The following is a 106393-nucleotide window of genomic DNA, read 5'->3' as shown; positions in this document are numbered from 1 at the left end:
GAGCCTTCTGAGCACCTTCAGCTGAACATGCTTAGAAATCCCCTTCACGTAGTGGAGCAGGCACAGAAAAGGACACCAGCGGTGCAGGGGTGATGTATGTGCCCTACATATGTTGAATGCCCATTTTGTCCATTGCAAAAGACTTCCAAGACCATAACACTCCACAAAATGGGCATCCTGCATTCCAAAGTTAGTTTTGAAATTGTGATACATCAGTCCAGGATCACATCTAAGAATGTGATGTACGGTACTTATGTTAGCCTGTTAGATTAATTTCTCCTTCCTCTTTTTCTAACAAAAATTAGGACAATCCAGAGCTTTGTGTCCCAGGATATGGATTCAGATCTTACTACATAGAACATAGATTGGCAAACACACAAACTGATAGCTTAGCAAATATTTCTTCCCCTTGATTAACCAGAAATATTAATAATATCCAGGTCCTAAAATATAGATCCTGGTGGTGCATGACTCAATTGAAGTTAAATACTTTGGGGTTCCATTGATTTCAGTAGGAAAGCACCCATGGTTTTATCAAGTTGGGAAAACTGAGCAGTAATTGCAGTTGTTTATTTACAAGGATGACTTGCTCTTAAGGCATCCATTTTGTACACACGGAGAACTTCGCTGCCAAAAGTGAATCATTCTCTGGACTCAAAAACATAGAAGGAACAGTTTTTGGGACACCCTGAACTCAGATGGAATAACGTACTAGCCCCTTTTGCCATTTTCGCACAATTCAGCATTTCTCTGGGGATTTCAATGGGTCTCATAAATATGAAGGGAAGAAGACATGACTGAGAACAGGGGAGGCTAGCTGGAGAGCCGGTATCAATATTTCTCCTCTTCTCACACACTCTGATTTTTCTCTTTAGCAATCCCATAGCAAATATTCCTTTGTAGTGCAAATAGCCTTAAATAATTGGAATGGGAGAACATGGACTGGCTGGTAGTGAAAAGCAGCTGGCTTTCTAAGAAAAGTGATTGCTTTGTCAATGAGCTTTTTCTCCCTTTCTTTTACGCATTATGTTGAAATCTAGTTGCCTGCCCCTAATGAGTTCTTTGGCACCTTGTCCTCCAGGAAACTGAAATACATTCCTGTGGGATTGTCCTTGCAGCTTTATATAACTTGCATCCCATTGGCTTTGATCATTTCCCCAAAGAACTGGCAAGATCTCCTTCTGTCGGCAACTTTCCCTTCCTCTCCTTTGGAACTAAGGCTGTCATCTAAGTCCCACATACGTGGGAGTAAGCCCCATTGAATTCAACAGGACTTACTTCTGAGTAGACATGCTTAGGATTGTGCTGTAAGCATGTTGCTGTAGGAGACAGTTCATACCAACCATTGGATCAAATTCTCCCTCTGAGCTTCTTCTAGCTAATGAAGTCTTTAGTCCAGAGTTGGGCAGACTGCAGACTTGTTGGTTCTACTACTTTGTTTTATTTTTGAACCCTAATATCTCCCAACCAACCTGGGGCAAAATAATTTCATTTGTATGCCACCTTTCCACAGTTCAAACCATGTTCAAGGAAGCTTACAAAATGAAAAAATACAAAACTGCAACATAACAAAAGCAGTCATAAACAACAAATAAAACATTTAAAGAATACACAACCAAATTGAACCATTTCCATACAAGTCACAACAAGATCTAAAACCAAAATATAAGATACTAACAGCAGCAACAACACCAATCTCCTCAACCAAACAAAGAAACACCAGCCCATCCAGCAGCCTTAGCTTTTGTAGCTGGAGTCAGTCAGGGCTTTGCGCTCCCAGGCCAGGGGGAGAAAGGCCTGCAAGGCAGGGAGCAGGTCTTCCAGGACTCACAGTCAAAATGGAATTAAAGAACAGCGTGCCTATAAGAACCTTCTGACTGACTGAGCTAAGGAATTTGTTATTAGTACCAGAACTGAAGTGAACTCGCAGAAAAAATTCCTCTCCTGGTTAGCATTCTTCAGTTCAGCAGCCAAGCTGAGGTGGGAAAAGTCATTTTTGTTGGGAGCCAGAAACCCTGCAAATTATCAAGAGATCTACTAGTAGATCCTATTCCACCTTCTGCCTACCAGTGATCTAGCCCAACTCATATAAACCCTTCTGATTACTGTAATTAGTGCACGTGCCTTGTTTGGTACATCTATTTCAAGTGTCCACTTTTCATACACTGAGTGTCAGTAAACTGAAAATGCCTTACACACAATAGAGAAATGGAGCTGTACAGCTATAATGTGTATGATGTAATATATGAAAAGGGGGCTTGTACATTGATCTGATCTGAAGTGGAAGGTCTTCTGGCATCCCCATCATGTACATGACATTTCCATTTCTTGACTCTGTGATCTGTGAACATTGAGCTAGAATGGACATTTTGTTCACCCTCAGAATATTGGCTGAATATCTGGCCCATGCCTAGATCTCATTTCTCTCCCAATAAGCTGCTGAAGGAAACATGAAGTGCAAAAGGCCACAAAGAAAACTCTGAAGTTTTTTGTGTTTGTATAAATGACTTTCTGATTGCTTAGTCTACTGATAAATGTTAGGTGGTGATGCTCCAAAATCTGGGTCACATACAAGTTCCTCCATTAGCTACACCTACAAACTTCTCAGGAAATAACATTTTGTTTGCAAAATGTCTTCGCCTTTTCAAAAAGCAATGCTTTCTCCAAAAGCTTTGGGACTGTAGTGAACAACTGCTATTCAGAAGAAATTAATTCCAAGTGAAAAGATCAAATGTATAACTACCAAATTATTTATTTATAGTCTGTAACTGCTACTGCTACAACTTCTACAGCTACTACTACTACTACTGTCAACTAAGATCCTAAATAACACCAATCACTGTATATATAACAGGTTAAAACCTCGCTGTTGCTTGCCTGTTAACTATGTCTTTGAACTTCCAGCTTCTTTCACCCAAAGAATCACTTAAATGGCTATTTGTATTTAGAAAATGAACAATTTGAAAGCAGAATAATGCAACACAGAGTTTAAAATAAATTTGTTATGTGCGGACAGGATTGGTTGAGCTGCTAAGTGGGAAAACAATAAACCTCCTACTGTTTGTATTATTCTTTTTTGGAGAGGGAAATATGGAGAGTAGCTGAGAGAATGAAGTGACCTAATTATATCAGAATTAGAGAAGGTTAACAACAAACAGATTTGTAGGGAAATGAGTGTTAGTTAGTTATTCAATATTGGAGTGAGAAGCATAATGATAATATCCTTTCCCTATGTGATTCTGGCTTGTATCTAAATAATAGTCACAGATATGCATCGCTACATAAATTATATTCCGCCAGCAGTTCCTGATGAATAAAGCAAATCACCTACCTTCCCTTGAGACTTCTAAAAATAAAGCATTGCATCTCAAGGCTCCACTAACTTACCATGGATTTCAAAGAGAGTTCGGGTGTCACATACTGTAGGGGCCAATCTCTCACCTGGGCCAAGCCTTCTTAGGGAGAGAATGATAGACCTAGAGCAGCCTTTGCCAACCTGGTGCCTTGCAGATGTTTCAAACCACAAGTCCCACCTGGTGAACTGAACTGGGACTGATGGGAGTTGTAGTCCTGAACATCTGGAGGGCAAGGCTGACCGGGACCTTTCCAGGGACGGGCCTTCCCCAAGAAAATCATGTGTTCAAATTTTCTGATGGAAAAGATGAAAATATAGGTTGGAGGGGTATGCTGAGGTCACTTCCTGAAAGGCAGTTCAGGCCAAGCAATTGGGTGCAGGAAGAGGAGCTGATATTCAGCCTGACTGCTGGGAACAAAAAATCAGGGCAAGGCTTGTAGGGCCAGAGAGCAAGGAAGGAATATGCAAGGGCAAAACAAGGAGTGGAGCCTGTGATCAAGAGCTTTGCCATAAAGAATAAGGTCTGCTAAAAATGAAGGGGAAGTAAGTTTATACAGTGACAGGGAAGGGCTGTGATCAGTTATAGTGGGGAGTAGTGGAGAAAAGCAGAGGCTAGCAAAGTTACTTGGACCCCAGGTGATCTATGGTTTTCTGCAGCAGCTCAGGGAGTAGATCTTCAGCTTAGCTCAAAAAAAGAACTTTGGGACTACAAGGAGTTGGTGACCCTGCTAGAGGATCCCCATCTTAGTACACAACGCAGTGACCTTAGACTGATGCTCTTCCTAGAAGGACAGCCATCTGACTTGGTTGAAACACTTATAACTATAGAGCATGTGCAGTGCAGGAGTACCATCATCCACTATCAGATGGATCACTGTGAAGCAGGAAAGAGCTTATGAGTTGCTCAGAGGGGATATTAAATAGCTTGTGGAAACACACATTCACTGTTCTGTACAACCACCACTGCTGGAATATAGAACAGGCACAGGCAGCTGAAATAAACATGCCAGAGTCATGCGGCAAGGTATGCCTTCCAGTGCGAACTACCCACTTCCCATATGTTCATACCTCCCCTTCTCATTCTTTCTCATCACAACCACAGTTGTGACATGTGAATTATGTAGCAATTCAGAAAGAACCCAAAAGCATTATCAGTTTTTCCACTGGGCTCCCTAGAAGCTGCCCCATGGAGGCAGGCATCAAATTAATGCTCAATCTAGGCAAGGAAGCTGGTCCAGAATGACACCCACTGTGCCCACTCATGGCAACTGTGAATGCATCACATGCAAAGCATCATGTCCCTTCAGATTTTAAACTGATTTATCTGAAATTTGGGCACCCTGTATGCCTTACCCAAAAGGTCTTCCCTGCCCATGTCATATCATTAAGACAAAGCACCTTGATTTACATAAGAACTGCCATGGTTTCAGCAGAGACTGTGGCATGCATAACTGCCAAGCGACTTCCACACACACACATGTTCATGCACTCGCATTGATCCAGTTGGGAGTATATCTGTTTCATAAAGTAGGAACACATCTTGTAAGCAGAGCCATCACAGATAGTTTAATGAAGTGAAGGCGATAAAATCCATTCATTTGGTGACAGTGAGTCCCCAGATGAAAATATGCTCATACACACCCAACCTTTGTAGACTATTGCTCACTCTGTGTGACACCACATGTGATATAATTATTACCACACATACACAATATTTGTTCAATCCAGGGATGCAGAGTCAAATCTGTCAATGAATTTCTCGTGTTCTACCCACCCATAAAACATCTGTTGCTAAGATATAAAGATTTGCAGGCTGGAAACAGACTGTCCCTAAAGGATGACTGTTCACCTACTGGCTTCTCTGTATTGCTATAACCAATTTATGTTGAGTAGGCCTGTTTGTCCTATGAAAACCACGACAGAAGAAGATTGTTGGTGAGTGAGGGGATCAATCAGTTTCTCTGGGCCCTGAGATCTTCAAATTAGCCCTTTATTGTTGCTCTACCAATGCACCTAGTCCTTTTGTGATGACACAAGAAAGGGCCTTTTCTGTGGTGGCACACCATTAATGGAACTCCCTCCCCTTAGAAATGCAGACAATGCCCTCATGATTTGAAGAGCCACATTTTCATCCAGGCCCTTGGGAAAAACTGGACATGTTTAGGCAACCCAAGAAGAAAGTAAAGCTATCAATCAGATGCAGTATTATGATTTGTTTTAATTGCATAGTTGTATTAATTGTTTGAAGCATTGTTTAATTACTGGTTTTACTGTTGTTTAAATTTAACAAAAAATCCTGGAAACTTTAGTTCATTAAAGATGCTGGAAACTGTAGGTATGTGAGGTCTAAACTATACTTCCCATGATTTTTTGAGGTAAGATATGTGCTTTAAATGTATAGTCCAGATGTGACCTGGGCTATTTGAGAAAGAGGAGCACCTGGAAGAGCTGGCAGGACAGTTCCTTCAGGTGTATGGATCTTCCAAGCTTTCTTTGAGGGCTCAGTAAAAATAAAAACCAGCTCTTTCCCAATAATTCTCTCAGAAAGCTTGTAAGGCTAATTACAACATTCACCAGTGAAACCTCGGCCATCCCTAAGTGCCTCATAGCCATAGAAACATGATTTCTCTTGCCTACCTGCCTGCTTGCCTTAAGTGATGTCCCATAGAAACAGCTTTTGGTGGCTTCCACACATAGACTTCCATGTAAGAAAATATTATTATGGGACCCTCCTGCTATTGGGAGCCTTCAACAGAACATTCCATCAGCACAGAAGTTTGAATCACAAAATTAAGTGGCTGTGACCAAGGGATGCTTCTGTGTTGCTTTTAATTTATTTCCATTGGCAACAGATTCCGTCATCTGAAAAATCAGAGCCAAGGCAAGGGAATGGCAGAGCAGAGGGGATGGGCCAATGCAGGAACTTGCCTTAAGTCTTCCTGCCCACTACAGAAGTCAGGCTCCTCTTGTTCCCCCATAATTGGCCCTGGATAACCTGCTCATCACAAAGCACCTTGGTCAGGGTTATAAAAGTCCTTATTTCCCCTCCCCACCTCATCATGTGGCCTGGGATGTTCTGTTTTCCCTGTTCTTTACAGGACGGGGTGGGGAGTGGTGCTGCTTGAGGAGCTGGAAAGAGTGAGGTCACACTGAGAGAATGCGACTTCTGCTTCTTGCTGGATCCAGCCAGGTGCTGAAAGCAACAAAGGGGAACACATGTTTTGAACGTTCCTTGGATACTTTGGTCATTAAATCCGCGGACAAACTTCCCCCAGGAGAAATCAGAAAAATAGATGAGCCCTGTCCAGCGCTGGGGCAAATGAAGCAATGGAAAGAACTGGGCAAGCCCATCAAGGCTTATAAAGCTTGCACTCAATATACAGCTCATTCTCCTCTGCTTGGGTTATTACCTCCTTCTGGCACCTGCTGAAAGCCTTTTGGATCTGGCAACCCTAAAATAGAAGAGGAAAAACAAGGCAGGGCAAAGTAATTTCATACCAAAGTGGTGCTGCTCCCTTTCTTATAGTATTATTTTTGTTGTTGTTGTTTTTATTTGGGTAAAAAAAAACCCATAGTTAACCATCTGCTCAGATCCCAGCAAAGATGGAAAGCAAATCCATCTGTCTCAGATCCTTGAACTTGTGTTGGTGAGAACTAGATTAACTCTATGTGCTGCTTTTCCTATGTTCACATCCGCACCACACATTTAAAGCACATAGTTTCCTCAAAAGAATCCTGGAAAGTGTAGTTTGTTAAGAGCGTTGGGAACTGTAGCTCTGTGAGGGGTAAACTAAAGTTCCCAGGATTCTCTGGGAGAAGGTGTGCACTTTAAATGTGCTTTATATTATTAGCAGAGCCCATGCACCTTGGGTTCTGTCACTTCATTGCATCCGTGTCCAAGGTTTTTCAGAGTATGGCCCCAAGGAAATCTACTTAGAAAAACTGCTACTGACTGGACTGAATTGTATTGGCAAGTCACCATTAAGGAAAACACACAGTAAAATTCCTTTGATGGGGATTTTAATGGGCTTTCTCTCCATTGCTGATACTCCACCCTGCTCCCCCAATTCCTCTCACACACTGATCGACTCTGCACTGGCATGGGAGTCAGAGTCTTTGTTAGACTCTCTCTCTGTGTGTGCCTTTGTGGTGTTGCAGAGACTGCTTGGGAGGTCTGGACTACAAGCGGATAATCTCATTTGCTATGGAGGCTGGAACACTCTGCTCCACCCACACATCCACGGCTGCTTTTGTGGCGCTTTTAAGTACAGAGAGAAAAGAAGTATTTTGCTAGGTTTCACATTTCTCCAGTATGAAATCATCCAAATAATTATCTGAAGTTAAAACCTTTATAAAACCGAATTTCACCATCAGTTGTTGTAGTAGGATTGGTGTTCCACACCCACATATTAGCTCTCGGCCTGCCATACTAAGCCCCTTTCAGACCTTCCAGCTTTGGTGAATGAATGCACATGCAGGGGGAACAGGATTTTTTCACCCCTCTGCACATCCATATGCAGGTCGGGACAAAGCCCTATGCACACATCTGTGTAAGTTCTGTTTCAGGGGTAGCCAACATGGTGCCATCCAGATGATGTAGGAAGCCAACTCCCATCATCTCTGACCATTGGCCATGCTGGCTGCGTCTGATGAGAGTTGGAGTCCAGCAACATCTGGAGAGCATCCTGTGGGCAAACCCTGCTCTGTTCTGACCTTTAAATGCATTCACATGGTTCAGTAGTGAGGTCTCCCATTGAGATCCTGCTTCCCCATCACCATATGTGTCTATTTGCCATACATTGTAAGTCTGAAAAATGTGCTTTCCACTCAAAACCAAGGTCTCTGCTTGATACACCTCTTCTGGGTTATGATCAAATCCAGTGAGCTATACCACAAAGCCCACTCAAAACAAGGGCTAATAAGGCCATTTAAGGAAGCATGTATAAGTGATTGTATGTGCTCTAATACCAGAAGCAGAGACATCACCTTGCCAACAAAGGCCCATATAGTTAAAGCTATGGTTTTCCCAGTAGTGATGTATGGAAGTGAGAGCTCGACCATAAAGAAGGCTGATTGCCGAAGAATTGATGCTTTTGAATTATGGTGCTGGAGGAGACTCTTGAGAGTCCCATGGACTGCAAGAAGATCAAACCTATCCATTCTTAAGGAAATCAGCCCTGAGTGCTCACTGGAAGGACAGATCCTGAAGCTGAGGCTCCAATACTTTGGCTACCTCATGAGAAGAGAAGACTCCCTGGAAAAGACCCTGATGTTGGGAAAAATTGAGGGCACAAGGAGAAGGGGAAGACAGAGGATGAGATGGTTGGACAGTGTTCTTGAAGCTACCAGCATGAGTTTGACCAAGCTGCGGGAGGCAGTGGAAGACAGGAGTGCCTGGCGTGCTCTGGTCCTTGGGGTCACGAAGAGTCGGACACGACTAAATGACTAAACAAACAAACATGTGCTCTAATACCACCCTCTTGAATGCCCATCACTCATGCTCCAGTGAGATCGAAGTTTCAAAATAGATCTTGAGGTTGAAAAAACAGTAGCTCCAATATTTCGTACTGAGAATGCCCTGGAAGTGGTAGTTTATGGCGCAAGGATAGTTGTGTGCAATATGTACCATTGAAAAAGAGAGTGTGACCCTTTAGAAGAGAATAGGGAGAAAGACATTCATGTAACAAACGTTTTTCGTAATTTTTTTCATAATTGCCTGGTGCCTGGTTGTAGGCACCTATGGTGGTCTGGATGAATGAGTTCAAAAGATGCTAGGCTTTTTATTCACCATCCCTTTAGTTTGTTAAAATGTTCTCCTGTTTCCCAAGCTGCGATGCTGACTACTCATCGTGCTGGGGGTTGTCTTCTCAATTCCTTCTGCAAAACCACCCCCTTTTGCAATCCTTCCAAATGTGCCATCTCCAAGGATGTCTTGTCACTGCCGCACTGTGAGAAATAAAATGTTTACATTAATTAATAACAATTCGGATGACATGTTAAATGTAGCAACACAACAAAGCAATGCCAAATTATTGCCCCCCAATGGCGTGGTGGGAAAGCAAGTGAGGGTTTGTGCTTATTTACATAAAAAGGGATCTTTCTGCAGACTGACAGCTAGTCCTCAATTCTCCAAGCACATAGGGTACTTCATGAGAATACTAGGGTAAATAAAGAAGATCAGCCCATTCACAGGATTAGAAATCGGGTCCTCTGCCTCTTGAAAAGAAAGCCTTCAAAATTCAAGTGTAGCAAACACCAGAGCCTGAATTATGAGGGATACTTCATAGCCTGCTGAGTGTTTTGACATGTGAGTGGTACTTATTGCAGCATTCTTCATTGCTAGTGGATATGTTTTTCATATTCTTAACATCTACTGTGATTTAATGGGTTGTCTAATCCACTGGTATACTCTGTCAGTCAAGTGTTTAAAGCTTTTGGGATGGTCTTAAGGGAGGGATTTCCGTATCTTGTTCTGATAGCCTCAGTTGTTGTGAGTGCTCTCTGTCTCTCATGTGGGAATAATGATGTTGCTGGATAGATGCAGGGAATAGCTCACGGAATGAATGGAAAGCAGAGACCTAAATATTATCTGCTGATGTGTACAATGATACTTGCTCAGTGACATAACTCTGGTCTTTCAACTGCTGCTGGTGGGAAAATGCCTGGGATGATAACTGAGGCTGTGACTTCAGCTTCCTGCAGCCACTTATCATGTAGTGAGATGAGTCTAGCCATGAGTGTTTGGCTGCAGACTCTTTATGGTCCAGAGATAACTTCTGAATGAACTATTAGCAGGATCTGATTCTCATTACAGACCTCTGCTTCTGATTTTGATTATCTGGAAAGTATCTTATCAATGCAAGGAGCTTACATAATACCCTTTTCTTATGTACTGAATATCCCATTTCAATTCCAAATTTGAAAACAGCAATGCTGAAGCCCTTTTTCACTGCCACTGTTTCTCCTGCATTCTGCTCTTCTCTGGATTAGTCATGGCGATGTTGTGCAGAGCTCAAAAAGAGAGGTGTTTTCTGACAGAGCTGAAAAAGTCCCTGAGAAATGGTAAGTAGATTTGGCTCAGCCACTATATACATTCCAATATTTCTTGGGGCCTTTCTGTATGTAAAAAGAATGCTAAGGAAAAACCAGAAATATGGGGGCATTTAAGTACAACCAGCATGTCCAAGGATCTCATGAGCTCCTGTCCTGCTCACAGATGCAGAAATCAAATGATCTCCAGTCCCATGCGGTATAACTCCTGTAGGTGGGGGCAAATAAAACAGGTTTATTAAGGTGTGAGCCTGCTTCTGTTTCCTTGCCAGATTGATAGAACCCTCTACTGCAAGATACTGTTTGGGGGGTGTCAAACTGGAGTAGTGAATGCAGGGAGAACTAATCCATTACATCACTCCCACTGTAACTGCACAGATTGTGAAGGGAAAAGGCATTGCAACCTATATATTGGGTGTCATATAGCAAGGTAGCTTTAACACATGTTTGACAGAGTGCCATCCCTTATTCCTGCTCACACCTTACTTTGTGGCAGGAGGAGGTCTGCCATAGAATCCCATGCTTGGATGAAGGACACAGAACACATTTGTAGAACAGAAGCTTTTTCACACTGAATATTTTTTTCAAGGTGATGATTATATTGGTTGGCTTGCCAGCAACTTCATGCAACCACACAGAGCCTTTGATGAGAGCTATTACTGTGAGCATTCACTAGAGTTATGGAAGTCATAGCTCAAACATGATGCATCTGGTATTCATAGGGCTGAAGGAGTTCCAGAAGTCTCTGGAAAAATCAGTACCCAAAACCGTTTCCCAGGGTTTTTAAAGCTTTCCAAAGCCAGTAAGTCTGAAAAAGGATACATGTGACTATACACACCTCTCCATCCTCCATCAGTCAAGTGAAAGTGATTATCACAATTCAGGAGGGTGTGGAGCAGTGCTGGTGAGGTGTGTGGCCTGGGGTGAGTCCTGAAGGCCATACAGAGTGTTCCAGTCCTCAGTCTAGGGACTCAGCTACACAGCTGCAAATAAAACGTTTTAAATGTGTTGTAAAGTGCAATATACAAATGTGACACTAGATGGCAACAGTGAGCTATGTAAAATTCAATGTATTTTTCAAAGTGTTAAAAAAACCATTTTCACAGCGTTTTTTTATATGTGTGTAGATTCCACCCAGGAGCCAAATTAGTCAGCCTCTGAGAAAGGCTGCTTTCCAAAGCACTCTGTTTGGTACACACTCCTAGGTAAGCACCCTCTTAATGCTAAGTAGAAATGATGGAGAGATCCTCAACCCAAAGAGACTGAGCTGATGTATTTCTCTGTTGGACTTCTCTCTGACATCTTCTGATGTAGTTCAATAGCTTCTTGGGGACGATACATAGGATTCTTTCAGACAGTGCTATTTTCCATTCCCCACAGTTAGCTTTCCACCATTCCAAGAGCTGGAGCTTTTCTGCTAGTGTGGAGGAAAGAGAGCCCCCATCTGCTTAAAACATGAGAGCTCACTTTATCCTCTGTAAAGTTATCTATGGTGGGAAAGGGGGCAGAGCATGATATTAATTAGCTGTGTGTTTCACAGAACCAGAGTCAATGCTGGAAAGAATCCAACTTCTGTGATCCTACTGTGGAAATATGAGATAGTTCTTTACTCAAAGGCCTTGTGTTTCTTTCCTCCCCATGTGTTCCTTCAGCTGCCTCCAAAACTGTGCCCTGGTGTAGTCAATTTCACGTCTCCTTGGAATTTTGTGGTACTAAGGGTAGAGGCTGCAGTGAGGTAAACACAGCAAACTGGATCCCCACATTCAGTGAAGCTCCACAGTTATCAGTGCTGGGTCATGACTGAAGAGGGAATTGTCCTTATTGCTCAAGAAGAAAAACAACCCATCTGTACACCACCCAACCCACAGCTGTTCTTATCTCCCACACATTCTTCAGATACTGTTTATTCACCACTGACATTAAGGCAGACTGGAAAAGGAAAGTAATCCTCTTCTTCTAGATTCATTCATATACAGTTAGTCCACAACCCCTGGCACTAATCCTAATGACCACCATCTTCCATTAAAGAATGAAGGCTGTGCCAGAAATGACAGCTGGTGCCACTTGTTGGAAATCTGTCTTTTGGCCAGATTAGCAGTTTCTGCAGTGGATGAAACAGGGGCTGTGAGGTCCTTGCAATGTGATGGGCAGCCAGCACTAGCTCACACACAAACAACATGGATATTTTTCAATGGAAATTCAAAGGTCACACACATCCCTAAAAGGAAAAGGTTGCTGACTCAATACCCTGGTGGTTCATCGGACTCATTGACACATGACATTGCCAAGTCCAGGAGCTAAGGAGGGCTCTTTTTCAACTAAATTGTTATCAGAGCAGAAGCCAGTGCAAAGATGCCTGTTAGGGCAACAGGACTTTCCATGTTGCCCTCCCCCTTGTGCCCCTGCCCCTCTAGGGTTGGGAGAACCCCCTGCATAGTGGAGGAGGGATGGAGATAATTCCACCAGGCAAGCAGAAATCTCCTTGGTGCTATGCTGAATACAACTCAAAGACTGAACAATAGCAGTGAGTAGGTGTGCAAAATGAATGCCAAGCACATTGACAACTACAGTAATCATGACAATAAATGTAGATTTCTTCCCTCCTTCTCTTTCCCTCCTTTATTTAATATGATATAAAGAAATATAAAGAATATCACAAGCACCATACAAATCTCATCCATTCTTACTGCAACACAGATGACGTAATTACTTGTATTTCTGCTTTTTTATATACTTTATTTAAATTATTAATCTTAATTGTTGGAAAGCCCATTGCATTTTTGGATATATTGAACTACTTTTATAATAACAAAACGTAACAAAATTTCCTCCGGTTCATCTCATCTTTGATTTCCTTCTTCATTCTGTTATGATTGATAGGAGCTTGAGATAGTGAGTTCATTTGATCCAAGTACGTTGCAAAGGTTTAGATTATCTCCTCTAGATCATCTCCTCTGCAATTGCTTTATAGGTCGTTAAAGAATCAAGTCCTTCCCACTTTCTGACAGTGCTTTCATATGAAGTAATATGAACAGGCCATGTAGCGTCTCCTTTGCTGTATTCATAGATACAACACTCATTTGAGCACATGCAATGAATGGATGGTGCAATGACTTAATGTTTTGATTACTGTCCAATAACTACATACCCTGAAGTAATGCACTGAGTGATCTCTGTTCCTTTATTGTGGGGAAATGGTAATACTAAAGTGTCCTGTGTCTAGTTTGCTTCTTGCTGACCTTGACCAGCAACTTGACTACATGTTGTGGGCTACGGTTTCCATGATGACTAACCTGCATTACTATCCATGCTACCTAATAATATGTCCTAGTGAATGAAATGGGGACTACGCCTGTAGACATACATAGGATTGCATTGCTAGGCTGCAATCACTTGAGAGTAAATCATTTCTAATTCTAATTAGACATGTATTGTGCTGTTAACCTTTCAAGAGGAAGGTTCCAAACAAAAACAACCTTGGCAAGTTATTTCTGTATTGATTGTGCTAGTTATTAGTATAACCATATTTATTAAAATTTCACGTGCTGAGTAAATGCTTGCTGGCTGATTGTCTCCAAAATAAATGTTTTGTAATAATCTTCTCCGACTAAAGCAATATACCACTGCTGAGGCAGCCAAAAATAGTCCCTTGCCACCAATTAAAAAGCATTTCATTAGGTAATTTAATGAAACACTAATTATTAAACCCACATGGGTCTTTATGATCCTCTCCGAGAAACTTGTTTACAAAGAAAACTATAACCAGCCCAGTGATCTTTAATCTTTCAGCCACTGGACTGAACTTCAGACTTAAGTGACCCAGATCAAGAGTAATCACGTTCTTCCAGCTGAGATTATTTTACCATTATTTATTTTGGGTGTTTATAATATTTCTTTTGAGTCATTAAAAGAAAAGTGCAACTGGCATTTCATCTTGTGCTGCTGTTGCTTTCTACATAGCTTTCTACGTAATATCTGTTGAGGCGGGCAGATATTATCAGCTACAATCACAGCTAAAGCATCCATGACTGATGGCTATTCAACCTCTGCTTAAAAACCTCCAAGGAAGGAGAGCCCACATGTGCATAAAACAAAAATTACCAAAAAAAAGTGCACTCTTATTTCAAGGAAAGCATGCCCAAGTAGCACTGCCCCCCAAAACCCCACAGCTCAGGGAAGTATCGGACATGCAACTGTATGAGTTCAGTGGTGGCCAGGCGAGATCTGGATGAAAGTGTGCAAGACACTGTTCCCCAGCCCCTCATCCCAAATACGAACCATAACAAAGCTATCCACAGTTTCAGTGTTCTTATTCTGGCTCTAATTTGTTATTTGTCGGTCTTTTCCAACCCCAACCTCAATTCATCTGTGAAAAGAAAGAATGTCAAGCTCCAGAGCCATTCATAAAAAATGTTAATTGAGACCATACCTAAATATCCACCCATCCCAGCCCGCTAAACTTGGCTCGCATAAGTTTCATCTACTGCTGCATCCTGTGCCTCTCAGCTTGTGTTTCCAATCCGCAGGATAACATCAATTTCCACACCAGCAGGAATTCATCTCAAAGGCAGAGCTTTTGCATGGCTTCCCAGTCTTAAAGCCCAATCAAATCAAAAATTTATAAGGGTATTTTAAATAACAGAAAACACCTCTTTGACAAAACACAAGGCATCTGTTTAAAGGGACGCTTTATCCTCTTCCAGCTTCCAGCAAGAGGCACTATAAACTCAGCCAGGACATGTTGTGTTCAGGTGATGGGGTGGAGGATGGAATAGTATGAATCAGCCACACCTCCAGTTCAGCCATTTTAATAGCTTTTTCAGTACAGTATTCCCACTCAGGGTTGGAGGGGGTCATTCTCTCTGTTTGAATTAACATGTCAGTAGTGATTTAGCAGGAGCATTTCTAAGGAGATCCTGTCTCAGCCACAGAGCAAATGGAGCACACGGGGCACCTTTGTAGCACAGCTCCAGAGGCCCTCTTTGCTGTTATTGACATTTCTTTGAATTTAACAAAGCAGAGGTTAATAATGACTAAAGAGAATAGTTCAGACACAGGTTTGCATTTCGCTCTTTGCTTTTCTCTGTGTTTCCTTAGAGACGGGTAGGAAAGATCAAGAGATCCCTCTTGCTTGAATTGTCTTCCTTGTGCTTGCTGTTGCCTTAAATAATGACACACACACACACACCATTTCGTTAAGGTCCTGCTGTTGGAATTCACAGAAACAGCAGCTTTGGGGGTATATTCTGCTTGGAACTGCTGCATTTTACAGCATGTAAGTAACTACTGCCTTAGCAAGGGAGACTGTTTAAGCGCTGACATGCCTTCTCCTCAATATGGTCCTGAAAGTCTTTACTGGCCCCAAACTGTGCTTAGTGCTCTAGAAATAAACTCTCTATAATCCTTTCCCCCAAAAGGTAGGAGACTGCCTCCATCTAAAAGACTGCAAATGAAGAAATAAATGGTTACCAGGGGTGTCTGTGCCAAAAAAGATGTCTAAATGGGATAGTATGTGTAAACATAATGGGCTGAATTCAACTAAAGAGCTGTGCTAACAGGAGCCAGCATGAGGCTTGCTAGTGCTGTGGGGTTTCCCTCTTTCTCCCTTCACAACTCCATGCCTCCTAAAATTGGCTTGTGGGGAAGGGGTCAGGAGAACCCCCGGAACATAGAATGATAGAATTGTAGAGTTGGAAGGGACCACAAGGTTCATCTAGTGTAACTTCTTTCAGTGCAGGAATCTTTTGCCCAATGTGGGGCTTAACCCACAACTGTGACATTAAGAGTCTCATGTTCTACTTGAAAATGATTTACAGATGGTATTTAACTCCAAGTAGGCTTGCTGAGATGTATAAGACTGAATCAGATAAGTACTGGAGATGCAAAGAGGTAGAGGGAACGTTCTATCATATGTGGTGGACTTGTAAAAGGGTAAAAGAATATTGGGAAATGATCCATAATGAATGGGAGGGAAATGTTTAAAAGTACTTTCCCCACAAAAACAGAGTCCTTTCTGTTGGGGATGATTCAGACTGAAATTCCCAGGTATCAAAAAAGGTTATTTATGTATGCTACTGCTGCGGCCCGTGTTTTGTTAGCCCAAAAATGGAAAACGAGTGAGGTCCCAACCAAAGAAAAATGGCAACTTAAGTTGACTGAATATATACAGCTTGCAGACTTAACATATAGAATACGAGAACAAGAAGAACATGCGTTTAGAGAAGATTGGAAAATGTTTATTGAATATATGGGAATTTATTGTGTACAGCTGAAAATGCTGGCAGCATTAAGATAAATTCAACAGTGTAAATAAGATTTGATGGATGTAATAATGGAATACTGATTGGTATAGTTTTTGTAAAATATGCAGGGATTTATGATACGTAAAATGAACCATGGAAAGAGAAGAAGGGAAGTCATTGACATCTTAAGGATGTATAAATGAGTACTATAAATTGTAAAATAGAATATATATATATATATATATATATATATATATATATATATATGAATGAGTCTCATGTTCTACTAACTGAGCTTGGGGAGAGGAGAGGCAAGATCATTCCCTCATGCAAGCAGAAGTGATTGAGCTGATAGAGTCATTCATTTAGCACTCCTTTGCATTCCACCTTGGGTATTTTTCAGGGGGTTGAATGTGCTCTCTCTACACATCTAGCCCTGGTAATCCACAGACTCCAGCACTTGCCCCATGACCACCTGAACTGCAGACACTGGCACTCGTGGACCCAGCATGCATCATCCAAAATGTCATGCTATCATAGTCATCTCCCATGCACCATTATTTAGTTTTTTTTAAATTAAATGTACGTATATCCCATCCTTCCTTCAAAAGGGGCCCCAGAATGGCAGACAACAAGTAATAAAACAATAAACAGAAAACATCTCAAAAACAATTCCAGTACAGATGCAGGCTGGGAAAGAGCTCTGCTTAAAAGGCTTGGTGGAAGAGGAACGTCTTCAGTAGGCACTAGAGATAACAGTCTAATGCTTAAGAGGAGGGTATTCCAAAGGGCAGATGCCACCACACTGAAGACCCAATTCCTACATTGTGTGGAACAGGCCTTCTGGTAAGATGGTGTCTGCAGGAGATTCTTCTCTGTAGAGCACAATGATTGATTGGGTATAAAAGAGATGAGATCTTTCAGGTATTCTGATCGAAAGTCGTATATACCAAAACTTAAGTAGAAACTTAAGTCCAGTGGCTAAATGACAGGCAGTGAAATTCTTTCAGCAGCCAGTGCAATACTTTCTTATCTAGAAGCAACGACTAATGGAGGGAAATGGCTTTGAAATGGAGGGTCTGGAAATCTTTGGGGTTAATGCTATAAACCTGCAAAAAAAACAACCCAAAAATCATACAAATGTCCCATGAGTCATGCCACCGTCACATCTAGTCATAACCTGAATTGTGTCCATAAAGTGATAATAGAGCACAGATGGACATCTGTGGCCCTCCAGATGTTAATGGACTCCAGCTCCCACCAGTGTTGTTTGACATGGCCAATGCTCAGAGATGAGGAGAGGTGAAGTCCAACAACAACTGGAGGTTCACAGGTTTCCCAGCCCTGTAACAGAGCATTTATAGTACAATACTCTTGGTGACTCATCAATTTCAGGAGGAAGGCACCTGTGTTTTATCCAGCCTGAATTTTCTGGACACTCCTGATCAGATATAGGAAACACAAGCTTTCAAATAATTTAAAGGCTATCTGGAGCTTCCCATCATGCAGAGAAGGTGGAGCATGAGAAAAGCACTACTGGCTGACTCTGCACTGTGTGACCATAGGGAGACCTGCATCATGCTTGGGGAATGAACTAGGCTGCAGTTTATAATTCTGCCAAGCCTTTCACCTTCTCAAGCTCCAACATTCAATAACAAATCTTTTCTGAATTACACAGATGGAAAATAAATGCCTCTCCAAGTCTGAGGACTCCAGATATTTTAATTTTGAGAATTTATTTATTTTTTGCTTTCAAAAGAAATGCACTGGAAGGAAAGAAGGAGGCAAACGAGAATTGTTGCCAAGGTAGTAAAACCAGCTGTCAAAAGTATTCCCAGAACATACTCCAGGAGCACCAATCACGGCTGCCTGAGGCCACTGCTGTATTTGTTGTGGAGAGTTTTACTGCGGGATTGGAGGCTGGCCAGTTCAGGCAACTCTGTGGGACAGGAGGCCCAGCATTTAGGGAACCTAAGACCAACCCTCCTCCAAAAAAACCCTCATATTAAACTTTCACCCCAGTCCTAGCCAGTATAGCAACTGTTAGCTCATATATCACTCTCCGTATTAAGAAGGGCATCCTATAAACTTTTCAGTAAAACTGAACAGCTGTTGCCATGGAAAGGGCTTGCCTTTTTTGTTGGAAAGAAGCAGCTTCCATCTCTGGGTTTACAAGCAGGAAAGAAATCTGTTAGAGCAGAGATGGTGAAGAGGCATCCTTCTAGATGTTGTTGGGCTTGCCTTCCAACAAGTCTACAGTCTTTGTCATGCTGGCTCATGCTGATGGAACCCATCAACAACTTATGATCATCCAGATGTTGCTAGACCGCAACCTAGACCACCACTCACATCTCACAAAAGCCAATCTAGACAGCACTGGAAGGAGAGCCTATCCTCTCCTCTTGCTTTTTCTTCTTGCTTTTCTACTGCAGTTCCTATTTTCTATATGTTTTAAATATATGGAGCCAAGTGTGCCTATTCAAGCCCTCTGACCTATTCTGTAATAAACAATCTGTGTGATGAACCTGAGTTTCCACTTTTGCTTAGCAACAGAAGGGAAAACCATGTGGGATCAGAGTGAGGCCCACCTAATGTGGTATAGTGGTTAGTGTCAGACTAGGACCTGAGAGACCAAGGTTCAAATCCCCATGAAGCTCACTGTACAGTGGTACCTTGGGTTAAGTACTTAATTCGTTCCGGAGGTCCATTCTTAACCTGAAACTTTTCTTAACCTGAAGCACCACTTTAGCTAATGGGGTCTCCTGCTGCTGCCGCTGCGCCACTGGAGCACAATTTCTATTCTCATCCTGAAGCAAAGTTCTTAACCTGAAGCACTATTTCTGGGTTAGTGGAGTCTGTAACCTGAAGTGTATGTAACCTGAAATGTATGTAACCTGAGGTACCACTGTACAGCTTTAGGTCGGTCTCTCTCTCTTAGTCTCACTACCTCACAGGACTGTAGTAAGGAAAAATGAGGGGAGAATCGTATATGCTACCTTGAACATTCTAGAATATAAGGTGGGATATAAATATGATAAAAAATAATAGTACAATAATTAAAAATAGCTTATTACCAGCTCCTTATCTCCAAGGTCCATGCGCCAGCTACAGCAATGAAAACACAACATTAAAAAGAGTTTAAAACAATTCGCACTATAAAAGGTAAAGGTACCCCTGCCCGTACGGGCCAGTCTTGACAGACTCTAGGGTTGTGCGCTCATCTCACTCTATAGGCCGGGAGCCAGCGCTGTCCGCAGACACTTCCGGGTCACGTGGCCAGCGTGACAAGCTGCATCTGGCGAGCCAGCACAGCACACGGAACGCCGTTTACCTTCCCGCTGGTAAGCGGTCCCTATTTATCTACTTGCACCCGGGGGTGCTTTCGAACTGCTAGGTTGGCAGGCGCTGGGACCGAACAACAGGAGCGCACCCCGCCGCGGGGATTCGAACCACCGACCATGCGATGGGCAAGTCCTAGGCGCTGAGGTTTTACCCCATTCCCCGTCCCCCATTCGCACTATAGTCTAGCATTATTTATGAGAATCTTAGCTAATCAGCAAGGGCTAAATAATCCACTAGACACTGACCTGCAGTCCACCAGTGGAATATGGACTACATTTTGTCCAGCCTGGCTGTACATGATTCATAAGTGGTATATGATATACACAAAGGAAAATCATCAGAGAATATGCTATATTCATTGCTGGGACTTCCAAACAAGTTAGAAGTTACTGTTTCGCAGCCTTTCCTCAGTTAGCAATCAGAGGTCTGCCCTCTGACCAAACTCTAAACACTGTGCCCTAAAATGGAAACTTGTCTGGGCTTGATAAAGCAGACAGAAACCATTTTGGGAGCCAAAAAAGACTTTGCCTTTAATCACAATTGTATGATTCAGCATCCCTGGTGCCCATAATTCATTGTAATATCTGGATAAGCACACACTATGAGAGAGGATTGTGGGGGTAAAGCAAAGGATTGAGAAGGAGGCTGTTTATGGGTATCCACGCACAAAAGCTGAATAAATGGTTTATCTGTTGATGCAGACTGGGCCTGGAAAGTTTATCTTTGTGAAAGAGTTCTGTTTTTCATAGAGGAAATGAGACAGCGAGAGTTTAATAGGAAATAAAAACACATAAAGAGAGACTAAGGAGGCTGGCCTGGAAAAATCCTATCCATCCAGCTGTCTGGCCAGCTGTCCCAGACATAAGGAACAATTCCTGCAGCTGCTTTGCCATCACTGGTATCTCAAGTCTCCCTCCCCTCAACACGGAAAGGTGAAAATAAGGAGGTTTTGTATCACCATCTGCAACTGCATGCCTGTCTTGACAATCTCTCCTTTCTTGACAATCTGGTGTAGACAGAAAACAGCTGCTCTGATTCACACCAGAACTGGTTGTGGAATAGACAAGAACCATGACAAGAGCTCATCAGAGTTATATGGTTTCCAAATAGCGAAGCGAGACACAAAAGGCTCCTAAACCTTTAAGAGCACTATAAAATAGGGGTGGGCAACCACTCTGTGCTGGGATCAAATAGTGAGGCATGGCAGGGTGATTTTATCCCTCCCTTTGGCTGTACTACAATATCAGCAAAGTGTCCTGAGTTAAGTCAGGGCCCCCACAAAGCCTGCTCTGCTACCCTACAAAATCTATCAGCTTTGCAAAATGAGACTGTCTAAATGCTAGCTATCGAGGTCTGGATGAGAAAAGGGAAAGCTTTGTTTAACATTTTAAAAAATGTACACTGCTCTTATGTTACACACATAAGTAAGCATCATTCTGGTGAGAATTATCAAAGCCCTCCGCTGGTAACACAGGCCACCTACTAATGTGCAATAAAGTATTATCCTTTTAGCTGCATGAGTCTGTCTAAGGCTGGGCTGGGGAATCTGTGGCTCTTCAGATGTTGTTGGATCTATATCTATCATCTATCTATCTATCTATCTATCTATCTATCTATCTATCTATCATCTATCTATCATCATCTATCATCATCTATCTATCATCTATATTTATACACCCCCTTTCCTTCCATGAAGTTTAAGGTGATGCGCATTGTTATGTACTGAAGTTCTCACCCTGGGCCAGCAGGGGGATACTGTAGATAGTTTTCACTCAGGTCCACATATGCAAATAAGGAATTGAAAGTGACATTCAGTGATTGGATAGTTACAGAAAGTGGTTACTGTTGCTTTGGAGTTGAGTTCTATATAAGCAGGTTGGCTGAACCCTTCAGCCCAGTTCTGTTCTGGCCTGTGAATAAACAAGAGCTGTTTGAAGAATCGCTGTGTCATCTGATATGTTCACCCACAACCTAACATGCATGGTTCTCCTCCTCCCCATTTTATCCCCACAGCAACCCTGTGAGTTAAGTTAGGCTGAGAGATGTTGACTGCCCCAAGGCCACCCATGGCTGAGTTGGGATTTGAACACTGGTCTCCACTCCCAAGTCCTAGTAAAACACGCTAACCATTACACCACACTGGCTTGTGTGCATGCTTGGCTGGGGCAGATGGGAGCAGGAGACCAACAACATCTAGAAGGTCACAAGTTCCTAATCTGTACCAAAAAGATACATACTCTGGTGCTTTTTATGGACATGGCCACCATGCCGCTTTTTTTGGTAATGAACGTGGATTAAAGTAGGTTGGGGATATAGTACAAAAACCCGGACTTCAGAAGTAAAAATATAAACCTGGTTTAAGACACAGACTTTTGAGTGTACTCTTGCTTAAGAACTCTATTATTAAACTTATTGTGCATTTAAACACATAAACACACCAAACACCCTGTTTTTAAATACCAGCCATCTCTGAATATTTAGTTTACAATGATGAAGCAATTCCTTTAAAATGATGCAACACTAGAGAATAGACTTGTGCTAAGGAAAAACTTCCCGTGACTAAAATTGACTCAGAATTTCTGGCTTCTAAACACATACTTGGCACATATCAGCAAATCATCTATAGCAATTTTCCATTTGTATCTGTGAGAAAAATGTTGTGCTCTTTATTATGCTCCACATTTCAAATTGTCACTTTCCCTGGTGGGTGGGAGAAGGGTCACTGTTCCTCATTTCAACAGACAAGCTGTGCATATATATCTATGCAAAGCAGAGGTGGGAGAAGACAGCCTCTGAGAAATTTCATCAGCTCAAAAGTCAGAGAGCATCACTGGGCTGAAATCTGATAAGCTAATGAGTCTGAACACAAAGTGCGGTATTTTGTTTATATTTTCCACTACGCTCTTGCTTTTTCTTTCTGAGGGGGTAAACCAAGGCAGCTAACACAACAACTATCAACAACAATTTGTAAGATGACAATTCAGACTCACAGAAACAGGATCAGGATGCCATATGATTCCAATCTGGCAATTAGGCGCAAAATCTTTAATAGCTGGAAACACAGCTGAAAGCTAGCAGTACACTGGCCCAATTCACACTCATTGTAACCCATAGTTAGTTGTTTACTGCTCTAGCTCTCAGAAGAAACAAGCATTTATCCCTATGTTCTAATTGGGCCATGGTTTGTTTTGCTCAAACCATTTTCAGTAAGCCAAGAACAAACTCTGGAAACCATCTAGAAGTTGTGGTTTGTTTGGAGTGTGACAAACCACAGTCCCCACTATGGTTAACCATGATGTGTGAATGAGGCCACTGTCTAATAGTACAGATGCCTTTTACTGAGCAAGACTATTGATCCAACCAACGGGATGTGTATAGATGCCAGAAGAGGATATATTTGTTAGATATTATCCTTCCTTCCCCACGTTTGTGTGTTCAGCAGAGTGTCATCCTTTTGCAGCTTAAAGGGAAACTTAGATAGGTTAGTTTTAGCCTTTTTAGTTTAAGTAATCTAGAATGATATAAGGCAGACTGTATTTTCCTGTTATTTCCCCTCTTGTAAAAGGCAAAATAATATTTCCTCACTCTGAGTACTTGCTGAAGAGCAACAGATACAGCAGCTTTGTTTAGGAAGGCTTGAAGTGGTAATTCAGTTACAAAGACATACTTAAGTCTAGCTTAAAATGGTGTGGCAGATATTCTCACATTGCTGGCAGAGGTGAAAGAGGTGGGAAAAGGGTGTGCCTAGACAGGTAGAAGATTATAGGGTTGCCATATTTTGAAGACCGAAAAAAAGGACAGATTTGCCAGTGGGAGAGGGGCATGTCCAGGAAAACCAAGACATTTGGCAAGACATTTGGCACAGTGGGAGTGTCTTTCACAGAGTCCTCTCTAGCAATCTCACATGAAAACACTGTGAGCTTCACCTCCTATCATGTGCCTATCTAGCAAAACATAAATTTTTGGGTTGACTGCATTTAAATATCCCACACTAAGCCAGATCTATCTTTGTCTATTCTGGTAGCTGTCAGACCAGTCTTTCCAGCCCTTCCACTTGGGACTCTTAGCTGACCATACCAGGATCTGAACCTAGGACCTTCTGCATACACAGTTTGCACTTTACCCATGACCCATGTATTTGCAGGTGTCCCACAGGCATCTGGTTGGCCACTGTGAGTCCAGAATGCTGGTTTGATGGCCTGATCCAGCAGATTCTTCTGATGTCCCTATGATCTTTCACCCAGATTTACAAAACAAACCTTTACACCCTGAGCACACTGTCCAAGCATCCCTATTTTCTGGTAGCTGTCCCTGGTAAATTGCTGCCTCTCTTTCATCCTTATTTTTGCCTGTTGGAGATAACATCTTGGAATTTTGTTAGTATGAGTTGCTATAGTTGCCATTCTGCAGTGTTTGGCTCCCTCCCCAGGATCTCTGGAAATTAAATTTCTGAGTGGGTATTGATAATAGAAGGCTCTTATCTCTATTTATATGCAGAAGCATATAAATGTGCATACACAAACACTTAATCACCATTCAGTGCACAACCTGCTATTGCTAAAAGAAAAAGAAAAAAGAGGTATATCGTAGATTACTCTAGGTAGTACAAACTGCATGACAAGTAAGTCTGTAGATTACATATGGCATGGCAATTTATCAAGGGGTCAGGAGGAAGGTGGAGGATCTTACCAGCATTTCCTTGTCATGGTCAAAGCGTCTCCCATTAAGATTTAGGTTGACAGTGACTTCCACCCTCTGCAGAGACTGAATCCACCAACCTTCAGAGCCTGATGGATCCAGTTGCTTTCCAGACAGCACTGGGGACTTTTCCTGCTGACAGGTCTGGTAATTCTATTGAAGGCCCTGTTTGCTCTGTAGAACATGGAAGTGTTCCATGGTAAAATTCAGTGACTGAATGTTCCACATGATAATAGGAGTTCTGCTTGCCAGATGGAACAATCTCCTCCCACCTGTGCACACTGCGCTGTGGGTTCTCCTGACCCCCCAGAATCACCCACAGTAGCACCACCTTGAGCACTTCTGCTGCCTTAGGAAGCTGCTTCTCCACACAAGTGGAGGAAGACTCTACTGACTCCTTGGTGTCTTGTTCAGAAGAGCCTCACAGGGGGGTATCAGACTGTTTACATTCTGGTCCAAAGGAAGTGATGGAACTTTTAGTAGCTCACCATGATTTATTACATAGCATTTTGAGGATAAAATTGCCTGTTGAAGCAGGTCAATTTCCATCAGTGGTCAGAGTGCTGTGCTGTCTGGTCAGATTACATGGTGCTTTAATATGATTAATATATTGTCACAGTTACAGGTATTCATGGGCTGTACATGTTGCAAAGTTATTTTACAGCAGGGAAGTGGCTCCTTAACAAAATGCAAAATTAGTGTATGTGGCAGCAAAACTGCTTACCGCAAATAGTTCCATCACTGCAGTGAAGGAATTTACTGCATTCCTTAAAAAAAAAAACCCACAAGAAAACAAAGAGGAATAAAAGGGGGTGAGAGAGCTATAGAGCTTAATTTCTAACCACATGACTTATTGGGATCTGAACGGTTTGTGCGATTAGACTGCAATTAAGGCTTCAAACCCGTTCGTTTGCAGCATTTCTTCACTGAAAGCAAATTCCCCAGAATGTTACTTCTTGCAGAAGAGTGTGACAGGACAGTGTCTTGTCAAACTGTGTTTCAAGACATTGATTATGTTCATCTCCACAGCTGGGCTCCCAAAAAATTTTTTGGGTGTGCCAAAATTGTCTTCTCCACTGTTTCGGAAAGAGCGCTCCTCAACCATGTCCCGAAATCTTTTTTTGGAAGTCCCCACCATATGGCAGTGAGGACTGCTGTTCGAGGAGCCCAACCCCCAACCCCCCCATGGTCAGATCCAAATCTAGATCAGATCTAGAGCTGCATGGATCTGTATTGCCCTACCAACGTATATAACTAACGCTGCAATCCCATCAGAGGCATACTTAGGGGAGCACAACCAGTTCACTCACACTAGGCGCCTAGCCAAGAGGATGCTGCAGCAATGATGTAGAATGGAAGACGAGAGGTGGGAGGCACTGAATTTTAGAGTCACACAGGTTGCTGCTGAGATTTGAAAGCCCAAGGTCCACCACTGATCCTATACCCATTTACCTGGGAGTAAGCGCCACTCAACTAAGCAGAGCTTACTTTCAAGTAGACATGTATAAGCTTTTACTGACATACAAAGAGAAAAGCTGGCCTTTTCAGAAGTCCATTCATCTATCAAGCCTACCTCCCACTTTGGAGCTACGCTACTGTTGATCCCAACACTGCCTCATGCCCAATTCATGCCTGCTGTTTGTTTTCCCCCTCTGTTATATTAGGGATCTTTTTTCAGTGGGTCATTTGATCTCCTTTACAAGTTTCTTTCTTCATCAGCGCTTAGTCCCATGGTGTCACACCCAGCTATGCTATGAGAGTGAAGGGAGAAGTATGGCCAAGACCAGTGAACAGAGCAGGAAATGGCTTTGAGCCAGATGAAAATAAGAGCGGAAAAGGAAACTGGGAATGACTGAGAGATGATCATGCATCTGGCATAAAATCAAAGGCAGTGTTGCTGAAATCTAGACTCTGATCAAATCCCAGCATAATCCTTTTGATCAATGTGTAAGCTGTGACCCAGTCCTGTTCCTGGATTTATTGCCTCAGTTCCTCTGCGAAAGATTTTCAACTGCTCCGTATCCAAAATCAGAGTCAGATGTTGCTGAAGGATTTGGATTTTATTTAGGCACCAAACTATAGCATTTTCCACTGTTTCCATGGCTTGGGAAATTTGAGATCCATCCTGTTCCCTCTAGTCTATGCTGGATATGGCACCTTAGCAGGATCTCTGGGATTCCCTCCACCCATCAGTGGCATGAAATGAAGAGGAGACACAATGCCACTTGGCTTATCTAGTCACCACAAAGCAACCCAGTGGGTCCAGATTAAAGTGTTTCATTTGGGGTTACAGATAGGTTAAGATGAAGCAGATATAAAGCATGAAAATTGAAAAGTTGTAAGTTCTAAATACAGTGGTGCCTCGCAAGACGAAATTAATTCGTTCCGCGAGTCTTTTCGTCTTGCGATGTTTTTCGTCTTGCGAAGCACGGTCCGTTGCAACTGTGCCTCTTCAAGCGGCTTTAAGAAAAAAGTGAACCAACTCGCAAGGCATTTTCATCTTGCGAAGCAAGCCCATAGGGAAAATCGTCTTGCGAAGCAACGCAAAAACCGAAAAACCCTTTCGTCTTGCGCGTTTTTCGTCTTGTGAGGCATTCGTCTTGCGGGGCACCACTGTAGTCGATGCAGAGTATTCTTAGCAACATGTTAATCTCAACTTTTAATTAAAACAAAACAAAATTAATTTTAACTGTTTGTTTTTAAATCAATGGGTGTACATCTTTTTAAAAAAGGAAGAAAAGAAAAACAGAAAAACAACAAAATACACATCATGGTCATTGTAGGTATACAAAAGAAAAACAGCAGCATAGAGATTTTACAATTGTGTGTGTGTGTAAATCAGTGAAAGAGCATTAACATCAAATTGTTAGGAAGAGTTAGAGGGGAAATAGACAAATGAGGTAAGTCCTGGGTGAGGAAAACAAATGGGAAAAATACTAGTCAAAACGACTGCCATATGAATTCATAATTTGTGAGGACTATATTAACATAGGACTGATTCTTAAGGTCCATCATAAAGATCTATCAAATACCAACATAATCTTCCGGGGGCGGCGCGAACGGTAATGGCGGTCTCCTTCCACTCGTGAAGGGGAAGCTCCGCAGAAACGGGTCGTCCGCTACGGCAAAGCGGAGACCCCTGCTAGAAACCCACAGGTGGGGATAGCCTGTGGTCGTGGGACTCGGCGGGCGCCTGTAGCGCTCCTCCGCTACGTGAAGGGACCCCGTAAGGAGCTCCGGATCGTGTCGGGGGTGGCGCGGCGTTGTGAGTCGATCGCTCTTTTTGCGGAGTGATGCCGCTAAGCTGCTGCCGGTGAGCGCTGACCCTTTTCCTGGGACTATTCGGCTATAAACTTCAACCCGTAAGTGGGGGACTTTATTTGATTTATGAAGACAAATTTAAGAATTTGGCACACAAGCGGGAGACGCAACCAGGAAGTCCGTCTCCCGGGTTTTGTTTCAAGAACAAAGCAAAGACTCTTTAAAAACCCAAGCCCCAGACTTTGGGATAAATAAGTTGCAAACTCTCACATCAAGCTTTGAAGACCCCCTCTCAATTTTATTGAGGGGAGGAGGGTGAAAAAAATCAGCTTTTTCCAGCCGATTCCTTTGAACTTCGGGACCGTAGAACATTGAATCCCTGGCTACTGAGCTGCCAGGGTTTGGAATTTGAAGGCTACTTTGGAACTGTTACTTTATATCTCGCACTCTGCTGAGACAACTTATCTTTGCCAAAGAGTAACTCTGTGGAAATTTAAGGAATTTAAGAGGAGTCTGAAGGTCTTTTATAAATTGGATATTGTTTAACGTCTAGAGGGAACTTTTAACTTTTATGAACTGCGACATTTCTGAGTTTTCCTGACTACAGTATCCCTCTAGTGGAATAATTTGGTTTGGCAACCTACTGGGGGAATTTTCCATCTGTTGATTTGGGGATTTCCATGAGAAAGACAGACTGTGAGAACGACCTTGACGCATAGATAAGAAGGGTTATGAGCGGAAGGACAAGATCAGCCAAAGCCAAAACACTGCAAACTACTTTAACTTCTCAGCTGCGCAGATCCTCTGTCCCCACAATCCCTGTGGCACAAGTGGAAGATATAGAACAACCTAGGCCGGAAGGAATGGCCTCAGGTGGGGACTTTACTTCAGTGTTAAATAAAATATTTGAAAAGTTGGAAGGTTTAAGTAAACAAGTCTCTGACCAGTCAGACAAGATAGACCAAAACACCGCAAGCATTAATAATTTGACTCAACAAGTAAACTTAAATGCACAAACTATTGGAAAGTTGGTGGAAGACACTACCGCAAACCGTAAAATTGCTGAAGAGGCAAAGCAGAAAGTTGAAGAAGTTCAGGGAGAAATCAAACCTATGCGCAAACAGATAGGAGAACACCAGGCACTGCTGTCTATGATTGAACTGAAAAATAAGGAAATCAATTTAAGGATCAGATCTGTACCGGAAATTGACAACGAAAATCTAACTGAGTACCTCACGAAGGAATTTACACAATCTTGGCCCATGGAAGAAGAAAAGGACTTTAAAATTGTGAGCGCATTCAGACTGGGAAAGGGAGGGAGGAAGATTAAGTCGAGAGACTGTCTAATCTCCCTCAGAACGAGGGAGGAAAGAGACAAAATCCTGAGTGCGCACTTTAAGACGCCATTAGAGATCCAAGAATCAAGGTTGGAAATTTATAAGGATATTCCTAAGCATTTGTTGGAGCTCAGAGGGAATTACGGTGATCTGGTGCAACTTCTGAGAAGCAACAGGATTATCTTCAGATGGGAATTCCCCCAAGGGATTTCCTTTACCTTCAGAGGGAAAAAAGTTAAAATCAAATCGGTGGAAGATAAAGACAAATTTTTGCACGACTACGGAGAAGACCTTCAGAAAGGGATTGAAGAGCCAAGCAATCCAGGATCGGGATCATCAAGTCTAATACCTGCACCTGGGGAATTGAAAGATCCTAAAGACACGCCACTTCTGGGAGCAACAGGAGGAAAATAACACCATCTCAACATGTCTCTGCAACTACTAAGTTGGAATACCAACGGTCTAAACTCCCCGGAAAAAAGGAAGAAGGTTTTTCATTTATTAAAAAAGGAACAATTGGACATAATTTGCTTGCAGGAAACACATGTGATTAGGCTGCACAGAAAAGTGTTAATTAATAAAAAATTAGGCCAAGAATTTATCTCATCAGACAAGGTTAAAAAGAGAGGTGTGGCAATTTATGCAAAAGAAAGCCTATCACCAAAGCTTCTCTTTAAAGATGAACAAGGAAGAATTTTGGCAATAGAAATCCAAACACAAGGAGAGAAATTTCTGATCCTAGGAATTTATGCACCAAATGAGGGGAAATCAGAGTTTTACAAGAAATTGCATGAGACGTTGATGGACTTTATTGACTATAACAATATTATTATGATGGGAGACATGAATGGAGTGGTGTCCACGAACATGGATAAAGCACAAAGACAGACCATAACGAAAGAGGGCAGACTACCAAAAACCTTTTTTGAACTGACTGACAATATGGATTTGATTGATATTTGGAGGACCAAAAATCCCCTAGGTAGAGAGGGAACATTCTTTTCTGAAGCCAAAATGACATGGACAAGGATCGACCAAATTTGGACAACTAGAGGCCTGGCACCTAAAATAAAAAAGGTGGAAATCTGCCCAAAAACCTGCTCCGACCATAATGCGGTAAAGATGGAAATGAAACTAACACCTATCGGCTCCTTCAGATGGAGGATGAATGACACCTTACTAAGAAACCAAGATATCGTAAGGAAGGCCCAAAAGACTCTGAAAGACTATTTTAAAATTAATATGAGAACTACGGTTGAAAAAAGAACGGTTTGGGACGCAAGCAAAGCGGTCATGAGAGGGTTCTTGATTCAACAGAATGCAATAAAAAAGAGATCTCAAAATGAGAAGAAAATGAAAATTTTGGAAAAAATAAAACAAGGGGAGAAGAAGTTAAGAGTTAAACCAAACTCAAAAGAGATTCTAAGAGAGACTAAGTTATATCAGGTGCAATATATGAAATTGATTAATGAAGAAATAGAGTGGAAAATTAAACAAATGAGACAAAAGACTTTTGAGTCAGCTAATAAATGTGGGAAACTATTGGCGTGGCAACTGAAAAAAAGACAGAAGTTAAATACGATCACAAATCTTGAGATCAACGGAAAAAACATACAGAACCCCGAGGAGATTAGAAGGTGCTTTCAGAGATATTTTAAACAACTTTATACGCAAGGGCCGCAGAAAGAAACTGAGATAGACCAATTTTTAAGAACCAATGGATTACAAAAAATATCTTCAGAAAATAAATTAGTATTGAACCAGCAAATTACAGAACAAGAAATTGAAGGTGCCATTCAGAACATGCAACTGGGCAAATCTCCAGGACCGGACGGACTAACCTCCAAATACTACAGAACTTTGAAAGATCTCTTAATTCAACCATTAAAGGAGGTGTGTAATGAGATTTTGGAAGGGAAAAAGGCGCCTGAATCGTGGAAAGAAGCATACATCACATTGATACCCAAGACAGAAGCTGAAAAGACACAACTAAAGAACTACCGTCCCATCTCCCTTTTGAATGTGGATTACAAAATCTTTGCAGACATTTTAGCTAGCAGACTTAAAAAAGTATTAATGGAAGTAATACATAAGGACCAGGCAGGCTTTCTCCCAGGCAGACACCTGTCTGATAATACAAGGAATATAATTGACATTCTGGAGTTGTTGCAAAGGAATATCAACACGAAAGCTGTTTTAGTTTTTATCGATGCGGAGAAAGCCTTTGATAATATCTCTTGGAGTTTTATGAAGAAGAATTTGAAAGGGATGGGAGTGGGTCAAGGGTTCGAAAATGGTATAGGAGCAATATATTCAGAACAAAAAGCGAAATTGATTGTAAACAATGTGGTGACTGAAGATTTTAGGATAGAAAAAGGAACACGTCAGGGCTGCCCTATCTCTCCATTATTATTTATCTCGGTCCTGGAGGTGCTGCTAAACATGATAAGAGGGGACCGATTTGTAAAAGGCATTCAGGTCGGAGCCAAACAATATAAATTGAAAGCCTTTGCAGATGATTTGGTTCTAACTTTACAGGAGCCGGAATCCAGTATGAAAAGAGCTTTGGAATTGATTCAAGAATTTGGTCATGTGGCGGGATTTAGACTAAACAGGGTAAAAACTAAAGTATTAGAGAAGAATTTAACTCCAATGGAAAAGGATAGGTTTCAGAATGAAACAGGTTTAACGGTGGTTAAGAAAGTGAAATACCTAGGGATTAATATGACGGCGAAAAATTTGAACTTATTTAAAGAGAACTATGAGAAATGTTGGGCAGAAGTTAAAAAAGACTTAGAAATCTGGTCTAACTTGAAGCTTTCCTTGTTGGGTCGAATTGCAGCTATAAAAATGAATGTATTGCCTAAAATGCTATTTTTATTTCAATCCTTGCAAATTTTGGACAAGATGGATTGTTTCAAGAAGTGGCAGAGAGACATCTCTAGATTTGTCTGGCAGGGCAAGAAACCTAGAATTAAGTTTAAAATTTTAACTGATGCAAAAGAAAGAGGTGGATTTGCCCTGCCAGACCTTAAATTGTACTATGAATCAGCAGCATTCTGCTGGCTGAAAGACTGGCTGCTTCTTGAAAATACAGACATTTTGGATTTGGAAGGTTTTAATAATGTTTTTGGGTGGCATGCATATCTTTGGTACGACAAGGTTAAAGCTCATAAGGCATTCAAAAACCATATTGTCAGAAAATCTTTGTTTAATGTCTGGATAAGATATAAAGACCTGCTGGAAAGTAAAACCCCAAGGTGGTTGTCACCTATGGAAGCTAAGGCTCAGAAAAAGCTCAATATGGAGGCTAAATGGCCAAAATATTGGGAAATTTTGGAACAAGAAGGTGACAGATTGAAACTGCAGAGTTTTGAAAAATTAAAAGACAAAGTGCGAGATTGGCTTCATTACTATCAAATAAGAGAGGCCTATAATTTGGATAGAAAAATTGGCTTCCAGGTGGATAAATCGAAATTGGAAACAGAACTGTTAGAACCAAAAACTAAGATTTTGTCAAAGATGTATAACTTGCTGTTGAAATGGAACACGCAGGATGAAACGGTCAAATCAGCAATGATCAAATGGGCGCAGGATCTAGGTCATAATATTATGTTTGCTGATTGGGAGCAGTTGTGGACCACCGGTATGAAATTTACGGCATGTATTGCCTTAAAGGAGAACATTATGAAAATGATTTACAGGTGGTACATGACCCCAGTCAAGCTTGCTAAAATTTATCACCTGCCTGATAATAAATGTTGGAAATGTAAAGAAGCTGAGGGAACATTCTTTCACCTCTGGTGGACTTGCCCAAGAGTTAAGGCTTACTGGGAAATGATATATAATGAACTTAAGAAAGTACTTAAAAGTACCTTCCCCAAGAAACCAGAGGCCTTTCTCTTGGGCATAGTTGGCCAATGGGTGCCAAAGAAAGATAGAACATTCTTTATGTATGCAACAACAGCAGCAAGAATACTTTTAGCTAAATATTGGAAGATACAGGATCTACCCACCGTGGAGGAATGGCAGACGCAAGTGATAGACTACATGGAGATGGCTGAAATGACTGGCAGAATCCGTGACCAGGGAGAAGAATCGATGGAACAGGACTGGAAAAAGTTTAAGGACTATCTACAAAAATATTGTAAAATCTTTGAGTGTCAATAGGATGTGGGAAGTAAAAGTAACAGGGTTTGTGTGACCTTGGCCAAAGGTGTGTGAAAAGAAGAATCTAAGAAAAAAAAGGATAAGGGGTTATGAATAGAACAATATTATGTCATACTTTATAAGATGAGGTACGGATTAAAAAATGGAAAATGGGGACATAATAATTAGAATATAACATTAAGTATGGTTGAAACAAGGTTTTGAATTTGCTGAATCTGATTGGAGTAAAGAGGAACACAAAAAAGGGGGATGTGAGGAGGTCAAGACAGAGGGGCACGGAACTTTACAAATTTAAGAAAGAGTGTTTTTCTTTTTTCTGTTTTTTATTTTTCTTCTTTTATTTTTTTCCTTTTTCTGTTACATATTGTTGTTTTTCTTGAGCTTTATGTATGGAAATGATACATTTTGAAATGATGAATTCTTTGTTTTCTAAAACTTTAATAAATATGTATTTAAAAAAAAAAACAAATACCAACATAATCTTCAGGTTCTGCGGTTCCCTACAGCACACACAGATTATAAGTAATTTTTTCAGTTGCTGGAATATATACTACCTTTTTGAGCCAATAACCAATTGTAAAATTTGAACCATCTTTCCACTCCTGGCCTATTTATTGGAAGGCTACCTCTAGCAGTGGTGTCCAAACTTTTTTCAAAGAGGGCCAGATCTGATGAAGTGAAGGGCCGTAAGGGCCAACCAAAGTTGTTGACCTTTTTTTTAGAATTGAAGTTGTTGACGGTTTTTTTTAGGATTTTACCCCAGGAAATAAACTGCCACAGGAGCTGGATTAAACCGACCAGCAGACCGGATTAGGCCCCCGAAAGAGACTTTGGACATGTCTGCTACAGGATAAAGGACAAGTGGTTTTAATGTTACTGATGAGTTGATGTCTTGAAATACAGAGAGAAGCTAAAGAGCCAGATCTGGCTGGATTCATTTACCAAGACTGTTCCTAATTTCCCCCATAACTGCAGTCCAGAAAGTATGGGGCCAATAGGCAGGTCCACCATAGGTGCCAATAAGTCCCTATGGCTCCACAGTGCCACCATCAGGATTTATTCCACACAAGCAACAGGACTTTTCCCCTCTCCTCCTGCCAGTCTGCTCTAGGGGGTTGTGGGAAACCCCAGAACACATATGGGGACACCCAGGAGATGTCCCATTGTGTGAGTGGACACTCTTCCCTTCATACATATGCCAATCAGAATTATGTTGCATCTCAGCTTGAACAATTAGTATCCACTCTTATCACTAGTAAGTTGACAAGTTGCTGAAAAGCTCTGCCCAGAAACTCCGAAGGTTTATTTTGTGACTTTCACATTTTGACATTTTGTGTTCTGGTTGGATTTTCATTTGCATGTATTTATTATGTCTATGTTTGGGAAATGGCCTTGAAATAATTGCCGAAACTATTTCCTCGTCGTTGAACAGGCATGCTGTTATATCCACAAACTACTTGGATTCTTAGCAGATTTATTATCTAAGTGTTGCCAAACAGCTCTTTGATGATGAGGCCACAAGTGATCTTGGATGGATTTGAACTGGTAGCATAAAGCATTTCTGAGCATTGTTAGAGCCCTTTAGAGACTTTACTTTGATACACTGCAGGGTTTTAATGTGGCTTAGACGGTAAGCCTGCCACAAACCTGGCTCCATAAATCAGCCTCATTTTGTGCTTGCAGTGTGTTCCAGCTAGCTGATTCTATTCTACGGCTGCTCATCCATTTCTGTTCCTTGCCCTTGTCTTGAAGCCTTTGCCTTTTGCTCCATCAAGCTGAGACCTCGGGGAGAGGCAGCTTTCTGCTTTTCTATGCTGTTTTTTTGAGATCCGCTTATGCTCCCAGTTCTTTCTGCCCATCAAGCAAGTCTGGCATACTCCTTAAATTATGGATTCACTGGGATACAACTAGGACCGGAGTTTGATGTTCATTTGGGGGGGGGGGGGGTTTAAGCCAGTATGCTTTGACTGACCAGAATGCTTCCTGCCACACCCTAGCTCTGGCATGATTTAGGGTGTTCTAAGCAAACCACAAGAGTCTATATGTTAAAATGAGTAATATTACTATTTCATACATGGAAAAATATTCCATGGATATTGGCCTGAGCTTCAGACACTGTGAAGCTGCTACATACAAAACAAGTCTCTGGGAAATAAAAAAATGATATTTATAGGGGGAGCAGATAGAGAATACTGGTTGAGCCTTGAAAAAATTACAGCTGCAATGAATCTGCTCCCAAAAATTCTCCACAATATTCTCCTTTGTGCATTAGCTGTTCTCTGGGTGCTCCGTGTATGCTTGAATTTTGTCTAAATATTTGCTGTCTGTAACTTGACATATGTTATTTCAATATTTAATGTCTGGCCATTCATATTTTGCAATATTTGAAAGCTGCTGTGAATTGGTTTTAGCATTTGACAGGACACAGTATATCTATAGTTAGATAGATAGCTGATATGCAATCATATATCACGGTGGTTAGCAAACTTTCAGGGTACATATTCTACACTGGCATCTACCAAGAAACATCTGCATGGCTGCCATGGGGTAGTGGGGAGAAAGCAGTATAGAACCTCCTCTCCATGTCCACTGTGACCTGAAAGTGTTCCAAAAACACATCCAACTTACTTTTTTAATGTGTGGCCATTGGGGAAGAACAGTAGTGGTTGTCAAGCTGTCTTTCAGCTGTATTTCTCATAGTGGGACCCTTGATAAACTTCCGAAGAATCCAGGGTTCCCAAGAAGACAGCTTGCCAACTGCTGGCATGTCATGTTTGACAGCATTTGATGGCTGGCATGCAACAGAAGTTAATATTAGATGGCATTTGATAGTTAGCACATAGGAAAAATACAGCATTTGATGGATATACATGATCATTGACAGCTTATGATATTTCATATTTAAAGCCTCCATAAATCAAAGCAACAATGAAATGTCAAGTAGTCTAAAGTTCTTCTATCTTAAAATCAGAGATTCAAACTTTTAGGGAGGAATTCAATGTAGTGCTAAGCAGATTGTTCCATCAGTGCAAGCATTTCTGTGATCTGCCCTCTCCCCAGCACCCAGCAAACACACACCTGGTCAATTTTTGTGGTCTTCTGATAATGGGGCTCATTAGTTGACATCCAGTGCTCATCAGCCCCAGGTGGAATGCATGTGCAGGAGTGCAGGATTTGGCTCTGCCAATGCATTTGCGCTGCACCAACCTCCCCACCCAGTGAATTGTTTCTGTTTGGAGCACCCCAGATTTCCCATCTCTGCTTAAGACCATAGTGGGTATGTCAAAGAGATCTATTGCATGGGAGAATATTTCCTGGGTGATCAAAACATGCAGCCATACTCTGTGGAGTAAGCAGAGGGGTTGACAGGAGGGGAAGTAATCTTCCAAGGTTTGACAAGTAGGCACCTGGAGAGCAGCTACTGACACATTTCCAACTCAGGAGGCAATTAGAAATAAACAGGTGACACAACTAAGAGCATTTTCTCATTCCTTCTTGTTAGAATGTGTGGGTTTCGATGGATGCATAGCACCTGAGCAGTCTGCCAGCAGGATACGGAGTAGGTAGCCCACTGCAGATATAGTGGTACCTCAGGTTAAGTACTTAATTTGTTCCGGAGGTCCGTACTTAACCTGAAACTGTTCTTAACCTGAAGCACCACTTTAGCTAATGGGGCCTCCTGCTGCTGCCGCGCCGCCGGAGCATGATTTCTGTTCTCATCCTGAAGCAAAGTTCTTAACCTGAAGCAGTATTTCTGGGTTAGTGGAGTCTGTAACCTGAAGCGTATGTAACCTGAAGAGTATGTAACCCGAGGTACCACTGTATAGGGATTCAGCCCATTTCAACATAGAGGTACAGATGTGTTCTTAGAAAGAGAGTAGGGAAATAGTAAAATTTCAAACTTTGAGGCAAGAATCTCATCTATCCTGAAGATTATCTTACAAGCCATTGGCCTTCCCACCTCCACCGTTGTCTTGCACCTCAAAAAAAAAAAGTGCTGTCTGTATTTGATGCTCAATTATTATTCTGACTTGAGATTTTTTTTTTACTTAGGCAGATCAAACCCTTCTGTGGTTCCCTGCCCCATGCGAAGAAACCATCACATTTTTGCATGCAACTCAAACTCCACCTGCCTCTCTAGTTCTGGAGGATGACACAGCAGCTACAGAAGTAACATGGTGGGGAGGGTAAGACAGGTGCTTCTCATCTTTATGAGAAAAGGGGCCAGAGACCTGTCAAGGAAATAACCTGATAGTTCTGTGAAAGCCAGGCAGAAAGGGAAAGAACAGACCAAAGTAAAAAAACGATTCAGAAATGAACTTTGCAGCTGTCTTCCCCAACAAAAGCCCTTTAGTCCTTGGGCTCCAGGCTCTGCAAATGAAGCCAATGGCAACATTTGGGGATGTGAGCTAGAAGCGAGTTATGTTTATTTTTTAGCACAGCCTCTGAAACAGTACACACATGTGAGCATAGCTGGGAGACACCCGAGCCAGCAGTACAGCTGGCATGAAAAAATGCAGAAAACCAAAAGGGAAAACTGTGTTGGAAGGAGGGAGGGGGGTTGATTTGCATCAGACTGAGGATCTAACCCAAGGAAACCTATGCAAGCTAACTTTCTTTCCCAAACTCTGAAATAATTCTGCAGAACAGGGCAGGGCCATAGCTAGGGGGTGGTGAGGTGGGCTCCCACCAGGGGCGCAGATGGGGAGGCACAAAATTGGCTAAAAATATGTCTATAAATAAAAATAATGATTATCACCTCATAAGAAAAGGTTTTAAATAGAGGGTCTTTATATGATATGCAGGGGCCCTGTTTTCCCTTTTTTTTTCTGTACCACATCCCCTAGGGGGCGCAATCTGGACGGTTCTGCCAGGGGCGCAAGATCACTTAGCTACGACTCTGGAGCAGGGCCACATTTTGCAACACATTCAACATTTCTGGTGCCCGGTTCACCACCTCTCTTCTATCCTGGGGTGAATTATTTGAATAGTAAAGTCTGGTTTGGTCATCAGACTTTACTATTCTAGCTCAGAAATCCTGTTTCCAACAGTTGGTATATCCAGATACCTCTGAGAAGTCCACAAACAGGGCATGAAGGCTGTAAGCACAGTGGCGTAGCGTGGGGGGTGCAGGGGGGGCGGGCCGCACCGGGCGCAACATCTGGGGTTAGGGCAAATCCATGGGTTAGGGGGCGCAAATCCACGGGTTAGGGGGCGCAAATCCATGGGTTAGGGGGCTCAAATTACTTGCCTTGCCCCGGGTGCTGACAACCCACGCTACGCCACTGTGTAAGCAGCAGGGTTATGCTGCCCTCAATCCCACTCACAAGCATTTGAGCAGGGCTGCTCATTTTTGTTTGCACCTCTAGATCAGGGGCGGAGGAAGGGGATGCAGTGGGGGAGGTTTGCCCCAGGTGTCACCACTGAGGAAGGTGACAAAATGCAAGGCAGCACTCACGGCGGGGCCTGCAGCATGCTGGAGCCATGTGTCTCTTCTGGGAGAGACGCAGTAGCTTATGTGCGCAGGCTCTGCACTTCCCCCAAACAGTCCGCCTGCCGCCTCCCCCTCAGCTGTAGGGCGGCTGAGTTGGGGGAGGCAGGCAGACTCCTCGGAGGCCCCAGAGAGCATCCTGCCCCGGCTCACCCCACCCTGTGGGCAGCTGGCCCCACCCCTAGGCACAGGGCATGCGCGCCGCCCCAGGTGCCCTATCGGCTTTTTCCGCCGCTGCTCTAGATTGGCTCCAACAAGTCTCACAAGATGTGGACTTTTGTTATAGATGCACAGAGAATGGCACAGGGAAATAAGTTTGCATAAACATACTGACACATTGTATATCATAGATCCATGGACTCTAAAGGGTTAGAATCCGGGCCCCCGCCCCAGTAATCTACCTGTATTTCGCTCACCTACTATCACTACATCATGTTTATTTGGGCCACAGATCCCTCTACTCTGTAAATATTAGCTGAAAGTTTTATTTTACAATTAGAGTGTTTTAAATAGTAATAAATTCCCTAATAGATTCCCTTTAAATGAAGAGAATATTCAAAATTCATTTGTTAATATAAAATAATCAATTAAAATTATATATAGAACAACAAATGCAAGATGTCAGAGGTGTTGTCAAGCAGATGCTGGGTGGAATTGGAAGTATGTGGATGTTTTCTGGGAAAGTCTTGTAAACATTATGGAAGATATTAATGGGTACAAATGTAAATTAGATTCTATTATACTTCTGACATGCTGGAAGAATGCAGTTTTGGGGGGATTGACTGGAATCTACTAGCAAACTTATCAATTGCTGCCTATAACTTGCTAGCAAATTATTACAAATAAGTCCCATAAAAGAAGACTGGACAAGGAGAAGTTGGCATACAATGTTGATGAATAGCCTCATGCGTTATATAAGACTCTGGAAAGGCTCAAGAAATGTAGGCATGTTGCTTTTGGAACAGCGGTGCCCTTTTTTAGTTACTCTCTGTTCATGTAAGACAGGATGTTTGGCTTCTGCTTAAAGTTCTACAGCATTGTATGTTAAATGTAGTTTAACTGCAAGACAATATCTTTACAGAAGTATGATGACTATGATTCTTTAAAAAAAAGTTGTGATTATCACTGCCTTTAAAGGAGTATTAGATAAATTCATGGATGTCAGGTTTATTAATAGGTTTTAGCGATAATAACAAAATGGAGCCCCTCTGTCAGCCTTCCCCAACATGGTGTCCTCCAGATGTTTTGGGACTAGAATTCCCAGCAGCCTCAGACAGCACGATACTGTTGACCTGTTCTAGGAGGGCTATTCTTATGAGCGTTATCTGCATTTTGCCCTCAGATCACTGCACCCAGTCACAAATATGTTTCCTGGGACTTGGCTCAGGCTCTACGGCACATCTGCAGGTGTAGCAGTGGATGTGATAGAACCTTCGTTGTCTTGCCTCACTAATGGACTGGATGAGAGCCAACAAACTGAAGCTCAATCCAGATAAGACCGAGGCACTTTTAGTGGGCGGTTCCCTAGACCAGATGGATGGGAGGTTACCTGCTCTTGGTGGGGTTATACTCCCTCTGAAGGAGCAGGTATGCAGCTTGGGGTCCTTCTGGATCCTTGGCTGTCACTTGAGGCTCAAGCAGCCTCAGTGATGAGGAGTGCCTCCTTCCATCAGCTTTGGCTGTTGTCCCAGTTGCACCCCTATTTGAACAGTGATTGCCTAAATTCTGTTGTCTATGCTCTGGCAACCTCTAGGTTAGATTACTGCAACACATTATACATAGGGCTGCCTCTGAAGACAGTTTGGAAATTTCAGCTGGCACAGAATTCAGCAGCCAGATTGCTAACTGGGGCAAGGTGGTTTGAACATTTTACACCAATCCTGGCCCAATTGCACTGGCTGCTGATTCATTTCTGGGCCCAATTCAAAGTGCTGGTTTTGACCTATAAAGCTTTAAACAGCTCAGGACCTCAGGACCACAACACTTCAAAGTCTATCTCTCTCCATATGAACCTACCCAGACCCTGAGATCATTATCTGAGACCCTTCTTTGTGTGTCTCCTCCATGAGAGGTCCAGAGGGTGGCAACACAAGAACGGGCCTTTTCTGCAATGGCTCCCCATTTGTGAAATGCTTTCCCCAAGGAGGTTTGGCAGGCACCTTCATTATACACCTTCAGGCACCTGGCAAGAACAGGCCTGCACCCAATCTTGTTTCTGTACACTCTTGCTTGTTCTCAGTAACCAAAAACATATTATCAACATATACAAGGGGGAAATTTTCCTTCATTTGCAAGGAATCGTAAAGTTCCAGGGTGGCAACAGAAAGCAAACTAAAAATGCTTTTGCAGTTCATCAGAACTATCCAGCAATATCAAGTTATAGGAAAACTGATGCTATTAACAGTAACCCTAGTTGGTTAATTGATTCAGCAACTTCCATGCACATGACGTCTGATGCTAATCCCCCCCCCAAGTTAAATGAGATTCAGGTGAGGGTCATATGCCTTGTCAATCACAGCAGGTATATAACAGGAAGACCTGATGGCCTGCCCAGGCCAATAAGAAGGAGCTATTTTGGCAGCAGATTCTTGCTGCCAATTGGTCTGGAAAAAGTCAACAAGAGTGCCTGGCCTGTTCTGGACAACCTTTGAATCAGGATTATAGGCAGTATTTGGCAGAATAAGTTCATGAGCAGAGCAACTTCCACTTCTGCAATGGGACTTTCCTTCCTCTCTTTCAACCCTGCACTGTCCCCAAATCTGGGTTTGGGGGAACCCATACAAAGGATTTAGGGGGATCACAGGGGGAAGAAAAGGAGGAAAGTCCCATTGTGGTCCTTTAAAAGCACAGCTACAATGGCCGCTTGAAAAGCACAGCTACAATGCCTTGGGCAGAAGGTGGAATATTTTAAAATCATAGGCCATCCACAACCAGTAGCATTTGGTGGGGGGAGGTACTTAGCATATCTCCCAACCCTGACATCACTGTGGCTTACAAGAAGGTAGAGGAGGAAGGAGGTGAGGTTGATGTGGTGTGAACACACTGGCATGAGCACCAGTTTGGCTGCACCAGTGTGTTTGCACTGTGCCAACCTTACTCAACCCTGCCAGCACCAGTATTGTCAGTAGTGGGAGGTGATGTAAGTGCCAGTACCTTACCCTGCCGACAGTGCTAGCTGCAACCCAACTTGGAAGCCCTATGCATAATCCTACTAAATCTAGTTGGTTTAATAACAGTATTAAGCTAGCAAGATCTTGTGAGATCTTCCTGAAATCTCACAAGATCTCATGAGCTCTGTAAGATCTTGCAAGAGCTCAGTGAGATCTCACAAGATCTCACCAGAATCTGCCATTGTTGCTGCCAGGCACCGCTGCACAATCCAGGTAAGGGAGGCTTGGGCGGTGGTGAAATTCTCAGCATGTTGTACACTGAAATAAAATTATATGCAAATGATGTACCGGTGGTATTTGACTCCTACTAAGCTTGCATAAATGTACAAGACAAGTGCAAATATCTGCTGGAAATGTAAGCAAAAGGAAGGCACCTTCTATCATATGTGGTGGACCTGTAAGGTTTTAAAAGCATTCTGGGAAATGATATACCGGTATATGCCTTTGATTGAAGCAATGGAAACAGCAATGGCACCAAGCCCTTCTTACAAGTAGCCTAGTAACATCTGGTTGGTCACTGGTAGAGTGCTGTGCTAGACAGGTCTTTGATCGGATCTTACAAAACTATTCTTAAATACCCAAGCTGGTTTGTGGTTGCATAATCTGAGGATGGAATTCAAAACTCTGTAGCTTCATTATTCTACTTTCTTTGTTGCTTCATGTTTGTTTGTTTGTTTGGGTTTTTTTCTTGTTATTAAATTCCCCCTCTTCCTTCCTCACCCAGCTGGATCTTCACAGCTATTTGTTGTAGCCGCTAGGGGTCAAGCTTTCACATCTGTTCTTAATTGTCCACAGCTTGGATAGAACATGACTTGCTTCCTGTCTTTTCTCCTCCCCTAGCAAATAATTATTTTAACCCATAGTAGTCTGGCTAGTTGTGATCCATAAGCTCTGGGGCTGAGGCTTCCCCTACCCCACCATGTGTGTGTGTGTGTGTGTGTGTGTGTGTGTGTGTATGCATGCTGTTCTGATCAACATCAGGTAGCCAGATCAGGAAGTCCATTTTAAGTTTCCTCAACACCCATGACACAGCATCCTGGATGCAGCAGATCAGATCCTACTGTTGCTATGAGATCAGGTGAAAAAGCAGGTCTCTTGTACATTTGGGACATGGGTGGCGCTGTGGGTTAAACCACAGAGCCTAGGACTTGCTGATCAGAAGGTCGGCAGTTTGAATCCCTGCAACTGGGTGAGCTCCCATTGCTCGGTCCCTGCTCCTGCCAACCTAGCAGTTTGAAAGCACGTCAAAGTGCAAGTAGATAAATAGGTACCGCTTTGGCGGGAAGGTAAACGGCATTTCCGTGTGCTGCTCTGGTTCACCAGAAGCGGCTTAGTCATGCTGGCCACATGACCCGGAAGCTGTACGCCGGCTCCCTCGGCCAATAAAGCGAAATGAGCGCCACAACCCCAGAGTCGGCGACGACTGGACCTAATGGTCAGGGGGTCCCTTTACCTTTACTTGTACATTTATGATGGGAGGTGCAGATGAGAGAATTTCAGCTCGTGCCAAACACTGTGTATAGGGTGGTGGTTGTTTTTGTTTGTTACTATAGTGTGTGTTTTTGTGATTTTTTATATTGAAAACTGCCCTGTGATCCTTGGATGAAGGGCAATTCATAAATTTAATAAATAATAATAAATGAATAATGATACCTGCTGACATTCCCTTTTCCATACAACTATTACAGGTGCAGGAGGCAGTCTGGAGGCACCCATAGCTGTGCTTTAAAACAAATTAGGATGACACATCAGAGAAAGAAGTAAACAACACAGGATTGCAACTGTGTGAGAGAAACAGGGTGGGATCTTGGGAATAAATTGTCGAAAGGTGTCACTAGCTGAAGTAAAGGCAAGTGTGGAAGTATCCAAAACAACAGCAGACACAACAGACCTCTGGACCACTGAAGAGCATCCTTTCTGGTTGGCTCCTTTGACCACCTCTGCCTCCTTGCTGCAAACTGAGACTTCTGTGCATCTGGGTTTTAAGGCAGATATTCCCCAAAGAATAAAATGACCATTCTCTGTAGACTACTTAAATTTCAAAAGCTGTGATCTCCTCCTGCATAAAGCAACAAAGGAGTGAGCACATTTCGGGGATATTTTCAATATTTTAGGGGAGCTACCAAAGACTATTCCTTTTTGCTTGGGCCTTAAAACTTTGGGGCTTGTGTTTTACAGATATCGGGAGCCAATCAGGTCATTTATTCTTGTGACAGAATTTAGAGTCTTTAATATATTGTCCTTTCATTACCAGTACATACCGGTTTCTAATGCCACTGTCTGGTGACAATGGATTCCCAAAGGACCACCACCTTCCCACTTATATTTCCTCTCCATTCCTCACACTGTGAGATTAGTATTCTCTATCCCATGAATTTTGACATGCCTTTCTGTATCTGAAGAAAAATAAACCATTTCCATTCTTTTATAAGAGCCCATTTCAGTTTAACACACATAGGCTTGGCTCCTAAGATGAGTTTGTTTAAGGAACTTCAAGGCAGGGATTTTCCTAACTTCTCCTCCTCTGGCACCTCACATCATTCAGGAAGAACCCCAACTCTCTGGAGAAGCTTTTCAGGGGTTGTAGAGAGTGGACAAGATGAGAAACTTTCCTTCCTTAAGTTCATTTATTTTAGGATCAAAACCCAATTTGGGGTTGTTATTTCCTCTCTGTTGGGGCTGAGTGATGAGTAGCAGCCCAAGTTGAGAACCAGGAGCTACAAAGCAGGTCAGATGTAATGAGTGAGGCAGGACAAACCTGGAAGCAGAACCAAATAATAAGCCAACACAAAGGAACACCCAAGGCTCAGAAAGACTTTGTTGCTCAGCCAAGGCTTAACTAAAGAAAATAGGTTCTTATGCTACTTCTTGTTCAGAAAAATCCAGGGGTTAGCTTGGATGGGCAGAGCTGGCATGGAAGGTACTTCATCAAGAAGGCTGTTTTCTGCAGTTCAATGGTTCATCACTTAGGAGTGGCCACATACATGTTCTAGGAGCTCCTGACATCTCACCAGCAGACTCTCATTCCACATGACCCCTGAACCTCCATAAAGGAATCATACATAGCCCATACATAAAGTATATGCAGTGCAGAAGTTAAAACTTGATGCCTGTGGGCTGGCTTTGGTCCTGCAAATACAGCTTTAACTGCTCTTCATGTTAAAGATTTCCATCCACTTCGGGCTGTTGTTTTTAATCAGGCCTACATTCATTGCAGCATCTGTTTGCAGCATGGGATGAACAGAGGGAGGATGAAGGCAAAGGAGATGTGCTTTTTGACCTGAATAATAAGCCAGGGTTGTGTGAAGCACACTGGAAAGAGGACAAATCAACAGGAAATACTGATTGCTTTAAACACAACCCAAACAACCAAGAGGATTCAGAATGTAGAATTAGGTCGCTATTGAAAGTATGTGAGCAAGAAAAGGAAAACAGTGTTTCTGAGATGGAGGACTTGGAATGCTCCTGGAAGGCCATCATCTTCTAAAAATAGAAGGAATGGAACATTGTAAACACCCAGCCTCCCTTCTCTCTGACGCCGACTGTGTCTCCGCCATGCTGTATTTAGTTACGGGGCCATGGCAGCAGACTGGACGGCAAGTGTGTAAGTAGAGAAGCTGAAGAGTAATGCAACTACTACTCTTCTCAAAGGGCTACAAGCATATAGCCAGCCTAGAGCAGTAGGCTGTATAAGGCTTCAAGGGGAACAGAGTTTGCACAGTTCAACTCTTATTATAGAGTGGTATGCTCACAGTTTGGGGGCATCCATTTCACCTGTAACCTGCTCTCATGAAATATTTGGGGATCATGCAACCTCTTCTGCACTCTCCTCATTGATTTATGACCTCTCTTTAAGAACACAAGAAGACCCCTGACGGATCAACCCAGCGGTCCATGTAGTCCAGTGTTTCCCAAACTTGAATTTCCAGCTGTTTTTGGACTAAAATTCCCATCATCCTTAGCCACTGGTCTTGCTAGCTAGGGATGATCGGAGTTGCAGACCCAAGTCTGGGAAACACTGATCTAGTCCAACATCCTGTTCAACCAGGTGTCCGTGGAAAGCCCACAAGCAAGACCTGAGTTCAGGAGCAATTTCTCCACTTGTGATTCACAGAAACTGACATTCAGAGGCATGCTTCCTCTGATAGGGAAGCCAGATGACACACAACCATCATGGCTAGTACCCACTGATAGTCTTATCTTATATGAATTTGTCTAATTTTCTTTTAAAGTCATTCACATTCATAGCTATCTTTGCATCTTGCACATTACATAGCTTAAGTATATACTGTGTGAAGAAATAGTTACTTTAATCTGTTCTAGATCTTCTATCATTGTACAGTGGTACCTCAGCTTAAGTACTTAATTCGTTCCGGAGATCCGTTCTTAAACTGAAACTGTTCTTAACCTGAAGCACCACTTTAGCTAATGGGGCCTCCTGCTGCCGCTGTGCTGCCGGAGCACGATTTCTGTTCTCATCCTGAAGCAAAGTTCTTAACCCAATGTACTATTTCTGGGTTAGCGGAGTCTGTAACCTGAAGCGTATGTAACCTGAAGCGTATGTAACCTGAGGTACCACTGTATATTTACAACAAAGACAGGAAAGGTGTGGCACTCCAAATGTCGCCAGTCTCCAATACACATCAACCTGACAATATTTGGAGGGCCATGGGCTCACTATCCCTTATATACTAAATAAACAAGTTAACCAAGTAGGCAGTCTCAAAGCAGCTTCAGTCAATCACCCTAAGATCCTATTTTTAAAAAACTTGTCAGAAATATCTCTTGGTATTTATTCTCAAAATGAAAGGCAGTATATAAAGCAGCAGCAGCATATATTAGAAAACATTCTCAAAACTCAAAACAATTTTTGCTTTCTATAGCCAAATGCACATTGTACAAAACTATTCCTTTTAGCCTGACCTAACATGGCTCCAGGTACAATAGGCTTTTAGAGAAAGATTAGCCAGATGAGTCATTTGTGGCTCAAAAGGAAACTTCCTAGAAGGAAGAAAACCAAGTGAGGCTTGGTCAAAAGGGTCAGCCTCTTTTCTTTGGCCTTAGCCCCACCCCCGGCCGGCCATCCATTGTCCTCCCTGGTCGAGGGCGGGTCAAAGGCTAACCCAAGCAGGTGGGAGGCACCCGTCCAGGTGAGCCCCTGCTCAGTGCCGCAAACCCCGCCCACCTGTAGGGAAGGGAGGGCGGAAATTGTTCACCACAAAAAAGAACAACCTCCAGACTGGTGCCCTCCATTGTTTTCAGCAGGAATGGTCAAGGATGATGGGAGATGGAGCCCATTAACACCTTGAGGATCTGTGGAATAGGATTAATGAACAGTTGACCTTTTTTTTTTTTTTTTTTTTTGCAAGTGGTGCTGAAAAGCCTTTGGGAACAGGAGGTGTTTTTGACGCTGCTGAAAATGTTCCCAGGAAATGGTGAGTCGCTTTGGCTCTGTCTAAAAAAAACAAAAGGAATAAAACTGTTCTGGAGAGGACATACCATTGAAGGAAGTCTCCCCCTTTCACCCTAGAATGAAAGCAGCCTAGCTATTGCCCACAAATCAGCAAAGGGATGTGGAGACTTGAGCACTGGCTACAGCACACACTTTCCCTCCTTGTTTTAAACTGGTTTCAGTTGTTTCAATTGCTGTTTAATTTGCTTGTTTTGTTGTGTATTTTAATTGATGATGTTTTAATTGCCCGACGGAATTCTTATTATGAATTTTAATTATGTATGTATTTTTTATAATTGATGTTCTTATTATTTTAAGAGGATTGGAGAAATTCATGAAGGATAAAGCCATTGATGGTTGTGCCCTGCCTTCGTGGTTGGAGGCAGTCATGCTTCTGAATACCCAGTTGCTGCAAACCACAAGGGGAGGGAGTGCCCTTGTCCTGCTTGTGAATTTCCCACAGGCATCTGGTTGGCCACTAGGAAAAGAGGATGCCAGACCAGATGGGCCATTGGCCTGATCCAGCAAGTTCTGCTTATGTTTCGTCCTAAACTACTTAGAAGTCATTTTAGCATATAAGCAGTTTGTTGTTGTTGTTTTCCGAACTGAATCTCCCATGAGCGAATCATCAGCAGAACCAAGATTTCTAGGACCCAGATAATGCTGATGAATGTTTCTTCTCACTTTGGATCTTGAGAATCAGACTGTGATGAGTGCGAGATGAATGGACGCAGGTGAGCTTAGCACACTGTGAAGAGTTCCCTTCCCAGGCATTCCCTTAAGCAATTCTACTTCCGTGCTTGTGTAGCTGAACAGGGCTTTAAAAAGAAAGATCTCATACATCAGCCTTCAGGAATCATGCCAAGGACAGATGCAGTCACTAAGGAGCTCCATTTACCTTTGTATCCGTTTTCTCCCACCTCATCCCATAGATTCTCCCTGGACCGATAATTAGCTCCGTTTCCTTGAATCGAGGAAGCATTTCAACTGTGAAAGTGCTCAAAGGAAGCCCCTCCCCCGCAAGCTAACTCCCCTCTGACTGTGCTGAATCTATTATTATTTTATTTTAGACCATTGATTCCAATAAAGCCCAGCAGTGCTTCTTCTTCTCTCTTTCTCCCTCCCTCCACCTCTCTCACATAAGCCAACAATGAGCATAGCAGAAATGTAAGTGCTGGATTCTATAGGAAAGGCTGACATTCTTTTGCTGGCTGCTTGGGGTTTTTATTTCCAGCCATAGAGAACCTGGGGAGCCAAAGAGACCCAGAGTTTACACATCAGCACAGCACGGTCCTAATCCTTTTCATTCTTTCTGGTGCTCGGGAGGGGAGGGGGAAATCCAACCACATGCTTCCTCTTCCAAATTCGGTCCCACCCTTGTTCCCAAAAAAAACAGGGGTGGATGCTGTTGATAGGAGCTGGGTTTCATTAGCAGAGAAAGGGTGAGGGCCAATATGCATGCAGTAATAAATAGCACTTCCATCAGCACTCTTCCCTGATTTCTCAGAGGCAGAGGGAGGGTGATGGGTGGGAAGCACGAAGGAAGAAAAGCTGCGGACCTGCTCCTGCACTGGTCTACTGGCATGCTTATGCTGTCACACAGATTAGCCTCGCAAAACTTCAGTGTATAGGCAAGGCAAAACTCCACGCTGCTTTGATTCAGTTAAAGTAAAGGGTCTGATGGTCAGAAGGAGGATAATCTCCTCTCTCCTTTTCCAGATTCCCCAGACAATAAACCAGGAAGCTCTAGGCATCATCTCCAGCACAGAAGCTACTGCATCACTTGTCTCTGTGTTATTATGCTGGCTAGTCAGCCATAGCAGGCACATATTTCCCTGTGCAGGCCCACTTGCCATCTGTGCATCAACAGAAGCTCTAATTATCAGCGCCTGAGGACAAACAGGTTGAGCAAGTGGGCAGCAATCTTCGTATCACTGAGGAGCTGCCTGTGAGCCAACTGCCCACATGTCCTCCCCACTAACCCAGTGCAAGGACTGGCAGAGTGGAAGCCAGGAGGGGAGGGGGCTTCTCCACACTTTTTTTTGTTTTGTTTTTAATATTGCTTCTCTATATTGATAGAGCTTCATCAGTTAAATTTCTACCAGTTCTGTGGGTGTTAAAGGCAATAGGAGCCCCGCACAATAGTTTGCTTATTTCTGTGTGCACACCTGTATATTTTGTATGTGTGTGTTTTCCCTGGAAGTGGGGTGCTCCTCTGTGGTATGCACCCATGCTGACATCGCCCTTGTACAATAGTCTCCTGCAGGAAAGGTACTTTTCAGAGCTGTACACACCAGGACTGGCATGCAAATTGAACTTGGTTTAAGTTCTCATGTCAAATTGAAGCTGGATCAAAATGCAGTATTGCATAAGGACAGGATAGAAATGGGTTGTAGTTAATTTCATGTGTACCCTGCCTCTCAAACCAGTGGTGGAAGCACACTGGAAGCACAGTAAAAAGGAGTGCATTTACAAGTAGGGTTTGCATGCATTGAAGGTACATGAAATTAAGGCTTAGGTGCTCTTTTGTAGTGACTGAATGCAATGAGCTCTGTCAATTTAGTTCAGCAATTGCAGTTCTAACCTCTGATATCTTCCAGGCAGAAAACCTCCGCAGCAGCAGCAGCTGACAGAGTGCTTTCACTTGTACTTGGCTGTGCTAGGGTTTCTGTTGGGGGTTTTTAAGGCAAAGAGACAAATTACCCTGACAGCTTGTACAGAGCTCTGAGGAGTGTAAAAAACACTTTAGTACAAGAAGGAAAAGAAGAAAAATAATAATAATAGAAGGCTACATTTTCCAGTTGTCCTCCATACAGGTGGATTAAAAATGGGCCTGGTTTTGAGCGAATGAAAGACGTGATATTTGCAATGACGTGTGCTACATTTTGAGAGGAAGTGATAATTCTTTCCCAGATCAGGCAAGCTGCTGCCAATCTGAAGCAAATGTGATGAATCTGGGTGTGAATGCATTCAAGACAGTTGATAATGATAGTCCTGATTAGAGTTGCCACCTTATTGGAGAGGGAAGACCCATGCCCATAGAGCTGCCAAATAGGCTGAAACCAGTTGGTGAAGGTTTCTGAGCACAGAAATTTCAGGATGGGGAATGCTAGACTCGGAGAAGTTTTGCACAACATGCAGTTATGAAAGGTACAGAATCTGCGGTAGGAAAAATAAGGGCTGGAACAAGATCTGCCTTCCAGTATTTATCAGGAAAAGAATCAAGAATATATTTTGCTTACGTTGAGGAAGAGAGTAGCTGTTTGCAGTGCAAGGAAGACCAAGCCGTGTGAGCAAGCCAAAGGAGGCCCACCACCATGAGGCAAGATAAGAATAATTTGGGGCATCATTAAGGGCAGCAGATCCCCATTGGAAAGGCAGAGCACATTATTTTCATTTGACTGGTCTCAAAGATCCCGCACTTCGTCTGAATCTGATACCAAATGGTAAGACCCACTATCCCATTTCCAAAAATGTTTGATCAGGTGTGGAGGTATGGCAATGTTCTTCTCACCACCTGACAGCATAGTATAGACAACTGGCTTACCAAGTGGCTATGTGTCCACTATGGCAAATAAATATTTTGTCAAAACTAGTCATCTTATTCACCTGAATCAGAGAGATTGCAATGCACTTTGCCTGAGGTGCATTCCTCTGAAAAGAACTATTCTTGGCCCCTTATAGCAGATGTGAAACATCTGCTAAGAAGAAGAACAAAACATCAACAAAGTAGAAGCACTTTAGAAGATTGTCAATGTTGTGTACAAAGGTTTTTTTATGGGGGATTGTTAGACAGGCTTCCTAAGTTCCACTGGCATCCATTATTTAGAAATAGTTCCTAAAACTCCTATTTACTCTCCTGGTACAGTGGTACCTCGGGTTAAGAACTTAATTCTTTCTGGAGGTCCATTCTTAACCTGAAACTGTTCTTAACCTGAGGTACCACTTTAGCTAATGGGGCCTCCCGCTGCCGCCGTGCCGCTACTGTTCTCCTCCTGAAGCAAAGTTATTAACCCAAGGTACTATTTCTGGGTTAGCGGAGTCTGTAACCTGAAGCATCTGTAACCTGAAGCATCTGTAACCCGAGGTACCACTGTATTATACTGCTGGAGAAAGGGTGGACAGCCTTATGCCTAGAGGCCAAATTCAGCCCTCCAGACTTTTCTCTCTGGCCTTCAGATTCTCCCCAGGCCATCTCCTTCACTGGCCCTGCTTTGCATCTTGGGTAGTGGTGGTTGTTTGCCTGGCCAGCTGGCATACCCCTCTGATAATGCCTCTTGCTTGTGTAGCTAGAGGATAGAGGAGGGCGTACATAGAAACTACCATATAAACCGTATAAAGATAGAAATGTACATTCACTGCATTTTTGCATCTTGCCCCAATCACCGTGGGCATGTAAACATTTCCCCACCACTATGCGCAAGAGCACAGTCTGGTATAAATCTCTGCTTTCTTTCCCAGAACTGGATTCTGTTTAGTCTGTAACACCGTTCTGCTGTTACAAATTTTGTGGTTTTATCAGATGGGCATTTGCAGTCCCAGGTCTCACAGCTGAGCACTGCTGTATTTGGCCAGTGTACTGCCCTTGACACAAGAAGGCCCCCAGATTTATGTGTTTTCAAATTAAGTATCAAATTATCAGAGAGGAAATCTTCGTTAGAATAATAGGTAGTGGCTTAATTCTTAGGGCTAGCAGTGCCTGCAAATAATGAATAGGTATGGACAGCACCCCAGGATCTATGCCTTGGTACATAATTAATGGGAATATAGGCACTTGCTAGCCAATGTGTCTGTGAAGTATTGCCCTCTGTTGAGTAGAACCTCTCTTGGATCAAGCCATACCAGTCTTGTTGCTTCCAATCAAGACTCAATACAGTGCTGACATTTAAAGGGGAAATGTTTTATGGAACAAGGCAAGATTTGGAGATGTTTCATCAGAAATGGCTGCTACACTACATGGTAGTTTTGATACACCTTGCTTATCCCAGAGGTTGTGCAAATGTTTGCATGCTCCTGTTGCTTGAGAGCCAGACAAACTATGGCATACAGTCACGTGTGACTTTCCCCAGATTCTTGCTTGTGAGTTTTAATGGTGGGGTAAGGGGAGTTGTTTAAGGCTTTGGCTATTTTCCTGCTTTAAATCACCCCCACAAGATGATTTCCCACGTAAGGGAGAATGGGATCTTTTACCTTATAGGTAGAAAAACAGATAGGAAGGAGACAATTCTGAGCAGAAAATTCTTGTGTGAAGACTGACCTTACCATTTTGGGGTAGGTAAAGAACAAATCATGTAACCCCCTTGTCTTGTGAGTTGTCCGAAAACTGGTGACATGAGGGGATGTCCCTGGGCAGTAAGCCCACAACTTACACACATTTAACTTGTGCACATTCAGCTTTCTCTACTTGGCAAAAATAAATAAATAAAATAAAAAGGGAGCAGGTGTCTGGGGGGAAAGACTTTGACAACCCCCCTCGCCATTGAATCCAATGTGTTTTGACTATGCACCTTTTTTTCCCAAGGTGCAATCTCCGGAACGTAACCCTCACATAAGTTTGGAGCTTACTGTAATAGGCTGGCAATGAGCAATGTGACTGGAAGCTGCCTTAAGGGACAATCAGGCTTAGTTAAAGGTAGAGGAAAGTACCAGACCTAAAAGGGGAAAGGGATAAAACTTCAATAAAAATATAAATAATACTTGGCAGCAAGAATTCCGCTTAATGAATCACAGGTACCCTGAAACTGAAAAGAGGCAAATGGGACTCTGAACAAGCAAACCAAAGCTGGGAGAAAAACAATTGGAAATGAAGAAAAAGCAGCGCGTGCACACACTGCAAGTTTTCACATAGCTCGAAAAAAGTAAGAGAAAACAAATAGAAGGAAAAACAAATAAATTAGGTGTTCTTCATTGGAAAACAGATAGGAATTAAAATGAAAGTAGCAAATAAATCGCACGAAAAGCCTTAACTGAAGGAGGGGGACAGTGGAGTAGCCCTTTCCTGAGCTCTCCTGAAAGTTTGAAGACTCAAAAGAAAACTAACACAAAGCAAAAGGAAATGAAAAACAAAAATCCCAGCAGAATGAAAACAAATTGACTGAAGTATTGATTTTGAGTGGTTTGTTAGGAAACAGAAAACAACTGGGAAAGATGCCAAGAGTCCACCTCTCTACTTTCCCAGGCAGAACTCACAAGAGAACAACCACGTGAAAAGTAAAAGCTTTCTATTCACTTCAACATCCCTCCCCCAAATTACTGAGACTGGAGTTCCCTGGGAAAATAATTCACTGTGATTAAAACCTAGACCTGCTCATCAGAACAAAAATCGCCCCCCATCTCTTGCCCACTCCCTTCCCCCCACTTGAGCGCAGGCTGTTTCACCAGCCAGTTTGGTTTTTGCTTTAAAAAAAATAATGCAGAGGCCCCTTTATTTTAAATGGCAAAAGAATGCAGCATTTTTGTGCACCCAGCACACAGAGTGACTCGGGACTTTAGGCAGCCCCTGACTGAGATGCCCTGTGAATGGTGCAATCTGACCCCTGGCACATGAAAACTTCATCAAAATCATCCTTATCCACCTTGTAGTTTTGGCTGCATGCACAGCTGATGCACAGCCCTTTTATATATCATGGAGCTCATGACTTTTTCTATTTTAATGCCATTAACTGCCCTGAGATCTTTGGACATCTTTGGTGGTATACATATTAAATGAATGAATGAATGAATGAATGAATGACTCAGTTAAAATCATGTAAGAATTCCAAGCTTTGTGAGTAATGTGCATTAAACATTTGCTTGAGCTCTGCAACATTTTGCCACCATTCCATACTATGCAGACTATTTGGTGGATGTCAAAACAGCCAGAAGTGTTGGTGTCTCTAATCACAGAAGTAATGATCCACCCATTGAAAACCTTGTAATTCTGTGACTATGTTGGGGACATAAACTCTTCAGTCTTCTGTAGCCCTATGATTATATGTGCTTGGATTTTGAATGCTCTCAACCTGAAACGTCTTTGTACACCACCACAAGGGCGCATTTAGGTGGCTTTGATGAAGGGCAGAAATAGTCAGTGCCAGCTGCTTCATCCTACTGGTCTGTTGAAAACAATGAGTTTCCATGTACTCAAGTTGAAAGTACCTACACTGTGACGAAGAATCAGGTAAATCGGTCCCCAAACAGTAAAGATTCTTTGTGACAAAGTGTTCAATTCATTTAGGGCAGGACAGGTGTTTACTCCTGTGGTCTTCCAGATCTTGTTGTTGTTGTTGTTGTTTAGTCGTTTAGTCGTGTCCGACTCTTCGTGACCCCATGGACCAGAGCACGCCAGGCACTCCTGTCTTCCACTGCCTCCTGCAGTTTGGTCAAACTCATGTTTGTAGCTTCGAAGACACTATCCAACCATCTCGACCTCTGTCGTCCCCTTCTCCTTGTGCCCTCCATCTTTCCCAACATCAGGGTCTTTTCCAGGGAGTCTTCTCTTCTAATGAGGTGCCCAAAGTATTGGAGCCTCAGCTTCAGGATCTGTCCTTCCAGTGAGCACTCAGGGCTGATTTCCTTAAGAATGGATAGGTTTGATCTTCTTGCAGTCCATGGGACTCTCAAGAGTCTCCTCCAGCACCATAATTCAAAAGCATCAATTCCAGAAATCCCCCTTTTCAGGTCCCAAGAATCCTCAGAGCCCCAGAGACAGACTGGTAGAACCCTTACCACTAGGGCTTGGAATCCCTTTTCATTATAGGGCTTTCACACCTACACTGGTATCTATTTCTGTGCAGTGTATTGCTTTCCTTCACCCACCCACACTATGGTAGGATAAGGAGTGGTAAATAGTGACCTGGGAGTGGGCCTCAGTTATCCTGTGTGCTGAGGAATAAAGTTCTGAGCCAGGGAAGAAACATTTTCCATCAGGATGCTTTTCAGGACACCAGAACCCTGTCTGGGGGAAAATCTGTTAAGTCTAATATGGCTGGAACCTAAATTTACTTAAGTATTTTGCAGTGAATTAGTGGAATCTTTGAGGCATAACCAGCTTTGAGGCTGAAAGCTTTACAGGAGAAACTTACTCTGTCAGCTGTCAACAAATCATATGTTGCATAAATTGTAGAGGATTCATGTACTGCACACATGCAAATACACACACACTTTGCAAGGGAAAAGTTTAATAAATATTTTACAAATAGGAACATAGGAAGCTGCCTTATACAGAGTCAGACCATTGGCTCATCTAGCCCAGTGTTGTCTAAGTTGGCTGGCAGTAGTTCTCCAGGGTTTGAGGCAAGGTTCAATCCCTGGAGAAACGGATATGTTGGGGATTAAACCTGTGACCTTCTGCATGCAAAGCAGATGCTCTACCACTCAGCGACTGCCTTGCACCACTAGATTTGGTTTCCTTCGGATAACAGAGGAGTGGAGTCTTGCATATCAGAAGAAAGCAAACTCCTAAAACGGGTAGCACATCTGCTAACTCTGCATCTGATTCCCTCAGACAGCCCCTGAGCCCCAAGGGTGCTCCACCTTCAGCCAATCCACAAGTCTCTCTTGCCTGCTTCCTTATTCTGTCTGTAAAAACTAGGGCTAGGACAAAAATATTCTAACATTTTCCTTCTATTAAAGGGGAAATCCATTACATGCAAACATTATCAAAATGGAGAGAAAATTTTGGTGAAATTCTCATGGGCAGGGTGCAGGGTTGTTTGTTTGTTTGTTTGTTTGTTTGTTTTTGGTCTCACTGGCTTTATTTTTGAGGTGGCTGAGAGGTGTTTGTGAAAGTCCTTTCTTTCATTCTAAGGTGAAAAGGTAGGTAAAGGACCCCTGGACGGTTAAGTCCAGTCAAAGGTGACTATGGGGTTGCGGTGCTCAGCTCACTTTCAGGTCAAGGGAGCAGGCGTTTGTCCGCAGACAGCTTTCCAGGTCATGTGGCCAGCATGACTAAACCACTTCTGGCACAATGGAACACCATGACAGAAACCAGAGTGCACAGAAACGCTGTTTACCTTCCCGCCGCAGCGGTACCTATTTATCTACTTGCACTACCGTGCTTTTGAACTGCTAGGTTGGCAGGAACTGGGACAGAGCAACAGGAGCTCACCCCATCACGGGGATTTGAACCGCCGACCTTCTGATCAGCAAGCCCAAGAGGCTCAGTGGTTTAGACCATAGCTCCACCCATGTCCCCCTCTTTCATTCTACAGATCATCTCACCAGTGGTGTGCAGTCTGCAGCCTTCCCAGCTCCATGTGCTTAGATGTAACCCATGAGGTAACTCTTTCCTATGGAGCGTTTTGAGATCAGGAAGTACAGTTAGGCAGAAAGACTACAGAATGCTGAAAGAAAGAAAGAAAGAAAGAAAGAAAGAAAGAAAGAAAGAAAGAAAGAAAGACAATTATTGGCCATCTTGCAGCAATAAGAACATTAGAAGAGCCTGCTGGAGCAAGCCAATGGCCCACGTAGTCCAGCATCATAGGGACCAACTAGACACCTGACCTGTGGTAAACCAGCAAGCAGGACCCAAATCCAAACACAAGTGAAATTTCTCCTCTTCCACCCTGTTTATCCCTACAGCTCTTTAGGAGCTAAACATTTTCTTCCTTAAAGTGGTGTGGTGCCCCTCTGTGTGTGAAGTGCGTCTATGAGCAGTTGAGCTGCGATCTGAACAAGGAGGAGAAACTGGCATTATTGGTAGGTTCATGGTGCACTCTGGCTGTTTACTGAACTCAAGAGAAGCAATATGAGAAATTAGGTGACTGACGCCAGGACAGGAAGACACTTCAAAGACGTTTTATTTGGCTATTTTGTTTGTTTTAACTATTAAACAGGTGATCGTCAGGCACTGTGGAATTCTAATAGCTTTCCCAGATACCTGGTGTTTTTCTTCATGTCATATCTCAGACACGTTTAAGAGGAGGAGACGTCTACCCTCCCTCCACCCCATTTGGGAGCCAAGTTCCGTCCAGTTGATGTTCTGTGCTGTGTGTTTTTCCCCAAAGCTGCCAAGTAGATTCATTCCAAAGTAGTGGAAACTGGAAAAGCTATTTGGCTTTCAGGGACAGCAAGACATTCCACAAGTTTCATGGCCTGAAGTGCCCATCAACCTGAGCTGTGGATTGCAGGCTGCCTGTGCAGTTGACAGATTAATCCTAAGGACTAGGAGGCCTAGATCCCAAAAGGACAGTCAGATATTATTGTAATTTTAGGGGGTTGGACAGGAGATAGTTAATAGAACTGGAAGGTCTGCTTAAAGGAGTTCAAGCTTGCTGGACAGGTTTGTTTATGCCTACCTGTCGTTAGAGAGATTGCCGGCTAAAAGGGCAGCAGATATTTTCTGAACGGCTGGGAAAAGCCTGGAAGGCCCTCAGAGGGGGCATACTTTTCTCTCCTCCTCCACTTGCTTCTGGCCACAGGTTATGTAATAATTCTCTGTGTGAAAAGAAGCGGTAGATATTTCAGCTTGACTTGGGAAGTAAGGCAGATTGAGTGAGAGATGCAAAGACAAGGCTGGGCTGAGTTTGGGGTTTTACAAGCTTTGGAAAGTGTCTTTTTTGTGAGCGTTTGTTTCCTTCTGGAGATCTGATGTGCAATGGAATCATCAGCTGTTCCTCTGCCTATGCTTAACCTGTATATTTAAAATACCAATAAGCCTCCAATATCCCCTTTCCAAGAGAAACCAAACCTGGGCAAGCAAACCTGTGCCTCTCGAATATCCATACTGATCAGAGCAGTAGGGCAAATGCAACCATATTTAAGAGCCACAGCACTAGAGGGCAGTTCAATCAGAAGGACACCTGGTCCAATGGAAAGAACACAGGCAACCAGAAGAGCTTTACTACATAGTTTTGATAGGCCTTTTATAAAGTCCCTTCTATTTTCTAAAAGCACATTTTTGTTCCCAAACCCCTTATGATGAGTTACAGGATTTCAGAATACCAACGCATGAGCCATTCTTATAGTATACTTCCTTCCTTCTCCTGATCAAAAAGGCATTTTAATAAAGATGAATAGTCCTCATCTACTGAGGCATAGCAGCTGCTCTGGAAAATCTACTCATGTGCTTCAAGAAACTGCTATGGACCTTTATAGTATCACTGTCAGGTAGTGGCGAGATGCTGGTGAGTGTGACTGAGGGAGCGGGACTGGAGTCTGACTTGGGAGAGGGGGTTAGTGATTTGTGGGGAACTGTGCAAGCAAGGAGGCAAGTGTGGGAGAAAGTGGAAGCTTCAGAGCTGGAGGGTGGAGCAAAGGATGCATCAGAAGAAGAGGAGGAAGAGGCAGGTCAGGCAAGTGAAGGGCCAGGTGCTTCCCCACCCCCTCTCCTCCCAGAACCAGGAGGGGATTGCAAAGGGAGGAGCAGAGGAAGTTGCCATGCAGGCGCAGTCTCTGGCTGCGTGAGTGGAGGCCATTGGGGGAAGGTACATAAACTGGTGGAGGAGGAGTGGTCCCCAGCTGTTGCAACTGCTCAATAGATTGCAGACTTCGGGATAGCCGCTTAGATGCTAGATTGGTGTACGTAGGTACAGAGGCGTAGCTAGGGGGGCTGGGGTACACTGGGCACCACACCACAGGGGCAGCACTTACCGCAGGGCCTGCAGCACACCTATCAGTGAAGGAACATCTCTCCTGGGCGTGACGCAGTGGCTTGAGCGCCTGCAGGCTCTGCACTGCCCCAAACAGCAGTGTGGGGCTACAGCTGAGGGGGAGACAGTGGGTGGATTCCCTGCAAGCTCCGCGCTGCTTGAAAAAGCAACACGGACCTGCATGGCACCAGAGCAGAACACAGCTTAGGCACTGGGATTCCGGTGCCCCCCGCCCCATGGCACCTCGCCCCACCCTCCATGCGCGGTGCCCATGCAGCTAGCTACGTCACTGCATAGGTATCCAGAGCTGTAGAAGCGCCAGTGTTATCTTTGACAATAAAGTGTTAACTGTCTGGAACGTACATATGGAATTCCCCCAACACACATTATTTAAGAGGCAAGGATCACAGAGGGGGAGTGTATTGCCTCCATAATGCACTGCATGATCACAATATGTAGCCAGCAGCAGTAAATGAATGTTCAGCCTCGTCGTGTACTTGTTTTATTTAAGATGTAAGTATTCTCAGAGGCAAGGAATCCTGTTGTTCCTTGTAAATGCTCGGAATACTTGAAAGGGTTCTGCTGAAGTGAAAACCAGCAGGATATGAATGGGTGCTCTGCACGTCACAGAAGAGACCTCCAAAGCTCACAGAACTTTCTGTTGGTTTTGCCTTCCAGTGTCTTCTCAGATGGCTGCCAATAGGATGGAAATTAGTTTCCTTCCCTCATCTGTTGTTTAGGATTATAAGCAGGATTCTGAGGAGTGTGAGATATTCAAAGGCTCCTTGAAAACATGGAGGGAAAAATGGTGACTAGGGAAATACAACATTTCCCCTCCTTTCTTCTCTTCTTGGACAGCTGTTGGCACTTCCGACCAAGCTTGGTGCCACAAAGAGAGAGCAAGAGACATCCATGGCTGCAGCAAAAAAGAGAGAGGAAGACTCCCAAGGCACTGGGTGAAAGCTGCCCAATAAAGGCTGGACTGTGCAGGTGGCAGGATTTGAAAATCTTGTCACCTGGCACTTTTTCATGTCCTCTTTCAGCAGAGATAATGCGTGCCAAGCTTGCAAAACCCAAAGAGGAATTAGGAATCAGAGGAGAAATACATCTGGTTGACATTTTAATGCAAACATTTCCAATTTACACTTCCTGAGCCAAGATGCAAATTGAAATGCTACAGTCATTCAAAATTCACACTTTATTGAATCTTGTGGCGAAGTTCTTCAGACAAAACAGTATAGGAAATGCCTATATTAGGGCACAGAGTAAACAAGAAATGCCTATATTTTAGGGCAATATGCTCTCAGATGTACATTTCTCCTAATATATGTGTTATGATATGCTCTTTTCAATTATATATGTATTTTAGGAAGCCATTTCCCCTGATTTAATACGTTTTCATACATTATTTCTCAGCAGATGTAAAAAAGGTAAACCACTCGATAGATGATAGATAGATAGATAGATAGATAGATAGATTTGTAGACATCCGAAGGTAGCCCTGTTTCGGGAAGCTTTTAATGTGGTAGTTTTGTGCTTTTTTCTTTTTCTTTATTTATATTTTTGTTGGAAGCTGCCCAGAATGACTGCTGCAACCCAATTAGATAGCATATAAGAAATAAATTATCATTATTATCATTATTACTATTACTATTACTATTTATTATACCATAAAATATGTTAGTGTTTAAGAGACCATGAGACTCTGTTTGCTTTTCCAGGCATCGTTGTAAATATCACTAGTTCCCCTTCATTTGTATTTGCTAGTTTCTATGTGGGTGGAAGAGCAAATTGATTTTATCCCACACACCACAGTGAGAAAACACCTGCCTATAAATCAAGATCATAGGTTTTTAGTGTAGTAAAACCATATATTGGACACTTAAGGGCTGAAGTTATTAGATGTGGACTGCTGTGTTGTGCTATTGCAGACTTGCCACTGATGTCCTCATAAGTCAAATAAAAAGAGCCATGGAAACCATCTAGCCTTATTTTTAAAAAGTGCAATCATAAGACACCTACTTAATGTATAGTACTTCAACCTAACTACCCCATGAACCTATTTTACAGTGTAATACTGTACACATCTGCTCAGAAGTAAGACCTTTTCAATGGAATTTATTCCCAGATCAGTGTGAATACGAGATCAGGTTACTGAATCTGATTGATTAATCCGAATTAGTTGTGTATATATGAAAACTTCATTCCTTGTTGTCCAAAATGTACAATTTGCTGCTGAAATGGAATACACAAGATGAAACGGTTAAATCGGTTATGATTAAATGGGCTCAGGACATTGGTCATAATATTTTGTTTGCTGATTGGGAAAAGTTGTGGACCACCGGGATGAAATTTACGGCATGTAATGCCTTAAGAGAAAACATTATGAAAATGATATATAGGTGGTACATTACCCCAGTCAAGCTTGCAAAGATTTACCATTTGCCTGACAATAAATGTTGGAAATGTAAAGAAACTGAAGGTACATTTTTTCATCTTTGGTGGACTTGCCCGAAGATTAAGGCATTCTGGGAAATGATCTATAATGAACTTAAAAAGGTATTTAAATATACTTTCCCCAAGAAACCAGAGGCCTTTCTCTTGGGTATTGTCGGCCAAGGGGTGTTAAAGACGGATATAACTTTCTTTATGTATGCTACAACAGCAGCTAGAATACTCATTGCGAAGTACTGGAAGACGCAAGAACTACCCACACTGGAAGAATGGCAGATGAAGGTGATAGACTATATGGGCTTGGCAGAAATGACGAGCAGAATCCGAAACCAGGGAAGAGAAGCAGCGCAAGAAGAATGGAAAAAATTCAAGGACTATTTAAAGAAATATTACAAAGTTAATGAAAGTTAGAATGATGTTGGACTGGAAAGTAAATGGTTACTATTAGTAATGGTTAAGACAAGGAGAATAAGGAAGAATAGTCTAAATTTAAATTAAAATAAGGGAAGATTTGCTGAACAATCGATAAGAATTTGGAATACAGAAAGGGGAGGCATGAGGAAGTCGGGGAAGATAGGATATGAAATTAGGATATGAAATGATACATGTTTTTTGTTTTGTTTTTGTTTTTGTATGTTTATGTTTGTTGCATTGTGTTTATATGGAAAAATAAAAATATTATATAAAAAAAAAGAAAACTTCATTCCTTGCATGTTCCCTCTGCCTTGACTTCTGCACATACAACACTGAAGTTCAAGGCTAAACCTCCTTGCATGGCGCTATCAATATTGCTTTGATTCCTGTTTTGTGGTATACACACAATTATACCATACATATGTGGCTAATAATAATAATAATATAATTTTATTATTTATACTCTACCCATCTGACTGGGTTTCCCCAACCACTCTGGGTGGCTTACAACACATAAAAAAATGTAAAACATCAGACATTAAATTTTTCCTGATACAGGACTGCCTTCAGCTTATATTCCATTTCATGGATTCTGCAATATCCTGGTGAATACAGCAAGATCTGAAACACTGAACTCTACTATCATGCAGACCATCATGCTTCTTGTATTGCTGTAGCTTTAGAAGCTGTATTTTACCTTTCATCTCAGCTGGAAGTCTTCAGACCAAATTATTCACTGCTCACTCTTTATGCAGGCACAGAACTGGGTGATAAATTCTGAATGAAGAACTGGCAGTAATTATGGAATACCCTACTAAAGAGGGGCCACACTGCCGCTTTCCCCTCCCTTGTGAATGGATCAATGGCAGCCACAGAGGTTCTTCAAAGATTGTAGAGATGTTGCTTTTATGAAAAGGGCTTTGAGTGACAGATTTAAAAAAAACTAAAGTCTCTATGGAAAGAACTTTTTTTTTTCTTATTCAGCCTCATGTTCCATTAGATCACCTGTATCTTCCTCTGATACTTCTCTAGCCTACCATGAGGCCCTTTCACTGGACTCTCTGTAGCAGGATATTCCAGAATACAGTGGTACCTCGGGTTACATACACTTCAGGTTACATACGCTTCAGGTTACAGACTCTGCTAACCCAGAAATAGTACCTCAGGTTAAGAACTTTGCTTCAGGATGAGAACAGAAATCGTGCTCTGGTGGCGCAGCGGCAGGAGGAGGCCCCATTAGCTAAAGTGGTGCTTCAGGTTAAGAACAGTTTCAGGTTAAGAACGGACCTCCAGAATGAATTAAGTACTTAACCCGAGGTACCACTGTACCACAGTCTTGTAGAAAATGATGCCTCTGATCCCATTACAGTTCCATAGAATATGGTCATTGGTTGCCAGACACCACCACATCAAGAAGCCCTGGAGTAGATGAAAGCCGTGCTCCATGCCACTTCTCTTCTTGGAACAAGCACCACACTGCAATGCAGTTGAGTCTGAAAATGAAGTCTATTTTCTTTCTGGATCCAATGTATTTTAAGGATTGGGAAGCCAATTGTAATTTGGATGCCCATACATTCTGTGCAAAACAACAAACCTACAGCTAGGAGCATACAATGAGGAAAGCTGTTCTTAAAAGCAACAGCATGTTTACATCAAAAGAAGTGAGGGGAAGTGAAGAGGAAGGGGGGAACTGAGATTGTACAATTCTAGGAATCATACTTCCTCTTTCATAACCTTTGTTATGCTAAGATACAGTGTGAATGATTGAAGCCTTTGTACTGGGCATGCCTACACACAATCATCCATCACATGCAATCTAAAAGCTGTAATGGGTCAAGAAGGGCATAGAAGAAGCATTGAAGCAGAACCTTTTGTTACCCATTTTTAAAGTCTCTGGAGAATACACATTCTCAATGGCTCATGTCAACCTTACCCCTTGATGAGATCCTAGACCTGTCATTAGTGAACTGTGATCCTGGTTTCCCCAGCATCTAATCAATCTGAAAGTAGACAGTGTCAATTACTGTTGGCTCCATAGTCCATGAATTGACCTATAATTAAGATGGGACAGCTCAGAGCATCCATGAGCAAACTAGTTTCTCACCACTTGGAGAATGGTGGCTGGTTGTCATTTCCTTCCCCAAATAAACTTTTCAGCTCATTGAGAAACACTTTGTGGTGCCTGCAGGTTCCCAGCTACCAGCTTTATAACTTGCTCAGCTTTGGCTTAGGTTTCCCTTCCTGCTCTGATAGTTTGCCACATCACAAGTGCTTGGAGCAGGGGTGGGAAATCTGTGGACCTCCAGATCTTGGTGGACTCCAACTCCCACCCATCGCTTACCATTGGCTGTGCCAGCTGGAGCTGATGTGAGTTAGAGCTCAGCAATATATGAAGGGCCACAGTTTAGCCACCTCTGGCTTAGAGGTTTCCATGGTTTTTTCCCTCAATGATACCAGAACCCAGAGGGGAGGGACTTCTGCAGGACTACTTAGAGTGTAACCACTCCATGCTAACATGACTATTATTATTATTATTATTATTATTATTATTATTATTATTATTATTCCACCCTTCACCCCAAGGTCCCAGGGCAGGCTACAACAATTAAAGTTCAATACATAACTTAAAATACAAATAATTTTGCATACAAACCCAGGGGTATTGCATGGGGGAGGGCAGAGGGGTGGTGGCCCTGGATGCAAAATTCTGAGAGGTGCCCACATGACAGGCTCCCTCATCGAGGCCATGTGACTGAGTTCCTGCCAGATTCCAGAGCCACGGAGAGACACTTGCTTTGCCCCGGGTACCAGCAACTACACTATGCCACTGGACAAGCAGAAAACCTTTCCAGACGCATACTTTCTAGTCAAGGGAGAAGCAGAAGTGTGGACAAACCCATTAGCATCAGTGCAAGCATCCCTAAAGCATCTGGAGCCATTGCATCCCACAGTATCTCTCTGAGGCCCTTCCTCAGACTGAGGCATTGTGGGTGAGGTAGCCCCAAGGGTAGCAAATACTGTTTAAAGTTTTCTTCTAGGAAGCCTAAAACAATATTTGCCGCAACAGCAGATAATCCTGTTTAAGGCTCCACAGTAGTAAACCTTGCCCACGATGACTCACTCTGAAGAAGGACCTTTCTTCAGAGCCTAGGCACCAACAAAGACCCATTGAACACTTTAGGAGTATTGCCACTATTTTGGAACAGTGGCAAAGTGGTGGTGATGCTCACAGAGGCCCACTGAGCAACAGGCAAGTGGCAGCTGGCAGGCTGGTAGGCAGGCAGACGGAGGCATTGCTGGATGGGCTAGGGGGCACCTCTCCCAGTCCTCTACCTGAGATCATGGGCTTGCCTTGCCTACTGAGTAGACCATCCCTTACCAACCCCTTACCTGTGCTATGGCTTCCTATTAATACACAGGAGGCATTTATTGAACGGGGGACGGATACCCTGTTTGAATCCAGAATTTCCAGTGTTATGATGGAAATGACGTCTGAACTGTAGACACGTTGTCTTGGGGAATTTGTTGAATTGGTTTTTAAAAAACTGAAATCTTGTCTCAAGAATGTGGCTTGAATTGGTTAAAAAAAAAAAACAAGTTAGTGGGGAAATTGGGGTCATGAATGAAAAGAATCCAAAAGGAAACTGTCCAACTACAGTCCTGACCTTTGAATTTCCCAGTAAATTGGTCAATTAGCCACTGTGTGCAGACAGTTTACCTAAACCAGGACAGTGTCTCCTTTGCAGAATGTCTAAAAAGGTTTTACATATTTCATCTCTGTTAACTTTACAGCAACTCCATGAGGTTGGGGTTGCTGTAAAATATTACTTGTGGAGTTTCTGTAAAGTTCCCATGTTACATATTGGGCAGTGCGGAGCTGGGGCTAGTGGCTGGATTGAGGCTCTGTATGGTTGAGCTGGAAGGGATGCGGGTGGCGCCGTGGGTTAAACCACAGAGCCTAGGACTTGCCGATCAAAAGGTCAGCGGTTTGAATCCCCATGACGGGGTGAGCTCCCGTTGCTCGGTCCCTGTTCCTGCCAACCTAGCAGTTCGAAAGCACGTCAAAGTGCAAGTAGATAAATAGGTACCGCTCCGGCGGGAAGGTAAATGGTGTTTCGTGCGCTGCTCTGGTTTTGCCAGAAGCGGCTTAGTCATGCTGACCACATGACTGTATATTTTATTTATTAAGTTTTATTTTGAATGTATTGTTTTTGGTACTTTGTTGTCTGCTTTGGGAGAAGGGATGATGATGATGATGATGATATCTACAGTTTCAATTAAGCAGCCTCATGATGGTCTGCAGAGTAGACCTCTGCAGAAACTGACTTTCACCATTTATTCAGTGAGCTCGAGTGATTCAAATGTATTTGGAAAAGGACACTTTCTGCCAGTGTCAATATGAGGAGTGTTTCTGTATTTCAAAGACGACGGAGAGAAGCAGAACTGGCAGGAAGGAGTCTGCACGGATGAAAACATTTAGACAAGCCAGCCAGGAAACATGAGGCCTGTTATCCACAGTCCTGCATGGAACTGTCTGCAGAGTCTGAAGCTAATTAGTCTTGCTTTTCTTCTTCCTCCTGAAATCCTCCAGATCTGATGCTGTTTATTCTGGTCACTTCTTGGTTGCATCCAGTACGGTATGTCTGTCTAGGCATGTTCATAGTTTGTTGTTTATATATCGTACACAGATAAACAGGAATCTTGTTGCAGAAATGATGAGACGTTCCTCATTTCCCAACGGAAATAGGTCCATCTGAGCATCCGCAAAAATTAACTTACATAATTGTATGCAAAGATATACATGTATGTATGCACATAGCCTGACATTCATTTCCTAGCATAGTTTCAAGAAATGTTTGGCTATTTGGTATCTCTATGCAAAAAATTTCATTGTGGCACTTAGATGCTTGCATTTTCCCCTTTCCCTGAAAGGAGGTACCCAGTCTTTGCCACAGCTAGAACCTATAACTCGGAAGCACACTTCTAGAAACAGAAAGAGTGGTGTTAATGTGTCTTTGGCATAATACCAGGTTTTGGATTTGAACTTGCACTTCCTCTAGCATTGGGATGGGGAAATCTTTGGCCTTCTAGATGTTGTTAGGCTGTAGTTCTCATCACCCCCAACCATTGGCCATCCTGGCTGGGACTGATGGAATTTGGCGTCCAACAACATACAGAGGGCCACAGGTTTCCCATCTCGGCTCTAGCAAGTTTATGTGTCCTCTGAGAACCAGTGCAACTTTTTGTGCTGCCTGTAAGAACAAAGGCTTGCCAACCCTGGGCCTGCAAAGTTCTCATTGAAATGTATTTATAGGCTCAAGCTCTAAAGTTTCCAAGCAATAGGTGCGGTAGGTTTAGCCAGCAGGGCTAAGGGACATTTATCTTTTCAAGGTTGCTGGTTTCTAACTCAGAAATACATTCTGTAAATCCTCCTTTGAAGTAAAAGACAGAGAAGCCCTATCTTCTCCCATCTTTCTTTCTTTCTTTCTTTCTTTCTTTCTTTCTTTCTTTCCCCTGATCCTTTTGTCCACCTCCCTCCTTTTCCTGCACTAAGATGGACTTCAGGCATGCCACTCGGTTGGGAGAGTGGTGGATGAGTAGGGAATGAGAGAGAAACATACAAGAAAAATCATAGCAAAAAAAGTTTTTTCCTTCCAGTAGCACCTTAAAGACCAACTAAGTTAGTTCTTGGTATGAGCTTTCATGTGCATGCACACTTCTTCAGATACACTGAAACAGAAGTTGCCAGATCCTTCTATATAGTGAGAAGGTGGGGAGGGGTATTACTCAGAAGGGTGGTGGGAATGGGTGATTGGCAGATAGCTGTGATGAGCCTGTTGACGACTCTTAACGACTGCAATAGGTCTTACAGGAAAAAGCAAGGGGTGAAAAGGTGAAAAATGGCTTTGTCATGTATAATGAGATAAGAATCCAATGTCTTTGTTCAGACCAGGTCTCTCCATGGTTTTATGAAAATGGAAGTCCATCAACCTCACCAAGAAACTTGCACAGGTACAGACTGATATCTTCTTTCTTACTAAATGCAAGAACCTGGACATCCAATCACCCATTCCCACCACCCTTCTGAGTAATACCCCTCCCCACCTTCTCACTATATAGAAGGATCTGGCAACTTCTGTTTCAGTGTATCTGAAGAAGTGTGCATGCACACGAAAGCTCATACCAAGAACTAACTTAGTTGGTCTTTAAGGTGCTACTGGAAGGAAAAAACTTTTTTTGTTTTGACTATGGCAGACCAACACGGCTACCTATCTGTAACAAGAAAAATCATGGCTGCTTCATCCGTCCCTTTGTTGGAGGATGTGAAGGTAAAAAAACAAGTGTCCAGGTTGCAACTTGGCATCTGTATATCTTTCCTATTTGAAACATCTCTCCAAAAATGCTGAAATGGGATAGTAGCAGTGTTGATCATGAGTAAACCTTTGATCAAGGCTTGGCTGAATGTCTTCCCATTGGGTTAGGTAAAAAGCCCAGTGTGTCTTCATTTCTCAAAGCTGACATTTACGTGCTTCAGACTCAATTTCCTGTAACTTAGTTGGCTACGATGCCAGTAAATAAGAAAACTAAGGCAGGGACTTAGTGGCTGAGCTTGCAAGTCAGAAACCAGGAGATCAAGAGGCAGGCTAGACTGGCACAGAAGTCAAAGAGGAAGATTCAGCTAGAGGATGGTTATTGTTAAGCTTTCCTACTTTTGTATAGGAATAATCTGTCTGTTCACATCTAAAAGTGGAGCTGGTACACTTGGAAATAGTTGCCACATTTGGGGGTGATTTAAAATGTCCCTGTGACAGATTCCTTAAATGTTGAAGAATAAAAGGTTCTGAATTGAAGGTTCCAAAACGCTATACATGGCGACAAACTAAGCAGCCACCATGGGAGCAATTCAAAGCAACTGTTTAATGCATACAGAGCTAAAACTGTCCATTTTCTAGCACTGAAGGCAAGCTTCAAACAAACTAAATTAACCAGGATGCAATGTAAAAGATTCAGATTGGGTTGAAATTGCTGGACAGCACCTTTGAGTAATACAGGTTTCTGGAGGAAGCTTTATTTGGTTTCTGCCTGATGGACTCTTCAGCAGCCCAGTTCTATATGGATTTTACCGCTAAGGTGACTGAATAAAATATCTCATTATGATTGCCCCCATTGATCTAATTTATTTTCCTTGCTTTGAACATAATTGTCTGGGGTCCAAATTGTATATGATGGCAGCAGGTTTGCCCCAACCATGTCTACCATTACTTATTGTTGAACGAAAAGCTTAATGGGGGGGGGGGCTCCTGTAAGATGTGGTTCATCCAGTTTCATCTATTTCTGATAACTTCTACTAATTAGGTACAAAGTTTCAGCACTTCCTAAGCCCCTCAGTTCAGAAATATGTCCATCTCTGATGGCCTGCAGAGTTGACAGGTCAGATACAGCACAACTGGCTACTTTCACTAACCACAGTAATGTTACAGGGGAATAGTGATGCACATTCATTCCAGCTCATTTCCTGCACGGCAGTGCCCAACTCGGCTCATGCTCCAAGAAGGTTAAGCAAATAACTTCTTGCTATTTATTTGCAGCTTATTTAGAAATCTCTTGACTTGTTTTGGCTAGTTACTCTCCAACACCAATGGGTTATAATATTATAATAACCCGAACGCAACTCCATCTCTTTCAATGAACGCCCACGTCATACATCCCATACATTTATATCAAATGTGGTGGACATTGTAGAGCAGCCTTTCTCAACCTGTGGGTCCCCAGGCCAGAGCTCAGGGATGATGGGAGTCCAACAACATCTGGGGACCCACCGGTTGAGAACCGCTGTATGTAGAGCAATGGCTTAAACAAAAATAAATATAATCTAACCCACCCAGAGCACATTCTGCATTGACACATCTGCCAAGACGCTTCTGTAGCTCCCGAAGGCCCTGCAAGCCTGATATACTGCAGAACACGTGAGCAGTCATTCTAGGGTGCACGATCAATTTATACACAACATTATGTCTTGCACCCGGTGCCCTGCATGAGCTGAGAGTATGACCCAAAACACACCCAGAGGAGGCTGGTGTCCATTGGAACTGGTAGGGCACAATAAGTGGAGGCAGAGGCAATGATGGGCAAAATCAACTCATTCTGGTTTTGTCCATATCATCCCCCCTGCTGAATTTAACAGGGGAAACTCTGACACTAAAGTGGAAGAGGGTGAGAGGAAGTGCCACCCACTGGACTTCAGGCAGGCAGGTAGGGTCTGGCTGAGGGTAGACTGAGGTTGGTGGAGCAGTGCTCCATTAGCCTCCACTGCACCCAAACTCTCCTGCAGTTGCAAATTGCAGAGGAAGAGTGGTAGTGTCTGACAAGCTGCCTTTAGTAGGAGCTTAAATTGCCATTATTGAAATTCTCTTTGGGGAACCCCTAGTATGCTTCCAAAGAACCCCCAAAACAGCCTGGAAGCCACTAAGTGAAGTGATAGGAGGAAGCCACCAACATGCCTGTTCTAAAGTTTCATGGATTTTGAAGGCTCTGGGAAAACAGTATTAGAGCTGTGTGGATCAAGACTCCTTAATTCTCAGAGCATTTCAAAGGGATTTGGGTGGTCAGACTCTTTGAAGAAAGCCTTAGAGCAAAGAGCACAGATATGACTGGGATTCATTGGTATTTAGACCTTTCTATTTTCGGGATCAAAGATTTTGTTTTTTAGAGTGCCAACAGTTTTGTCTTGGAGCTTTAAAAATATTGCATATATTACTATGCGTGCGGAAGGCAATAGCCTTGGACTGTGAACTCCACTGCTTATCCTGGGCAAGCTGGAGGGAAATGGAACGGAATTTGGGAGAGGCCTGGACAGATGGAGCCTGCGGTGCAGATAAACAATAACACCAGATTTCTCTCAAGCAGAAGTTCTCAAACCTTGACATTCCAAGGCTCCCAAAATAATACCAATAACAACAATAAAGGCAAAAACAATGAAGAAGCATCTAAGGGTTGTGAGCTCAAGACAATGACCTTCTTCTTCAGCCGTTGTCCGATTCCTGCTCACGGCAAAAGGCTCATTTCATTGGATTCACCATGGATACAAGTAGTCAGTTGTGGAAGCCATCCCAAGTTGGTTTGGGTAACACATGAGGTGGGTTGAAGCAGGTGCCTCAGGTGGTGGAACTGCAAGAAGTGCTGCCCCCACAAGTGTCCTAACCACCTCAGGGAGAGGGAGGCATTCCAGATATCCTTGCAGAGTTTGCCTCCCCCCTGTTGGTGAGGCTTTGCAAAGGCCTTTCCTTGAGGGGAAGCCCTTGCAGAGCCTCATGTGCCCCTCCATATCACAGGGGCTGCAGTGGGACGTTTTGCCTTAGGCGCCAAAGCGTCTTGGGCCACCCCTGGGTGAGTATTTAATCTATCAGTCAGTCAGTTAGTATTAAGAAGGTATACATATCTGCAACATGATTAGCTTTGTCACCTAGTGACTGGCAAAGAGAAGCAACCGGTCTTTTTCCTGTCTTCTTCCAGCTGCTTCATCATTGCCTCATCTGCATTGTCCCATCTTTTTATCTATCCAGTTATTTTTGGAGTTTATTTGGGAATGGCCCCCTGCTGTTTTGGGATCCTCAAAGCAGGACCAGCAACCATAGAGCAAGAATGGAAGGTGAAGGGCATCAAAATGACCTGAATATTTGGAGCACCCAGGTCTGCGTTAGGAAGTGTTAGGGGGAAAGAATGGTCATTAGGTGGATTGGGCAGTTGGCTGAACTGATTGCTGCACACCCCTCCCCGATACAACTGGTGGAATAAAAGAGCTAAAACTTCACTAAACTGAGACTTCCATCTACAGGAGGAGCTGAATATTAGCATGTTGCTAATATCACTTATGGGAAGGAGCGAAGAATTTTGCAGAATTCTTTGCTGGTTTATCTGGGAGTAGGATTTGGGACTGGTCTGGTGTGGCCTGGCAACTGATCTCACACTTGCTGAGTTGCTGAGTGCTAGTGGCTGAGTGCCACCTTGGCAGCTGAACATCAAAGACAGTACAGACCCCCTGCCAGTGCACCATGGGTAAGCAGTTCTTCCACCCATCCAAAGAGAAGATTTTATTTCAGGGGGGAGGGTGTTAAAGGCCCTGGAAATTACGTTCATGCTGGTTTATATTATCCATTTATGTGGCTAATAATTTTCAACTCCACATTTTAAAGAGTTGGGGGCCTTTCTTGCATTACCCCCATGTGCTGAGCAACAGTTCCTTTTATGTACAGGAAACTATGGTATCTGATCTGCTTTTTCTATTAATGTTAATAATTTTTAATTATTCCTCCCTAGGTTTTTAGCTGTTCTTATTTTATATGTTGGCTGCCTTGAGTCCCAGTCAGGGAAAAGGGCAGGGAATGAATGAATGAATGAATGAATGAACAAGCAAACTTAGAAATTATTATCCAGACATTGTTTTCTCTTTTTCCTCACACTACTCCGGAACAAGAATCAAGTCTTTTGCATTTGGCAAGTGGAGAAGAATTGCCTTCCAAACACTCCACAATATTGGGGTTCCTAGATTTTTGGGTGTACCTGTGCCAAATTACTATAATTACTCTACATGGTGTTAATGGCAGAAAGATTACATACCCATATACATGCACATGTCTTCAGATACAGTGGCAGATGAAGTTAGTTCACTTTTTGATATTCAGTGAGAATTCACAGAGCACATACTAACCTTACTTCTTGTTATGATGAGGAGGACCATGTATGCCCTAAGAGAGGTAGGATATAAATTTAATTTAATTTAATTTAACTTCATAAGTAATAGAAATATTTGCAGGAGGACAAAAACAATTACTGGGGCGCTGATGATGAATTAAAAGAAGTAACCCACAGAGAGAGAATTACTTAAAAATAAAGGAATGGGTTGTTTGAGCTTCCTCAGCAGAGACAGTATAAATATAGTTCAGCTGACATTGGTCAGTCCCACCTCCACAGGGTGCAAAGAGATCAAAGAAGACACCCATTCTGAAAGAGAGACAGTGTGTGCACTTAAATTCCTCAAGGGGAGATCTCCAGAAGAGAATAAAGCACTTTAAAATCCTTCCAACCCTGCCAACATCTACTGAAGGAAGAAAACACAGCACCAAGGATTGAGCTGACCAGAGAGGCAAGTCAGTCAGCCATCCACCTCTTTGATCAGTCCAAAGGTACAGCTAAAGAGAGAGGTGTGTGTAATTGGAGGCAGACTGAGTGTCCGGTGGGAGGCAAGTCTCACACTTTGAAAATCCTGGCTTTAGAAAGCATAATCACAGATGAGGACATTTAGCACTAAGGAATGGGTTGTTTTTGTTTTACCTTACTGTGCTGATTAATATAGCAGTTGAGTTTGTTAAGCATTTACCTTAGACATTAGTGTATTGGAATGTTTATAACAAGGCTGCAGGCTTTAATCTATGATAATAATGCTATCAGGTTGTGTGTCAGCAAAAAAGATGGCAATTTCTTCCAGCCTTTGTATAGGTTGCTAGTAAAATATGCTTGCTGAGTGGACTTGGATGGCCAGTTTACCATTTGAAATGTGGCTAGTAAAAGAGACAAGACTTCGTTTTTGCAGCTGCAAAGGCATACTATCGCTTCTGGGGAACTGGTGCTGCTTTAAAGATTAGCCCGGTCTAAGCATCAGCTCCTTGCAACTCCCTCACCGTGCTCAGCTGAGATGTTTGTAGATAAACAGAAATGCCATTAAGGCTATGTACACATCAGCAGCTTGAAACACATTAACATTTCAAGTCACATTCTTAAGTTACTTGTACAGACCCACGAAGAGGTAGATGTCTTCATTTGATACTCATTGCATGATTTGTTTCCCCTGCACTAAACTCCAATTCACTGAAGTGGTTGTCTGTATGTGTGCAATGGTTGCCTGAGGTATACACATCTCTGCTTAACTGGCTTCCATTTTCAAATTGGATTGAACCTGATTTGAGGGAAAGCCCATCAAACAGGAGTAGTTCTCAAGAAGCCACAGAATAATCATGGACTGTGGCTAATGTTATATCTACTCAGCTTCAAATACCAGCAGTGAGAGTATGCTGGAGTAAGCCGTAATGTGTACACAGCCTTAGGGCTTATTCACATCATATTATTATTATTATTATTATTATTATTATTATTATTATTATTATTATTATTTGCTCCAGAGCTTTCTCAATGAAAACCCACTCTTTAAATCTGAATTGGAACAAACAACAAGCCACAGAAAACCTGAATTGCTGTTGGTTGCGCTTCAGCTTTAAATAGTGGGGGGGGGGGTTGTGGGGAAAGCTCTGGAGCAACAACAAAAGTGAGCTTAGACATGGAGCTTCAAAGTACAAACCTGTGCCTGGAAAGAGGAGGGAAAAATTTAAGTGTGGATAAGCCCTATGGCTCTTCTCGGAAGGGAACAGCCATCTAAAAGGCTGCTACTCAAACTTCCTTACCACTTGAGGAAAGGTAGAGAGCAAAACACTGTTAATCAGTACAATTAATCAAGCAGAGCTTGAGTTACAGGTTAAAATACACTTACGTCCCAGTTAATTACTGAAGCTTATATAAGGTTCCTTGGGTCTTGGGGTTCCAGTATGCAGACCACAAAAATGCACCAGCTCCATCCTATCTGGGCCAACTCTGATGAATAAAAGGGAGAAGCTGATTTTCCTTTATGTTCCTTATATGTATCTACTGTAAATTAGCAGGGAATTTGGACGTGGAAAATATTTTACACATACATGAATTGGCCCTCCTCCTTTAGAAACATCTTTCATGGGGAAATATATAATATTTACATTTATATTGGTGTTATCAGGTTACATTAAAGTAGAAAGGTAGTTGGTTACGTTCACGCACTGATTGAGGTGTTGTGATGAATAAACCAAGTTAATGCAAAACCGTTCTTTGGGTGGATCACAACATCACAAAATAGAAGCAAGCTTTTGATTCTCCAGAAACCTTCAAGCCAGATGTTACAAAAAGCAGTAACAAACAAAAACAAATTGACCTGGTGTTAGAGCTATAAGATCTGAATTTAGATGGGAATTACAGACGAGAGCGGCACACTTGCCATGCAAGCTACACTTTCTGAAATTCCTTCTTTTGCACAGCTCTTAAAAGTGCTGGAACCCTGATTTCTTTTGCATCTGGCCTCCATGGTGCATTGTGGGCAGGTGGCAACATAGAGCACTCTGAAGGATGCTCATGTGATTCTTTGACAGCATGACTAGCATTATTAGGCCCAGTAACACTGCTGCCAACTAGGATGAAAGGCAGATCTGGCATTGTGTTATATTCAGGGCTTGGTTCTTAGATGTTATTTGTCTGTTGGGTGGTTTACTGCTCTGGTTGATTCAATATGCTGTCTGAAAGCAAAGACCACTTTTTCTGCTACCACAAAGAGCTATTATTTTCTGGGTTAACTAAAGAATTTGCTACAGAACATTTGAATAGAGACCGGTCTGGAGTAGCGATAGCCAGTGTGGCAAAGAGTTGGGAGAATCTAAGGTCAGGAATAGTGTTGTGTATGTCATGGGGAGATCACGTGAAACTGATGGGTCTTGGGACATTGCAACCTGTAGCTGTAGGCATTTTCTTGAGAAATGTTAATACTGAAACGCCAGATTCTGCTGCATATTTTCCCCCAAATACATTGCCATTTGCAGAACTACAGGTTTCATTGCTTTAGCCTCTATTTGCATGGAAGAAAAGAGACTTCATTTCTAAACAGCACAATTTATTTTCACATTTTCAGCTCCATCCCCAAATTCAGATTATTTTTTTCATTCCAACTTCTTTGCATCTTCTTGATGGGAAATACAGGCAGCAATAGCAAGAGTCTGTTAAAAACAACAACCAGGGTTCCACTAACTTGTTAAACAGAAAGAGAGACTAGAAGTGCCAAACCCTGTGCGAGGAAAAAGGAGAGAGAGAGAGAGAGAGAGAGAGAGAGATGTAGTTATTTATAACGCCAAGCAGCTTTAAGGTCTTTTCACTCTGCTTTGCAAACTGCCTGCTGCTTGGAGGTCACTCCAAAAAACATCACAGCAGAGCCCATGGTCTTCCAGCACAATATTTGATCAGGAATCTGGGTGGGTACCAACCTTGGCAAGTTGAAACTTGCACCTACATGCTCCATAATACACAAGAGGATCACACAGGCAAACTCTGAAGCTGTGGGAAAAGGTGTCTCTGAATCTAGGTGAGTTGATTTCTGAATTGCATATTTTGTGAGAGGATGTTTGAGCAATCCCTGGTACAAATGGGCCAAATGCAATTGCAGCATCGTGCTAACTTAGGAGGTCAGCACATGCAATAGGATGAGTAGCAAGGGTACAGACCTGTTTTGATTATTGGGGAAGGGAACATTTTGACCTCATTAATCATGACTTCTCTTCCTCCATAATTTGTGAAATTCTTGGCAGTGGGAGGCAAGATGAGACACACACACATCATCTTGCCAGATCCCTTTGCCTCCCTCCAGTTTATGCCCGGGACACTGTGTACCTGGCTGCATCATTTGCATCAAAGTGTAGTGCATATTGGTGAAAATGAAACCAGGGGGAGGAAATAAGAATTGTTAACTCTGAATTATGACTAGTATGTGAAGATTATCACTGAGACATCAGCTCTGCAATGTTCTACCTAAGGGATCAGAATCTCAGTTCAGATGATTGAAAAAAATTAAATGTGTTCCTTTAGTTTAATGACTATTATGAGTCTTCCTTAGCCAGTGTAGTTGTGGAAGGACACCTAGAAAGTGTGTAGCCGATGGAAATGAATTTCCCAGAAATGTGGCTCTTAAGCAGAACCACCAGGCAAGAGCTAACCTCTAGGAGCACCCTGGTGGAACAGAGACCTTTCCAGAGCTGCTTATAAAGATGGGCATTCAATAGTGGAGTGGTAGACAGTTGATTTTTTGATGGAGAGAGATGTGGAATGTGTCCATTTTCCAAGCAAGGAGAGGAATGTTTTATTTTTTCAGGCAAAGTGACACTGGGTGGTATGAGTGGTGCTTTCTGAAGAGCTGCCTGCATGCCAAGCTTCTCCAGTGTACAGAATCTAAACGCTCTTTGTAATTTTCCAAATACAGTTGCAGGTGCTCACGTACATGCAAATAAAAGGAAGGTCTTTCCATTCAGTGTTTGCGTGAGTGTGTGCATATAGCAAATAGATAGCCGGTATTCAGAAACTGACTGGGATTCTTCCAAGTAGTACTTCTTTCGTAGGGATATTTTTCGCCCGCTCAGAACTCAACGAGTAATATATTTTTTTTGTCACTTGGAAAATGCCCACCCCTCCTTCCTAGCAAGTTCATCTATGTGAGTGGTGTGTGGAAAGTGGCTGCATAAATATTGTAGGCATTGATTGGCAAGTGGCCCTTTTCACTGCCATTTTATGGCTCTCTCTCTCTCTCTCTCTGTTTTTGTGTGTGTGTGTGTAATTTTCTCCCTTTTCATTGTAAACATTTTATTTGTATTCTTCTATTTTTCTTTTAAATATCAAATCAGGCCCTTCTCTTTATTGGGGGTGGGAATCCTCACAGGGCATAATAGGAACTTACATTCATTGATTAAGCAGAAAGGGGAGAGCTGTAGGGGAAGGGATGAGGAGGACATGCAGAGACATCCCATTCCCCATAATAACCTGGCGTGATGCCAGCACATAGGAGGAGGAGGAAAACAGGGTTATGTCCCAATGGAGAACTCTCAGGGTCTGAATGCTTTGCACACATGAAGAACCTTGTACCCTTCACTGCTTTACTGTGATTCTTTTGAACTTCTTTAGAGGCTTAGTGCTCCCTAATGTACTGCTCATGCATAGAGTGTTAGAACTTAAACTGGTTGAAGCTTACAATTTCCTACCGCTGTTGAATGGGAATCAAAGTATTATTAGTATGCTGTTATGCTGTTATGGCAAAGCTTACTGTCTAATAATAATAACCTTAATAATGATGATGGTGGTGATGTAGTGTAGAGAATTGGGAAACCTTTCATATAATTTTTTTAATACTTGAGCAAATTATTCAAAAGATCTATCCGTTGGAAGCCTAAAATATGTTATAGCATATATAACTGTACAGAGGCTGATTTTGGTTATATAGCACTAATAGGACATGGATAATAATTTATTTGTAGCTGTATTTTAAAGAAAACCAAATTTCAATATATAAAGAATTCTGTGGACTTATACAGTGGGACTTGTGTCATTAGGAATGAAAAGCTCCCTTGGGCTTTTCATTTGAAGACGCCCTTATAGCTCTGCCACCTGGGCTTCCATCCTTGTTTCTTGCAGTGGGAGTGCTATGCCAGGGAGCCAGCACACCGGCTGAGGAATGGATCATAGAAGCCAGTAGACTATAGCTTCTTTGTCTCCTGTGCCAGAATTTTAAAGCAAGAAGCTACAAACATACGTCAGTAGCAGGCCACAGGATTGTACATCGAAATAAGGAACACTACAGAAGCATGGAATCCATTCTGTGAGGTTCTATGGACAATCACTAGACTCTGCAGGGTTAGCAACATGAAACTTAAAGTGCTCTTGTTTCAGACATTGTAATCTGAATGCTAGAAGTACTTTATGGGCTTGAAGGCTCAGTCACGTCACAAATGTGTCTCTTCTACTTTTAAGTGAACCCCCAAACATTTCACTGCAAGGTCCACATTCTGAATTATGTTTCTGCTGGGCTAGTCATCTGTTCTATGGCCTTGGGCAAGTCCTTCAGTCATTGTCTTGCTCACCTGGGCCCACTGAAAATTAGTCTCCCTTCTATGGTGTCAGAGGCAGCTTCCACACCCAGCAAAATGAAGTGGTGAGGCTTTCAGGGCAGGGTTGAATGTTTTGATACTCCCCCATGAAGGGGGGAAAACTTCCTGATAGGTATAATACTAGCACCTAAAACTTTTGAGCCTTTGCTGTGAGTAGGGAAGGGAGGAACATGTAAGCATGCAATTCTGCCTGTTAAATAGCTATATATTATACCTGCAGCCTGACCTGAAAAGCTTTACTGCTTGACTATCTTGATTGCATAAACTGGCCCTGTGCAGAAATCAATCATGCTTAATGCATGTGTGAAGCCTCAGCCCCCTTAACATACGTTTGTGACTGCTATTTAATTTGTGTATCCCTGAGTTAACATTTTCTGTAGTTGATCTTTTCCTCTTCCTTGTTGCACCTTTTTCTTTAGGTTGGTCCAAAGCTTGTGGCAACAATGCACTGGGCTTCTATTCTGATTATAGTTGGCCTCTGCCGAGTGTCATTGAGCCAGTACGACGATCAGTATGAGGACATGGCCTGGCTACAGCACTATTTACGCAGCCAGTCCTCTTCCTACAGCTATTCTCCATATTATGAAGATGAGGTTCCCCCATATTCTTCTTACTCTTATGTGCCAGCTGGGTCCTCTGTTGGGGAGCCTGTCCCTGAACCACCTGTTTCCAGGGAATGCCCCCAAGAATGCGAATGCCCACCCAACTTCTCTTCTGCTATGTATTGTGACTCTCGCAACCTCAGGTATCTTCCTTTTGTGCCTTCCCGGATGAAATACGCCTACTTCCAGAACAACCAAATCGGGGCTATCCAAGAGGGAGCCTTTGACAATGCTACCAACCTAGAGTGGCTTGCGTTGCACGGCAATCAAATAACCAGTGAGAAAATGGGAAAGAAGGTCTTCGCCAAGCTCAAGAACCTAGAGAGGCTATACCTTGACCACAACAACTTGACCAAGATGCCTACCCCTTTACCACGGTCACTGCGAGAGCTTCACCTGGCTTATAATCAAATCTCCAAGGTGCCATCCAATGCTCTTGAAGGCCTAGAGAACCTCACCGCCCTCTATCTCAGCCACAACCAGATCCATGAAATTGGTTCAAACCTCAAGGGGTTGAAGTCTTTGATTCTTGCAGACCTGAGCTATAACCAGCTCAGGAGAGTCCCCGATGGCCTTCCGATTGCCTTGGAGCAGCTGTATCTGGAGTATAATCACATACAAACTATCCCCGATGATTTCTTCAAAGTCTCCCCCAAGTTGCTCTATGTACGTCTTTCTCATAATAGCCTGACAAATGAAGGAGTCTCCCCCAATGCTTTTAATGCAAGTAACCTCCTGGAGCTAGATCTCTCGTACAACAGGCTTCAGAAGATACCACGAGTCAGTACAAGCCTCGAGAATCTCTATCTCCAAGGGAACAAAATAAATGGTGAGCAACAGCATTCTGGATGTTGAGTGATTTTAGAGTTGCATTTTAGTGATTTTAGAGTTGTATTGGAACACAATATGCAGGCTATTTTTTAATGGCAAAAACAGAGTAAAGTGATTTGGAGAATCTAGATTAGGGACCAGTGTCTCTCTGGATGTTGCTGGATGACATATGCCACATTCCCTGACCACTGGCCATGGTTGATGGGGCTGGTGGAAGTTGGAGTCCAACATCTGGAGGACCACAGATTCCCCACCCCTGGCCTACACTCTGCCCCCTTGGCTCTTTGGAAAGCCAGTGTCATTGTTAAAGCACAAAATGAGAGCAGAGTAGTTGAAACCAAGAACAGTGAGTTTTGTTCCTGTCTCTGGATTCCTAGGTCACGTGGTATGGGAGGGCATCAAAGGGCATCCCCACATTTCCAAAGCCCCCAGATACTCAAGAAGGTTAGGGCATAAGCAGAAAGCAGAGAGAGGAACTGTGTGGGAACCAGTAGCCCTGCCATGGAGGAGCAGACAGGTAGATATTTGTTCCCTGCCACCAGCCCATCGGCCAGTTCTGATGATCCCAAGAGAACCCACCTAAGGGTAATGGACTGGCAAGGGCCCTGGAACTGGACATGGCTGGAAAGAAATGGATCAAAGGCATGGAAAGGGGCCCTCTAAGAGAGGCATAGGCAAACTCAGCCCTCCAGGTGTTTTTGGCCTACAATTCCCATGATCCCTAGCTAACAGGACCAGTGGTCAGGGATGATGGGAATTATAATCCCAAAACATCTGGAGGGCTGAGTTTGCCTATGCCTGCTCTAAGAGAAAGGGGCTACATGGGGAAAGAAAAATAGCAGAGAGGGGCTAGGAGAGAGGCAGGGAGAGAAAACCAAACCAGGGGACCTTTAGAATCATAGAACTGTAGAGTTGGAAGGGACCCCAAGGGTCATCTAGTCGAATCCTGTGCAATTCTGGGATCTCAGCTAAAGCATCCATGACTTGTTCAATCCAAGGTCCACATTGTCTTCTGGGCAACCTTCTGAGGCCCACATGCCAGTGGTGGGCAGAGGCAAAAGTGAGCAGAGTAACCAATGTGAATCTTACCTATGTGCTGTAAGCCAGCTTCTACACACTTACAAACTCTATTGTCTCTATTGTCTATCCAGGCAAGCAAGAAACAATATCTGTATTCAAGGGCACATTCCAGCCAGGGAAAGCATTCAAGGAGGGTGCAAAGGAGGGCCAGTGAGGTGTGTGGCCTGGGTAGAAAGGATATGGCTGAGATGGGGGGCAGGTGTCTTGGGGAAAGTCCCAAGGGCCAGATAGAAAGGACTGGAGGGCCACATTTGGCCGCTGTGCCTGAGGTTCCCCATCCCTGGTCTAAGGACTCAGCTTCATTAGTAAAGAAAATGCATTTTATATGCGTTATAACACTGTGACAGAGCAGAGTGGGAGCAACCTCACTCCCTGTGGTTGAGGCCAAAAAGACCAAAAACTTCCCCTGTTCCACCCCATCCCTCCTCACACATATGGCCTGCCTTTTCCCACAGTGTTTCCCTTCTATATGCATTTTCCTACCATGCTCTGATCAATACAAGAAAGAATATGGTTCCAACACCAAGTGGCAGCTTCCTTTAAGGTGGGACTTATTGCTGCGTTGTTATTATTTTTTAGCATCTAGCATATGATTGTTCAACATGGTGCCAGTCATCATAGATGCCAGGGACATGCTCATGATTCAAGGAGAAATGAGCATACGGAAAAAAGAGCCACACAGCCGGTGAAATATAATGGGTGGTATTCTACTCCCATGTACACATGGGTGTCTTAAAATGATGAGCACAAAAAAGGAGCAATATAAGTAAGTTTGTGTAATGCAGATTAGATAGAGAGCAAAACAACTTCTTCATCTTAAAATGAAGATTAAATTGTCACATAAGAATCAATTCCGTTTTTGATTGACCTAGCTTTGCATAGCTGTTGAAGGATCATGGTGTTAAGCCTTCAGACGAATTATTGGTTTTGCTTCATTCTCCAGGACTTGAGAAGTACTGCTGTGCATTTTTATTCAGAAGTAACCTGCAGTGTAATAAGAATTCCTTCAAAATAAGTGTACATAGGACTGCAGCTCTAGCTGCCTTTAATCTTTCATCTGCATTGGAATTCTCATCAAATGGTTAACATTTTATACCCTTCCTACAACAGGGCTCTTGTAGATGCATTGGCCCCATAGAATCAGAGTCCTAGAGCAGGTGGAAAAGAATAATTTTGTATGGGAGAAAAGTCTAAAAGCAGAATTTGTGTGCCACTTTCAGCAATGTTTGGGTGCTGCTAAAATGTCCACATCTGGAAGAGTCCATAATTAGTTGGATATCTTAGTTTGTACATATCAGAGGTTCTATATTCACATGAAATAGGAAATTGCAGTGTGTTACATACTGTGAGCAAATGCTTCAAATTTACTTCTCTTGCATGTGAAGAGGAAATGTGAGAACCTGAAAGTTGATGCAATAAACCATGGTTTAGTATTATGTCCGAATGTGGCCCATGCAAAGAGATAACCTTAGCAACTGTTACTCTCCCTTGTAATTATTATTGACTACTATCCTTGGACAGTTAGAGAGTGTGATCTTAAGTTATGTGGAGATGGCATGTTTTTATAGCATGAGTCCACAAATGGCTACTAGTACTTACAGTTATTTACTTACAAAGCTCTTTTATTTGAAGATCATATGCAGATGAGTCTGGGTACTGCATGAAGAAAGCTGATGCTGATGCTTTCAAGACTGATGGCATTTCTAAAATTAATCAATTTTCTTTACGTCATTTTGTTATTTACCGATAGCTCCAGATTTGCATGGAGTCCAATCTGGCAAATCTTCAAATCGGACTCCATGCCGCATACAAATCAACATGTCTGGAACAGGGAGTGGGGAGCCTGTGTCCCTCCAGATATTTTTAAACTCCATATCGCACCAGCCCCAGCCAGCAGAGCCAATCGTCAGGGCTGATGATAGTTTGATTACACAACACCCAGATGGACACAGGTTCACCACCCCTGGTCTGAAGAGAAATACATTCCCTATTGGTTGGTTCGCACCTGTTGAACTTGCCAAGACTTAGGCTCCCCACAATAAAGGCTGACTCTGCTGTTTAATCAAAAAGTGGTGCCATCAGTTTTGGGAAGGGAGAGGCACGGCTTTGCACTTGGAACAGCTTGACAAGTATTGCACTTGTCTCAGTGTTTTGCTTCAAATCTGTGCGGCAACGAGGCAATCTCTCTGGATTTCTCTTTATTTATTCACTCATTTTTCAAACCATTCTGTAGCTGACCTTTAAAGTTTTTTAATGAGTTTCTCAGAAGACCTTTGCTTTTTTCCATAGCAAATGAGGAATGCTGCAGAGCAAAAAGACTCAGTAGCTGAGTTTGTTTATATATATATATATATATATATATATATATATATATATATATAGCTAGCCCTGGTAGCGGCTGGGCTTTTAAGTTGATGGTGTCTTTATCTCTTGGCCCGAATGCTGTTCTTTTGAGGCACATCTCAGATGAAGAATAGCCATTTGTCTTTCTCCAGCTCCCTTTCATCTGAAAATCTGAAAGAGGTTCACAACCTCTACACACTTCTGCTTAGGCAGAAACTGGGCAGCAGCTAGGAGACAAGTCTGGAAGTTGAAGGCAGTTTGAAATAAGGGACACTGCTCCTGTTGTGTACATTCTGCCACTTTTGAATCTGGTAATTAGGTTTTGCAGGGATTTGTTTTGTTTCAGAAATCTACTAGAACTGTTTCAATGCAGGCAACATAGCATGGCAAAAGAGATATGTATGCATGGGAAGTGAAGCCTCACGCAAACTCCTTTCAACTCCCTTGAAAAATATTGGCTGTCTCCAGCCTAGAGATGTTGGAGAATTCAGATGAAAATGGAAACAAGAGTGTAAATTGGCAATGTTTGCTGATTTGTCTCATGTCTAGAATAGAAACAACCCAACAAATACAATCAGTATTCACTGTTGTTGTTTTCAGTCTGCAAATGATGCATAACAACATCAAAACTACCCCCACCCGATTTACATTGTGTTTCATTTCCATTGGAAATGAATGGGAAAATGTAATGATAATGTAATTCATGACTGCATATACAACTTCACCATAGCAGACAGCAAGATGACTAACATATTTTTGTCAGAACCTGAACTGCAGCTGAATAGAAACAGCACTGCCAAATGCAGAGCAGAGCAGAAACCAATGCCTTCTTAAACCCCTGTACCAGCCCCATGTCCTTTCCAACACATCTCATACGTTATATGATGACTATGAACTTGCTCCATGGTCATGATGTTTAACAGCTCACAACATCAGTGAGCTTCCCTCCTTTCGCTGCATGCAGTTATTAAAGCAGGCGTGCAGGGCAAGGGAAGGATGTGACCTGGGGAGAGTGCTGAGGGCCAGGTAGAGATGCCTGGAGGGCCACATCCAGGCCCCAGACCTGAGGGCCACCCCCCATTAAGCAGATAACAATACACTTGTTAATGCCCATATGATTTAGGTTTCCTTTTCAAAAGTGTCAGAATCTGTGCAAACAAGCCTGTGCCTTGAGGGAAGTGATCCTAAATACACCTATAGAGCAGGGGTGGGAATCTAGGGCCCCAAATGAGTAGTATGGACCCCAGACGCAGCAGGGTTGACTTGCCATATTTTGAATCAAGTGAAGCAATACACAGGGGCCCCCGTAAGCCCATTAAGTCCGGAGCCTCAAGTTACTTAACTGCACCACTGCTAATGGATGCTAAAAATGACTCCAACTAGCATATGCTCTGCTCAGCATCCCCGCCAGAAAAAAAAATTGTAACAAAAGTGAACTAAACCATGTGCAAACTTACTGTTGTAAAAGACATGAAAAGTTAGGGGAGAGATTATTGAGATTTGCTGCTGATATACTACTATATAGTGCCATCAGTATGTGTGATGCTTTATAAAACACAAGATGACAGGTCCCTGCCCTAAGGAGCTTACAATCTAAGATATTTAGAAGGTAACAATCAGTGTGAACATGACACTATTCACACACAGTATCTGCAACTTGGGATCATCCCCTAATTTTCAACACACGAAAGGAATTACTTTTCACCAATACAATAATTCACTTGGGAGATTTATTGTCAAAAGATGTTTGCTCAGCCATGAGAGTAAATGTATTTGCAAATGATTCTGCGAGTGCATGGAGAATAGAACTACCCTTTGATTCATGCTAGCCAAAAGGTCAGTCACCAGGTTCCAAGAGAGTGTGGTCTGAAGGCACATGGGATTTGCTGAAGGTAAGCAAATCAGTACCTGGATTGTAGAGCTCCTGCGAACCATATGTTACACCACCATGGGTTTCACGGTGGAAGAAAGGCAGGATATAAACCTGGGAAAACAAATAAGGTATATATTTAGCAACCAATAAAAGATGGATCTCCTGCCTAGGCAGCAAGCTTGCATATGGCATCAGTCAGGCAACTGTGGGAAGCCAGAATGCTTTCATGTGGACTGCTGGCCTGACTCAGCCAGCATGGCAGTTTGCAATGGCCTTGCATACTTCTGCTCTTCCCCAATTCTCGTCCTGACTCACTCTCTACATTTTACTTTCCACAAAGAGTTTCTTGCACAGCAGCAATCATGCAAGGCATATCTGGCCCAGCCAGCAGCCTTCCCCTTCCTCAACAAAGTGTGAAAGATGGACTCTTGCATTTCCAAATCTGTCCAGTGTTATACTGCCCTTACAGCATATGCAGGTTTTTTCCGGTTTTAAAGCAGGAGCAGCTGTTTCAAGGAAATGTACAAATTTGCTGCCAAGTTCTAGACTTTGGTTGCCCTCTGGCTGCTTATAAGAAGCATTGCAGCAGGACACACATTAATCCATTTCCCCGCACCCCGTCTTTGAATCTTTCAGAGTTCACTGAAGGATTAGGGGTGCTTCTATTTAAAAAACAACAACAGAGAGGGATGCTGGAGCTTGAGTCCAGTATTCTGCATGGTCTCCTTGTATTCTCTTGACAGCAGGGAATCCTTTTCCCAGAGATAAAGCATTCCATAAAGCATTGCTGTCCTTTATATAGCGCCCATCGAGATGCAAAGCACTTTATGGAGTAAACAACAAAAAGACTGGGTCCACTGACAGGAGATAGGCAATAAATGAATGGAAGGAAGATGGAAAAGAGAGTAAGCAATAAAATAATATACTAATAATATTAGTTCATTTACACAAAGGCTACATGACTCTCCCCAAGGAATCCTGAAAATGGTAGTTTCTCACAAAGCTGTAATTCCCACCACCCTTAACAAATTACAATTCCCAAAATTCTTTAGGGGAAGTAGTGTGCTTTAAATGTGTGGTGTGTATGCAACCATTGTGTTAACTAGCAGCAGTGCTATTTCTCTAGAAAAAGAGGTGCCGGAACTCACCATGAATGCCTCCCTTGTTCTCTTTTAATGGCAATGGCACCCACCTGAGAGGTGCCAGAACTGAGTTCTGGTGAGTTCTGGCTGGGGGAAAAGCCCTGATTAATAGTAAGAATACTTTTTAACCCTTCTTTAAACTTCTGGATGCAGATCTCAAAGTGGCATATTGCATACGAGAGAGCCTAAAGATGGCCCCAGGCTGTCATAATTTTATGGGAGGGATTCAAGTGTATCGGAACTTTTGATTTGCACAATTAAAACTCTGCCATCCTAGCACAAGAAATCTACCTTAAAAAGATCCTGACTTTTGTGGTTTGGAAACTGATGAGGAAATGCTTTGAAAATTGTGGGACAAATAAATGATTAAGAGGAAGACATGTAAACACCCCACAAGCCAATCAGGATTAATACTCATTGGCACATAACCACTGTAAACAAATGGGAGAAGGGAGCTCAAAAAAGACTAGACATAGAATAACTACCATGCAAACTTTGTGCAAGCAAATCTGGTTGAATGCTTAATAAACACCCCAGGAAGAATTCCTGGGGTGCTTCCAGGGGTGGATTATTTAACAACACTGTCATTGCTGTTCAGCTTTAAGCTACAATAACCACTCTATCACAGAATTGAAGAGTTGCAATGCGGGGATCTCAACTAGATCATACATGATAGATGCCCCCCACCCAACCTCTGCTTAAAAACCTCCAAAATTAAGTATTCTTGACTACTAACATTCTGTAGCCAAGTGGACAGTCCTGGCTTTCCTCAGCCCCAAATGTTAGGAGAAGGCAGGGGTGGGGGGCAATTCCACAAGAAATTACAGCATGAACAGTGTGTACTGATGTAATCGACAATTTATTTTCTGGATCCCAGTTCCTCTGGGGAGGAGGAAAGACCGTCTCTCAGTCTAAAAGATGGAACTGAGTTGAATTCAGAATGCAAAAATGCTACAGTGTATAAAACGTCCCTAATCCCTGGTATTTGTGATTCTTCATGGAATAGGGTGCAATTTAAACTGTGATTTCTCTATCATCCATGAAAATGGCCTAAAACGTTAGGCCTTCAAAAATATTAAATCCTCCAGCAGCTCCTGCTGTGTCAGCTTTATGGCAGGAGCTCAGCAGACTAGCTAAAGAAAATCTGCTCTTTACTCAGGCTTCATCCTCGCGGAGATGTCAAAGGTCAGTATGCTGAATTTCCAGCAAATTACCATGATAATTTTACATACGGTACCTTTTCTTCTGCAAAGCAGGTGGTGAGAAAGCTACTCTTGGGGTGTAAACAGTTTTAGGATAACTGCAGCTCCTCAGGAACCGGCTCATTCCTGAATTGGGAATTACCGTATTTTTTGCTCTATAAGACTCACTTTTTCCCTCCTAAAAGGTAAGGGGAAATGTGTGTGCGTCTTATGGAGCGAATGCAGGCTGCGCAACTATCCCAAAAGCCAGAACAGCAAGAAGGATTGCTGCTTTCACTGTGCAGTGATCCCTCTTGCTGTTCTGGCTTCCGAGATTCAGGATATACTTTTTCTTGTTTTCCACCTCCAAAAACTAGGTGCGTCTTGTGGTCTGGTGCGTCTTATAGAGCGAAAAATATGGTAGATACTCTGGTTGTTTGCCTGTGTGTGCATATAGTTCATATTAACACTTGAAAAGCACTAATCCAGACATTTGGTTAAAAGAGCCGAAGTGATGCGAGATTCCTTTCTTCTTCTTCTTCCCAGAATTCACCATCAGCAGCTTCTGCACCATCGTAGACATCATGAATTTTTCCAGGCTACAAGTTTTGAGGTTGGACGGGAATGAGCTCCGTCGGAATAACCTGCCCTCCGATGCCCCACTCTGCCTGCGATGGGCGAGCGTAATAGAGATTTAGCCATTGCTCCGGATCCTTTCCTTAACCCCTTCCCTCCTTACAAGGCCAGACCCCTCCTGCGATCACACGGGAGAGCGGAGGCCGACATTCTCAATTTTAACGCTGCTTCATTTGACTCAGCTTCTGCATTTGTATAATGTAAGGGGGGGATTGATAAACTTGATCCAACAGATGCTGCCCCATTATTAGCCAGTCAGGTGACAACAACGATGCAGGCAAAAATAATAATATTATTTTTTTTTGCCCATCTTCTTTCAGTCTCCTGTTCTTCAGCAACTAATCAGTTATCTGGTCTTCATGCTGTCAGGCAGCATGTATCTCTCCATTTAGGTGGGTGGTAAGGCAAGCTTTTGTTTCATTTCACATGTATAGCTTTAGAAGTTTGATGCCAGCTGGGATGTCTTTGGGATTTGTTTTTCCTTGTAGGAGGGTCGCCATGAGAGAAAGAGTGTGTACACGATGGGGGCGGATGAGATTGAATCCAAACAAAATGAAAACAGATTAAACAGTTGCCCACACAGCAAGGAGCAATTAGAGACAAGAGGGTGGGGAAATGGGAAAAAGAGAAAAGGAGAGAGAAAATTACTAACATGAGAGGATCCAGGTCTTTAGCTGGTTTTCGAAGATGAATAGAGCTCCCCTGGTGATGACTTGGCTTTTTCTCCCCCTCTTTTCAGTTTATGTGGTTTTCTATGCTGATTAAAAGTCCTACAAATAAATGCAATAACATAAGTTATCTAATCTTAGCAAACTAATATCATCCACAATGTGTTCACAATTTACCCTGGAAAGACACAAATGTATTCTGATATTCCTGCAGTTCCAGAGGGAGCAACTTCCACATTTTTTACCATCCTTACATTTTCCTCAATTTAACAACCATGTATTATTCTCCCTATTGATTTTTAATTCTTATTTCTTCCAGTTTTGTGCAATCTGTAATGTTGTAATGGAAAGATTTAATCCAGCGGGGATTTTGACACTGTTGCATTTAGATAAATAGCAGCCATTGGATCAAATAGTAAAAGGGTCCCCACAATCTAATACAGGTTTTATTGTTTATACGTGTAGGTCCATCATACATGTAGAAAATTTCCTCTGTCTGTACCATAATTGTAGGAGGAAAAAATCATTTCATTTTCAGAGGAAATAAATTTTTATGGATTTGTAAATTTTTGATAGCATTAAGCCTCAGTTGGGGCTTCGAACACACTGCATATCATTAATCTCTTCCAACCCAGACAGGAAAGAGTTTTTTTCCACCCTCTGCTATAATGCAGTTCAGTTTATTAGCCAGTGCTTGCAGAAGACATATTACTTTCCATGCACTCCTTGGGTGCATATAAAGAATGCTGCAGTTATTGAAGCAACATTCCTGGCCTGTTATAAAATACAACATGAGCCAAGTTGGCATTAAAATACCTGGCAAGACTCACCATCATTCAGTAAGGCAGATGATTTGACTTGCCAGCATAGCATGAGAAACTGGGGGCTTTATAATTGTACTGCTCTACAAGTGCCCATTCAGGTATTGCAGTTCAATAAAAGTTGTATCCCAGATTGTTTTGTACAGCAGAATCCCATTCTAGCGTCCCATGTGTTTCATTGCATTTGTTGTAACTTGTTTGCTTGGCTATAGAGTCGTCTCAGCTGAATTTCATACACATGGCAGCACCAAGTCTTGCTCTAAGAATGTATGGTTCTTCCGTCTCGAGGTTCTCCCCCCATATTCACTCAATCCTTTCATTTGTGCGTGGCTCACAGAGGAGAGGAGACGTAGAAGGAGGAGCAAGTGAGTTTTACGGGGATCTTGGGAAGCTCAAAATGCCATCGAAACTGCCTTGTGTTTAAAGTGTATGCTGATAATATAAAAGAAATATATAAAAGCATGAATTGTAGATATCATTACTGATCAATAAAACCCTTTTTGTAATTGCATGGGATGCCTTCGAAACTACCATTTACCAGGTTAGATTTGAAATATCTGATGTGATCAAGGAAACAAATGAAGCCTCCCTTGGATGATTGGAAGAGATTAAGGTGGAATCTACATACATATAAAAAGTGTCCTGAAAATGCTTTTTTTTAAAAAGGTGTTTTTAAAAATACATTGAATCTTCCATAAGGCTCACCATCGCTATCTAGTGTCACATTTTATATTGCACTTAAAATACACTTGAAATGTTTGATTTGCAGCTGTATAGTTGAGTCCTGAACTTGTTTCTTCATAGGACATTTGGGGAATCAGATACTTGTATTTAGTTACTGTGTCCCTTCATTGCATGCCACCCACACAGGAACTCCAGCTCAGCAGGCCCGGCATGAGCATGATGAGTGTAGACTACGCAGACAAAGGTGGGAGATCTCGCTAGGAAACTTCTCATATCACATTTTATTCTCTAGGAAAGGGGTCTGGTACTGCATTGCAAACTTTTTGCTTTAATGTTTATAGCCAGACTGGAAGTGCAGCAAGATGCAAAGACAGACACACCTTTAAAAGGGTCTGGCGATCACTGTGGTTATAAAAATATGTTTCTTCACAAAATATCCTCCTGTTCGTCAGATTATCTCCAATCAGTATTCACACTGGAAAATTTCTGCTTTAGAAACTGAGCCAGGATTGGGAGGTATTGCACTGTGAATTGCCTTATCACTGCACCCATTTGTCTGAAATTTGTCAGGCTTCATATACTTATAAAAGTAGCTAATGCAGCTGCAAATTGCATCCAATCCTGTCAAAATGTAAAAGATTTACAGCTATGACAAAATAATAAGAATAATAATAATGGAAAATACAACAGTTCAGCTGAAGAAAAGAAGTGAATTATTTCCAGATAAGTGTGCACAGGAATGCAAGATAAGGTACCTTGAAGTGAATAGCAACTCGTTTCACACGCAGCAGCTGGCAAACTTTGCCTTCAACTGTTAAGTATGGTGACATATTTCTAAACAATACCCACTTTACCAAATGGGCCACTGCTATTTGGAGTTTGGAAGAGAAACCACAGAGACATGTGCTGCTTTGTGATATCAGGTCTGATTCACAGATAGAGAACAAAGATGGAGGCAACTGGCATACACACTCCTACCAGGCAAAAGAGATGCTATCCACTAGAGAAATATACCTGCACCCTACCCCCAGATGCCTCCAGCTACAGCCCTCTGCCTGTGTCTTCTTGTCTCTGCCTGCCCCTGCAAAACACTGCTGCTTCTGTTGCCTCACACACAGAGACTTTATGTCCATCTCCTCCTCCCAGCAAGGGTGAGGGGGAAAGGTTCACTGTTAGCCCCACCCATTCAAATAACTCCAAGTCCTTCAGCTATTTCCTGACCTTTTAAATTGGTTTGTAAACATCAGCTGCAAGGTTTAGGATAGGGTTGCCATATTTCAAAAACTCAAAAGTTGTTGAGCCAAAAAAAACACGTTTCTTGCCTTTCGAAAATTTCTTCCGGATGTCAGTTCTGCCTTTGAAATCCCAGACGTATGGCAGCCCTGTTTAAGAATACAATACATACAGTAAGCAGAGCTTTCAGCAATCTGCAACAATGACAATGACTCTATCAATACTGCTTAATTAATTTCTAGAAGCTCAGGTTCATATGTGTCTGAAAGAAATATCCTCTGATCTAGAAATCTGCAGACTTTATCTGCGTACTAAATGTGGTTTAAATGCATTCTGATTTTGTTCGGGGGTGTTTTAAATGCTTCAAATAATCCTGGATTAAGCCTTGGCATTGAAACAAGATGCCAAAACTGAGCTTGGCACAGATTCCACCGTCTCCAGTAGCCATTCTTGGTGTGGGAATAAGGGTGTTGCAAAGAACCAAAAGCATCCTTACTTTGATTTCTGAAATGCAGGAAGGTATGCAATTAATCAGCAACAGAAATCATGTGATCTAGTTTTGCCCTCTAGTGGCAGAAACTTGGCACTTGCAGCAACATAGCAAACGCTTCAAGATTGAGTTTGTTTCTTATATGCCACAACCCTACAAGTTAACATACCTACTCTTCAGCCTCTTTTTGAACAGTACCACATGTCTGGGTTGCTGCCAGTGGAACTGTGTGTGTTCTCCCGGCTTCGTCAACAGAAATATAGTGTCCTGGTCAAGGTAAGTAATAATACCACTCTATTCTGCCTTGGTCAGACCACACCTGGAATACTGTGTCCAGTTCTGGCCACCACAATTTAAGAAGGATATTGACAAGTTAGAATGTGTGCAGAGGAGGGCAACCAAGATGATCAAGGGTCTGAAAACCAAGCCTTATGAGGAAAAGCTGAGGGAATTGGGTATGTTTAAGCCTGGATAGGGGGAGACAAATATGAGATATGATAGCTATCTTCAAATATCTAAAGGGTCATCACATAGAAGATGGAGCAAGCTTGAAGACATTGTCTACTTTAGCTGGGAGGTTCCATCATGGGTCAGTGAATAAGTCAGTGAAATTATCTGTGCCTTGCCTCACTTCCTCTCCTTAAAGGAGGGAACATTGCTTCATCTCACCTTAGCTGGGCAATCTCAGCTGAGATGAAGTGGCCAGGGATAGAGATGGAGGAGAAATAAAAGTAGCATTCAAAGGTGAAATTAGCACATTTGTATTTTATTTTACAATACAATACACAAACTGAAACACAGGCATCCTTCCAAATTTGCATGAATCTTGCAGTGCAGTTTCTCAGCCAAGTAGGTGTACATATGCCAGGGCAAAGTGGCCACCCAAAAGCCTATATAAGTGAAAACAACATCCAAAACACAATATATTAAAGGATATTGCCTTGCAAAAAGGTGCATATTAGTCCAAAGAGCACACCAAACTGTTTATTAGAAGAAATGTTCATTTAAAAATATATATATATTACAGATAGTTGCAGAAATGTCGAGAACTAAACAAATCAGTCTGAATGAAACAGGTTGTCTGGAAAATCCCCCCATCTTAACCCCAAGCCGAGTCTAAAATATCCCCTTCTCTCACCATTCCTGCCACAGGTTGGGGCTAGCTAATGTTTAGTTTTTCCCTCCCCACCTGCTGACTAAAAGGCCAGGAGGGCCTTGCTGAAAATCCTTTATAAACAGGTCATACCCTTTAACAGACAGGTTGATCCCATTATCCCTATAGAACTGAGCAGTTGAAAGCTTAATCCCTCCTGGAAGGGCAACAGGAGCTTCCCTAAATCCTGCTTAACTCTACATCTATCTCTGTCATCTTTCTTAGGGTACTGAACCCCTTTCCAAACCCACCTAAGCAGCATTCCAAAGATAAATGACATTTTCAGTGCCCAAGTCCTTCCCACCTCTAGATTGTGGCCTCACCTGGTGGCTCATGGACAGTCTTGTCCTCAGGACTTTGGGGAAAGACCAGGTGACACAAGGTGGGCAGCAGTTGATTCTAAAACACCTGCCATCACCTCCCACTTCCACTCTGGCCCACTTGCCAAACCCCAGTTGCATTCCAGTTAGCGATGGATGAACCTGTCAGTTTCAGTTCCTCTCATTTCCTCCTTTTTCCAATCTTAAATTCAGTTTGCCCAATTTCCTCAACAGTTTGCAAAAAAAATAAAAATAAAGTCCTCACAAAAACCAATATTCATTTTCATACACATTTTTCCTAATAGTACTTTTTTGTACACAATTTTTCCTAATATAGCTATTTTTGCCTTCTGTTCCCTCTAACACAATGCATTTGGCAGTGATTTCATTAATATACACATTTTGTGGTCACTCTTTTCCCTGATATATACATTTTTGCACTGTTGTTGTTGTTGTTGCTACAGTGGTAGCTCTAGTTATGAACTTAATTCATTCCGGAGGTCCGTTCTTAACCTGAAACGGTGCTTTTGCCAATGGGGCCTCTTGCTGCCACTGCACCGCCAGCACACGATTTCCGTTCTCATCCTGGGGCAAAGTTCTCAACTCGAGGTAACTCTTCCAGCTTAGTGGAGTTTGTAACTTGAAGCATTCAAGGTATCACTGTGTTATTCTTTTAGTCTTTGCCACTCCCAACCCAGACAGCCACTCCAGAAGATTGCCATAGTTGATAGTATTGAAGACCTCTGAGAAATCAAGGAAAAGTCACATGAACATACTCACTGTCTCTGTCTCCCAACAGAGGTCATCATGCAGGGTGACCAAGGCAGTTTTCATGCCAAAACCAGACCTAAACCCCAAATGAAATGGAACTAGAAAACTGGCTTCATCCAAGAGCCGTCTGGTTGGAAAGCTGCATTGTGAAATTCAGAAACACGTGTATTTTGAAGGATAGCTGTGTTTTGATTCACAAGTCAGGATGTGTGCATTCAACAGGCTCACATTAAAACAGAAACTGAACAGATTTCTCCCCCACCCCAATTTTAGTGCTGGAGTGGCTTACACACTTGTTCACCCAAAAGACAATAGAATGGCCACATATGAAACCTGGTAGAAGCTGTCAGCAAACACTGGTTGAAGAGAACACAATGTTATCTTCTGTAATAAACAGAGGGCCATGTATCCTCACCTAGGCAACTCATGATGCTCTAGAGCTGCCTGGTTACCTCTTATGCCAAGATTATCATGGGCATACGCTTTGGAAGGCTACAGAGTCCCACCTGCCAATGTGTTTGATGCCCCACTCGCTAAGGTCTGCCTGCACTACTGAAGTGGTGGCCCAAGACTAGAAGGAATGAGACCCCAAAACTATTTGGGCCAAGCATCTCAGCAACCAGGGCAGACCAGATCACTGCCCAAAACTGGTATCAGGTTAGAAGCCCGCCTTTCTTTCTTTCTTTCTTTCTTTCTTTCTTTCTTTCTTTCTTTCTTTCTTTTGCTTTGCTCACCCAACTTGACTTTGTAAAGTTTGAGTGCTAGCACCAGGCTAAGGGGATCACAAATACTACACTTAAGTAGGATATTATTCCACCTGCTAGGGTTGCCATATTTCAAAAAGTAAAAGCCAGGACAATTTTAGGAGGACCCCTAAATTGTTGTTTTTAAAGGAAGACATGAAGGTTGTTGAGCCTTTTGTTAAAACAAAAACGCCAAAAAGACACGATTTTTCAATTGACTTGCCTAAGAACCAGGACAAAGCACCGCCTTTCAGAAATCCCTCCCCCCCCCCCCCCGGATGTCACTTCCACCTTTGAAATCCTGGTAACGTCCAGGAAAATCTGGACATATGGCAGGCCTACCGCCTGCCCTTCTGATCTATGTTAAACTTATGGAGCTTTATAGAGATACTTCAGCTTTTAAGTATGGTGACAGCTGCCACTAAGGTGCTATTTGATCTATCCCACAAATATGCAAGGATGGCAGCAGCCGAAAATAAGACGGCCTCAAAGGCAAAATAGCAAAGACTGGGGAATTGCTATAACATAAACATCAAAACAACTGGTGTCACTGGTTGCCTCTTGTCAGGGCTTGGGGGTGGGGGGGGTGGGGGGCAACCCTGCAATAGTCCCCTTTGTCAAAAGTCCCCTGATGTTATCTATACAGCCTTCCAACTTAGCCTTAAAGACCACCCCTTCCTTGTGCTCCAACCAGATGTGTGCAAATCAGAAAAGCTTAAATAAAAAAAGAGGGAAACAGTGGGGTTGGTTCCAACAAACAGCCCATCTCAAGTGTGTTTACTTTGAAGTCTTGCTCACTTGAATGTGCTTGATCTCAATTAAGGGAGCACTGGGTGGTGACTGACAAAATAGTCTCACACAGTTCATTTGGAAGTTGCAGAATCATCAGTGGGACTTTATTTCCATGCTATCTTAGGATGGATGTATTTAAAACTGAGGCATTTAAAACATTTCCCTTTTTTTAAAAAAAAAAGAAACCTGATCAACCTTTGTTGCCATTAGGAACTTTTGTTACTTTCAATTAATGCAGGAATCTTTGTCTGGCACAATGTTGACAGGGAAGCAGCTGAGAACACAACAAACTCCCCCTTTCTCCATATGACTATCCCCCCCCCAACTTTAAAAGAAAGAAACTAATTTGCATACAACAGTCATGAAGGGACTATTGTGCACAAATTAGGTCAGCTTAAATAAAAGGGGGCAATCTGGCTTTGGGGGGGAGCACACAGGGAGACTGAGTTGAGAGAGGACAGCTGCAAGAGGCTTACTCAGGAGCAAGGAAAACAGGCACCCACCTCACAGAAGCACTTACATGGGTATTTCAGACTTTCCTCCGATGCGGGGGCACATTTAAAGGAGGGAAGAGTCTGGGGCAGCACTGGGAAGAAGAGGACATTGTGTAGGTGCCCATACATTAATGAGAAGACAGGCCTGTGTGAATCCACATTTTGTTTTGTTGCCTCTTCCACCAAGTACAGTTTCTTCTCTGTTTAGTGAAATTGCTTGCAATTCTTTGTTTCTGCCACTGGATGACAATGTTGCATTTCCAATGCATGTTCCTGCTCCACTAGAGAAATGGAGCTTCTCCCAGTATAGCTGTGTCCCTCTTTCTTAGCAGCAGAAACAAGAGTTTTATGTGCCTTAGAGGCTAAAAAAAATGTAAAGTGGCACGAGCTCTTGTAGGCTGCTTCATAAGAAGCAGAGACACAGTAGGATGAGAAGGCCATTAAAATTAAATGGACTATGCCTGCTTTCTCTTAGTACTTTACTTGCCTCGCATTGGCCATATCAAGTGCTATATCCCTGTTACCACAGAATGGAAAGGAGCTGGGCCACTATTGGATACAACCTTGTTGTAGATAGAGAACTGTGCAGTTGTGTTTTTTGTTTTTGTTTTTAAAGATAATAGGAAGTGGACAGTAAAAGAAAACCGGGGGTGGATGGGTGAAGCACTGCCTAATCCTAAGCTCCTGTCACTAATATGCCCCTTTATCCAGGCCTGGCCCACCCATGAGGCAGGCTGAAGCTGCAGCCCCCAAGTTCTCCACCACCAGTGGAGAAGCAGTGCTGATTTCTGGTAAGAGCTTGCAAGATCTCACTGAAATCTTGCAAGATCTTGGGTATAGTCGGCCATTTGGTGCCAAAGAAGGACAGAATCTTTTTTATGTATGCTACAACGGCAGCAAGAATACTTATAGCAAAGCACTGGAAGACTCAAGATTTACCCACTCTGGAAGAATGGCAGATGAAGTTGATTGACTGTATGGGACTGGCAGAAATGACCGGCAGAATCCGTGACCAGGGAGAAAAGTCAGCAGAAGAAGATTGGAAGAAATTTAAGGAATATCTACAGAAATATTATAAAATTAATGAACTTTGAAAAGATGTTGGTTTGAACTTTGGTGGTCTCCAGCTGTTATGATAAAGATAATGGGGATTATAATTGTTTTTGTTACTAAACTTAAAAAAGTTGAGTGGAAAATAAGGTGATATTCTAAAAGGAATGTTAAGAGATTAGGATTTGCTGAATTAACAAATTGAACTAGAGAACAAGAAGGGGAGGTATGAGGAAGTCAAAGAAACATGTGACTGAAAACTGTTATTGAAACTGAATTGTTTTTAATATTTTTCTTTTTTTCTTTTTGTCTTTATATAAAATTGGAAAATTTAATAAATATTCATTAAAAAAAAAGAGATCTCGCAAGATTTCAGTGAGTTGTTGCAAAAAGATTGGCACCAATGCCAGTGCCACTTCTCTGCCAGCGATGGTGGCGGCAGGGCAGGGTGGCACTTCCCGTTTTGCCTCAAGTGGCGAAACAGAATGCGCCAAACCTGCCTTTAGCTCTTAAAATGGGAATGAAATTCAACCTGATTGGAGCAGATCTGTGCTTAAATATACAAATCTGTTACTGTCATGCCTTGCTTCATCCACTGATGAGATGGAAACTGCCCCCCCCCCTCGCCCTTTCCTTAAAACAGTTTGTTACTGGGAACAGAGCCGTAGCTAGATGATCTTACACCCCTGGCAGAACCACCCAGATTGCGCCCCCTAGCCACGGACAAATTAGCTCTTCTTTCTGCCTCTCCTCCAGCCCCGCCCCCACTCCACCCATTCAAGTCACCCTCTGTTTAAAACCATTTCTTATGAGGCAGTAATCAATATTTATATTTATGGACATATTTTTAAGCCGGTTTTGTGCGCCTCAATTGCCTGCGCCCCTGGGAGGGGCCCACCTCACCACCCCCTAGCTACAGCCTTGACTGTGAATATAAAATCTATTAATGGACAAAATGCTTGTAGATTACAAAAGTTTGGTTTCTAGTTTCTATTCCATTTTACTAACAATAATTGGACATGCCCACAAACAGTGCAAGTATCACTTGTGAAAATTCCCTAAGACTGTTCTCCCCCCCCCCCGCTGGGGGGGGGGACGACACACACACACACACACACACACAATGTTTTCATATTCCCTTCCAAAGCATCTTGCCAGTCTCTTGCAGCACAAGCAACAAAGGCTCCTCCTGAGATACCTTAAAAACTAACCTTAGAAAGGCATGCACTGACCAGGAGTAAATGAGAGAAGTTAGTCTGTGCACCCCAGTGATGGTGAGCTGCAACTCTTGCAACAACAGGTTGCGAAACCTGTGCTCCATTCACAAGGACAAGTCACCAAACCAATCAAGGGCAACAAACAAGGACATAATGTGTCTGGAAATGCTGTGTAGACCCTTTCAGAAATGAAGGCATCAAGTAATCGCAGCTGGATTAAGGAAGTCGGTGAGGTAAGAGATTGTCTGGCAGGGAAACTGGGGCAGGAAAACAAAAAAAAAGTGGTGCGATGGATGCAATCAAAGCCTGACCCATTTGCCAGGCCGCAGGTGTTCAGGACCAAAGTACCTAACAAAAGAAGGGAGACAGTGGTTGTGTGTTTTGAAAGAGACTAACTATGTAACCCCTGTCTCCCTCCTTTTGTCTGTAGTTGTGCTCCTCCAGGCTTGCCGACAGCATCTTAAGGGATCAGCTTTCAGCCTGACCCAGATTGTGAGGGTGGCTTTAAACAGGCCAGCAGCACCCACATAAGCAGGGTGAACATATCTGCACACCTCCATCAAAGAAGCATGAGGTTGAGGGAGCACATACACAAATGAGGGCTAAGATAGGCAAGGAAAGTCTTTAAACTTTGCTGGGTCTGTAGGCCAGTTTATTCTTTTATGCACATAGATTTTGCCCAGTGAGGCCTTCTTTACTTTGCACACTGTTCTTCCTCTCCATCCGCTGCAAGAATCCTAGGTATATTATGGCTGTTCTAAATGTCAGTGGGCAGCACCTTCTATAATCCAGTTGGCTTGAGCTTGCTACCATATGCAGAACTGAACCGTTTATGTGCCGCCATAAACCTCACCCAGTGATTTGCTTCTGGACAGAGAAACCTTTCATTGGTTAGGTCTGTGCCCTCCAACCTAATCTATGCAGCTGTCAAAGGCCAGATTACACGACTGCCTCATGTCGCAGCAGCCGCAAGTTTTATTCACCCTACAATGCTGACTTTAGCCACACTGCCATGAATTAAGGCAGTCATGTGACTGCTGAGAGGCATGTGCAGAATGCTTTCTATAACCACTTTTAGTATGTTAACTGCCCTAAAAGCTGCAGTCGCAACTGATCACAAAATCCACTGCACACAGAATTCTGTACATGCCTGCAGGCAATCACAGAACTGCCTTTGCCAGTGTGGCTAAAAAAAGAGAGTCTGAAGTGGGCAGATTAAATAATAGTGCTCTAGGCTATGAAACTTTAATGTTAATGCACCTGAGCCTGCAAAGAGTTGGAATAACAGCTCTGAAATTTATTACTCAGTGCTATTTATTAAAATGCAGTCATATTTTGACTAATATATAATGCTTTCTGGGTCCTGGCAACATGTGTCACATCCACATGATACAGTAAAGCACATGGCTCCCCCCCCCAAAAAAAAATATCCTGTAGTTTGCTAAGGGTGCTGGGAATTATAGCTCTGTGAAAGGTAAACTGCAGTTCCCTGGATACTTTGGGGAAAGCCGTGTTGTAAATGTGTGGTGTGAATGTGAACCAGTTTCATCAGGACAGCTTGCATGATGGGAAACTTGGCTCTAAGTTTATACACTATGGTTTAGCAGAGCTTCAAACCAATGTTTCTCATATTCAGGACCAAACCACATTTTACAGGCTACAGTGGGTTTTCCCAAAAGCTGAGATATTACAAATACTTGCAAAGATGTAATCTGTATTGTGGCAAAAGGCCTCACAATGGTGAATTCTGCAAAAACCAAAGCAGGCTTTCACTAAATAGAAAACCATGCTACTTTATTTGTGTTTGGTAAAGTTGTGTGGGAATAATACAAGTGCTGAAATGACTCCATACAGTGGATGGTGGTACCTTGAAGGAACAGGAAGAGTGCTTCCGACTTCTGCAGTGCCCACACAAGCAAGCATTTATTTATTTCTTGTGAAGGTGGACAGAGGTTCCACTGTCCCACCACTTTTAAGGCCCGCAAAGAACAGCAAAAAATAATTTTTGCTGATTTCGGAGAACAAGGGCTGTGAAAAATGAGACTTTTATTCAGGAAACACAGACAATTACACCACCAAACAAACATCTCATAATTGTGAGGTTTTCTACACGTAAGGCCTAAACCAGCTTTGTATACAAAATGGCTCCCATGACTGCTGTGTGCATTCTCTTCCACAGATTAAGAACCTTCACATAATGGCACAAAGAGCACAAGGTGGCTTCAAAGAACTGTTTACGCTTCGTGTGTGACTACACCCTTTGATTTCAGTGTTAATGGTTAATGGTTAATGTTAATAGAAACTGGGGCCTCTGAAGCTGTGGAGGCAAATTTACCTGACTCAGAGAATCTCTGGTCAATTTACTCTATAAAGTCAACGTGGCACACAGTCCTATGTAGCATGTATGTTGTATTATCAGTCATAGGACCTTGATTGAGCAGGTTGGTGCATCTAGAATGCTGAATTGCCACAGGGCTTTCTGTAGCTGGAACAACATTTGGAAGTAATTGGTTACCTCTTGAGTTGTGGCAACAGCATGCACTGGCATTCTGGCAGTCGCCTAAAGTCCATCTTATATGTCTTGAAAAGCCCCTGCTAGAAACCACACCACAATTTTCTGCCTGCTGCTTCTCATTCTGTAGAATAGCAACATATTCCAGCTCAAAGACGGCCACTTGGGCTAGGACTGGGAATCCAACAGCCCGGCTGCTGTTGTGGTGGAGCAGGCATTTGTGCTATAAACTATTTGTGTTTCAAGGAAGATTGTAAATTCCTGCTCATTCAGCTGCTCAGCAGCACCCTCCCTTTTCCTGTGCACGGAAGCCCAATACACACCAGTCTTTGTTCCCTGGACAGAACCTTGCCTTAGAGCGCCAAGATCCCTTACAAAACTAACACAGTTCCTCAAGCAGCAGAGGAATGCTAGACGCCCCCCACCCCATGTGTTTCAAGTGTAGGGCCCCTCATCCAGAGACCCACCCTCTAGCCCAGTGCCCTCAAGTTTGGCCTAGTTATAAGAACAGAAGCAATCAGGCAAGAAACAGTACACTTGCAGGGGTTGGTTATTCTGGTGCAGACATGCATTTCAAAGGTTTGGTTCAGAGGAAGGGGCAGGAGACATAGTGGGAAGCAACACAGCACAGATGCAGATCCCATAACCATGTAAATGAGCTACAAATAGAGATGAAGGAGAAATTGGATTCCATTTCCATTTAAAGGCAAACCTACAAAATCTGCACTCTCCAGAACAATGTACGAACCAAAACACAACCATAAATTTGCACTTCTCTGAATTTTACAATGCAGCCCCCCCCCAGCCAAGTAATGTGCACAAAAATGGATATACTAGGAAAAAGTGTCACATAAATGCATATAATAGGTTTTTTTAAAGTGTAGAAGAATAAGGGGAAATGCATTGTAAATATGTGTGCATAGGAGAAATTCACAATAAAATGCTGATAAATTCTCATGAGAACTTTTCAAAAATAAATAAATCGCCAGATGCTGTAGAAATGTGACAAACAGAATTTATGATTGGGGGGGGGATGAGAAAAAGGTATGGATTCATTCATCCCTAACTATAAGGACATGTAAGTCACAGTGCGAAAGGCTACTGAACCCATTCTCTGGATTCTTCCTCCATTGTCTATAAAGCAAAGTCAGATAAAAAGAATTATCCCATTGTTACTGCATTTTCATTAGATCTGTAGCAAAATTGTGTCAAATGCCTGTCTTTTTCTGTACTGGAAACAGTAAGTTTAGATAGTATAAATTAGAACCAAAACATTTAGATTTATATAGACAATATAACTCTGCTTGGCTGTATTGAAGTTTGTGGACAAGCACATTCCCACAGCTTTTTGAACTCATGATGATAGCAGTGTTTTTGGTCAGCCTTTTCCCCATGCTGCCATATTCTGAACAGGTGTGTGTGCAGCTCCGACAGGACAAATTATTTGTAGCTGGCTGTAATCACAGCCCCACAGGCCAAACCACCACTACCATAGACTTGAGCTGTGTAGACACTCTGCATCCAGTGTGCTCCTGCTGGTGATTCAAGAAGCAGTATACACAGGACATAAGCCACAATCCATTTTTATTCTGTCATTTCTTATGAAATACTGTGTTTTGATTCCCCCCCCCAAAAAAAGAAAATAATCTTTTCAAGATTCAATCTGAACTGAGAAAAGAACAAACTGACTGCACTTTAAACCTGGATAACACCACTGGAAAGTCCTGTGGCATTAAATGCATTGAAATTGAGTTAAACAGTCTTTAAAGAAGGGGAGCCAACTGCAGCAGTCAATATCTTGGCCCCTGAAACTGTTCAACCCCACAAACCTCAACATGCTCCAAAAGGAGCTGAAACCCTCTTCAAATCATGTGTCAAATCCTCTTCAAATTATGAGTCCTTTTGGGGTAGCTTAAACACATAAGAACATAACATCCTGCTGGCCCATCTAGTCCAGCATCCCATTCTCACAGTGGCCAAGCAGGTGTGTGGGAAACCCACAAACAGGATCCGAGCACAAGAGCACAAGAGCACTCTCTCCCTGTGCTTTCCAGCAACTAGTATTCAGATTACGGCCTCTGTGGAGGCAGAGCATAGCCATTACGGCCAGTAGCCATCAATAGTCCTCTCCTCCATGAATGTTTCCTCTTTTAAGGCCATCCAAGTTGGTGGGCATCACTGCCTCCTGGGGGAGCAAGCTCCACAGCTTAACTACGAGCTGCGTGAAAAAGTACTTTCTTTGGAGCTTTTTGATACTGTTACCGATATTTTTGTTTCATTATTTTGTATCATTATCTTACCACGTGGATATTGTTTCATTATGGTTGATGTGTTTTATTTACTGTTTATGGCTACTTTTGTTGTTTGGAATTAACTAATCCTTTTCTCATTGTTGTATGCCACCTTGAGCGGCTATGGAAAGGCAGCATACAAATGAGATGGCGCTGATGATAAACTTGTGCCGTGACACGTCTTGTCTTGCTTGCCTTGTCTTTAAACGAAAAAGTCCCAAATGCCGCAACTTTTCTTCTGAGGGGAATCGCTCCCTTTCCTTGATCATAAATGTATCAGAGCAGGTTTCCAACTCTGTGGCATGTGTGTGAGAGAGGGGGGGAGGGAGGGAGGGAGAGGGAGAGATCTGGGAAACAAAAGCCTGGCTGGGACAGAGGGCAGAGGCAGAGATCCCAGGCTGGCTGAAGCGACTGTCCTGCCTAATGCAGCTGCGTCAGCAAGGATGGAGGGGGGTGAATGAGGAGGCGTCTTTCATGCCCCACTCAATGGAGCAGGTCCAGGCCTCAGGAAAAGCAGGTCAGAGATGGGAAAATATGCTGCAGAAACAACAAGCAGCTGCCAAGACGCCCCTCCTTAATCTCCCCGCCACCAGGCTCATTTCTAAGGGCCTTCCCCCCACCTCTCTTTTGCAACAGGGCACAAACCCTTTAACAGCCCTGAAAGGGAATCCACGCCTCTCCTTTTTATCTCCCCGGAGTACAGAAGCCCCCATTGGCCCGCCAGCCTCTGCCAGCCGGCCAATCGGATGACTGTTGCCAAGATGAGTTTGTTTGAACTAGGGCGTATGTGGGGAAAGGAGGGACGGAGGCTTTTTCATTCTGTTGCCGGGAGAGAAAGGCAGACTCCGGAGAGGAGCTGGCCTGATACAACAGGTGGCCCTGCAGGGCTGGGAGTAGGCAAAGTTGCATCCCTCAACAGCTTGTCAGCCCAGCAGCTCTGCTCCCACCCTGCAGGGATGGAGTGGAATAACTTGGGATTCTTGGCTGAACACAAACTCAGTACCAAGGTTCCCAGAACCTCCAATCTCATGCATCTAGGAAATTACATTGCTTTCTTCAAAGGCTGCCAAACATCCTGCATTTTAAAGCTGCCTACACACACACACACACACACACACACACACACACACACCAGAAGCCTTTGACTTGACACAAAACTAACCCCATAGGGTTAGGGTTTCCCAAACTGAATCTGCAGGTCATGGGCAAAGGTCAGGTCAAGAGGCTGAGTGCAAGGGCAGTGTCAACACCAGACGGCCTCCACGGGAGAAAGATTATCATGCTTTTGTTTCCATTTTTTTCTGGGGAGTTGAAGGATGGCATGTTTGATGGTGGAGCTGGCAGCCCTGATCAGCAGACACTCCTCCAGGCTGTTGCCTTCATTCAAATGTATTGCAAGGCCTTGGCAGTACTTTGATTATGCATTGAATGCTATGGTTACTTTGTACCGTGAGCCATCTTGGGTTACATCAGTCTGAAGCATGGGACACAAATACAGTGGTACCTCAGGCTAAGTACTTAATTCGTTCCGGAGGTCCGTTCTTAACCCGAAACTGTTCTTAACCTGAAGCACCACTTGAGCTAATAGGGCCTCCTGCTGCTGCTGCTGCTGCTGTGCCGCCAGAGCACGATTTCTGTTCTCATCCTGAAGCAAAGTTCTTAACCTGAAGCACTATTTCTGGATTAGCGGAGTCTGTAACCTGAAGCGTATGTAACCTGAAGTGTATGTAACCCGAGGTACCACTGTACAGTCATACCTCAAGTTGAAGTAGCTTCAGGTTAAGTATTTTCAGGTTGCTCTCCATGGCGACCCGGAAGTAACCGAGCACATTACTTCCGGGTTTTGCTGCTCGCGCATATGCGGACACTCAAAATGACATCACGAGCATGCGCGGAAGCAGCGAAATGTGACCTGCACATGCGCAGATGTGCAGTCACGTGTTACATTCTACTCAGGATGCGAACAGGGCTCCGGAACGGATCCCGTTCGCATTCAGAGGTACCACTGTACTTTACAGTAAAACCCTGTAAAAGCGAGGACCAAACGGGGGACCAAATAAATGTAGGCAGACCAAAGGTCACATGCATTTAAAGCACTTTAGCAATCATGGCTTTTCCCAAGGAATTCTGGGAATTGTAGTTTACCCCTCACAGAGCTACAATTCCTGGGACTCTTAACAACAACAATTTTATTAGTTATACCCCACCCATCTGGCCACAGTTTTCTTTGTGGGAAGCCATGTGCTTCAAGCGTATGGTGTGGGTGTGACTGATAATGACTCAATCATTCCACCTTAAATTCTTTTTTTAAAAAAAACATTGTTTGTCTCCATTTTTCTCTAGCCTAGATGGTGTCATGCTCATTGACAACCCAGGTATTACACAGGGGGCCACCTGGGTTTAATCAACATATCTACTGTAGATTTGCTGAGGGGCCTTGGACAAGTCATTATCTATCAGGCTTATATGCTCTAACTTTGCTTGTTTACCAGGGATAGTGTCTATTGCATTTTGGGGGGAGATCTGGATGTCTAAAAGTTATATTTCTTTTGTGGTGCTGGGAGAGTTTTTAATGTTTAGAAGTTACTTTTTTTTTAGTGGGCGGGAATGTATTTTGGCCCTACTGCATATGCATGTAAATGCACACACAGGGACCAAACACAAAACAGCAGCATATAGTGCATCTTT

The 106393-nt window shown here is 42.8% G+C and overlaps 1 protein-coding gene across 2 annotated transcripts; it reads left to right on the top strand.

Moving 5' to 3' along the window:
• Positions 1–10272: 10272 nt before the first annotated feature.
• FMOD (fibromodulin) lies at positions 10273–90466 on the top strand. 2 transcript variants are annotated; one of them, XM_083618056.1, is made up of 3 exons: positions 10273–10417; positions 79198–80209; positions 88377–90466. In XM_083618056.1, the coding sequence occupies exons 1-3, from the start codon at positions 10415–10417 to the stop codon at positions 88526–88528; spliced, it is 1167 nt and encodes a 388-aa protein (XP_083474182.1). In that variant the 5' UTR covers positions 10273–10414; the 3' UTR covers positions 88529–90466. The 2 variants fall into 2 exon arrangements, with proteins under 2 accessions (XP_083474182.1, XP_083474183.1); XM_083618057.1 differs by lacking the exon at positions 10273–10417 and adding an exon at positions 75567–76212.
• The last annotated feature ends 15927 nt before the right edge of the window (positions 90467–106393 follow it).

Source organism: Podarcis filfolensis, assembly GCF_964270895.1.
Source record: "Podarcis filfolensis genome assembly, chromosome: 6".
Lineage (NCBI taxonomy): Eukaryota > Metazoa > Chordata > Lepidosauria > Squamata > Lacertidae > Podarcis > Podarcis filfolensis.
Note: the sequence above shows the minus strand (reverse complement) of the source record. Positions and strands in the feature narration are given on the sequence as shown.

Excerpts from the sequence above, each read along its gene's own strand:
- FMOD (XM_083618056.1), top strand. Across the intron at positions 80,210-88,376 it reads CCAAGGGAACAAAATAAATG|AATTCACCATCAGCAGCTTC; the intron begins GTGAGCAACAGC and ends TCTTCTTCCCAG.